General features: G+C 44.0%; 7 protein-coding genes across 10 annotated transcripts; 4 read left to right on the top strand and 3 right to left on the bottom strand.

The window, feature by feature from the left end:
- Nucleotides 1-2492: 2492 nt before the first annotated feature.
- LOC129597026 (uncharacterized) lies at nucleotides 2493-4789 on the bottom strand. Its single transcript, XM_055494443.1, has 8 exons — nucleotides 4684-4789; nucleotides 4187-4345; nucleotides 3966-4115; nucleotides 3846-3863; nucleotides 3671-3765; nucleotides 3228-3445; nucleotides 2799-3104; nucleotides 2493-2557 (listed from the first exon to the last, which is right to left on the bottom strand). Coding segments are annotated over exons 1-6 (480 nt in total). The 5' UTR covers nucleotides 4741-4789; the 3' UTR covers nucleotides 2493-2557; nucleotides 2799-3104; nucleotides 3228-3444.
- Nucleotides 4790-15665: 10876 nt separating this feature from the next.
- Nucleotides 15666-16687, top strand: LOC129597001 (uncharacterized). Its single transcript, XM_055494418.1, has 3 exons — nucleotides 15666-15841; nucleotides 16019-16156; nucleotides 16260-16687. The coding sequence occupies exons 1-3, from the start codon at nucleotides 15749-15751 to the stop codon at nucleotides 16380-16382; spliced, it is 354 nt and encodes a 117-aa protein (XP_055350393.1). The 5' UTR covers nucleotides 15666-15748; the 3' UTR covers nucleotides 16383-16687.
- Nucleotides 16688-40234: 23547 nt separating this feature from the next.
- Nucleotides 40235-41198, top strand: LOC129597008 (uncharacterized). The gene is made up of 3 exons (XM_055494427.1): nucleotides 40235-40404; nucleotides 40588-40725; nucleotides 40798-41198. Exons 1-3 carry the CDS (start codon nucleotides 40312-40314, stop codon nucleotides 40924-40926), a joined length of 360 nt encoding a protein of 119 aa, XP_055350402.1. The 5' UTR covers nucleotides 40235-40311; the 3' UTR covers nucleotides 40927-41198.
- A 5081-nt stretch (nucleotides 41199-46279) lies between these two features.
- On the top strand, nucleotides 46280-47200 carry LOC129597028 (uncharacterized). Its single transcript, XM_055494444.1, has 3 exons — nucleotides 46280-46418; nucleotides 46597-46734; nucleotides 46834-47200. The coding sequence occupies exons 1-3, from the start codon at nucleotides 46329-46331 to the stop codon at nucleotides 46960-46962; spliced, it is 357 nt and encodes a 118-aa protein (XP_055350419.1). The 5' UTR covers nucleotides 46280-46328; the 3' UTR covers nucleotides 46963-47200.
- A 446-nt stretch (nucleotides 47201-47646) lies between these two features.
- On the bottom strand, nucleotides 47647-55184 carry LOC129596983 (uncharacterized). Of its 4 annotated transcripts, XM_055494389.1 has the most exons (6): nucleotides 54206-54928; nucleotides 53832-54117; nucleotides 51894-52734; nucleotides 51191-51314; nucleotides 49412-50158; nucleotides 47647-48163 (listed from the first exon to the last, which is right to left on the bottom strand). In XM_055494389.1, the coding sequence occupies exons 3-6, from the start codon at nucleotides 52708-52710 to the stop codon at nucleotides 48040-48042; spliced, it is 1812 nt and encodes a 603-aa protein (XP_055350364.1). In that variant the 5' UTR covers nucleotides 52711-52734; nucleotides 53832-54117; nucleotides 54206-54928; the 3' UTR covers nucleotides 47647-48039. The 4 variants fall into 4 exon arrangements, with proteins under 4 accessions (XP_055350364.1, XP_055350362.1, XP_055350363.1 ...); XM_055494387.1 differs by lacking the exons at nucleotides 53832-54117; nucleotides 54206-54928 and adding an exon at nucleotides 54939-55184; XM_055494388.1 differs by having other exon boundaries at nucleotides 53832-54928.
- Nucleotides 55185-59569: 4385 nt separating this feature from the next.
- On the top strand, nucleotides 59570-69217 carry LOC129597021 (GMP synthase [glutamine-hydrolyzing]-like). Its single transcript, XM_055494439.1, has 5 exons — nucleotides 59570-59650; nucleotides 60173-60247; nucleotides 62336-62398; nucleotides 68057-68278; nucleotides 68750-69217. The coding sequence occupies exons 1-5, from the start codon at nucleotides 59570-59572 to the stop codon at nucleotides 68849-68851; spliced, it is 543 nt and encodes a 180-aa protein (XP_055350414.1). The 3' UTR covers nucleotides 68852-69217.
- On the bottom strand, nucleotides 63017-67356 carry LOC129596988 (uncharacterized). The gene is made up of 11 exons (XM_055494396.1): nucleotides 67239-67356; nucleotides 66881-66993; nucleotides 66497-66826; nucleotides 66036-66406; nucleotides 64654-65983; nucleotides 64400-64546; nucleotides 64061-64321; nucleotides 63805-63984; nucleotides 63396-63597; nucleotides 63213-63327; nucleotides 63017-63156 (listed from the first exon to the last, which is right to left on the bottom strand). Exons 1-10 carry the CDS (start codon nucleotides 67270-67272, stop codon nucleotides 63245-63247), a joined length of 3051 nt encoding a protein of 1016 aa, XP_055350371.1. The 5' UTR covers nucleotides 67273-67356; the 3' UTR covers nucleotides 63017-63156; nucleotides 63213-63244.
- Nucleotides 69218-124790: the final 55573 nt, after the last annotated feature.

Genomic DNA, 124790 nt, shown 5'->3' with positions numbered 1-124790 from the left:
TTCTGTTATAATCAATCTTGTTTTTATTAACAAAATCCGCAATATGTCTGGCTTGTGCTAATAAATATACGAAAGACAGTAACCTATGATTGATTGATCATACATGGTGTGGATGGAGCTCAAAATATAGTATTTTCGATATATTTCTTAATCTGCCGAGGTGAAACCATGTGACAGCTGGGAAAATTGATCAGCATCTGGTGGAATGCGGCACCGGAGCGGTCTTTCAGCACAAACTTCGATGACCTATAGGAAAAAATGGGGAGATTTTACATTATTAGTGCGATAAAATACCAGGCGTTTGTTTTGTGAATTACTTTTTAAAAGCTGTAGCCCATCGTTCATCAAACCAGTTCCTTGAGTAAATATTGAAGTTTGAGTTCAGGGAAATATTCCAGCGACTCCATATTGTCCGGCTCAAACCGGGTCATCTCATTCGCTATGGGCTGCAGCATAATTGCAGTTATGCGCGACAAAGTCGGGGAATCCCATATGGCCAAATGAATCGGTTGGCTGGATGTCCCATAGTCACGTATAAGCAGCAGTGCAGCTCTTTGTCGTCATGTCCAGTTTTTCCGAGCTGCTGATCGGAATCGATCGAATCGGAACTCTTTTTTCGTTGAAGAGTTCTGATCCTTTGATGTCTTCGCATGCGCCATTGTACATGAGAGGATCAGTCCAGTGCAGTCCACGAAGCAGCGCCGTGATATCGATGCCATACTCGGGCACTGACCACGCGTAAGGGGAAGTAAAATGCCAATAATGAAAGCTGAAGCAATACTTATGCTGACACTCATAACGGAAATGCGAGAACAAATGCGAGAAAAAAATGCGAAAAAATGAGAAACGGAAATGCGAGACTGGCGCATATGTTGGCTTATGATGTTACTAATGATGTTTGTGATCAGGCGTCCTTTTACTAAAGTTTACTGGAAATTGTGAAACAAAATAAAAAAATTTACTAGGAAGCAGAACTAATAATAATAAGTGGTTTAATGTCCTTAGCTACGAGACGTCGCCTCCTTTTAAGCTAGGACAGGGAATCATGAAGAAGAAATAACAAAAAAAAAACAAAAAAAAAACATGACATTGGGAAAGGAAACAATAGTTAAATTACCAGAACAAGATTGTATTTGCAGTTACATTCACAAGTTGTCATCGGCAGTTTTGCGACAGTAATTTTACATTAGGGATACATTTCCGGTTTCTCAAGAAAGCTAAACTTTAGGGACAAACAAAGGATGATTTTTGATCGAAGGAAGGTTTATCAAATCAATTCGATCTAGTGCACTGTGGAAAGTGCCAACAGACAGATAGGCTTCAACGGGAAGGAAAATCTCGTTCGTTAACTGCGTTAATTGAAGGAAGCTGGCATGTGTACGCGACCAGGAAACTTCAAGCAGCGATGAAAATAACTGTATAGCCCCAGGAAAATAATACACCAAAAATTTTAATTCAGAAGGGCGTGATATCAGCATCTACTTGTGCATATTTGCACGAGACTAATTGCTTGCTCATTGTGTTTGTACTGAGTGTCTTGCAGTGTGGAAAAGTTCCCATTAGCCTTCAGCTACACCACGGTTTACGTGACCGTCAATTTCTTTCTGCCTCCGAACTGGCTGCATAAAACTGAAAATGCCGAGTGCGTCGAATATTCGTCTGAGAATGCCAAGCTGCTCGATATGACAGCAACCACATTCATTAAACTTTATCACCGGGAATTGGCGGGAAAGAATGATATGACGAAGCTTCTGCCTTTGGTTCTTATTGTTACTGTAGTTTTGCGAATGCATATGCTCGCTTAAGCTTCGTTTTGTTACGCAGTACGCCCCACCGAAACTTTCAGCGGAACTTCCCACTCTGCGTTCCAGCATCCATTAGGCAGTCTAATGGCTCTTTTCATCTTTCTATACCCTAACGGGTTCTCTACTGCTCAGTACATAAAGTTTAAACATTATGTATTGCGCAGCAGAAAAACCGTGACAGAGGAAAATTTTCCTCTGCCGACTTGTCGCGTTGTATCACCCTTTAACAGTTTAAGTTTAACTTTTAGGTAGCTTTCTAAGAGTGAATTAAGACAAAGTTCGACCTGCTTTGTAATTTGCTTTCCTTGTACGACACAAACGTTGTCTTAATCGCTTTCGGACATAAAACGTTTTTGCAACACTCCTGCTATCAGCCTATACGAGCAAAATTTCCTAGATGATAGTTGCTTACTCTTACTTGTTAGTTCATGGCTTCATGTTACAGTCATTTCCCAATATGGTGAATACAATTTTGCTTTTTTCCGAAAATTACACTAGATCGCCTAGACGGTTACGTCAGCCACATGTGCTTTATAAAGGTCACGTCGATACAACTGCCAGGGTGTAAAAATGAGTCAGGATACATGATTGTAATAATGCACTCAGGATACAGTACTTCTCAATATTTTACAATAATGCTTTCAGTATATTTTTAAAGTTGGCGAAGACCATCCATGTAACAGCTCGGATGACTGATGAGCATATGTTGGGCCACAGTCGCGGATCGAACTTGAATCACAAACCTGGATGATCTACAAATTACAGCAAGGATTGATATGGAAAAATCAAATATTTAGTGGATTCGAGGCCAGATATTTTTTATTCGCTTCCAAGTATTATTACATCAATTATTGGTTTCACCTGTTTCACCTCGTAAGTCGTGCAGGAAAAAAACTGTATAATAAATTAATAATAATAATAAAATAATAAATGATAATGTAATAAATGATACTAGCTTTACTGCCCTCATCCTCAAGTTACAGGCATTCTCACCACATGGCTGTCTTAAAGATTAATTCAGCCTTTGTTTGTCGGTTTCTTCGGTTGAGCAGAACCGCGCGCGCCCTGAGGCGCGGCAAGGTTTATCAGCGCATACATTGAGCACTCCGGGGATCCCGGCTGCTTTTACGACAGCGAGAAATTCCTTGTCGAGGCTTTCAACGTTCTGGTTGGCTTTACTCTTGCCGCTAAGCGAATACTGAAAAGCAGTGCAGCTCTTTGTCGTCATGTCCAATTTTTCCGAGCTGCAATCTCGTCCGTTGACACTGGCGCTGTAGGCCAGTTCTATTTCGCTTTTCGCTGTGAACAGAACCACAGCACACGATTAGGATAATTGAGACACTGATTCATATTTTATACTTCTATACTTAGCTTGTAACTACAACAGAGACACGAAGGTAACGAGTGCAGTCCACCACGTACCGTATTTCTTTTCGAAAGCTGCCGTAATCGCGTCTAGAATGACCTTCTCTTTTGGGCTCGCATCCAAATAGTCCAGATTGGGATCGCGGTTCTGTTCCGGATTGACGGCCACCCAACCATGTATGTAGACGTCGTAAGGTGTCTCTTCACTGGCGATCCTCGCATCCAGTCCGCATTCCTTTTGGGGAATCCGGTAAGCACGCCAGTTATACGACAATCTGTGAAGAATATTAATTTTATGAATATTGCATTGACATGCTTTATCGTTGTTAGGCACAGATTTTGGCGAACCGAATCTCGCAAGGTTAACGGAAGAAATTTCTAACCTTTCATTACAATCTTATGACGCATAAAAGGTCATATTCAGCACGAAAGCCTAATATTTTCCTTACTGGGCGTTATTGGGATTATTGTACTTGCGATCGCACGACTTGGTTACCGACCATTTTGCGGATTTTTGATCAGCTGCCACATCGCCGGTCTTGTCAGAGGTAAAGCAGTCGAAATTCTGAATTTCGTCATCATGGTGCTTGGCAAGCTGGTATGAGAAGGCAACGTCAGGATAAGCATGACAGAATATTAATATTCAGGATTTTGTCTGCGAACATCGCAACTCACCACTTGCAGTTTGGTTTTCTGCAATGCACGAAGAGTTTATGCGTCTCATGAAATCAGGTGTACTCGTACAATGATTTCAGCCTTCAGGTAATGAAATACTGGGTTTTCCTGTTGACTTACTTTAAAATCAGTATTGCAGAAGTCACCGGAGAAATTGTGATTAACCGATATTGGGCCCGCGCCGGCGCAGAAGGCCGAATAGAAAACCCGCCAGGCGAAGTACTTCTCATTGTCCGCCGGATGGAAGCATGGGTCGGAAGTGGTGGGACACTGCCTAAACACCTCAACGATTGTACAATGATAAACTCTTGTCGCTGACTTGAAAACAGGAAACTGCCTACTTGCCTGCTGTCCACTCCTCGATACAGTTTAGGGTCGCATGGTTCATTCGAACTGCAGAATCCTTTAGGCGCGCATGTCGTCTTACCGTCCACTAAAACCTTGGCCGGATTGGAAAAGCTGTGCACTTGAAATTCCACCCGATAATTATCGGCTGTTGTCTGCAAATAAACGCTTAATCTGTATACACTGGTATTGATACGTCAGGGTTACTATATTCTGAAAGCTGTATAAATTAGAACGCAGACAAATCTGCGAGGCACTCATAATACTTAGTATCGCGTATTTCTGGAAACATTTAAAAACTTAATGTATATCTACTCGTAGCACTTTATTAACACTGTTTTTATTCATTAAATACTTTAAATTTCACTCTTTGAGGTTAACCATATGCGAACATCAACCATCGGTACATGTTAAATTACTGACCAGGAACCGCACCGTAGATGCCGGAACACGTAAACTCGTATAGGAATGCGACAAAAGTTGAAACACTTACCGCGCGTGACAGGGCCACGCAGAGCAGCGCCATCGTGCTAATAAGTTGACCACCCATTTTAGTAACTAAAGAAACCAGATACGTAATTTAATTAGATGAGTTTCGGCACCAAATAAAATATTGTAGATCTAGAACTGAACTAGTTGAAGTTATTTGGGCGCAGCACCTGTGAAAAATTCTGGTGTAGCCCAGCCGGGGGCTGAGTAAATACCAGCAATCTATAAGAATTAAGAATGCTGCTTAACCGCTTTGTGCCGGAACTACTACAAAGGTAAATGTTGCAAAGCATCCGAAGCCAGTGTGCTGGGGCGCACAATAATACTTTTTACAGCGCTGCCGCTTTAATTGACAAGGCTCAGTAGGTGTTTCCGTTGTATGAGCTTCTCTGGGTGCAACACTTAAAAAGGAGGTTGTACATAGCCGGGAGCCGATTGTTATTTCTAGACAAGGGTGAATAATTTCCTTTCAACCTGTAGAAACACCTGCAAAACCCATAAGACTTGCTTGGGTAAAGAATCGAACAAGTTTCTCATGGTCAGTGGATAATTTCAGGAGACTGCTACCGTACGTATATAGATAACCAGGCGAAAATACGTGGAGCGCAGTATCGTTCGACTGCACGGTATCTAAAATCGTAAATATGTAAAGGCAAGCAAAAATCCGCGCGTACAATTCTGGTCGAAAAACATAGCCTTTCGGAGCAGGGTCGCCGCTTGATTAGATTTGCCTACGAAATAATCGTACTTACGTAATTACGTCGTCTGTGTATTGGGGAAGAATCGTTAATTCAGGAAAGCCAAAACGAAAGGCGCCAGACTTTGGTTACCTAGTTTAGAGTGTAAACTGTAAACTACTCCGCCGAAGTACAGAACTTCACCCCGAAATACAGAACCGCCGGATGGAGTATCCATGCGCATGTTCGTGTTTCGAGACACGAAAATTTTGGGCACGCAGTGCACCGTACACTCTATGGTATAAGAAAAACCGCCTTATAAAATGGCTACCCAATCCTGCTCACTACAACCCAACCAGTCCGACTAGCGCACAAACCTGGCTATGCATATGACTGTATCAATATCAATAGTATAGATTCATATATCCTTACGTCCTTATTTTTTGGAAATTATCTCCTAAATCAAGATTGATTTTTTCAGTAAGTTGATGATTTTATAAAACAGAGCATCGCACAAACGTTCCTACCTTTATATTTCAAAAAATCTTAAGTTTTGGAGAAGGTCTAAAAAAATTTTTAGAAGCTGTAGTACTTAAAGGTTGTTAGTACTTAAAGGCTGTTGGTTTTGGAAAATATCTCCTAATTGCAGATTCCGTTTGTGAAGCTTTTGATAGTTTTATAAAATCCAGCATCTCCCAAAGCTTACTACCTGCTGCTTGGAAAAAAATTTTGGTTTCCGGGAAGTTTTCAAAAACCCTTTTTAAACTTTCAGTACTTAGCGTTTAAAGTTCATAGAAATTTCCAGTAAATTCGGGAAACGTCTCGAATGAGCAAATACAGGTTTAATACAGGTTTCGCAACTTAGCAACCTAAACAATCGTTATTTAAAACTGTCAATTACATCAAACCTGTAAATTTACTTTTTTAAATTCTTGAACCTTTCTTTTTTTAAACCTTTAAGATGTTTTTAAATGCGTTTGAATACCTCAAAATGACTGTAAATTTATCCAAAGTCGGCTCCAAAGCTTTTACATTTCCAGAATTTCTAAGTATTTCGACTCGGCCCCGCGCAGCGGGACCGTTACCTTTAATTTTCTGAGCCTCCAGTTTCAAAGTTTTAAAAATATCTAAAAATCTGAGAATCCCAATATCGCACGGTTTAAATTGTCTAATTTATATGTAATTTCTAAATATCCAGAAGCCGGCCCGCGGCCCGTTTACCGTTTTCACTCACGTAGCGGCTCTGTAATTCTGGTGGTAGCTTGGGCATCCACTAACCTACGTTGCTCTGTAATACTGGCGGTAGCCTGGGTATTCACTCAACTCGAAATCTTTGTATTTATTTTATTTATTATTATTCGTATTTATTTTATTTTAATAATTACAGAAGAGCTTGAATGAATGGCTGAAAATCTTACATTCTTACATGCAGCCTGCCGAGGTCACCTTGGGCAACCGTTAATTGTTTCCCACAAGTTTCCATTAATTCTGCGCTGAAATATCGGCTGAACGGATTTTTATGGGCATCGTGTAAATGATCCCACTCTATCCATTTTATCACCGTTTAAATATTATCTGTCGTACCAAAAATACAGGTTTTCAGTTCGTTAGAATCGGCAATGTAAAGTTACATTAAAAACAGGAAAAGGAACCGTGAAAAGGCAAACAAAAAGAAAAATTACGGAGGCTTTCAGTTTTTATAAAACTGGTCGAATTTAACCGGAAAGCTTGAAAACTATCCGCATTTTCACATGTTTAAAATATTTTCGTAGCTGGCCTCGCTGGGGTTTTATATTTGAAATATTTCTCAAAATCTGTTTTATTGCTGTACGAAGTGTATTTTGTATTTCTTTCATTTTTCCATACCTCAAACACAACTGGTCGCGCGCTAGCGCGACCGATACTTGTAATAGATTATATCACTATCAGACTTTTCAGTACAATACAGCCTGGCCAAACCAAGCTCGGACCCAGACTCGCCAGTGCACCCCCGTGGCCCCCCCCCCCTTAAAGACGGGCCTGAGTGTATAAGTTGTATAACAAGATGTTCAAGTTAATGTAGATCCTATTACTCATGTACAGATAGATTAGAGCAAAGTTTTGACAACATTTAATGACAGCTGTGTATGCACAGCGCGTGCCGGTAAGTACAGTACTGTACTGTTACCCTGCACTTGCCGAAAGTTTTACTAGTGCAGCCAGGCGTACGTTGTACGATCGCTATCACGATTCACATAGACGGCTTACAGCACTTAACTGCGCACACTGTACGAAATTTCGGCAAGTGCAGGGTAACAGTACAGTACTTACTTGCAGCGGTTGACTATGCCCGGTGTACTTGTACTTGCAGTGACTTATAAAGATACTACACCACAGCCGATAGCGCTATGCATTTGAGGGGATATTCTGTAACATCATTTCAAATCCACTAGATAAGTTACAGCAATAAATATTTTATATCTACTTGTCATTCAATGAAAATATTTAAAAGGAATGTAGTTTGGTACGATGATTACGATCTACGCTATTAAGTACAGCCGCCAGTCCGATGTATAACGCAGGCTAAAATTTGTATTAGTTGTATTAGTATTAGTTATGTGATCAGGATTGGGCAGACGCTTAACAAGGCGGTTTTTCTTATACCATAGAGTCTACGGTGCACTGCGTGCCCAAAATTGTCGTGTCATGTTCGAGTACGTTTACGGATACTTAAACCACAGCCCAGTAACACGTAGTAAAGTAATATTGGGCTGTGCTTAAACTGCACCTACGTACTGGAGAAAAGAGTTTAAACATTCGAACATTCGAACTAAAATGGCATTCGAACTAAAATTTTAGTTCGAATGCCATTGTTGTTTCGGTACAGAAAGGGTATATGACATTGTTGTTTCGGTACAGAAAGGCGGCATAGTCAACCGTATTCTGAGACGGAGCAAAAGTTTATTTTTTTGTACGTGGTAAGGATAACGCAATGAGCGTGTGAGTACGGTCCCGTGGCAAGTTGACTATGCGTCTATGACAATGGAAACCTATTAGTTAAATTTTGATCTCTTTCCCTCTAAAGGGATGCTTACAGACTGCAGTTACAATACGGACCAGGGCCGTCTTTAAATGTGCTAGCGATTCTTTTGTAATGATAATAAACACTAGACTATATGATTTCCAGTATAGGTTTATAATGGATTTCTACAGCATTCATCTTTTTTCGACGCCTTGAATGCCTCGATCTCCGTAAAACGTTTTGCGGTGCAGACACTAGCAGGCTTTACAGGAAATACTATTAAAATCAACAAGAGACATCTTGTGCATTACAATGTACAAGTACTCATTTATTGTGGCATTATTACAGCTAACATGTCCTACAATCAGCTACACCCAGGAAATTGTTGTTTGGCGTTTGTTATCCGGGCGTTATTAATTACAAATTCCGCGATGCCAGAAAGAATATTACAGCTTAGGACAAAATGGTCGCATACCCAATATCTCCAAATTCAGTACGAATGCAGCGCTGAGTTCAAAATATCCGTTTCGTACAAGTGCACTGCACCGCTTGCGTACAGAATGCTGCCCACATTGTAATTCAGTAGAAGTAGCAGAAATTAATGACAATCACAGTGGTACCCATAATTACAGTAATTAATTTTGTGTCTGTCATATATAACGCGGTTATATATGACTGTCATTCTCCGTGAATGAAGCCTTCACCGTCTCCTCAAAGGGTCCGTTGAAGGAAAACCAAACGATTCTGCTTACCATGTAACAGGCAAGCGCGAGGAGATCACGAGTGATGCTTTATTGACAAATAAAGGGAGCAATGCTGCGTAATAGCAGGAAAGCAAGAACAAAGCACTGATGGCTAAACAAGCAAGTGTATGCTAAAAGAGCTCTTGAGCGTTCGTCAAGACGTGAAAGAAGCAACTGGCGGCAAGCACGTGCTGTGTGCCATCAGCTGTGTGATGATGCGCAGACTGGACTCAATCCAACGCGAGCGTACGCTGAGTCATACAGCGAGAGAGGGACGAGAGAGCAAGTATGCTCAGTGTGTGCGCCGCATATATCCGCTTCAGCGGGTATGAGTGCAGTGCAGCAGCACACGTACGTACAGCGAGAGAGGCGGTATGGCAAGCATGAGTGCAGTACGTCCATGGTGGGCCGTATGCACCAGGCGCAGTCATGTGCCTCTGACATGCCTCTGGGCGGGAATCCGAGCTCCTGCGAAGGATGCTCCGACTCGGTACCGCACCAGTACCGCACAACTCTCCGGTCGGACCCATGTGGGGTCGCCGGTACGCGTCCTCTAGCAGTGGGAGTCCGGTGTCTGGTCGACCGTCCCTTCTTCACTTCCGAACCCATGAGTGGAAACCACTCACGGCCGGGAAATCCGGAAGCCGCTCGGGCGTTTCGTTGGACCGGTGATGCTTCTGTTGGCTTGGCTTCTTGCGTCTGTTGGCAGCGGAGAACAATGTAATGAAAGTTTATGCAGCGCGAAAGAAAGTGAATAAAGTTTAATCACAATTCCAGTGAGCAAAGGGGTTACAAAACAGATCTGTCAAAGAGATCGAACTAGAAAAATACAATTCCATCTGTTAGGAGAAATGCTAAAAAAAAATGCAAAAATCTGTCCGGGGGTCCTATTCCGACTAGGATGACATCCACGGGGTCTCCTGTCAACTTTCATCCGGTGAAGTTGGGTCCGGGCATCGGTTCCCGGGTTACCCGTCGTAACCGGTTACATTCACCGAGGTCGGGTAAGCACGGTTAAACACTTACTTCCGACTCGTATCCGTCCGTCAAGGGTAGAGAGGCACTGTTGCAATTGCAAATGCCGAGGCATCCTCTCTGAATGGGGAATAGGACCGAGGTCGGTTTGACCAAGGTCGGCCTACCGGTAAGTCGACCGGCGGCTGGGGAAATTCGGCTATGTTCCGAATTCTTAAAGTCCAGATCGGAAAAGGCTGTATGTAAGTCATGCGGCCTGTGTGGTCGTCATGTACAGCAGTTCCGTTCAAAAGTGGTCGGTTACAACCGTTCAATCTGCTACCACGAGCCTGATTTGGGGCTATCCGAGTCGAACTGGCTCGAAGGTCCGGTCGGAGTTTATGAGTTTCAGCGATGGAAGTGTCCAGTCGACTTCCACCCGATCTGTTCCGTTGTTATCCGACCTTTTGTCGAGGTCGGTTATCCTATCCGTCAGTGGTCGACTAGGGTTAACCTGCAATAACATGCCCATGTGGGGCTAAACAAGTTCCTTCAAGTCGAATTCGTCCACCGCAGATATCTGTCGTTCTTCTTCCGTCATGTTGACTAAGTTGCCGACTGCCGACATGTGGTCGGTTATGGTCGACTTCGGAGGATCGGATGAACTATGTTTCCATCCGTCCGAAGGTCGGATTTTTCCGTTAGGAGGTCGGTTCTCGACTTCTGAATGTCTTTGCCGACTTGTTGTCGTATCTTTCCGACTTCTGTGCGGTCACTTCCGACTTCAGCTAGAGGTCGGATATCCATGTCCAAGTTCGGAGGTCGGCTATTTTCCGACTTCCTCAAGTCAGAAAAACTTTGTGTTTTATCCGACGAAAGGCTAAATTCTTTCACTAGGAGGTCGATTTCGTACTTCTGGTTGATTTTCCGACTTGTTGTCGCTTGCTTCCGGCCTCCATCTGGTGGTTGTTGACTTCATTTTAGGAGTTCTGTGCGTTCGGCTACAGTTGGCCGGGTCCTTGGTGTCGGGACATCCTACGGTCAGTTCGGACTGGCAGAAGGATGTTCGGCAGCACAACTCCGTTCCCTCTGTGGTTTCTGATATGAACTCCAGGTCGGATCCGAGCTACTGTTGAGGTCGGTTAATCCGAATGACTTGCTTCTAGGCCGTCGAGTCGTGCAAGGTAGAAGTTCCTTGGCGTCTGTTGGCCGATTGACTGGCGTTTCATCATGCACTGCGCTCGCTCACAACACTAAGGGTCTTTGTGGCCCCGGTTGCCGAGCCGAGCTCTTTGGTTTAAACTTCATGCACATGCAAGTCCCTGAGGTCGTCAGATCCGATTCTTCCATTTTGTTTTGTCGCGAACCTGTGACGCCTAGCCGCTTCTGTTGGGGGTAGACGACTCATGTCCACGGGAAATTTTTCCTTTGCCGGTGCCGCTGTCCAATTGGCCGGTACTTGTTGCGGGCAAGTGGGCATCGACATCGGGGATTCGTTAAAGGGGTGCAGGGCGAGTATTCTAACTCGGTCTGCCTAGGATGTTCCATTGAAGACATGGGAAGCAGGTCGCGGCGGAGTCGTTGGTACACCAGTATCCAAATCACCGTCGCTGTTCCTCTTCAGGGAATGGCAGCACGTTCAAAGACGCGCGTAGTCGTGGTCACCGGTGAATCGGCTGGTTTACCCGATATCATCCGGGGGAGACTGCGGTTGGACTCCAGGTACAGGTTCCTGGTTGAGTTCCTGTAGATCTGGGTTCAACCGGAGAATCCGGTATATACCATATAACGCGGGGCCATATGGGCGCCACGCGTATCCTCGACAGCGAACAGCGTGAACCCGGATGAGGCTTTATTGCCGAATCTAATGCGCACCGTGGCGCAGCAACACCAAAACTAATGAGGAAGGATCCTGCAGCCAGTGCAACTGTGCTGCAGGTCCGTCAAAACAGCGCAGCAATGTGCGGGGGGGAAATCCCCAGAAACAGCGAATAGCTACTCAGGAGGGCGGGGCGTCCCGCCCACACCCTTTGCAGGCATCGCTACGTCCTCGGAGCGAAATCTCCCAGGATTCGGAGGATCCGCACCCCCCCGCCGGTTCGGCTCATGTTGGGTTCCGGGTCAGTTCGGTCCGGTTCGGGCGGTTAATCCGGTCGGCTCGGTTCCAGTTTGGTCGGCTCAAATCCGGTTCGGCTCAGGTTGGGTTCCGGGTCAGGTCGGCTCCGGTTCGGTCCGAGTCAACCGTCTGGGTCAACGCACTGTCGCGCCAGATCCAGGGTCCAACCCGGAAACGGGTGAATTCCGTAGTTTCTTCAGCAAGGAAAGGTCACGTTCTGGGGAAATTTGGGCAGGGGTTTGGGGTCTATGTGGCCCGTGACCCCTGCAAAAAACAAAGCACGCAAATCCGCGGTGAAATCCACTGCTCCGTCCGGGGGATGTCGCCGTCCCAGGAAAGTTCGGGCAGTGTTTTGGTGGGGGAATTCTTCGGCGTGGTGCTGGTGGTCGATCCGTGCCGTTGGGATCGGAGTTGGTGCTGCTGTTGGCGGTGTATCCGTTATGGTTTCCCGCTGGTCCGGGTCGCGTTCGCCGTCGGCATCGCAGGAGGCAATTCTCGCTCCACGGCATCGCAGGAGGCGTTTCTCGCTCCGCGGCATCTCCGTCCAGTTTGGGAGGCATGTCGTCGCGGGGAGGCGTCCATCTCCGTCAGTTGGGAGAGGAATCCGTCACGTTCCGCGAGAATGGGGGGGCGTTTGTAGCTCCACACCCAGGGGTTAAATTGGCTCAAATAATCAGAGGAGCCGTGCGCGCGGGCAGCGTGCACGGCCTGGCTCGTAACCAACGATCTGCTACCATATAACGCGGGGCCGTATGGGCGCCACGCGTATCCTCGACAGCGAACAGCGGTGAACCCGGATGAGGCTTTATTGCCGAATCTAATGCGCACCGTGGCGCAGCAACACCAGACTAACGAGGAAGGATCCTGCAGCCAGTGCAACTGTGCTGCAGGTCCGTCAAAACAGCGCAGCAATGTGCGGGGTGGAAATCCCCAGAAACAGCGAATAGCTACTCAGGAGGGCGGGCGTCCCGCCCTTACATAGATATACGGTACCAGGACCGGTTTATCAGAAAGTTGCATTCCTTTTGCAGACAGGGTGCAGCAGGAAGTCAATGCTGTCGTGCCTGGATAGTGTCAATTAGCCGGCAAAAGCAAAAATGTTAAGACACAATGTCTGCCAATTTACTCCTCTTATTGCATACTGTAAATTTTTTTGTCTTCAGGGCATGCACATTTTTTATTCGGAGCCGGTCAGTTCGGACTGGCAGAAGGATGTTCGGCAGCACAACTCCGTTCCCTCTGTGGTTTCTGATATGAACTCCAGGTCGGATCCGAGCTACTGTTGAGGTCGGTTAATCCGAATGACTTGCTTCTAGGCCGTCGAGTCGTGCAAGGTAGAAGTTCCTTGGCGTCTGTTGGCCGATTGACTGGCGTTTCATCATGCACTGCGCTCGCTCACAACACTAAGGGTCTTTGTGGCCCCGGTTGCCGAGCCGAGCTCTTTGGTTTAAACTTCATGCACATGCAAGTCCCTGAGGTCGTCAGATCCGATTCTTCCATTTTGTTTTGTCGCGAACCTGTGACGCCTAGCCGCTTCTGTTGGGGTAGACGACTCATGTCCACGGGAAATTTTTCCTTTGCCGGTGCCGCTGTCCAATTGGCCGGTACTTGTTGCGGGCAAGTGGGCATCGACATCGGGGATTCGTTAAAGGGGTGCAGGGCGAGTATTCTAACTCGGTCTGCCTAGGATGTTCCATTGAAGACATGGGGAAGCAGGTCGCGGCGGAGTCGTTGGTACACCAGTATCCAAATCACCGTCGCTGTTCCTCTTCAGGGAATGGCAGCACGTTCAAAGACGCGCGTAGTCGTGGTCACCGGTGAATCGGCTGGTTTACCCGATATCATCCGGGGGAGACTGCGGTTGGACTCCAGGTACAGGTTCCTGGTTGAGTTCCTGTAGATCTGGGTTCAACCGGAGAATCCGGTATATACCATATAACGCGGGGCCATATGGGCGCCACGCGTATCCTCGACAGCGAACAGCGTGAACCCGGATGAGGCTTTATTGCCGAATCTAATGCGCACCGTGGCGCAGCAACACCAAAACTAATGAGGAAGGATCCTGCAGCCAGTGCAACTGTGCTGCAGGTCCGTCAAACAGCGCAGCAATGTGCGGGGGAAATCCCCAGAAACAGCGAATAGCTACTCAGGAGGGCGGGGCGTCCCGCCCTTACACCCTTTTGCAGGCATCGCTACGTCCTCGGAGCGAAATCTCCCAGGATTCGGAGGATCGCACCCCCCGCCGGTTCGGCTCATGTTGGGTTCCGGGTCAGTTCGGTCCGGTTCGGGCGGTTAATCCGGTCGGCTCGGTTCCAGTTTGGTCGGCTCAAATCCGGTTCGGCTCAGGTTGGGTTCCGGGTCAGGTCGGCTCCGGTTCGGTCCGAGTCAACCGTCTGGGTCAACGCACTGTCGCGCCAGATCCAGGGTCCAACCCGGAAACGGGTGAATTCCGTAGTTTCTTCAGCAAGGGAAAGGTCACGTTCTGGGAAATTTGGGCAGGGTTTGGGGTCTATGTGGCCGTGACCCCTGCAAAAAACAAAGCACGCAAATCCGCGGTGAAATCCACTGCTCCGTCCGGGGATGTCGCCGTCCCAGGAAGTTCGGGCAGTGTTTTGGTGGGGAATTCTTCGGCGTGGTGCTGGTGGTCGATCCGTGCCGTTGGGATCGGAGTTGGTGCTGCTGTTGGCGGTGTATCCGTTATGGTTTCCCGCTGGTCCGGTCGCGTTCGCCGTCGGCATCGCAGGAGGCAATTCTCGCTCCACGGCATCGCAGGAGGCGTTTCTCAGCTCCGCGGCATCTCCGTCCAGTTTGGGAGGCATGTCGTCGCGGGAGGCGTCCATCTCCGTCAGTTGGGAGAGAATCCGTCACGTTCCGCGAGAATGGGGGGGGCGTTTGTAGCTCCACACCCAGGGGTTAAATTGGCTCAAATAATCAGAGGAGCCGTGCGCGCGGGCAGCGTGCACGGCCTGGCTCGTAACCAACGATCTGCTACCATATAACGCGGGGCCGTATGGGCGCCACGCGTATCCTCGACAGCGAACAGCGGTGAACCCGGATGAGGCTTTATTGCCGAATCTAATGCGCACCGTGGCGCAGCAACACCAGACTAACGAGGAAGGATCCTGCAGCCAGTGCAACTGTGCTGCAGGTCCGTCAAAACAGCGCAGCAATGTGCGGGGTGGAAATCCCCAGAAACAGCGAATAGCTACTCAGGAGGGCGGGGCGTCCCGCCCTTACACATAGATATACGGTACCAGGACCGGTTTATCAGAAAGTTGCATTCCTTTTGCAGACAGGGTGCAGCAGGAAGTCAATGCTGTCGTGCCTGGATAGTGTCAATTAGCCGGCAAAAGCAAAAATGTTAAGACACAATGTCTGCCAATTTACTCCTCTTATTGCATACTGTAAATTTTTTTGTCTTCAGGGCATGCACATTTTTTATTCGGAGCCGAATCGGCGACCGAGCCTATGCTTTACCCAGTTTGCCGTCGTATTTAAACACACACGGAAAACACCATCATTGGTGTTAAACATCCGTTTCTATTTTTCACCCCAGTGCAACACCACATCCTTCCGCAATGTCGTTGATTAAGGTGTCGTTGTTGTTGGCTTTGGCGGTAGTCTACGTCGCTGCTCGGAAGGGAGACGACGAAGCGAACCAAATTGCCACTGTAAGTGATAAAAAGCTGTCTATTGTGACTCCCCGTGTGACAATTTAAGAAATGCCATCTTTGCTGCAACAAGATTATAGACTAATTCTTAGGAACCATGATTTTGTGATCTTCTAATACGTCAAAGAGGCCTTCTTTCAAAAGACCTTTACAAGTCATGCGTTTTTTTTTAAATAGAAAGCGTTCTTCGCGTTAAGTCCCGACGGAAAGCCACCTCCACAGTCGCGTTGCGGTGGAAAGTACGGCCGTGCTCAGGTTGTCGTCACCCAGTACGTCAAAAGCGTCACCCCGGCCGGAACGGAATATAACATGTTTGTAAGTGGCATTTCGCCTTAACGGCTACAGCAGCGTCTGCTCAACCTGCATCTGATGGATAATGATAATGCCAACGTTTATTAAATTACCGTATGTTATGTAGGTGGACCTGAACGCGCCCAAATCCGGATCGAGCCCAGCGGAAAGCATGAAGAACAAAATTTTCAATGTCCTGAAGAAGAAGGACGGTTCGCTGGTTGTCAAGAAGGAACCCTGTATTAACTAATCGGAGTACACGGGCGGACGCCGACAACGACAGAAGCCAGCTGTTCGACGCCAGTCGGCATAATGACTGACAACATTCTATATCGAATAAAGTCTACCTGCAACTTAGAAAAGTACCTAGCTGGTTAACTATCACGCGCGGCGCAAAAAATAAGCAGATTCAATATTTTGTTTCGAATTGTTTTTGTTGCTCCAACAATGTTGAGGAAGTACAATCATAAAAGGCTGCTTGTTACCGCAAATTACACGTAAATTTGGATAGTGTTGTGAAAATTTCCGGTTGACATAAAGGAGCCGATCATTCTGTTCGACCATAGGCAAAATGTTGTCAATCATCATTAGACAAAAAAACAGCGCCGTATACAGATAAGGAGAAAACAAACCGTATACGAGACCGTATACCGTGCGCCCTATACCGTATATCTAGCGCCGTATACCGTGCGCCGTATACAAACCGTATTTAACCGTGCGCCGTATACAAATGTTAACTCGGGAGAAAAAAGCAAAAATAACAATATTATTGTGACCGCTACGCATACAACAACAACGTAAACTGCTTCGCTGTTCGGAGTTTATTCAGGCATTAATTACATCATCAAACAAGGAAGCCCCAAACCCGCAAACAGAGCAAAAACAAAAGAACAAACAAAAAACGACAAAAGAAAAAAAAAACAAACAAACCAAACCATGAGTGTCAGGAGATTAAGAGATCCGTGAAGGATGGAATCCATCAATGGCGTGGCCGAAGGATTTGGCGAAGGTGAGGCGCAAGTCAAGGTCTTGATGGACATACCGCTCAAAGCAGGTGCTCCGCCAGTTTCCTTGAGCTTTTAGTATGGGTGCTGGTAAATGTATGGCTGTTGCCAGTGTTGCTGCGCCACGACGAAAGGAGTGTGCTGATATCCTGTGGTGGGGTAGGCCTGCTGCCCGTAATACATGCCGGAGTAATCCATGAAACCTAACAGAAGATAAAGGTTTCAAAACCGACCGAGCACGGAAGCTGAACAAAGCCGCTGTGGCGGGCGCGTTATTTTCAGCTAACATGGCTCGTATTGCATTAACAGGACATAACCGGTTAGAAACGTGCAACTGCGGTAGTGGTACCAATATGTGCGCTTTCCTAAATCGGTTGGTTTTTAGAACCTGCATGCATAATGTAGCTCCATCTTTGGTAAAAGTAATATCTCTACAGAGGAGATGTTTGTTTGAAGGGGAGTGAAAGAGATTGGAGCTACGTGCTAGCGAATAAAACGCAGTCAAGCAAGCCGCCCAGAACGGTTTGCGATACCGGTTACGTAATACTGATAGATTATCATATATTGCGTGCAAGTGCTGAATCGTAACCGGAAGCCTTTTGTTAGGCAGTTCCTCGCGACTTCGCTGAACTCCATCCAGCGCTTGTCGTACGGAGGGATGGCGTAAATCAGCCGCGCTGAACCCATGCATAGTGTGATAAGATACCAAGGCATGCGTGTAGTTAAGTATCGTGCTAAATTGTTTAGATTCGGATAGATACGCTATGAACAGACAGACTGTTTTGACAGAAGCCGGTCGCGCTTTTAAACCGTGACTAAGGCAGAACTTCTCAAAACACGTCCATTGCGAACGACGAGTTTTATGTGATGAGGGAGCCAAAGCATTCGTCCGCAAACTGTTCAATCGTTTTTCCAATGACCATATTGGGATAGCTATAAATGAAATATTCAGGTAACGAACTACCTGGAAAATTTGAGTTACGATGCTTTAAAAACCGTTCTGCATGCGCGGCGTTTTCCGTAATCCGACTTAGAGCGTCGGCTTGCACATTTAATACGCCTGCCGCGTGGGTAGCGGTAAAGCGAAAGTTAAAGCGCAGGCTAACAGCGAAAACTGCCTTTAGCCATTTTAAGGCATGAAGGTTTTTCGTTGTTCCGCGGTTCAAAAAGGCAACTGTCTGCGTATTATCCGACATGACTAAAATTTTGTGCCCAGTAAAAGAAGGCGCAAATATTAGAAGCGGTAAGCATGCTGCCACTAATTCCAAAAAATTTATGTTGTGCAACAATTCATGGTGCACAATGGGACTTGGTGCCCAGTTTCTTGCAAACCCTGCGGGTGGCTGTGATTGCGACCATGTACCGGCAAGATAACTGTCGCGCAGCGCAGCGCCAAACCCGGAAAATGACGCGTCGGTATATACGGTCACTACCGGCCATACGGCACCTAATGAACAGGGAACAAGGCCATTTAAAACGGCAGTGTATTTTGACCACCATAAGAATTCTGAACGAATAATATCGTTAATAAGAATTCGGTCACTAAGATGTTCAAGATTGCACAGAATGTCAATGAACACTCTTGTAAAGACTCTTGCACTATACACTGCTTTTGAAACGAATGACATATTGCCGATAAGTTTCTGTAATTCCTTTTTAGATATTGACTGAGACTGTGACAACATGTTGACGTCTTGTAAAAGCTCTGCAATCTTATCAGCAGGAATTTCAAGAGTGCATTTGACGGAATCAATAATTATTCCCAAAAATTTCACTCTCTGAATTGGCCCTATAACTTTCTCCCACTTTACGGCAAAACCGAGTGAAGTAAGCAGCGCAATGAGAGTGTTTTGGGCGTTTAAACATGCCGTAAAGGTCGGCTCGATTAATAAAAAATCGTCTAAATAGACAATAACGGTAAATCCCCGTTTTCGCATGATTTCAGCTATGGCGCAAGAAATCTTTTGAAATATATACGGAGCGTTGGCTAATCCGAAGCACAAAAAATTGTCTACATAAAATTGTTCCTTTCTACCCGGAAATCGCCAGCGAAAACCTTGCAATTGACGATGTGGTGGGTAAATTGGTACTGACCGGTAAGCTGCTCTTATGTCAATAATTGCGAAAAAGCAATTACGTCGGCTGCAAGCAACAGCGTCGTCGATCGTTTCAAAAGTAAAAGTACTGGCGTTGATAAAATTGTTTAAGGAGTTGCCGGTAGGTCGGCTACAGTCTGTGATCGGTCGCAAACTGTTGCAGCCTTTTTTCGGCACTGCTCCAATAGAATTAATACGCCAAGGTTTATTAGACTGGATAGAAATCTTCCCACTGTCCAGCTCCTCTCTGAACAGTTTGTCAAGCATCGGCTTGGCAGTGTCAGTCAAAGCTGAAGAGTAATTGGGACAGTCTGATGGAGGTATAGCGTTAATGTCATCAACAATGCGAAAGCCGGTCGCTATACCAGCTAATATAAACTGGCTATCTGGAGAATTAATAGCTATTAATTCCTTCTGCCAGGTGTGAATGTGCCTTGTTAAAGCACACCGCGACTGGAGATCGGAATCAACAACTATGTTAGGCAAGGAGCGAGAACAAAGAGGAGATGTCAGAACCACATGGGATAGACGCCCGTAATACATGCCGGAGTAATCCATGAAACCTAACAGAAGATAAAGGTTTCAAAACCGACCGAGCACGGAAGCTGAACAAAGCCGCTGTGGCGGGCGCGTTATTTTCAGCTAACATGGCTCGTATTGCATTAACAGGACATAACCGGTTAGAAACGTGCAACTGCGGTAGTGGTACCAATATGTGCGCTTTCTTAAATCGGTTGGTTTTAGAACCTGCATGCATAATGTAGCTCCATCTTTGGTAAAAGTAATATCTCTACAGAGGAGATGTTTGTTTGAAGGAGTGAAAGAGATTGGAGCTACGTGCTAGCGAATAAAACGCAGTCAAGCAAGCCGCCCAGAACGGTTTGCGATACCGGTTACGTAATACTGATAGATTATCATATATTGCGTGCAAGTGCTGAATCGTAACCGGAAGCCTTTTGTTAGGCAGTTCCTCGCGACTTCGCTGAACCCCATCCAGCGCTTGTCGTACAGAGGGATGGCGTAAATCAGGCGCGCTGAACCCATGCATAGTGTGATAAGATACCAAGGCATGCGTGTAGTTAAGTATCGTGCTAAATTGTTTAGATTCGGATAGGTGCGCTATGAACAGACAGACTGTTTTGACAGAAGCCGGTCGCGCTTTTAAACCGTGACTAAGGCAGAACTTCTCAAAACACGTCCATTGCGAACGACGAGTTTTATGTGATGAGGAGCCAAAGCATTCGTCCGCAAACTGTTCAATCGTTTTTCCAATGACCATATTGGGATAGCTATAAATGAAATATTCAGGTAACGAACTACCTGGAAAATTTGAGTTACGATGCTTTAAAACCGTTCTGCATGCGCGGCGTTTTCCGTAATCCGACTTAGAGCGTCGGCGCACATTTAATACGCCTGCCGCGTGGGTAGCGGTAAAGCGAAAGTTAAAGCGCAGGCTAACAGCGAAAACTGCCTTTAGCCATTTTAAGGCATGAAGGTTTTCGTTGTTCCGCGGTTCAAAAGGCAACTGTCTGCGTATTATCCGACATGACTAAAATTTTGTGCCCAGTAAAAGAAGGCGCAAATATTAGAAGCGGTAAGCATGCCACTAATTCCAAAAAATTTATGTTGTGCAACAATTCATGGTGCACAATGGGACTTAGTGCCCAGTTTCTTGCAAACCCTGCGGGTGGCTGTGATTGCGACCATGTACCGGCAAGATAACTGTCGCGCAGCAGCGCCAAACCCGGAAAATGACGCGTCGGTATATACGGTCACTACCGGCCATACGGCACCTAATGAACAGGAACAAGGCCATTTAAAACGGCAGTGTATTTTGACCACCATAAGAATTCTGAACGAATAATATCGTTAATAAGAATTCGGTCACTAAGATGTTCAAGATTGCACAGAATGTCAATGAACACTCTTGTAAAGACTCTTGCACTATACACTGCTTTTGAAACGAATGACATATTGCCGATAAGTTTCTGTAATTCCTTTTTAGATATTGACTGAGACTGTGACAACATGTTGACGTCTTGTAAAAGCTCTGCAATCTTATCAGCAGGAATTTCAAGAGTGCATTTGACGGAATCAATAATTATTCCCAAAATTTCACTCTCTGAATTGGCCCTATAACTTTCTCCCACTTTACGGCAAAACCGAGTGAAGTAAGCAGCGCAATGAGAGTGTTTTGGGCGTTTAAACATGCCGTAAAGGTCGGCTCGATTAATAAAAAATCGTCTAAATAGACAATAACGGTAAATCCCCGTTTTCGCATGATTTCAGCTATGGCGCAAGAAATCTTTTGAAATATATACGGAGCGTTGGCTAATCCGAAGCACAAAATTGTCTACATAAAATTGTTCCTTTCTACCCGGAAATCGCCAGCGAAAACCTTGCAATTGACGATGTGGTGGGTAAATTGGTACTGACCGGTAAGCTGCTCTTATGTCAATAATTGCGAAAAAGCAATTACGTCGGCTGCAAGCAACAGCGTCGTCGATCGTTTCAAAAGTAAAAGTACTGGCGTTGATAAAATTGTTTAAGGAGTTGCCGGTAGGTCGGCTACAGTCTGTGATCGGTCGCAAACTGTTGCAGCCTTTTTTCGGCACTGCTCCAATAGAATTAATACGCCAAGGTTTATTAGACTGGATAGAAATCTTCCCACTGTCCAGCTCCTCTCTGAACAGTTTGTCAAGCATCGGCTTGGCAGTGTCAGTCAAAGCTGAAGAGTAATTGGGACAGTCTGATGGAGGTATAGCGTTAATGTCATCAACAATGCGAAAGCCGGTCGCTATACCAGCTAATATAAACTGGCTATCTGGAGAATTAATAGCTATTAATTCCTTCTGCCAGGTGTGAATGTGCCTTGTTAAAGCACACCGCGACTGGAGATCGGAATCAACAACTATGTTAGGCAAGGAGCGAGAACAAAGAGGAGAGATGTCAGAACCACATGGGATAGACGCCCGTAATACATGCCGGAGTAATCCATGAAACCTAACAGAAGATAAAGGTTTCAAAACCGACCGAGCACGGAAGCTGAACAAAGCCGCTGTGGCGGGCGCGTTATTTTCAGCTAACATGGCTCGTATTGCATTAACAGGACATAACCGGTTAGAAACGTGCAACTGCGGTAGTGGTACCAATATGTGCGCTTTCTTAAATCGGTTGGTTTTTAGAACCTGCATGCATAATGTAGCTCCATCTTTGGTAAAAGTAATATCTCTACAGAGGAGATGTTTGTTTGAAGGGAGTGAAAGAGATTGGAGCTACGTGCTAGCGAATAAAACGCAGTCAAGCAAGCCGCCCAGAACGGTTTGCGATACCGGTTACGTAATACTGATAGATTATCATATATTGCGTGCAAGTGCTGAATCGTAACCGGAAGCCTTTTGTTAGGCAGTTCCTCGCGACTTCGCTGAACTCCATCCAGCGCTTGTCGTACGGAGGGATGGCGTAAATCAGCCGCGCTGAACCCATGCATAGTGTGATAAGATACCAAGGCATGCGTGTAGTTAAGTATCGTGCTAAATTGTTTAGATTCGGATAGGTACGCTATGAACAGACAGACTGTTTTGACAGAAGCCGGTCGCGCTTTTAAACCGTGACTAAGGCAGAACTTCTCAAAACACGTCCATTGCGAACGACGAGTTTTATGTGATGAGGAGCCAAAGCATTCGTCCGCAAACTGTTCAATCGTTTTTCCAATGACCATATTGGGATAGCTATAAATGAAATATTCAGGTAACGAACTACCTGGAAAATTTGAGTTACGATGCTTTAAAAACCGTTCTGCATGCGCGGCGTTTTCCGTAATCCGACTTAGAGCGTCGGCTTGCACATTTAATACGCCTGCCGCGTGGGTGGCGGTAAAGCGAAAGTTAAAGCGCAGGCTAACAGCGAAAACTGCCTTTAGCCATTTTAAGGCATGAAGGTTTTCGTTGTTCCGCGGTTCAAAAGGCAACTGTCTGCGTATTATCCGACATGACTAAAATTTTGTGCCCAGTAAAGAAGGCGCAAATATTAGAAGCGGTAAGCATGCTGCCACTAATTCAAAAAATTTATGTTGTGCAACAATTCATGGTGCACAATGGGACTTAGTGCCCAGTTTCTTGCAAACCCTGCGGGTGGCTGTGATTGCGACCATGTACCGGCAAGATAACTGTCGCGCAGCTAGCGCCAAACCGGAAAATGACGCGTCGGTATATACGGTCACTACCGGCCATACGGCACCTAATGAACAGGGAACAAGGCCATTTAAAACGGCAGTGTATTTTGACCACCATAAGAATTCTGAACGAATAATATCGTTAATAAGAATTCGGTCACTAAGATGTTCAAGATTGCACAGAATGTCAATGAACACTCTTGTAAAGACTCTTGCACTATACACTGCTTTTGAAACGAATGACATATTGCCGATAAGTTTCTGTAATTCCTTTTTAGATATTGACTGAGACTGTGACAACATGTTGACGTCTTGTAAAAGCTCTGCAATCTTATCAGCAGGAATTTCAAGAGTGCATTTGACGGAATCAATAATTATTCCCAAAAATTTCACTCTCTGAATTGGCCCTATAACTTTCTCCCACTTTACGGCAAAACCGAGTGAAGTAAGCAGCGCAATGAGAGTGTTTTGGGCGTTTAAACATGCCGTAAAGGTCGGCTCGATTAATAAAAAATCGTCTAAATAGACAATAACGGTAAATCCCCGTTTTCGCATGATTTCAGCTATGGCGCAAGAAATCTTTTGAAATATATACGGAGCGTTGGCTAATCCGAAGCACAAAAAATTGTCTACATAAAATTGTTCCTTTCTACCCGGAAATCGCCAGCGAAAACCTTGCAATTGACGATGTGGTGGGTAAATTGGTACTGACCGGTAAGCTGCTCTTATGTCAATAATTGCGAAAAAGCAATTACGTCGGCTGCAAGCAACAGCGTCATCGATCGTTTCAAAAGTAAAAGTACTGGCGTTGATAAAATCGTTTAAGGAGTTGCCGGTAGGTCGGCTACAGTCTGTGATCGGTCGCAAACTGTTGCAGCCTTTTTCGGCACTGCTCCAATAGAATTAATACGCCAAGGTTTATTAGACTGGATAGAAATCTTCCCACTGTCCAGCTCCTCTCTGAACAGTTTGTCAAGCATCGGCTTGGCAGTGTCAGTCAAAGCTGAAGAGTAATTGGGACAGTCTGATGGAGGTATAGCGTTAATGTCATCAACAATGCGAAAGCCGGTCGCTATACCAGCTAATATAAACTGGCTATCTGGAGAATTAATAGCTATTAATTCCTTCTGCCAGGTGTGAATGTGCCTTGTTAAAGCACACCGCGACTGGAGATCGGAATCAACAACTATGTTAGGCAAGGAGCGAGAACAAAGAGGAGAGATGTCAGAACCACATGGGATGGACGCATTAGCGTGTATTCTGTCTCCCTCTGCCTGATGTGGTGTTGCAGCTGGCGCCTTGATGGTCGCCGCCGCAGTGTCCACAGATATGGTCAAAGCTACACGAGGCGTTATTATGGCACTTGTTTTCCTGCCAGTTATGGCAACAGGTGTACTTGAAACGCTGCGTGCCGGCACGTTGGCCGGCATTTCCACGAAAAAGCGGTCGTTTTTTATTAGATGTTCTGCGATGAACATCTAAATCCAGCCGCCGTGTTTTTGCGTGGAAGTACTTATCGCCTAACGCCGAACGTTCATGAGAATCGGACAGATTTAAACCATCATGGTCTGCCGTTTCGCGAAATTCTTCGTCAAATCTTAAAACTGCTTTCTCTTCGTAGTCACGGCGTCGTATAGACAAAAACTCTAAATACTCAAGGTATTCTAAGAGTGACTGTTGGTACTTGCCGGATACAGTACGAGCAAGTTTAACTGCGGTACGCAGACTATAGACCATAAACTCATCGAGAGATAAATCGGTCGCAGTTGGCCGGCTACGTTTACCGTTATGCAAAGTGACCTTTGGTGCTTGCTTATGAGGCAACGGTAAATGACGGGCATTAACTGACAATTTACACCGATTACGCGAGTTTGACCTTTTGCGCGAACGAGAAAAATGCGAAGAATTATCGCTATCTGTTGACTCACCCGAATGCGCAGTGGTCGACTGCTGGCGGCCGTAGTGGTGATGCGAGCGGTTGGCGGAGTAGCCACGAGAGCGGGCCCTTCCACGGTTGCTGCCGGCCGCACTGGTCGACGGGACTGGCTGCGGGTGATCGGTGCCATGCGGGGCGTTGGTGGTAATGGTAACCGGCACATTGGCTTGCGCGGATCCGGCATTACTGTTGCGGGAACGTAACAGTTGGCGGAGATCGGACACAGCCAGTGACGCTCGTTGATTGATGAAAATCTGAATCTCGTTGCGGTCGGCGGGGAGCTTGATGAACTCCAAATCCTTCGGGTACGATTTGCTTTGGTGAAGGCGGAGGAGTTTGTCAAGGTTGGTGAAGCCGGCTTCCTCCAAATCAAGCAAGGTGGCTGGTGCAAGGCCGCATACAGTAATCAGCTCGGCCATCGGTCCAGCAGCAGCTATGCCGGCCGGAGGTCCTACAGGGTGGTCATTCGGGGCAACCACGCCGTTGGCTTCCACGACGCCCTCCATGCGAGAAGGTGGGATACTATTGTGTGCGTAAAGTCGGGCCAGTAGGGTTTTGCGTACGCCGGTGTCGTCAAGGCCAGCGTCGCGACAGGCTTTCTTAAGCTCCGGAACCTTCAGTTTCTTCAGCTCGTTCTTGGAAACCATTGTAGAATTGACCGTTGGTAGTAGTGGGAGCAAAAACAGTTATTGCACGTATTACAAGAGAAGGCACGTATCTATCTGCAATAAGCAGGCTACAAGGCTATCTGCAACAAGCAGGCTAAAAAATTTCTAAGCGAACTGGGAAGGTATTGGCAACTGGCTGTGCGGCAGTTGCTTATATACCTCATCCAGAAACTGACCGCTGGCCAATCTCCAAGCGGGCGGGGTCAGATGCGCCGCTGACCAATAATGGACAGATTCCCTCATGGGGAATCTTAGTCTATTATGCACGCTGACACATCAGTCGGCTCGCCCATATAGTTACAATTTCAAAACCGTTTAAGCTGTTTTTCAAATGACTTGAAATGGAATTTGAAACCAACAAATGATTAATCTGCTTTCATTTTCAACTCATGTGTTTTTGTTTTTACCTTATGCACGATCATCATTTCGATACGTACTGCTTATTTTTGCTGCCCTTTTGCAAGTTATCTCGTCTTCACTAAAATCATAACGCATGCATGACGTAATTGCCGGTGCGGTTAAGACGGTGAGATTTTTTAGAGGAAATTGATACGGATAATGATGGTTGAATTCACAATCATATTTTTTCCGTTGCTTACCTGTTAATGTAATTGGATGCTGAACACAGAAGTGCGAGCTATCGTACAGATTAGTACAGCGTCTAAAACTGTACCCTGGAGCCTGACATTTTGCTAGCATGATGTAAAATTTTAAATCCTAAAGTGGAGTTAACCTGGCTACTTCCGGTTATTTGCATTCTGTTTAAATATTTTAGCAACCAAAAAGCGTAAATCAGTATCTAAAATATCATATCTAATTAAGTTACATCAGGAAGGGGAAAACATCCGAAAACGCAAATAAAACATATGTAAAAATTCCCGTAAAAAACATAATATTAGAAAAAAGCCTGTAAATTCAGAACAATGTAAATCAGGATATAGGAATCCAACAGGAGCCTATATCTACCATACTAATTTAAATAATGTAGGTGGTCGCGCCATGTCTCACGTGTAGGTGGTCGCGCCATGTCGAGATGAACAACGAGATTAAGCGTGGTTTGGAGACCGCGGGCTATCCGTGTAAAAGCGAGCCTTCCGGACTGTCAGATCTCCACGGCAAGCGACCTGACGGTATGACCCTGATTCCGGTGCGTGACGGCAAGGCGGTGGTGTGGGATGCGACATGCTGGGACACCGTGGCCGTGTCTCACGTGAACGCTAGCTCGAGAAAAAGCCGGGAGCGTAGCCCAAATGGCCGAAAACAGTAAGCGCGGGAAATACGATTTCGTAGAAGAGTTGGATATCTCTTCTATCCTCTGGCAGTCGAGACTTTCGGGACATTTGGAGTGTCTTTGCGGAGCTGATTCGATTCGTCGGCCGGAAGATCCATGAAGTAACCGGGAACCTCGATCTACACGGCCTTTTTGAGACAACGTTTGAGCCTGGCAGTAGTCAGGAGAAACGCAGCAGCCGTTTTGGGCACGCTGCGCGCCTCGTAATGATACTAACGATTTTGGATGTTTTTTCAATGTTTAAAATTCAATCATTTTAATTAGTTTAAATTTGCGCAGGCTTCTTCTCATTTAAATAATTCAAAATTAATCCTAATATGCTTACTGATTACTAGGGATTAGTGAGTAATTACAAGACTACTACAACACCACTTTTCTAACACACACGATACCCGTACTACATTTGGCCAGTCCTTTCTTGCGCTGCTTCATGATGTTCGGCAAAGTGCCGGAAATGCGAAGAAAACTCTTAACACTTTTGTGGCCACATCGCATTGTTCGTGTTTTTTTCCGGCACAGCTGGAATTAAATAGATTTTTGTAGTATTGTAATTTTTAGTGAGACGCATAAGTTTGCTCAGGCTCAACCGATTCCCATTAGTTTTCTTTTGCTGTTACCGACTATGTGCAAGATACGATGGTGTCAACTTTGGCAGCCGCTCCGCCTCAACTTCAGTGACCGAATCTATACTTATCAGCCAGAGTTCCGAAACATCGCAATCGAAACATTACAAAACAAGGAAAGCAGCACCAAGGCCGTCAGAACATGGAACGGTTGACGCCACGGACAGCGCATTTCCCCGTTGTAGCTAGCAACGTTAAGACGCTGTTGCTGTTGGCAGTTTCACATCGCTGCTATGACCGAATCACCATGGGTCACCATGGAGTATTTCACTTTATGGATGGACTATTTTATAGTAATTTTGCTATTGTGCAAGTTAAAAAATGAATGTTCGCGAGAATTTTACAATTTAAACCATCAACACAACTCGAATAGTGGTTGACATCGGAAGCGTACTGTAATACGACAAACCATTGCTCTGCGATGTTCACCAAACTGCCATAAATTTTTAAAATCAGCAAGAAAAAGCCCGCGAAAGTGGGAGGAAAAGTGGCGCGGAGTTATGTGAATTACGACTAAAAACACCCGAGAATCTCACCAAGAAATAATTTGATACGAAAAATCTAGACAGAAAAATTAACCAGATTAACATAAAACTGGGAATTTCTTGGTTTTCTATCTTTACATACGTGAACAGCGCGCTACTGGGCTCGATCACGACTTCCATGCTGCCAGTGCTGCCCATCGCGTTGGCAGCGTGGTGTTCTTGTGACCTTGTCACAGCAGGTTTTATTTCAGCAATTGGAACCCCGGTAGCAAAGGTACACAGGTTGTAGTCGGCCGATAAATGATCCGCGCAGGATGGCCGATTTGTACACCCGCCAGTTGAACTATTTGTCACTTATCCGCTTGAAGCAAGCATTCTTCGGAATTCGTCGGATATAGCCTCAACCATAAAAACTTTTACTAGAGACTGTACAGGCTGCAGCGATCAATTTGCCTTGCATAGTGCCTAATGCAAAGGCGGACTGTATGGAAAATAGGTATGACGATTTCGGCATCACACTTGCGGTGTGGTCCTAGCATGGCTGGCTGTTGTCCATTTCTCGACACAGTTCGGCCAAAGATTGACTGACCCTCATTGATTCCTTCGGCAAGCAGTTCGGTGTCTGTTGCATGTTGCTGTTGCCCAAGTCAAAAAGTAGTACCGATTTCGCAACTGGTTTGAAGACCTGATCAGTACTTTGAACTTCCAGATTGCACCTCGTGTGGTTACTAAATTGGGGTGTTTTTTCGCACTGTTTTGCGTACGTACTTGGGTGTTACGGTGAACAAATTAAGGAACAATACTGGATCTTTATAACAACTTTTCGGTACAGTAATGCAAAAGCGTGCTTACCATCTTTGACCACTGAATAGTTTCAGTAAGCGCAAAAGCATTCGAGCAACATAAATGCAAGAAAGAAATAATCCAAGGGCGAAGAGATAATATGTGCTTATTAGCATATATATGCATTACAAAGTGTGAAATTCAAGAAAATTGCAACGTGCCGGCAAAGTTTGAAATTAATAGAAAAGCAGTTGCACGAAATACATTGCCGCACAGATTATGATAATTCAGCGTTTTCTAAACGCTATCGCACTATGTACAGCTTCAGAGCTCCGGAGTCGAATCTTTTGTGCCGGTCTTAACAGTTCCTCCTTGACTGCTTCTTGGCTTCCAGAGACGATACCCGGGTGTTCGCTGTTGATAAATGCTGAAATCGATAGCCAAGATAACGTTACTGAGCAACCAAAATGCTTGCAAAATTAGGCATAAATAAAAACAAAATATATTGCTTATTCATGTAATTTAATCATTCGGGGTAGATTCCGTTGTTACGTACCCAGCAAATCGCGCACTACGTCAGCTCCGAGCGCCGCTTTCAGGCCAAAATGCGCTCCGTCAAACAGAAGCAGAATGTTTTCGGTCGTTCCGAAGATCATACATGCCAGATTGACGGCGTCGGTCATCGGGTGGCTACGATGCCAGTGGGCCTTGAAATTCATCAATCTCCCGCGAGGAAGGTAACGAGCGGCGCCCGGAAAAGCTCCATTTTATCCGCGCCTTTGGTGTTGAGCGATATCTTGATTCCGTGCAGCAGCTCTTTCTTGTCTAAATAATTAGAGAACCAGGAAACTGTTTTGTTAAACTTCATGCGGCATAGATACTGCATACAACACGGGTTTGAAAGTCAAGCCACGGCAAGAGACCGTTTCGCGAACAGTTCTTACCGGCCGCCGGTTTCCCCGTCGTGAAGTGTGGATTGCTCTTTCTTTTAAAGATGCCATCTGTAACAGCTCACAATTACACTGGCTTCTATTTTATTAATTAAATTCAGTAGTTCACTGCAAAAAAATCGAACTGCGATTCGGTGGTGGATAGTAAGCGGTGGATATTTCACTCAGCGCCTTATATTTGATGGCTGTGCAAAATAGATAAATAATATCAGCAGTACAATAAATATTAATGCGAACAATGTACAGCAAGTTTAAGAGAATGTACTTGTTTACAGTGCACAGCTTACCCTCAGGTTTTTGGTGGAACCTTCAAGCGTTCTTTCTGGCTACCTTGTCTGCAAAATTAGAACAGGTTTGAACACAAATAAGAGCTGTATATTATGGATAAATTCACTTTTGCAGAACGAGCCGCCTCACCGAACAACTGCATTTCCGGTTCGCCTGTTTCATAAAGAATAAACTTTTTTGAAACTGTATTTTATTTTTATTTCACGATTAATTCAAAATTCTGCCTAAACTAGAGTGTCACCTACCAGATTCGAAGTCTCGTCATCCGCGAAAGTGCCACCTGCGACTTCTCCAATTCGCCGTTTTAAGCCAGCCATAGTTGCAGACCGGATTCCGGATATAGGCATTCCGGGACAGATTTTGCCTTTCGGGATTAAGGTGCGCTCTTCGTTTGCTTCGTTTGCCTTACTTTCCGAATCACTGTCCGGGTATTCTAGATAATAATATTGAAAAAATTCATGCTGAGATTAAGTACAAGCCGGTCCGGAGATCGAGCACGATAGAGAACAGCGAAAGATGTAATTGCAATGGTTGTTGCTGTATGGTTTTGATTTTGTTATCAAGTTTATCTAACTAAGTCAGTTTCTTTAATGTTTCTCACGATAGCATGCAGATTTACATTGCACTCTTTGCGAGTAAATCTTAGACCGTGAAAAATAAAAACATTTTTATCAACGGACATTTTGTAAACAAGCTAGTCATGAAGAAACATAAAAATGCTACTACCGAAGATAAGGAAGGCCGTAAAAAGGTTGAGTACCGAGAGCAATTAACGATAGCTAAGATGACAAGCCTGCGTTTGATAGACGGGTTACGAAATGTAATGTAAATAATCTGCAAGAATCTCACCCATAACTCGAATGCCCCGGGATGCTTTAGCAGATTTGGAATAACCAGTGCCGTCGCTCCAAGAAGAAACGTGTTTTTCTGCAAGTAAAACAGAAAGCGCTTTAAGACAGTTCTGCTGTTTCCCTTCTGGTGATTCCAATATCCAACATTTTGCGAGTAATGCCCTCTACATCCGCAAAACAGCTATTAGTCATCCCACGAATAAATAACACGGCAACATGTTGTATAATTTAAATCAATTTTTAGCAAGGCTGTTGAAACTTTAGAAATAGGAGGTGCTATCTCTACTGTGGTATTTCTGACGTACCGGCCACTTTGGCTATATGACCGCGTGTTCTAAAACGCCGTTTGTACAGAAATGCCCGAGTAGTTTACGTAGAAACGTCTTTTGCGATTCAGACAAAATCACCTGCTGCTAATTTTTAGAAAGTTTCGTACGGACGCCCAAATAATCGCAAAAGAATTATAGCCGCGGTCAGAGGCGTCTGTACTATTTAGTAATTAAAATAGGTAGTCATATAAGCTAAGTGTCCGATTCCGGTATAACAGGTTAAAAAGCTGCACGACAGTATATTAGCAACAGACGAGGACTAAAGATGTGCCAAATAGCTGCAGTTCCCCATCTCAATTTAATAAACAGCTGTAACTACAACACAAATTCTAAAGCTTCGCCTGTACAAAATTTAGTTAGCAAATAATAGATGTACAGATACTGCAATATGTCTTGCATTTACACGATAGACGAAATTGGTAAATCTGTTTATACCAAACACGATATGCTACAGCGCCATTGAATCAGTGCGTATAAAACGATTAAGCAAAATTTAGAAATACTTGCCGGAAGTATTGTGAACAGCCGGTCGATCGCTGTTCTTACTGGACACGTCGGCTGAAATATTCATAAAGCTGTTACAGAAACTCCATTTATTTAGCTTGCGTTCGTACCGCGTACCTAGTTTTCTCCGGTAAACGGGTCAAACATCCAGGCGCCGCCACCGGAAGTGCTTGCGAGGCAGCGAATCCAAAAAGTCGATGTCATCGGCGCTTTTGTAGTGACATAACGGAACCACGTTTTGGGGTTTGCCTACAGTGCATAGTTCACTCACTTCAGCATTGCAATAAACTGCGGATAATACCAAAGTAAAACCAAAAGCGCGGACCCAAAGTGGCTAAACAAAAATTTATGCAGCCATGCGCATAAATACGTATAGACACTGAGCAGCTCGAGGTTGATCGATAAGGTTCTTGATGGTATTCTGTGGAACAAAATTGTATTGTCAACCTTAAAGATAATTAGAAAGGTTGTTTAAGGGTAAATTAGAACGGTTAAGGTTTTTTTGATGATAAAAGCAAAGGCACACGCAAATTTGAAAAAGGCAAACTGTAAAGGCAAAGGCAAACGGGCGGCAAAGAAAACCTGACCGGCATCGCTAAGTAGTCAAACTGTTTTCATTTACAGCTTAGCTGTGAGTGAGCTCGCACTGTGGATGGAATATGCGTTTTTTGTAGCTGTACGTTTTTTACATCATGGCGGTTTTCACTTCAGAACGCCAAAGGTTGGATTCAGTGTTTCATCTGCTATGAAAGCGATGACGCTATCGCTCATATCACCGTATGTTGTCGCAACGTCGTTCACATGGATTGCATGAAACAGTGGATTACTTCCGTTCGCAATAACGATACCCTTGCGGAAGCTGACCGGGCTAACCCAACCTGTCCTAAGTGCCGCTGGTAGGGCATGTTAAAAATAAGCATTTTTGCGTACTTTAAATCTAGTGGATAATTCAAGCACGTCGCCCGGCGAAGCCGATTGCTTTACACCGGCTTTAATTCTGATTTCTGATGAAGAAAACTATTTCATGTATTCGTAAACTGTTTTGTTTTATTACAATTTTTAACAAAAGCAATTACGTTTTGCCAAACAAACTTTTAAAAATTTTAACCGCACAAATCGGTGAAAAATAATGCACCCTGGTGCGTTTTGAGGCTGCGATCTGCGCAACTAGAAGGAAAGGTGTACAGTAAATCCTGAAAGATAAATACGCCAAAGGTTAAGCAAATTTCGTTATTTTCCGGGTATATTTATCGTACCGCATTGTGATTTGCTTTTGTCTTCTAGAGATGCAGGTAATATATTTCCGCATGTTTTTAACAAATACTGTAGACGCCAGCGTTTTCTCAACATTCTAGTGGTATCGCAAAATATTTAATTTAGTAGTACCGCTAATGAGCGGCATTTTTGCACTGCCTCGGCGCTCGATTTAAACGTTTTGCCGCTAGCAATGCTACTGAGAGCGCCAGTTCGAACTTCGTTCTGTAAATGCGTAGGTCTAAGCTTGACCGTATGTAACTAGGTTTAGATTTTTATATTTATTTCGATTCCAGTTGGAAAGCAGTAAATGTGCAGCTATTACCCAAGCCTGTCGCTCTGTGTTGTACTCTATGGGACGGCCAGGTTAAAACTTTACCGTATTTCTTTCCAGTTAAGGAAAATGGCCCGGTACATAGTGTCAGAAATGGGATACATAAACTAAAACATTCGCTTTCGCGCACTCCGGAAGGCTTTTTTGAAATACTTTATGTCATTCTAAAGCTAAATGATTTGTATACATCGTTCTGAAGACCGTTTGCGCGCGCAACATCCGGTTGCCGAGATATAGCGTACTAAAGTGGGCGGAAAGTTTAAAGCACTATTGTGTACCAAAACTCTGGTTATTACCCGATCTTTTTTGAAACTTTGCTATAAAAGGCACATGGCTATGAAACTTTACTATAAAAGGCACACGGTTTTCCGAACAATGTATACAAATCATTTAGCTTTAGAATGACATAAAGTATGACAAAAAAAGTGATTCAGTGCTCAGCGAAAGTTTTAGTGTATGTATCCATTTCTGGCACCATGCACCGGGCCATTTCCTTAAGTTTATGTACAAGGTGTGCGTAAAGGCGGGGTTACTGCAAATCTGTGATTTTAACTTAGAAATTCAAAAGATGCGTAGGCTAGTGTAAACAGAAGGTCAGTTTGGCAGATGTCCGGCTAGATCCTAAAACTGAAAGCCAGTGTTTTAAAGTCTGGATTTTCAACGCGCCTTTCAGAAACATTTACCGAATGTAATTTCTCATACGCACTGCGCAGTGGCGTTAGCTATAAACATCAATTTTGCAACTGGTTGTTGTTTTACATAGTGCATGGCTCAGATTTAATCGTGCTGCAGGGGCCGTTTGTTGCGGCGACACAGCTCGTGCCCCTTGGCTGGGTTTCCGAAGTCGTCAAAAACCTAAACGCAGCTTTTATGTTGCTGCCACAAGAAGGGGGAGAAAAAGTCAGCTGCCTTACCTACTGCGGTTACGTTTCATTTGACACATTGAATGCCGTTTGCCCAACTGGCTGCACGACCGAGCAAACGGAAAGTTGTCTTTTGGACGGATGTGACTTGGAGTTTCTGTGGCTTGTTGACCATCTGGGCAAAACTTGGATTTCACCGTGTAAGCAGTTTCTGCTGCCGCTTCAAATATCAAATTAAATTCACCGCTTATTAAAATTTTCGTTGAAGAAATAGCAAAATAAACTTCGGTATACGGGTATGACCATGTATGTACATTTGTACATGCGTACTGCGCTATAGTTATTGTGCTGCCATTTTAAAGTTGGCTCTCAACGTTCGATTTTGATAAATTATTATCACTGCACTGCAGCGTTTTCCAAAAATTTGTCGTTTAGTACCCTAATTATTTTCTAGAAATTCAGCAACCGCTGCGAGAGCGCTGGGTACAAATTTCTATCGCTTTATCTGTACTGACTGGGATTTTGAAAAATCGCCCAAATTCTTGCGTTCTTGCGCTGGCGTCATGGCGGATATGAACGTGTCGAAGGAGTTTTCGAATGTGCAGTCCTGCCTCCGAATTTAAGAAAGCCACTTCACGTAATGAACGAGTATCTTGCGGCCGAGTATGTCTGCTCGTGGGCTGAACCTCTACTGCAGCGGGGAAGCAAGGTAACTAGGATTAGATGCCGTTGAGATATTGTGCTATCCTAGCGGATCAGTGGCAGTGCATGTGTTTTTATTACAGCCGGGCTTTTAGTACCTTTATACCACTGGTGTAAAACTTGTAATGATAAAAAAGTGAAACACTTGTTATACTACTAAGTAGAAGATATAACTTTTAATACCAATCACCCTGTGTCGCAGTCTCTCAGTTTATCGAAGTGACCCGGTGCACGACACCAAATTCGTGTACACTCACGAAAACTTTTACTTTCGCACTCTCCTAGTCACTTGTTGCATTGCTCCATCACATTTTGTAGTCAGATTATTGATATACATGGGCGTGAGAACCGTTCGAGGTGTAACGTCCGTTTGGGAGTTATTGCTGTAAAAAATAAAAAATACTTTTAGTGCATTTTGGCGTACCAGAAGCTTTATTGTAGAGCGATCGATTTTCATCAAATTAAGCAAAAAAGTCACCAAAAAAAATACGAACGTGCAGACCGTTGTCACACCGAACCAGGTTTCCACGATGTTTCCGAAAAAAATTTTATTGTTTCAGGACTGCAAAAAATTGTGAGTACGGTTCACTTCAAACGATAAAAAAATGGTGCGAACCTGGTTCGGTGTAAAATTGTAATCGTAGAGCGCTACTGATTTTATGAGGCTTTCACGCTAAATTTGAGTAAGAAAGGTTGATAATAAAGATTACGTTTGTATAAATGTGCACCAAATTGGTGAAATGCATCGGTCACTTCCTTACGGATCTAGGCGCTTTTAAATTTAATTTTGTTTGCGCAGCTGGTCGACACTGTGTTCCAATGCTGCGGACTGCCTGCACTAATTGGGAAAAAAAGGAGACTGGGGCCCGTGCGAAAGCATTCCTTGCACTGTAAAGAGTGCTATGCGCACCGAAGGTTTTCACTTGCTACTGCAGTAAGTGCATTTCTATGACACACAATGTAAATTGATGTCGTTTTCGCTTAGTAACTGTTGCGCTGGAAACAAAACATCTAAGTAAAGCCAATATTATTAACTGTTTAGCTACTGTCAGGTTGTCCTTTTGAATTTTACCTTCGAACCCTTAAAAACAAGAAACTGCCGCTGTTGTAACGGACTGTTTTCATTGATTGCGAAAGGTCGTGGTGTTGTTCACCTATAAACGATTAAATAGCTCTCTTCAGACCATAAAATTACTAGGCCTACGTATGCAACTAGAACGCAGATTGCTTCTTGTACTGTATATCAGTAATACTTCTATCGGTAATTTTTTTCTGTTTACATTAAGCGTTGATCTTTTACGAAGTCTGTTATTTAAATCAGTCGGTGACGGCCACTTATCAGTGCCAAACTATCCAGACAGAATCAGCATCCCTTGTTTTGTTTTAACTAACAAGAGGAACTAAAGTTTTGAGTAAGCACTTACGGTCGCCTTACACAAGCTCTATGCTTTGTGGAGTTTGATTAGTCTTATAACTAGCCCCGAAGCCCAGATTGCGGCAACAGTGTCAGAACGGTTAGGGTGTCGCAACGGTTAGCATTTTGGGTTTATGTTCGCAATAGAAAAGCGACAATTGGTATAAGCAGTTGTCAGCGAAGTACGCTATCGTCTGCCAAATACGAATAGTTTTTATGCACTAACAGCGATGTCACCAACACTGCTACAGTCTTTGAGGAAATAATTCGTTTCATCGGCCGGGAGATCCGTGAAACTACCGTGGAGCCTTGGTCGGTGGCGTTTACAAGACAAAGCGTAAATTTAGCAATAATTAGACAAAATACAGTAGCCGTTCGCAGAGCACTAAATACGAGCTACAGGAATTCGAATACCGATCAATGTGGATTAGTGTATTTGATATTCTTCAGCGGGGTTCTGCGCAGCCATTTGCACGTGCATCTGAAGCCGCGATTGCTGAATAAAAACATCGTAACGCTAAACTTTATAGAACAACGATTAGTCTGTAAATAGCCGGAGTTAAATTATTATGTAAAAAATGTTCTTCTATTTGAAGCGATCTAGTGCTATCATCTATAACGAGTTCAAACCTTTTTATTCTTATCCGAATTTATTTTATCTGAATCTTACGTTTATAACGACAAAAGAACAAATAACGGATCCATTGCTTTTTCAGTGCAGACGAACGGCGAACCGGAAACTACAAATACTGGTTGGAGTGTACTTTCTGCCGAGACAAGCCGATTTACAACGAAATTGGCAATCATATGCTCCAGAAGCATCCGGTACGGTAGTTAGCGCCAGATGTTACCCGATCCGTAACTAATGCACGTAATACTTGTGTTGTAGAACGCTACTTACATCCAGTGTGAAAAATGTTTTGCTCCTTTGTCTGGGCCTATCAGCTTGTCAGTTTCCCATGCTGTCGTCTGTCCGCGTCGACGCTGTCCATTGGCATTTCATATCGCAGCTGGAGAAGGGCGTGATCCCTATGTTCCACTTCGTCAGGAAATACCGCACTTCCCGTTCCCCGTTTCAAAGAATAAGCAGCGCTTTGTCGTGGAACGCCCGCATGGACGCAATTGGATTGTGCTCAGCTTGGAGAGGAAGTAATGCGGAAAAAAGTGGATAACTACGGCACTTGTTTCAACATGCAAACGATTTAGGCTTTAAACGAAATATTACTTTTTTCCTGCTTAAATAAACTTGTTTCTGACCGACGAAATAATCGGAAATATTACTCTCTGTTCAACTTTTGCTAAAATTATTTTTGTAGCTCGAGTAATTCTGTGCTGACTAGTTGAAAGCCGTTCGGTTTTGTATGTTCAGAATTAAAATACTGAAACACGCTGAATCTGCTATTTTTTCAAACGGAAAGTTTTTCAAACGGAAAGTTTGCGTAAGTTTCCAAAAAGAACGCATCACATCAGACACTATCACAGTAGTAAACAACAAAAATAAAAATTCGGCAGAAGCAGCAACTTCCGGTTGGAACTTAGAACTGGTTTAGAGCTTTGAGGAAAATTAAGTAAGATTACGGTTTTCTCAGAAAACTGACACCACATTCGAACCAATCCAGAACTTTTCTGTGTACTTCGCAAGTACGAGTACGACATTTTGACTTGGGTTGCATGTTGTTGCATGTCTGCTACCACCGTGGCCGGACTCACTTTAAACTCCATTTGGTAAAACTGCCCCCTGCCAGAAGCTGCTGAATTGATTGTTGGAGGTGTTTCTAAGGACTTCAGAAATTAATGCATCTTGGGTAAACGACGTGAATACTACATATTCTTCACATTTTTTAACCATCCTGGGAGTATCCTGATCATAACCTTGTGATACTGTATTGTACACTGGTTGGTAATTGGTATGTACGCAGTACGAGGTATTACTGCTCAGTATTTGTTACACTGCTTGGGGTATGCAGGGTTTTATTTACTGTTTTATTATTTATATGTTGATATAAAGTGTTATAAATCTTGGCAGATATTGCATAAAAGTTAGAAAACTCTTGAGACCGAATTTCCGCACTTCGAACAACCAGTCAACACTGATTGCTCTTCTTTTAATCGCCGTACGGTGGTATTGATGGAAGCTGAGCGCATACAGTACATGGCGAGTAACCGGAAAGTGTGACGGAGATGGGACAGCAGAAATCACCGAAGCACAGCACGATGCAGGCAGGCTTCGTAATATGCAAAAAAAGAAGTTCTTTTTTTGCATTTTAAAAAGAAATTAAGGTTTATCCGTGAGAATCGAGTTGGGAAAGAAGCACTACCATTTCGGCATTACGAAATCTCGGGATGCTTAAAAAATCATAGGAAAACCTAAAAAACTTATTGTTTTACATTTCCCATAAGAATAACTCGATGGGGTATTGAAATAATTAATCAGCTCCGTTGAAAACATTCAAAGTTACAAAAATGCCAAAGCGAAGACATCAGGCTGTCTTGAAATAAGTGCACATCCTAAAGTCAAAGTTGCAAGGACGACGATGTTCATAGTAAGCAGACACAGGAAAACTGCAGCTCATTTTTGATTCCGAAGACATAAAGATGTGTCGGTCTTATCCCAAAAAATACTTACTTTCAGACAGAGCAGCCATTAAGCTTAATGGCTTGCTTAAGCGAGTTGCTTGACAGTGGTTCTGTCAAAACTTACCTGTCCTTGTCAAAATCAAAATAATTTTTGTAATTGTATGTTTTTGTTATTATTAAAGCAGTGTATGATCCGACTTGTGAGTGGTTCAACGATTTGGCCTCGCAGTGAATAAACTAAATGAACAAACTAAACTAAAACTAAAGTAACAAGATTCCGTTAGGCTTACACATGTCTGTGCAGTCAATAAATATTGTAATGCAACTGCACTATTTACAGTACGAACAAAAAACGGTAGCAGGACATGCATCAGTGCTGAAATTTACTACTTCTACAGCATTACAAATGTTTTCTTGTTCGTTCTGCTTCTTGTAATATGTCCTAAACCAAACGGCTGAACATTGGGGAATCCATTTTCAGCAACACGAACAACACCACACCCTAAAATGGGTTCATTACCGCCACTTCCAACGTTTATACTATGCATGGTTCTCATAAAAAGGCGTCGGTCAATAACACTACCGTGCGATTCTCAAAAACGCACCAGAATTGCAGTAGCCAAGCGCATCATCATTAGCCCGAGCATTAAAAATGCATTTAATTTGGTGTCGTATGTCTAGACATATGTCAACAATCAGCGGTGGTTGCTTTTCGCAGACAGGGTGCAGCAAAACCTTAATGACAGGCCTGGGCTTGTCTCTCGATAAGCATAAAAATTTCATTAATAATCAGCCTTCAGGGAGACATCACGTTTTAGTCAGTTACACAACCTGCAATTAGTCTGTACTTCACGGAAGTGTTTACTTTTTAGCGGTGAATAAATTGCCCAAAGGATATTTTTGTATGCTTTTTCTCCCAAACAACCAACCAAGCCTGCGCCACTCAGGCGTTGTATATAAGCCACAGTTTGAGTATAAAATACAGCAGTACAACATTGCTATTATTGTGCCGGCCTGTTTTCTACTGAATTCGCCTTTCGCTAGTTTCGCACCATGTCGCTGCTAAAGTTGTCCTTGTTGTTAGCGCTGGCGGTGGTCTGTGTCGCTGCACTGAAGGGTGACGACGAATCGAACCAAGTTGCTTTCGTAAGTTCATAAACAAGCCAACTTTGTCCTCAAAGTGACCTTTGCAACGCAAACGTTTGCCTTAAAAGCTCGTATCTGTATAAACTATTAATTAGATAACGTCTTCAAGTAACAAATTTTTAGACGCTTTTCAATATTAAATTATGTTTAGAGCGCTGAAGGTCATGGGTTTTCTTTATGTAGACCGCCTTATACATGGGAACACCCGATATGAAACCACCACCTCTTTCTTGGTGCGGTGGAAAGTATGGGCATGCCAAGATCACCGTCAATTCCTACACCAAGAAAACCACCAAGGATGGAACCCTGTATGAGATGAACGTAAGTGTCACCGGCCCGCGGCTGAAACGATGAGTAGTCCTTACGCATGATGATACCAGTCCCACGTTGCAGATTGACTTGGATGCCAAAAAATCCGGATCGAGCGAAGCGGAATCCATGAAGGGCAGACCTCTCAACGTCTTGAAGAAGGCGGACGGTAAATTCTACGTCAAGAAAAATCCTTGCGAAGGACCTGGATAATTCTGACCACTGTTGCCTGTGGATACCGGCAACGGCAAATGCCAACGGGCGATGCGTTTGAACGTAGCGATGCATTTTGTGAAACGCTAGTTCTGCAAATGTGACCAGTATAATGTTTGACATTGTCTGTATGAAACGCAGAGTAAAAACTAATGATTTGTAAACTGTTTTGCGATTGGCTAGCGAACTGCACTGTGTTATCTTACTAAAAAAACATTGGGACATGTACGAGACATTAAAAAACATGTATAAAAACATTGAGACTCGTACAACTCTCGATGCGTACAACTATAAAAACACTAAACAACTGCTTGCTGTATGCGCATTAAATTTCAAGAAATCTGATTGGTAGAGCGAATTCGGAGAGTGGTAATACGACATTTCACGATGGGACAACTCAGCGCATGACATTCTAACACGGTATGCGACTTTGTTGTCTAACCATTTCGTTTTGGAATTTCGTTGCATGACTTTTTGGTAGCTGGGAAAATTTGCTATAAATTTTATGGTTCGGAGACTTGCCGCTTTTATTCAAACAAAATATTGTTGTTTTTCAAAGCGACAGTTTGACTAGTTTCACAGTTAGAAAACCTCAGGTGTACGAATACACACTGTACAAGTAGTTAAAGCACAATTTAAAAGTGTATGCAACAGAATCTATGTAGCAGACGAATTACCGTGTACTATGTGTAGAAAACTTACTTTATAAACCAGTATTTCCTTATCGAACATGTCAGGTTGCTGTTTACTTGATCATTCCACCACCAAAGATCAAATTCTCAGTTTTTGTATACGAGGCTTTTCTTGAAAGAGCGCTAAAGGTCACGCTCGTACGTTTTCTGTAGGACATTCAAGTGCCGTAATGCACCTGTGGGGGTACAGAAATGCGAGCTTGTTCAACACACACCACTCTATCTCGTCAAAAGCAAAAGAAAACAAATTCGGTTTCCGAATGCGGAAGAAGTGACTTCGTAATGCCGTGTACAGTATCTGTGCGTAGGGTAAATTTACCAGAGGATATGTCGCCGACTAAAGCAGGTAATAAACTTGCTGCTGCAGCTACCGGCAAGCTGAATTCGTAGTTTCACGATTTTTGAAGTTTCCAGCATGTATGTATAAATGAGCTGTTGATTGATCAGGTATCAATTTCGTGACCAAAAAAATGGTCAGTACGATTAGTACGAAGCAAACTGGGCGGGAATCAGGTTAAACTGCGGCTGTATGCGTTCCAGACTGTGTAATTCCAGTACACAGCAAACGACGAAGAATGAAATCTAACTGAACCACCAAACGATAATATATGCTACGCGGTGTAATGAACAAAGCAAGATGGCGTCCGGCTAAAAGGTCAACCAAACACTTGCCGTAGCGAAGACCCTGCGGATAAATCGGCAGTTTCTTTTGACGACGTTAACCTAAGTTAACGATAAATCGCTAACTTTTCTTAGAGCCGGGATGTGATTACGAGTATATGCCGAAACAACTACCTGACAACCTGAAAATTTAATAGGGACAACCAACAAGCCGCTCCACTTCACAGTTCACCTCTTCAACTCGATCGTCGATCTTTCTCCCGTTTTACTGAAATATTTGACCCGAATTGAAGTTGGTAAGTCGAAGTAATGAAAGCTGTTCATAATCGGTCCACTTGATAATGTTAATTGTATTTTTGTAAGCGAATCTCATGTACTGTATGTGCATATGGCGAAACAAAGATCTACTCAAGCTGTTCGGCCGATAGTTAGCCAGTGCCCAGCTAGTACAACGTTGTGGATGCTTAAGAAAAGTTACTGAAAGTACAGATGATTCAAAAGAAATAAGATATTTACGGATACACGTTGGTTGTGAAAGTACTGTAAATGGTCTTTCTTTGTTTACTCGAGGAATAACACATACTTTAGTGCTATATTTTCTCGGTTTTGCAATGTATGCCGTCACATCCGACTGCATGGTGCTGGTCATTCCTTCGCCTTGCGCGAAGAAGTAAGAAAGTCCCCTCCCACCAAAAACGGTGTGAACTCGAAGGCGCTCTACGCACACGTTTTAAGAAAAAGTGCGGAAACTCGTTTTCGCGCTGTTCGAAGGCCTTGAAGTGTGGCCGTAGCAATAGAGTGTTGTCGCATGGTTCATTCAAAGTGCAGATTTCTCTGATCTTGCAAGTTGCAGGCATCTCGTTTTGGACCGTTCCCTAGCATCATTACTTTGTTGTCAACTTGAATTTCCGCTCGGTAGCTATCGCCGGTGGTCTGCGGAAAACCATCGATTGATTTGTTTGAATTGTTCCACAATGTTCACCAATTTATGATGTGCGTAAAGTAGCATAATTATCACACCATCTTAATCAATCTGGCGCATCTGGATCATGACCTTTTGGCAGCTTGGTTTTATGCCCGCTGTTTTGTCTAGGATCTAGATCTACGTAATTAATGGGGTTGTTTGCTGTTACTTACGAAACGTTAAAATTCTTGGCATACACACTTCTTTCTACAGCCCTGCCAAGCCAAGTTGGGGCAGTTAAAAAAAATCCTCCACTTCTACCAGTGAAGTGGAAGATTTTTATCGAATCTTTCCATGATAGTTCTTTGTCTCTAGCAACTTCAGTGATTTTGTTTCCATGCCAAAAGCTGATGGTCAGGGAACGGGATTCAAATTTATAATTTAATTTTTGGTGAAAAAATGGCACTGCTTACTAAGAAATAATCAAGTTTATTCGACAACTATTTAAAAATTAGAGGAAGCTGAGAAGTTTTAGTGGATAGCGTAGCCACGGAACCTTTCTAGCATTTGTTTAAGCATTGACATCTTGTCTAAAGGGATCAGTGCTCGGGGAAATCGCATTTTCCTGAAGGTGCTTTTTAACATACACGTCTATGGGATATTAAACTTGTTTCGAGGTCACCTCGAGCAATGATGGCATAACGTCCCTATGTTGACCCCTCACGGACACCTTCTGGGTCACACAACAGGTTTCACACATGTCCACACAAAAGTATCAGTTTTCGTATTTTCCAGAGGAGCAGTTATAAGCCTCCGAAAAATGACCACTCCCCCTTCCCAAAAATCCCAGTCTTGCCCTTTACTGTCACGGCAAACGATTTCAACTTTGACACTGCTGGATCGGCAGGAAAAAGTTTACCTAGAAAATGCGTAAACGAAAACAGAACTGCATACGGCAAATTTTCAAATTTAATTTTACACAACTGCCCCAACTTGGCTTGGCACCCCTGTATACACATTCTATACACGTTTTTATTCTCTAACCAATAAGTCGAATCGCTGCATATAGGTACATATATTGTGAACGACCGGTCAACATTTGAACGCTGCAATAGAGTAGCCGGAATCTACGCGCACGGATAGAAATGTAGTTACCGAAGCGTATAAATTGCCGCACCACGAAATATTTTTACGGTCACAAGCCCGGCGTGACTCGCCGAAAGCGTTCAAAATAAGCTTCCTCATGAGCTTTTTACTGAACCAATGCACTTTGAGAATAGGACTAACCGATCGCGAAGGCGCACAACAAATTCTCAACCTGGCTATAAATTAAAGGTTGTCATGCTACAAGCAGGTAAGTAAGTCCATTTAAAAGAATACGTACCGCGCGGTCTTCCAAGCGGGGCATCAGAGGCTCAGAGCACTGTGTAAGTTATTTGGTGGTGCAGTCGACGACGCATGTTTGCATTTAAAAATTGACAGTCCAGAGCTGTTCAATTTGCTGCCTTTCCACGTCCGACGATTGTTCAGAGCAGTTTTTTTTGGGAAATTTTCTCTGCATAAATTGCCTGAAAAAAACGGAAATCGCCTCAAGCTGGTTCATAGCTTTGTATACCAAAACGGGGTAATAACAGTCGAAGGACGAAAAATATAAAACTTAAGAAATTTCGGATAAGTTACGGTTGCGTTCAAGCTTACCGCGGATGGCTTTGGTCTGGTTGAATGGTATCGATGCAGTTAAAGGTCACCTGGGAAACCCATCGTTCGTCTGCAGTTCCCGTAAGAATTACATCATACTATTAAAATTAGCCAGTACCGGTAAGTGAATAAAAGCTGCGAAAAAGCCAAAGCAAAAAGTCAGAATTAGGTCGACGCTGTTCCTCTTCGTAGGAAGCAGTCACAATGCAAACTGTTGCTTTACTATTACTGCAGGAATATATTGTAGCGATAGTATTTGTACGAACGATAAGACCGCCCAGTCATGATTCATTCCATCGCGTCATGAATTTGTGTCCACTTTACCGGCTAGTTTCCTTTCTCATGAATTTCTAGAATTCAGTCTTGTGCTCAGCTTGCTACAGCTTGCATCTACTTAATTGTTCCTCTTGTTGAAACTCTTGCTTACAACCTTGTCGCATTCTTGATTCCCTTGTCATTAAACATGCCTTGAGTTACGTTGTTGCGTTTGACCGCTTGGGATGAACTAGCGTCATCCCAATCGGAGCCACCTGTGTAATTGCGTTACATCTGTAAGAGCGTCCTCGGTCAGCATCGTTGCCGGCCGTGCCACCTTTCATACCAACAGCCGCATAATCGTGGTAAAGGCTGATCGCCACCCCACTAGAACTGCAGCCAGATAGGCCACTGTTACAATATATAAAGGTAAAGATATGTCGGTCAAATCTTGCAGACAGAACAACTGTTTTAACAATATTCGGTACACGCGTATCATCGCCAGATACAGTATGTACTGTACTGTATGTTTATGCTGCCGAATGCAATGCAGACTTATGCAGTTAAACTACTTCTATACAAACTGCTAAATTTAAAGAGATTACCGTTTTCTTGTTCTTTTGCCTCTTGTAATATATCATAGACAAAAGAGCTGAATACTGTGGCAGCACGAGAAGCACACCAATCCCTAATTTAGGTTTATTAGCATTAAGCAATATAAAGCCACATCTAATTTCTGAAGATACGTGGCTTGCATAAAAAGCCGTCGGTCAATAACACTATACGCGCGCGATTTTTAAAAACGCACCGTAGTTGCAGTAGCCCTGTAATCATCAGCAAGCGCATTAAAATGCAATTAATTTGGTGTCGCATGTATAGACGTCTATACATTAAATTACCGGTTGTTGCCTTTTTACAGACAGGATGCAGCAAAATCTTTATGACAGGCCTGGGCACTGTCTCTCGATAAACATAAAAATCTAATTAATGGTCAGCCTTTAGGATGAATATCACGGTCCAGTCAGCTACACAACCTGCAATTAGTCTATTCGTCTCGGAAGTGTTTATTTTTAATCGGTGAATAAATTGCCCCTAAGGATAATTTTTGTAACCAGGCCGCGCCTGGCGTCGTATATAAGATACAGTTTGAGTCTAAACTGCAGCAGTACAACAGTTGCGATTACTGTACCGGCCTGCTTCCTCCTGAATTCGTCTTTCGCCAGTTTCGCATCATGTCGCTGCTAAAATTGTCATTGCTGACGATGGCAGTGGTCAGTGTGGCTGCACTGAGGGGTGACAACGAATCGACCCAAGTTGCTGCCGTAAGTTCATAGAACAGACAACTTTAAAATGCAAATGTTGGTCATATATGCGGTACAAAAGCCCGTAGCTGTATAAACTATTTATCAGATACTGTCCTCAAGCAACACATTTCTACACGCTTTTGAATTTTAAACACCTATGTGTAGAATGTTAAGGGTCACGGGTTTTCTGTATTAGAATGCCTTATTCACGGGAGGAGCCGATAGGAAACCGCCGCCTATTTCGATGTGCGGTTTAAAGTTTTTACATGCCAAGATCGGCGTCAATTCCTACACCAAGAAAACCACCAATGAAGGAACCCTGTACGAGATGAACGTAAGTGCGACACGCCAGCGGCTGTAACGGCTTCCAGTGCAGCAGCATGATGATGCCTGTTGCTCTTATGTAACTTATACGACTAACATGTCGTTGTAGATTAATTTAATTGCGGACAAATCCGGATCGAGCGAAGCGGAAGCCATTAAGGGTGCGCCTCTTAACGTACTGAAGAGGGCGAACGGTTGGCTATACGTCAAGAAGAATCCGTGCGAAGGACCTGGATAACGCGGAAACGTGAAGGACATCGACGACATGTGTCAACGGCAGATGACCTCTGAGCGCACTGGCACTTTTTGTGCAAGCTGTCATTTTTGTGAACGTGACCAGTGTGCAGTTCATGACTCTCTTATCTTGTGTAAAACGCAGAATAGAACGATTTGTAAATTATTTCGACTTTTGCGAGTGGCTGCCAAACCGGACATATCGCGCGTATAAGTTCGACAACTCAGATCAATGATCAATACGAGCATCCAAGCAATAAATGCCTGCTTTAAAAGTGGACAAGCAATAAATGCCTGCTAACTGGTCTTGCGAGAAAGTCGGTTTTCGAACTTCGAGCTGCAAAATTTCGCTCGTATGACGATATATAGTGCAGAGTTTTGCAGCTTCACAACTGTTAGGGTACTTTAAATTGTTTTGTAATGTCTTGGAATGTAATGCTTATAAGTTTATAACTATAGCTGCTAACTAAACCAATAAAAATATACACACTACAGTACAGTAAGGACATGCTGTGCGAAAGTCGCACCGCAACAACCGCAATAGATGACCTAACCTACTCAATCGGTAAAGTGGGAATCTGCTATGGACTGGAGAATCTGCTCGGTAAGTGGTACAGTACATACAACTACCTACTTTCGCTAGTACAAGCGGATTGTCGTGCCTAACGAAAGTTACCGAAACACTCACGAACCTCCCAATTGCTTAATCACCGAACTGAACAAACAACGCAAACAGAACAGAAGGAAACGAACTTCCTTCTAAATCATGCAAAAAACAAAAACGAGAAGATTTAGGCAAGAAATGCGCTGAACGGTGAACAGCCACACAAAGGACATCTCATTGGACATCCAAAAGGAAGAAAAAACTATAACTCCATTTATCGATGTTGAATTTCGAGGACAGAAATTGTGAAAGCAGCTCTAATTTAAAATTGATTAAAGATATGTATGACAGTTGACAGCGGAATGGCCGATGCTTTTCTTCTCTGGTTATCCGGCGTCTCTCCATGCTAGTGTTATCCTGACACTCATAATCGAAATAATTCCCCAACGAGATCAGTGTGGCAGCATTTACATGGTCTCACAAGCGGAACACCTCGTGTATCCCGTATATGGCCATTTTACTCCATGTGCGTACATCAACAACCCTCAGATCGACATCGTCCCACACTTTTGGTCTTCCGTCGGGGTGAAAGCCGCTGAACCTGTACAACTTAATTTAAAGTACTGTACACTGTAGGTGATGCTAGGCTCGCCTTCAAATAAATTACAAAGCAAATGTTTCCGTTTTTGTTTGCATCCGTAAAATCCGTAAAGGAATCTCTTCGCATGCGCTATGCAAATTCGCCCTTCTCAATAAATGCGAATTTGCATACCTGATACCACCAACAGCAACCAACGTTTGTGATTCTGCAATCTGCAGTATGCAGTGTAGTACATACGTACAGTCGGTACAGATACGAGTACATTAACAATAAGCAAGCAAAAATAGCAAGAAAGCAATTGCCCAGCTGGGTGGTCAAAATGTCTGGACATCGTCAAGACAAAGATGCGTTGTGCTATTGAACGCATGACTGCTGCAATGAAAGATCGGGCTTCAGTGCCAGAGGGATTCTACACTTGACTGTGTTAATCGTTAGTTGTCCATCGCGTCGTACGGAAATACCAACTCCCAAGGGCCCCACAGGTGGTGTGAGCGGGTAGGTTTCTTTCTTGCTTTACTGTTGAAACCTTCAACCTTCAAGATTTGGAGAGGTACAAGATTTGGATTTGCCAAAACTCGTTTTGGCAGCCGCCGTTGTTGTACAAACACGAATGGGTTTTATACTGCATAGCGGCCATAGCCTGTAGGCTGTAGCGACGACCTTAAGTTAAACCACAGAGGGTGGAGTGCTTCTACGGACATTTTCACTCACTGTCCGCGTTTTTAATCAGTGATGGGGATTACTGGTTCCTGTCGCACACCATTCAAAGCGCCTTTTGAATACTGGTTTTTTTTGGGCAAAAACCATTATCTCCGAAAAGCAATACGTCAATAACAAGAATTTGTTTGGAACGGAGCAAATCCGACCAATAACGATACGCACCGGTTTGTATTGTGTCTGGGAGCGGGTGAGGCAGAGAAAGTGGCGGGCATGCTGTCCATTGGCTCGTAAGAACTCAAGGTGGCGAGAACGATAGTCGGCTGTACCTTGTCTAATTTTCTTGGCAATGCCCAGCAGCAGCCGGTTCAGCCAGTGGTCTAACTTGTGACCGTCGCAACAATAATTTCACGGCGCTGTTAAATTGTAAGTTTTGTACTGTCTCACTGCGGAGAATGCAGCATCCACACAAACACGGATGCCATATTAAAGGGGTAGTTATAAGCCACCCGAAGTATGTAGAGCACAAGTGAGTGAAGTGACACGTCATTATTTTTGTTAACGTCATATCCTAAGGCTCTGATTACTTACATAAGAAGGTAGTTGCGAATGCGCTGCCAGTCCTCGGGGTAGGTGAGGGTGCGCTGCCAACGCACATGGACAGCCATGACCTTTGCCAACATGTCCTCCGTGACCGGAGGGAAGTTGTCGTTCAAGGCGCACATCAGACGACTGGCCATGTGCATCTTGCCATCGCTGCAGCGCAGAAGGAGCTTGGGAATAGTGATCTGCAGTTTGTCAATGGCCAGTTCGAGCGGCTGGCTTGTGAGACGCACCATCCACTCCTGCTCGTGCGCTGGCAGGGGAAGGGAAGTCACGCCGGGGAATGGCTCATGGTGATGGCAAACCACCTGCTTGCTAAAGACGGCATACATTTGTTGTCCAAAAAGGTCAGAAACTTTCCAGTTCTGCAGTAAGAGGAACTTGCAGTAGTGCTTGTACGGAGTTAAATGTTCCGCCATCCCATGCTTTAAACGTGATTTTTTTTCTTGGAACGCTCCTCGTGGTTTGACGTTAATGAAGTTTTTGAACATGAGAAACGGTAGCTCAATTTCCAAGGCATCTAACATCGAACCCAAAAAAAAACCGCGCTCTGGCGGGAAGACATTCAACACTGTGAGACAGATTGTCGCTGAGCTTAATGAGCGGCTGAGCAGAGAGGCTGCTTTGAAGCAGTTGTCAGTGTCCACTTTGAGGCGCCAACAGCTTTCGAAAGAGATACTAACGTGTTCCATCATGCTGGAGCTTTTCAGTAGCAACTGCCACAAGACGCACACCCTGTAGGAAATACATTTACTAGTACACTCCTTATCAACATTAAAAACAACATGAACATATTAGACCATAAGTACAGTGAAAACTTGGAAAGGCGGCGCACTTCTCACGAGCAAAAGAGGTCACGAGTAGAAGTTCAATCATGTGCCTTTACTATAAGTACTTACTGTATGCAATTCGAGTACGATCTGATCTTCCTTCATTTTTTACGTGGTTGCAAAACGGAACCCTGATAGTGATATCACTGATATGTACCTTGGAGAGCAATGTTTTTCGCATTCGAAAACAGTACGAATCACGATGGACTAATATAAATACTTCTATAGATTGCGAACAGCACAACAATAATTCAAATCTTCAGTTAAGTCTTATAATCGCGTTAGTAGGAGTGTAGGACTAAGGATTAATTTGGGTACGTCCGTTTATTCTGGGCGTTTAACTGCAAACAATCGTGTGGTTCAATTCTAGTTTTTTACAGCCTAACGATAAATTTCAGCTTTCGGACTAATGACATTTCCTCCATAGACTCGCATGCTATACAGAATCACTTGTGTGACTGTGTCTAGCACATTTCGAAACGAGACCACTCAACGGGCATCAACCTACATTTCTAAAAAATGAGAAAAAATTCACAAGATTTTCGATGCCGAACAAGTTCTTGTTTATAATAATAGAAGCAAACTAGCAGATCGTATGTGCGTGGAACCCGATCGTGGATCTAGATCCTATGCTATATCTACGAGAAAAATAAATGGCCATAACTTGTGCCTGTCATAATAGAATTTTAACAATTAATAACCTGTTTGGCGATAAAAATCTACAACCGGTAGTTGTTTTGTACAGATAGAACGGGCTGCCATGATTCCATCCCTTGGTAGCTGGCCGTGTTGCACAGGCACGGGCCCGACTAACGAGCTGTTGGCTCATGCTCGGGTACATCGAGCTCATTATTTGTAGAAGTATCATTCTCGTACTGTATCTCTCAAAAAGAATATTAAATACTTAATTAAGAGAGCGCAAAGATTAATCGCGTACCGTTTAGCTCTCATCTGTGAATGCAAGTCCAAATGTGACAAGATGTCGCTCATTAGCGAAGGTGTCAAATCACGGACACAGACAGCAGGCACGGACGGACGCAGCAATCCATTAACTTCGATATCTAAGGAAAGAATATAGGTTGACTCAAGTCATTCAACACAAAATATTCTGTATTCTGTTGGTGTTGGAGCAAAGTCATCACACTATCACAATAACTTTGACTCATAAGCAAGTACACACACGCACGTGCACCTAACGATGTTCATAACTCATAAGTGAAAGTACTCGTAGTGATACTCGTAGCAATGATACGGTGCAACTGAATTAAATGGACTTTGGTCACAGTTTAATCGGTAACAGCCGGGAAGGTGTCTTCATGTAATAGATCTTCCGACACTTCGGTTGCTTTGGCTTGAACGATAAAAAATGTTGTGATGTATACTGCTACACAGTACTCGCAAAGAGGATACTTTTTCTGCTATTCTTATTTAGATGATTTGAAAATGTGATGGCAATCTGCCGCATCCGTTGTATGGCCTTCTCACAAAAGCCGAATACATCGTTTTCCTTATCAACGCATCGCTATTAAGGGATTTGGCCCGGTACATAGCACTAAATTCGTGTACATTGACAGTCTGTACAACAATATAAAAATTTGATAGACGGCATTCACAACGAACACTACCCTATATATACTAACCAGCTTCGCCAAGGGTACGTTCACTTTCGGAAAATATTCGATTATTAATAGATGGTAGATCGGCTCGGCTGGCAAGATGGGTTTCCAGAATTTTCGTCAAGGTTGTAGCCATTCCGCGCATCAGTTCCGCGTCAGTTCCTAGACTTCCGATGACAAATATACAACCCTCGGGTTCGGTGCGCAGATGGAATCGGCAGCAGCTCGTCAGATATTCATGTTTTACATTCATTTTGGGCCCAAGATCGTCAGACATATGCAGGACGATGCGAAATTTATCGGAAGGCTCTCTAAAAACCTCTTTCGCGTGATGGAAAGGGATGAAGTGCTTGGTATACAGGAAACCGCTGCGACGGTCCAGTAACGAGGGACCGCTTGGTGGCATCTCACTGGCCACTTGACTTTCGTGGACAAGGTCAACGTATTTTTTTTGTGCGGGGACGTCGTTGCCAGAACCGTCGGTTCTGATGTAAAACATCCAACAACACGGGCTACATCCCGGAAGTCTGTGTAGTATAATGGCTGGCCGCATACGAAACGGACCGTTATATTCATCCCGCAGTGCCGCAAATATTTTAGTGTTTTCATAACCTTCCCTTCTGTAAATATCAGAGTCGAAATACGATGGCAGAGGCCAGATGTCTTTCATGTGAATCCAGCGAGCATGGACTACTGTGGAGTTAAAATGGATGAAGGCGTGGTCGCCGTTGATATCCTGAATGTAACCCAACCACCAAATGTCGTCAGGATTGCGAACGGCGACCGTGTTACGGCAGCTCACTTGATTAGTGTCTGCCAGTATCGTCTGACACCACGACATGGCTTCCAGCTCATCCAGAGGGACCTAAAAAATAACAGAATTCACAATTTGATGGAGTTTCACGATATCGAGCCGCATCCTGTCTTTTTTTCAGCAGTCTCAAGGCCGTAAATCGTTTTCTATCTATTCTACCAGTTCTCAGTAGATTCGCAATTATAAACCACTGCATTCTAGCTATCGGTAAATTCCGTAAAATAAAACGCTAGTGTTGAAAACTGACTTCGTTTTTTTGTAAACAAAAAATGGATTAATCAGTGCATAGTTATTCACCGTACACCGTGTTATCCCGGCTGCGATCAGCCGATCACGCAAGGTGTGTGCCGGTGAGCTTCCGGTGCGGCCGGCATCGATACCGTATATCGCTACCGTCTACCGGGCCTGTGGGGCGATAACAATCTATTGTACAGCAATAACTGTCGTTAACGTGCGATCGGAAGTTACCGTGTTGTTATGCAAAACTTCCAATGGACGTTGCATATTGAGCTTTAGTTATGTACTGTATTTTACTTAAGTAATTTCGGAATCGTTTGCTGAAGATCTTGCCGTCGAAAGAGAAAACCCGCCCTCCACACCCATCTAGCTATTTGTATCACGTTGTTTATCGTTTATCATCATATTGTTTATCGTTTGTCATTTATCTGGATTATCAATAAAGGGGTCTGGTCGCGGACGGTTATGCAAGCGGTGGACTGACCAGCTTGGCCTCTCAGTTGCCAAGTTCGGACATCGGTCTGCACTTACGACCTCTGCCGATCAACCCTACATGTATTTACGGCAAAATGTTCTGGTCTGAAGATCGCGAAACGTTAATTCCCGTTAAATTTCCAACAGTTGTTATTCGTCCGCCACTATTCATTATTGTATCTATTTTAAAGTCTGTTCAATCGTTAACACCAACTTGAGCGTCTGAACGAGAAACATGTTTTCAAAAACAGAACTGCGAACGAGTATTTTCATTTGTAACATTTTTTTTGCTACGAGGAGGATTTCTAGCGTTGAGCCGGTAACGAACTTACAGCCTCGAGTTAAATTGAACACCCAAATGCACTATAGGTTTTTTCTATTCACGTTATGTGCTACAAAATTTTTCACACATAAAACCTGAGACAGATCACACTCACTCATCACAGCAACGTCTACAAACCCAGGCGCGCGAATAACACCAAAGATTTCGCCTAAATTCGTCGCCGGTGGTGCTGTTCCCATTATACATGCCGCGTTTCCTGACTTTCGTCGCTAGAGGTTGATCTGGATGTCAACCGTGGATGGTTGCCCTAACCAGTATGCGACACCGCCGACCCCCGGTCGACCGGCTTCAGGATGACCCACGGTCACCGCACAGCCGATCACAGAGAGCACCATCCGGTTTCCCAGCAGCCGGGGCTCCAGTATCGCGATGTTCCAGCACTAGTGAATAGTGATGAAGGGGTCCAGTCAGAACTGTCCAGTATGCGTAACCGCCAACCGTGTTAGATGGCAGTGTCAGATAACTTACCTGTACAATCCATTAGCGCCATGAGATTGTCTTTTTCAATCCGCAGGGTTGTCTTTTTTGTTTAATTGTGGGCAAACATTTTGTACTCTTTTAAATCATAAAATTTATAATTTACACATACTTAATATGCGTCAGATACTGGTATGCAAAATAATTATATATTGTTCATTTGTTCTTATAAGTAATTATACAAGTACCGGTATATGCTTGAGTCAGCCTGACAAATACACAGATGCTGGTTAGTGCAACTAACCACGGTTGGCGGTTAAATTAATCTGAACTGGGCAGTCACAGCAGTGAGCACTGAGCAGTAGCTAAAAGTACCTGTACGACACGTTGTATCCATAACGAGTTATGTATTAGTAATAATTTTGCAATCTTTTGCAAAATTTAATATTTTGCAATATTATTTGGTGCTGCAATTAACTGATCGTCAAGAGCATAAATCTGTCTGACGCCACGAAGAGCGTCACGACTAACTTTTCAGTTCCATAAACCCAGTACACTACTCAGTGGTATTGGCGCTCGCGCTCGTGCAATAATGTGGTTAACAACCACCGCTAGTTTAATGTACGAGTGTACGACAGTACAAGTACTTATCAGAACTTACTAATGTATGGCATTAATTTCTGAAAGCATCAAGGTTTTGAAGGCCACTGAAGTCTGAACTCTGAAGTACTGATAAATTAGCAATTTAACAACGCAGTTTTTAGGATATCTGAATCTCACTCACCATGCTCGGGGTGCAACAGTAGGTCCTTACTTACGTCCATGGTAGCAAGATATGAATGATAAACAGTTAAGAAAATAAGTAATGTGCTTGCGACAGACGACACGGAAATCAGTCGCTTCGAAATCGAATTACTTAGTTGTAGAAAAACATCGCTTCGTGATTTTACATAGAAGGATTCCGTAACTACGAATTTACATAGAACTATGTGACTACGTGCCTAATGCACAAATGCTAGGTTGCTCGCTGATGAACTGGTCGCCAACTTGCACTCTTCCAGCTGGTAGCAAGAGGGAAGGCAGTTCATGCGGTCTGCTACGACTACACAACACCCGCCCAGTGTTACCGTAACCGTCAACCGCCCAACAGTGTCGGTAGGTAGCGACAGCAGCTTCCGCCCACTTCCGGTAGCCGACTACCGCTCAGGCGCTCAAGGCGACGTGTTACTTTGGCTATATGGCAAGCCGATATTAGATGTATGGCAAGCCGATATTAGACGTATGGCAAGCCGACATAGATGTACCGAATCACCGATATCACAAATGTCAGATATTATAGATACGTACGTAAGTACTATGGCAAGCCGATTTCTAGGACCTAGGTGCATTAACACTATTTTCCGGCAATTATTTTAATCCGCTTTTAAACAAGGTTTTCAATTTCAAATTTTAAACTGGCCCTTAAAAAATTCCAATTTGAAATTTCAAGTTGAAATTTTAAGTTCAACTTCAAGATGACATTTAGAGTTAAAATTAAAAAAAATCTGAAGTGGAAATTTTAGAATTTTAATTTAAAAACCTTTAAAGATTTAGCTAAACTTCTCGAGAAAAATATCGCGAAATAAAATGTGAAAGCAGTATGCGTCATTGTTGGATGACGCACTGAAAAAAATGAGAGTGCGTTGGACCAGTTATAAGTAGTGGATCATCCAAATGAATCGCTAGCACTGACTGCTAAATGAATCGTTCTGCATAAACACAAATGAATTTAATGCAGGGCCGCAAAAGCATATAAATTCGCATGCAGCATGCTTGATGGTAATTATTGATTAATTTAATAAATAATTGGTAACTTTACTGACTAATGTAATTTCATTTCCTCAGTGTAGCTCAACTAATTACTCAGCGTAATTAGACTTAATTATGCAGTAACGCAACCTAAACAACATTGTTGATATAATTATTTAATATTAATCCTAATAAGAAACACCAATAATAATTACTTTAATTAGTAATCGTAATTACTAAATTAGCAATCAGTCTGGTACTACTAGCAAATTTTAAGCTAATGGGGCTAATCACTAATACAGATTGATACTCAATCACATTAATTTTTATTAGCTAATAAAATTAAAACGCTTCATCATGTTACGGGTGACCACTGTGTAAAGCTCTGTTGACTATGCGGAACAACGGAGGTGAAAGTGTGAAATAGAAAACGCAGCTTCGAAGCTACGTTTTGTAATTCATCTGTGGATCACGTAGCCGGTAGCGGACCAATGAGCGCAGCCGGTAGAGTTCGGCTTGATAATGCTGGGGTGACTAACTCGCGTTATCTTTCACGGGCGCGCAACGGAGCGTTGTGCCCCACTTCGGACAAAACATCAGCTGAATCTTTACGCAGGTCTGAATTTAGAACTAGTGCTGCAGTCTAAAATAAATTTCGAATATTCGAAAATCAAGAACACTGTCATTTTGAATTCCGAGTAATCGGAATTAAATTGCCGTCATTCCAGTTCCAATTACTCGGAATTGGTATCGAAATTCTTTCGCATGCAATTTCGAGCACTTCCAGCAACATTATTGCTTTGGCAATTCACAAGGGAAGTGCCGGATTGAAGGTATTACACACGTGCAGGTCTATGACAAGAGGGTTGTTCATGTAAATCTGCTTCCGGTAGAGCTGAAGGCTAAACGCACATCGCGTCCCTACGCTGGATCTAACATTTAGAATTATTTAGAATTATTTAGAATTATTTAGCATTATTTAGAATTATTTAGAATTATTTAGAATTATTTAGCATTATTTAGCATTATTTAGCATTATTTAGCATTATTTAGCATTATTTAGCATTATTTAGCATTATTTAGCATTATTTAGCATTATTTAGCATTATTTAGCATTATTTAGCATTATTTAGAATTATTTAGAATTATTTAGCATTATTTAGAATTATTTAGAATTATTTAGAATTATTTAGCATTATTTAGCATTATTTAGCATTATTTAGCATTATTTAGAATTATTTAGAATTATTTAGAATTATTTAGAATTATTTAGAATTATTTAGAATTATTTAGAATTATTTAGAATTATTTAGAATTATTTAGAATTATTTAGAATTATTTAGAATTATTTAGAATTATTTAGAATTATTTAGAATTATTTAGAATTATTTAGAATTATTTAGAATTATTTAGAATTATTTAGAATTATTTAGAATTATTTAGAATTATTTAGAATTATTTAGAATTATTTAGAATTATTTAGAATTATTTAGAATTATTTAGAATTATTTAGAATTATTTAGAATTATTTAGAATTATTTAGAACTTTTTTTAAAATTATTTAGAAATTTTTTAAAATGTAAAGGAATATTACAAAATAATTGAAGCTAGCGTTTGAAAATTGTTTAAAAATCTAATCTGGTTATTTTGAGTTGGATTAACGCGAACGGTTAAACTTGCGTTTTTAAAGTGCTTTAAAAATGCATAACATAAAGTCACCTCGAGGAACTGTGTGCAGTGCGCGTACCTCAGCATTTCAAACTGGGTGTGTTCAGTGAAAGCCATAGTGGCGACCTCGGGGACCCGGGTTCGAGGTTCCCCAGTACTTTAGTTCGACTCAGCATGTTGAATTGTATAGGAATCACGAAAAAAATCGTCGGCTACCCAAAGGTCACGCGGTGACCCAAAGGTAATGGGTAATCTCCGTTACAGAAACTCAAATATCTTCATTTAGAAACGCGGGCTCGCCACGCTCGCCCGCTTAACTATTCTTAATTTTTCAGGGTTCCACATACAAATTTTAACGCAGAAAGAAACAAAAGTTAAAAGTTTTTGAAGACGACATTCTAAATGACGCGCGGCTGACGGGAAAATTGCTCCTCGTAGACCTAACGCTATAACGAACCCCACCCACAGCCAATCAGCAGTTTTCTAGCCAACGAATCCTAATTGCAAACAGAAACTTAAGGAAATTTTCTCCGATTCAAATCCAAATTACAAAAGGTGTAATTATAGATATCATTAGTAACTAACCATACATGCGATCGTTTAAACGTTTTTAAATCCCAGCGTCAGAGTTTTCGTTTTTCTTTTATGAAAGACCATTTTCACGTTTTGTTTCTGTCGATAACGGTTTCGCTGAATTTCACTATTCCTGTTTATGTTGTTATTGACTGGTTGTCGCCGTGTTCTCCTTGTAGATAATAAGTTATTGATAACTTTTAATGGGTCACAAAATTCACTCCACCGTTTTTAAAACTGGACATTACTGTAAAAAGCAATTAAACTGTTTAGGTAGCATTGAAGAAATAACTTAAACCAATTTTCACGAACATATTTTTGACAAACTAAAACTAAAATTTTACTTTTAAAAGGGAATTATTAATACAGAAGTTCACTGTTACGATGATGTATATCTATATCTATATATGTAATACTATATTAATGCACTCCATACCAGCAACTTCAACCATGTTCTAAAAACGTAGTGCTGAAGTTTTGTATAGTGGTTTTTATGACAGTTTTTTATCTCGTGCTTTCTTTAATACAGATATAACAATATTTATTATTTCGAATTTTAACATTATTTTTTTTAATACTGTAAATAAACGTCCAGCACGTCCTGTAGTACAACCTAAGGTACATCCTGTAGTACTTCTTGATGTACACCCCACAGTACAGCCCGAAGTGCAGCCTGATGTAAAACCTGTAGTACACCCTGATGCACCATCTGCAGAGCTTAACCTGTTGGGAGAGGCTACGAGAAATCCTTCGAATTTCTGTATTTTGCCATTATTTGCTTTTATAAACTAGTTTGTGACAAATTTATATCTATATTTGTTTTTACTTTAAACAATACAGTTCTGCCGGTATGGGTATTTTAGAAATGCCAAACCTCAGAAATGCTAAATTCTTAATTTTAGAAATGCTGTATGCTAATAAGTTTGTTAGTGAAATCAACAAATACATTTGTGGTGTCTTAACTCGTTAATTTATGATGAAGTTGTTTTATAGCATTACAGGGCAGCGTACTACAGTCATATTAAAAGGTTAGCCATCGTACATTAGAATGCACCATAAAGCTGTGCATGTCTGGGTTAACGATAACTTGTTCTTAAAAACGTTGTGCCAAAGTTTTTTGTATACTTCTAGTAATTTCTCATGTTAATGTTTTTTCTCGTGTATATTTAATGTAGATGTAACAGTATTTGTTTTTTTTATAATTAAGTACATTAAAATATCATTTGTTATTAAATGAACGTTCTGTATCACACCCTGTAATCCTACTTAATGTACATCCTGCAGTACAACCTGATGTAAAATCCGGATTGTGGCGGCTATGAGAAGTAGCTTAGAGTTTCTGTAATTTATCACTGTTTTTTGTAAGCCAGTTTTTTTGCAACAAAAATGCATTTTATTCAAGAACTCGACTTTCTATACGAGGTCAGTGACTACAATATTGCCGGACATGTGCTTCCCATCCGCTCCGTTGGAGTACAGGTCAGTGCACGGCGGACGAAAACTTGCAAAATTGTGTACAGAACTTGATAAAATAAATATATAACATAAATTTATTAAACAAGTGAAAATGAAGTCAGTTGGTTTAAAACAAATAGAAAACAATATGATAAGGGGAAATTACCTCGTATGAAAACGTCGGGTTTGACTGAAAAATGTGAATTTCTTTCAATTTCACAGGCATTTTATTGTATGTTTTCAGTAATTTAATGCACTGAATCAAATTAAAAAATTTAAAGTATCTTCTAAATTCGAAATTTTAATTTCTTCTAAAGATTATTTCGCGTGGTATGCTAGTCATTAGTCACGAATTTAGAGCCGACTTTGGATGAATATTTAGTGTCTAATTCCATTGCACTACGTTTGCACTTGCAGGGCGATGGTCGTTCGTTCAAGCATGTCGCCGCCCTGTCGATGGAGCTAGAAACCGGCAAGATCCCTTGGAAAGTGCTGTTCCGTTTAGCCGAAATTATCCCGCGCATCAGCAAGCAGATCAGCCGGGTGGTGTACGTGTTCGGGTCGCGCGTCGAACACGAGATCGAGTTCATCACCGAGACGACGGGCCAGGTGCTTATGGCGGGCCCCCGCCTTGGCGGGTGCGATAAGGCGGGCATCAATATCAGTGGCGGGCACAGACGAATTGCACACTGCACTGAGGCATCAGTTGCGCTGCACTTGCCTAATCGCTAGTGCACTTCTACTGTGTCACGAGCCTTTTCGATTTAAACAGCTATGTGTATTCGCCTTTTTGTTTTTCGTGGCTGAACAGTTTTTTCAATTTCTAAGTCATAAAAACGAACGTTTACACATTTCTTGACATTCATACATCTAAGGAGCAGCTTCATACACGTTTTACGTTAACGCAGAAGACCGATTAAAAGCCAAAATAATGGAAAGCTATTTGACATAGATCGCTTTACACTTTCAGATTTTTAAATAAGATTTAAAAAAGTTAAACACGAGAGACACCATATCCTGACAGCATCCTAATTTTTCGAAGCAGCCGTTAATAGTTATCTACTCCAAAGCACCTAACAAAATAAAAGAACTTTTGTGAAAAATTAACGGTAAATTAAAAATAGTAAGTCACGCAGATCAGAAAAAGTGACCACATTTAAACATAACAGTAGGTACCGTAAATTAGCCGCAATACGTACAGAACGATATTATAGATGTTAGCAATTTACCAAGCATAATGCATTTAAATGCTCAAAAAACTATTGACCCTATTTTCTCCGAATCTCGTCAATATCGTAATGCCGGAAGGTTAAGGAGTTATTTCTCTAATAATCTTAGTTTTCTATTGCTAATAGGAAAACTTCAAGAGGCCTTCTAACCATGCCGTAAAAATCTGCGAGACATTCAATCGAACAGTCAGTGAAATGCAAACCAAAAACGCAAATCGATCTATTAACAGTTTATATATAATATGTAGTTTTTGCGATGCCCAATAGTCCCCATACAACTTGGTTTACACCCACAATGGTTTCGAAACACAAATTAAAAGAGGTTACATCTGTATGAATTAGATGAGGTGAGTAAAGCGCGATTTTACGCTGTAACGTTTCGATTTTTTTTATTAACTGAGGCTACAGCCTAAGTTTTCTGACTTCCGTTCACTTCATTCACAAAACCTTTCTCCCAACTGATTCTATCTCAGAGTACAAGCGAAATAAGAAAGAATTATTTGGTATGCATTCCTTGATATCAAGACACAATTATTGATTTAGGCTGTAGCCTAAGCTGCTATTTTATTGTTTTCCAAAACATTCTTTTGAATTTAGGTTGCAGCCTATTTTATTGCGGTATACTACAAGCTTTCCCTTTTCTGTGTCAATAGAAGCTGCGACTTATTTTCTTCCGCATATGTAATTTTCAACGGTGAGACTACCTTTAAGCTGAAGTAGGATATTCTTTGTGAGTCAAAGTACTTCTTTCTTCGGCTTTATCGAAAACTGTTGGCATTTTTTAATTGTTGCTTTTTAATCAGACAACTATATTAGAAGGCAAAATTAAAAGGACGTCGCTGCAAACAATAGTCGTAGATATTGGTTTGTGTGGTCAAGTCACCTGAAGTTGCTTTCTTTTTTAAATGCGGGCTTTGAATTTATTTAGTAGTTTTGTACTGCTTGTCTTAATGTCATAGATTTAATCGCTTTCACAGACGGCTGGTAACTTATGTAGGCAAACTATATCTATTTAAATATTTTGCAACTATGCCTTTTACGGTAACAATCGTGTAAAAGAAATAGGTTTTCTGAAATTGGAGGCATAAAAATTCTCTGGCAACTTAAGTGAGTTTCTTGAAGCCATTAAAATAAGTGGTTTACCAAAGTAGCAGTCACTGGGGACAAGACCTGCATCTTGCATTACGCATTTTTTCAAATTACTACCAAGTTGCCCAACAAAACGATTTAGAAAGATCTGCATATTTTTTTGTAAACAATGTTACAAGGGGTGATTTTTGAAGGTCTCAAAGTTATAAAGCGTGCAGCAGCGGGAGCAAATAGAGTGTATATGAATTGCACTGCGGCAAGGATGCGCTCTAGCGGGAAAGTGCGCTGTGCAAATGCATTTCTGCAATGCCCGCCTGATGGTTAAGACCCGCCTCATCGCACCCGCCAAGGCGGGTGCCCGCCATAAGCACCTGGCCAGACGACGCTCCTGCCGCAGCATGTCGTGGCCAAACTGCAGGAAATTGATTCACGTGCTCAAACGGTACGAAGTGCTGTCGCGCACTGAGAAGATGTTACAGGAGTGCACACTATGTTATTGTGCAGAAGTGGAATTTTAATCAATTTTATTGCTGATTTTACTGCCATTGCACCATCTGTGGACCCGTTTATCCACGTAGCCGCTCACAAGGCGGACAGCATCGCGACTAGCCTTTCCCGCTCGGCGTTTGGAATTAGTAATCACTACTTCAGTTTTTCTATCATAAGAAACTATTGAGTTTTAATTCTGCTTTAATTTTTTCAACTTACTGGGATCTGTAGACATCGGTACCGCTTTTCGAGCACCGTATGTTCTCTTCAGAGCAAGTGCTCGGCGCTCATTTACATCATTTTTAAAGGCAGTATTATAAAAACGCTTCAAACATTCGTACTCTAAATATTTCGTAAGATCGCATAAACAAATATCACCAAGCGGATGAAAGCTATGTAATTCCATATTTAACAGAGTCAACTTGAGTGCTCTTTCCAAATGCCGATCACCTCTGTAAAAATCATTAATCTCTTGCAACTTTTCGAAAAATCCAAGTGCATACTGCAACAGCGCGCTTAGTTGCGGACATGGCAAGCTTAAACCACCAAAATCAGTACGCGACCGTGCCGTGACTAATCCGCCACTCTCCGAAAAAATCACTCCAAACATGTTGCCAATACCGGCCTTGCAAGAGGTGCAGGAAAATTTTCCTTTCTGAATTTTTGAAACGATGTAACCTCCCAGATCAGTCAACCCAGTAGTGACAAGGTCTGAAAAATACAAAAATAATAACTATAGATATTTCTAAACTATGCATTTCTTCTACCTTTCTTGGAACTGCTTAGTGTGACCGGATTTTCAAAGGTTAGTGTGACAAGTTGAACTGAAGTCCACAGCTCGGCATTTAAATTCTGCAGTTCCCCAAAAATATCGGACGGCGACTGAACAGAAAAATCTCCAAGCGAGCGCAAGTAATTGAGTTCTGTTTCAAAATTAAAAGCCGCAGTACGTAGTGGCTGGTCCAGTCTACGTTTTTTCTTCAGCGGGGAAGTTGAAAAATTCACTCCATTATTTTTCCGCTTTTGGCGCCCCATTCGACTAACATTAGTAGTGCCCGTAAGGTGCTGCAGTGTTTCCATCCTTTTAACTTCTTCTTTGACTTTCCCAACTGTCACCTTTCCGGAGCCGTATTTAAATGTCGAAAACAGCCTCTGTTAAAATCGAACAAAAATAGTTTTGCAAGATTAAAAACAGTTGCAAATCAGCAATCTGATAAAATGAAACATGAATAAATACAAAAGACATAAATAAATACATAGTATTACATGCGTATTACATAATGATATATAAATAAATGCATATAAACTGAAACTTCTTGACAAGATGAAACAAAAACTGGTTTTCTTGTTATTAATTACCTCTATTGGGTCACTGGTCATTTTACCGGGCAGAACAAACTGGAAGCCTGAATTTAAAAGTCGCCTGGCCACTTCTTCGGACCCGTATACCGTAACGTGCAGGCCAGTCCATGTAGGTTTTGGCAAAGATTTTCTCCAGTTAGAAGACGGCTGCAACTCTGACAAAGCTTGCTTCATCTCCTGAAAGTTAAATATTAGTTAATTTCTCTGAATAAACCATCGCTGTCCGTGATATTAGAACAAAAGAAAAACTTACGCTAAATATTTTGTCAATATTCTCCAGAGTGAGCGCTTCGTACAAAGGCTGCTTCAGGTGCGCCGCTTGTCTCGGGCTTAGAACGGTAAGCGGCATGACAATTTTTCTTACAGTTTCAATAAACCACGCTAACACTTTCAGGCCATTTACACACTGCTCCGCCGATTCTTTACGGATTTCTGCTAATGCCTTAAAGAGTGCATGATCTTGATCTACTATTAACATCCTCAGGGTTCCTAAGGTGCGGTCCGAACAGAAAATCTACAAAGGCACATGTAGAGAAAATAAAAAATGTCCCAAATTCAAACTACATTTCTAATGTGTATACTAAGTACTAACTTTTTCTGCGTTCGAAACGTCCATTTTTTCAAATCCATTTGGATAAAACAATTTTGCTGTCAAATCAGGAGCGTTTTTTACCACACATCCGCGTTCAATTTCATAGATCTGAAGCAGCAACGTTAAATCCACTCTATGACATCCAACCTAAAAGTACGAGTGAAAAAACAAATATTACAGGGACACGACACGTTTTAATTTTATATGAGAGACAGCACCTGTCTAAATGTTTCTTCAATACATTCATTACTTACTTCAATGACGAATGAATTATTTTCTCGGATACAATTTGTCCAGATCCTTTTTAGCAAATGAATTATGTCCAATAACACGTAAACATACGCGCCTTTTACACAAGGGTGTGGGAATTTCCAAGGAAACTGGCTTTTATCAGTAATAAAGTGTGAGTGGCATCCCATATTTTCAGCTCCATTATCTGCAGACCAAACCAGAGCCCGAAACTTTGTTCTTAAGGCAATTTCAACAAGAATTCTTTCCAAAATATCTGCCATTTCCGCTCCCTTCAGATTTTTCACAAAATAAAACGCTACAATTTTCCGAACTTTACCAGTGAAGCTTTGTAAAATTATCAGCAGTACATGCTTGGCTGCAACGATTTCATCTTGATTTGTGGCTACACCAATAATTTCTCCTCCCCGATATTCCAGCTTTTCGTCAGTGAAGGTTTGATCACTGATAATTTCAACATCCAAGTGTTTGTCATCCAGAGATTCAGCTATAGCTTGTAACTTTCTGAGATTATCCTCCTGGATTCCGTCGCTTAAAGCATTACCAGCCGAACAGTCACGTAAATAACTGACGTGAGGTAAAATTCCAAACAAAAAATTTCGAAAATACACATAGGCGGCTGTAGATATACTTCGAAATACTCCGCAGATACGAAGCAGGTTATCAGAATGTCGCAACGCGTGTCGGCTTTTCACAAGGGAATGTTCAAGTAACTCCGTAGCAAATCGGAAAATACATAACAATTTTTGCTGGCGTTGACAGTCTTCCTCTATTTCTTCCTCTATAAACGCATTATCGGTATCCACATGCTCGGCATCTTGCTCCATTTCAAGAGTTTGAATGACTTGCTTACAGCAGGTAATCGCGTGTTGGCACTGAGCATCAATCTGGTTTTGCAGGCCTTGCAGCGCAAAAAGTGCTGGATCCAAATCACATACAGTCTGCAAGCTGCGGGTGCAAGCGATTACATCCGTTCCTACTAAGCGATCCAATACTTCCTTAGACACAAAGTGCAATCCGACTTTCAGCTGTGCAGTAAAATTTGCGCGAATAATCAAGGTGTCCGCCGCAACTTCGAGGGTTTCTGTGGACAAAATGCGCATGCGTCCAAAAGCTACAACCGAATCACTCCAAAGCAGTCGCCTCCACTCCGGTCTGCCGATCACGCACTGGTACTTATAAGACAACAAAGATTTCCAAAAACGCTTTTTCTCGTGCTCTTTTGATTCCTCTTGGGTAAGCCGAACAATATCCCGACGGCGCGAAATATTATTAATTGGCTTAGGCATGTAGAGAGTCGGAAGCGCAGATTCGTTTAGCATTCGCTTTTCGCCACTAAAAAAATAAAAACTAGTAATTAATACAAACAGATAATTTAAAGTCATACGTAATATTAAAGTCGGATTCCAAAAAGTGCCTTCCGCAAATTCGGTGATGCTTCCTGAAACCCGATTTGTCCAGATCTTGTCGGGCACATGCGGAGAAAAATTTCAGATACCGCTCTCTGCTTTGTTCTCTGTCCGGCAGTCGAAAAAATCCAACAGTGGGATTTATTACTGTAGAAAAGTTGCAGTTAGTAACAACGCAAACAGTTCCAGCTGGTCCTTGCTTCTTGTTGCGGTAATGGTACGGATTAATGCACACATATCCGGGATCAACTTTGCAGCTGTGCGAAGAAACGACTTTATCTTCACTGACTCGGTTCCAGCGAAACGCTTTAGCCACAAGCACATGACTAAGATGTTCATGTTTGTCGATCTAAACAGTCATAAATGTGAAACGAAAATAAAATTAAATACAAATAAATGCAAAACTCAAAACATCTGAATTAAAAGTATTATTCGTTACCTTAATGGACTTGTGTGGAAACCGCACACATTCTGTCTCCTCCACTTCTCCGTTTTCCACTGCGTGAAGCAGTTTGTTCACGTCGTCCGCACTTTCGCACTTGCGAACAACAGCCTTGACAGCCTTCAGTACATAAACATTGGGAGTTCGATGATTCCGCAAACTGATGAGCCTCGATTCAAGGGTAGCTCGGTCCAGTTGTTGGTGTACATTTCGTTTAGCCAAAAGGTCCATACCAAGTGCCCGACACTTCTTCATACGACACGAACTGCATGGCTGGTAAACATTTTGCACCACACAGTCGCCTTTTCTTCCTTTGCATTTCAATTTCTAAATAAGACAGGTAGCAACAGCGTTATAAATGCATGAAAGCCATACACTCACCAGCCTGTTGCAGTTTGTCCTGAAAAATTTTCTGCACGAATCGCAAGTAAGGACGCCGTAATTCATTGCGCATGGGGATTTCAAACAAACGGCACAGCAGGTCTCTAGTTTCCCTGCAAATAGTTTTCCTAGCGCTTATCGTAGTGTACATCAAGGAGCGCGACAAATTTTAATTAATCTGCAATAGCTAGAATGACGAGCAGCAATACATAAATCAGACCGACTATTTTAGAAAGCGAACATTTACACTGTACAGAATGCTATTGTAGTTTGGTTACGTACGAGACTACGAGTATTTATTAGAATGCTCGAGAAGTATTGTTGCTATAAATACCGTCATAATTTTAAGTCTACCTACCATCAGTGGCATAGCCCAAAGAAGTTGTCTCCATAACAAGTAGGTGCTCTTCCACTTCAGTCTCTGGAATACTGTTTAACGACGGGGACTGCACAGTCTGCACCGACCCGTGTTCCTCTTCAAAGCGCCATGAGATAATGACATTGTGTCATAATGATCTAATGCTGGCCACATAATGATGCAATGCTGAAGTACAAATTGACTTTAACAATCATCTCACATCTTTTGCAACTGCGGCAGTTTACAAAACTGTACAAAATTCAGCTTAAAATTTAATTAACTTCGATAGAAGTATTAAATTAATTGTAAGTTCTTACTACAGTACTTACTTCATCGGTCGCTGTCTGCAGCTATTGCGTCAATAAACTCAATCCAGAACCTGTCGCCATGCTGTCCCCCTTATGCGCTTCTACGTGGATAAACGGGTCCACAGATGGTGCAATGGCAGTAAAATCAGCAATAAAATTGATTAAAATTCCACTTCTGCACAATAACATAGTGTGCACTCGTTACAGTTGCGAATTCTTCTGAATACCAGATTTTAAAATTTAGTATATTACTGCAGCAGAATTCTGAGTTTGTTTCGCTTTTAAACAATTTATGTCTTTGATTTTTTACTTGTGAGGGAGGTGATGTATTATTAGACAAGAGCGTAGTGTAATGGGCGTATGAACATTTGCTTCGCAGCTTGCTGCAACGATCAGTATATATCGTGCTTTATACGGACTTGCAAAATAATTACTGTATTTATGAAAATGATTTTTTTTGTATCAGAACGCTAATACATTTGTTGTATGGGATTTTTTGTGTGATGGCAGATATTATGGGAGAGTGGACACTACAATGCAGTTGCTCAAATGCCGGTAATACTCATTCCTGTCGTGTTCGACGTGGACACGGTGGATCCCAATTATGCCGGACGGCAGCATTCGGTGGTGCTGCGGCCCTTCATCACCAATGATTTCATGACAGGGATTTTTCATTTTCGCTATACCCGATGTACACCTACCCGAAAGTGTAAGTTCGCAACGCTAGTTTTCGTGAGAAAATTATCGGGATAGTAGTAGATATATATTGGTTTCGCTAATTTTATTATTTATTTTTTCAACATATTTTCTTGCAGAACTAAAAATTTCTTGTGGTTTCTTTTTTTAATTTTTTCTTGTGGTTTTAATTGTGGCTCGATTTGGCGACAGATAGGGTTTTCAGAAAAACCCGATTAGATTTTTGAATAATTTTATCGGTTTTATTTTGTTTTATTTTCGTTGAAAAATCTGATTTTTTAAAATTATGATTCGCACGAAAAACTTGAATTGTTTTCGGCTGCGATTATTTGTTGTTCGACTGTGCGACGGTTGTGGTTTTCAGAGGAATGTGAGTTTGTCGGAACATGCTTGTTTTCGAAGATTTGTTATGAAATTAATTTGAATTTTGGTATATTGTTTACTGAATCCAACAGACGCCGAAACTAAAATTTCAGTTCAATTTTAATTTTCTATGGTTTTTTGCAGACGATACTGGATATGGTGAGTGCCATAACCGAGGTGGGCGGGGTGTCGCGCGTTGTCTACGACCTGACCTGCAAACCGCCGGGGACGACGGAGTGGGAATAAGAGGTATTTTGCTTTTTGTAGTCGGTATAATTGTTTTCACGATGGTGTGACGTCGAGTATAAAAAAACTGTTTGAATGATTTCTCTGATGGAGAGCAGTTTGCGCTTCCGGATTTGTAATGAAACCTGCCGGGTGGATGTGTTTGGCCATTGGTCAGTTTGGTTGCTTTCTGTTTATCTGGTTTTCGTTTTTTTTTTGTTTCAGCTCTGTTTAATGTTTGTTTGTCTTGGCTGAAAGTAATTTATTGGGAGATTTTCGTGAAAAATTTTGAGTTAACTGAATAACTCTGGATGATTGATGGGCGCACTTACATAAAATTTAGCGCAGCACTTGCATAAAATTTAATACGGTTTAATAAGATTTAATAAACATGGCGAATTTTCAGTTTGACCGATTGCCTGGGGGCTGCTTCGCATTCTGCAACACCACGTCAAACAGGCATTTCTAAGAATTAATGCGCTGCTATTATGGCAAAAAATTTTAAATGATAAATTTCAAATAAATATAATGCTCTCGTACAGCTAAATACGGTATTGTCGATGGGCAGTTTGTCCCGAACTCGCAGCGAACCGGAATTATTAGGTGGATACGAATCGACACATCGTAACAAAATTTATTATTATTCGGATTATTACATTTATACCGTGTAACAGGCAAGCGCGAGGAGATCACGAGTGTGCTTTATTGTACAAATAAAGGGAACAATGCTGCGTAATAGCAGGGAAAGCAAAACAAAGCACTGATGGCTAACAAGCAAGTGAATGCTAGAAGAGCTCTTGAGCGTTCGTCAAGGCGTCAAAAAAGCAACTGGCGGCAAGCACGTGCTGTGTGCCATCAGCTGTGTGATGATGCGCAGACTGGACTCAATCCAACGCGAGCGTACGCTGAGTCATGCAGAGAGGACGAGAGAGCAAGTATGCTCAGTGTGCGCCGCATATATCCGCTTCAGCGGATATGAGTGCAGTGCAGCAGCACACGTACGTACAGCGAGAGAGGCGATATGGCAAGCATGAGTGCAAGTACGTCCATGGTGGGCCGTATGCACCAGGCGCAGTCATGTGCCTCTGACATGCCTCTGGGCGGGAATCCGAGCTCCTGCGAAGGATGGTCCGACTCAGTACCGCACCAGTACCGCACAACTCTCCAGTCGGACCCAATGTGGGGTCGCTGGTACGCGTCCTCTGGCAGTGGGAGTCCGGTGTCTGGTCGACCGTCCCTTCTTCACTTCCGAACCCATGAGTGGAAGCCACTCACGGCCGAAAAATCCGGAAGCCGCTCGGGCGTTTCGTTGGACCGGTGTTGCTTCTGTTGGCTGGCTTCTTGCTTCTGTTGGCAACGGAGAACAATGTGAAAGAAAAGTGTAATGAAAGTTGTATACAGCGCGAAAGAAAGTATGAAATAAAGTTTAATCACAATTCCAGTGAGCAAAAGGGGTTACAAAACAGATCTGTCAAAGAGATGGAACTAGAAAAATACAATTCCGTTTGTTAGGAAAAATGCTAAAAAAATGCAAAAATCTGTCCGGGGGTCCTATTCCGACTAGGATGACGTCCACGGGGCGGTTGAGTCTCCACGGGGTCTCCTGTCCACTCTCATCCGGTAAGTTGGGTCTGGGGCATCGGTTCCCGGGTTACCCGTCGTAACCGGTTACGTTCACCGAGGTCGGATAAGCACGGTTAAACACTTACTTCCGACTCGTATCCGTCCGTTCGGGATAGAGAGGCACTGTTGCAATTGCAAATGCCGAGGCATCCTCTCTGAATGGGGAATAGAACCGAGGTCGGTTTGACCAAGGTCGGCCTACCGGTAAGTCGACCGGCGGCTAGGGGAATTCGGCTATGTTCCGAATTGCTAAAGTCCAGGTCGGAAAAAGCTGTATGTGAGTCATGCGGCCTGTGTGGTCGTCATGTACAGCAGTTCCGTTCAAAAGTGGTCGGTTACAACCGTTCAATCTGCTACCACGAGCCTGGTTTGTAGTAATCCGAGTCGAACTGGCTCGAAGGTCCGGTCGGAATTTATGAGTTTCGGCGATGGAAGTGTCCAGTCGACTTCGGTTATCCTGTCCGTCAGTGGTCGACTAGGGTTAACCTGCAATAACATGCCCATGTAGGGCTAAACAAGTTCCTTCAAGTCGAATTCGTCCACCGCAGATATCTGTCGTTCTTCTTCCGTCGTGTTGACTAAGTTGCCGACTTCCGACATGTGGTCGGTTATAGTCGACTTCGGAAGGTCGGATGAACTATGTTTCCATCCGTCCGAAGGTCGGATTTTTCCGTTAGGAGGTCGGTTCTCGACTTCTGAATGTCTTTGCCGACTTGTTGTCGTACCCTACCGACTTGTGTACGGTCACTTCCGACCTCGGCTTGAGGTCGGATATCCATGTCCGAGTTCGGAGGTCGGCTATTTTCCGACTTCCCAAGGTCGGATAAACTTTGTGTCTATCCGCCGGGAATGTAAGTTCTTCCACTGAGAGGTCGATTTCGTACTTCTGGTTGGTTTTCCGAGCTGTTGTCGCTTACTTCCGACCTCCATCTGGTGGTTGTTGACTTCATTTTAGGAGTTCTGTGCGTTCGGCTACAGTTGGCCGGGTCCGTAGTGTCAGGACATCCTTCGGTCAGTTCGGACTGGCAGAGGGATGTTCGGCAGCACAACTCCGTTCCTTCTGTGATCTCTGACGTGAACTCCAGGTCGGATCCGAGCTACTGTTGAGGTCGGTCAATCCGAATTGCTTGCTTCTGGGTCGCCCAGTCCTGCGAGGTAAGGTTTTCCTCCGGCATCTGTTGGCCGATTGACTGGCGTTTCATCATGCACTGCGCTCGCTCACAACGCTAAGGGTCTTTGTGGCCCCGGTTGCCGAGCCGAGCTCTTTGGTTTAAACTTCATGCACATGCAAGTCCCTGAGGTCGTCAGATCCGATTTTCCATTCTGTTTTGTCGCGAACCTGTGACGCCTAGCCGCTTCTGTTGGGGTAGACGACTCATGTCCACGGGGAATTTTCGTTGCTGACAGGCCATGCTGCCACTTTTGTTGCGGCCGCATGATCCTTGTCAGCGGGGTTCATTAAGAGGGTGCAGATCGCGTATTCTAACACGGTCTGCCTAGGATGTTCCATTGGAGACATGGGGAAGCAGGTCGCGGCGGAGTCGTTGGTACACCAGTATCCAAATCACCGTCGCTGTTCCTCTTCAGGGAATGGCAGCACGTTCGAAGACGCGCGTAGTCGTGGTCACCGGTGAATCGGCTGGTTTACCCGATGTCGTCCGGGGAGACTGCGGTTGATCTCCAGGTACAGAGCCTGTAGGTCTGGATTCAAACGGAGAATCCGGTTAAGTTACCACGTTGCTACTGCCAGCTTCCGTCCATGGTCGACTTCTTGTTGGTCGGCTACCAAATACTCCGTCGATCTGTGTGATCGTCTAAAGGTAGCGAGTCGTGGTTCTAACGATCTGCGTCGTTACAGGTCGAACAGTTTTCAAAACCGATCTTTGTGATCGGCTTGCACAACCGACCTTTGTGGTCGACTTGCGCAGCGGTATCCATTATGTCTCCCAGTTATGGGCAAAGTACGAAGTCGACCTTTGTGGTCGGTTCCCGTACCTAGTCAAATCCGAGTCTTCCTGCACTGTTGGCGGCTCGGCCGAGGGATTTCCGCTGTTTACAATGGTGAAGGCTGCTCGGCTACCCGGTTCCGAAGTTGGCCACGGGTGCTTGGCAAACATGGCGTGAAACGCGCGCAGTCACGTGTTTCGCGCCATGTTAGCGTAATCCTCTCGGTTTCTTCTCCGGAGTCGGTTGGCCGGAGTATCGATCTCCATGTAACGCGGATTGGGGCTTCTGTTGGCTCCGATGGTCGCAGAACGTGGTTGACGATCTGCTTTGTTAGCAGATGTGGTTACGATCTGTCTTTGCCAGGCTGGTGAACTGGGGTCGATTGCCCAGTTCGTTCCAGGGGATTCCTTGGGGGACGTACCGGTACGGTGAAAGAGCCGAAATACCCGGGTCTAACCACGCGTTTCCGGGTCCGACCAAAGAATCCGGCCGACTTGTGCAGTCGGCTTTTCTGGCAAAATCGTCGTTGACGTCCGCCGCGTACATGGTTGGTCGGTTTCCGTGAAAAGAACTGAAGAAAAGTGTCCATTCCAAAGTCGGTTCTCGACGGCGCTGATTCTTAGCTAGACTGTTTCTCAGTCGGAAGGTCGGTTCTCGACCGTGCCGTTTCTCGGCAATGCCTCCTTAAAGTTATTCCAATGGGGGATCGAGTTCCAGTGTGGGAGCTCGATCTTAACTGAGTGGAACTTCGACGGGTTTATCGCCGCCGAAGTAATCTTCTTCTTCATCATCGTCCGGGCCAGGTCGGTTATGTGGCCGTATGTTCGGGTCCCTAGGTTTACAAGTCGCCGGGCCGCTCCGTTGAGACATCTCGTCGGTCTCATCTGTTTCCTGGCCTGGGCGCTCCGCTCTGCTCTTCCTCGATTCCTTGGCCGCTTGTTTGCGGAGCCGCAGCGCGAACGGTCGTGCGCCGGGTGCTATGTCATCCGACATCCAAGGTTCGTAGGGCGACGAGTTGAATCCGCTAGGCAAAGTTTTCTTTTCGCGGTACCAGCTGATGAATCGGGTTGCATCGTCGCTGGGATCTACGTGATCCTCACGAAAGGCATACTTTGTCGCATACCGTTCGTGGGTGTACAGCAAGTCACGCATCCAGACAGCTAGGATAACACTTCTCATTGGTGTGCCGAGTTGGGCTACGAGGGTTTCCACAGCTGCTGGTATCGCTTCATTGTGGTACAGTCCGTACAGGTGTAATGGCAAAAGTAATTGCCGAGTCGAGCTGCGAAGATGAATCGCAGGAATGCCGTGGCTCCGTCCTGGGCCATGTCGACTTCTCCCTTCCGGAAGGTACTGGGTTAAATCCAGTGCTGCCCGAGCCGCGGTGATTACAAAGGCTGGGTGTGCGTCCGTGATGACGAACTGGGCAACACTCTCCAACTCGTCATGGGAGTATTCCCGAGCTCCTAGTTGGCTCGCACGTGTTCCGTCCGGGCTGTACAATGGTACATTGAGCAAGACCGGGTCGGTCATCGACGGCAACGCATTCGATCTGGTGTACGGGTGTTCAACATTCGGCGCTGTGTGCGCGTTCATGTTGAAGTCGGACCGCCACTGATGTTGTTCGAACAGCGCCTGGTATCCGGATCGGACGAGGAATTGACGAAGGTTTTCTACCATCCGCCAGATTTGTGGTCGGTACCGTTCCTCGTAATTCATGACGTTCATAATGTGGTTCGTCCTTTCGGTAGGGTGGCATGACGACCTCGATTCCTTGTTGTCGAGCTCGGTCAGCGAGGGTCTTCTCGGATCGGCACTTCCACCTGTGGCAGTTGTGCCATCTGGTCGGCTACGTCGACGTCCATCTGCTCCCTGTTGAGCTGCCAGTTCAGATTGGACTTCGGCCGGCGGTTCCGCTTGTTGGGCTTCCGGCCGTTGTTCAGGTGGGATGACGTTACGTTTCGACTTATTTGTTAAGTCGACCGTAAGTCCGATCCCGTTTCTCCAGATCCAGTACGTTTCCTGGTGGAGCTCTGGTTGGCTCCTTTCCTGCTTCATGGATAACGGCTCGTTGCGCTTCGATTCTGTCTCGAAGGTCAACTGGGCCGATCCGGTGTCTAAGATCATGTCCCGCAACGTTTTTGCTCGGTCGGCGCTGCTGTTGAGCGCGATTTGTGATTCCGGGTTGAGGAATCTGCTGAGAAACAGTTGACGGGCCTGTGACCACTGGCATTGCCCTGTGTGGGATTGCCATCAACTGTTCCTGAGTTGCCGGTGTGAAGGTAACTGGCTGTTGAGTTCCGTCCGGCATATTCATCATCATCGTTATAGATGCGCTGGTCATCGGTCGGTTCGGATCTCCGACGAAAACATCGCGTATTGTGAGTTATTCTCCGACTGTCGGGAGACCCTGTGGGTGTCTGTACCCGAATCTTTATTTCCGGTTCGAAGTCGGTCGGTGGTGGATGGACTCGCATTGTGGCGATCTTCCTATCGACCTCCTTTATCTTCTTCTGGTCGTCAAGTTGACGTTGCAGGTCCAACATCTGACGGTACTCGAACAGCCTATTTGTTAGGACTGGTGGTCGAGTTTCTTCCCATCTCGGGTCGCGAGCTCGTTGTCGCTGAATTGTAGCCGTTGTCCTGTTCATATGACTCCAGTTGATTAATCAAGTATTCTCTGCCGGCCAAGTACCGGTATGCGCTCAAATTGCCAGCGACAACGTTTAGGTAAAGTGCCGCCGCCTGAGCACGGTGTTGCGCTCCGGTGCCGGAAATTCGTTCGTTCGTGAAGGATACGATGCACAGCGCGCAGGGCATTCTGTTGTTGTCCCTTGTCGCGTTGTCCATGCACTGTTGGCAGTCCACCGTAAAGGCTTCCGTTCGGGGCTCTTCCGTACGAGTCTGCGGTAAAGGCGTCTGTGTGGCCGACCGCGAATTATCCGATCGCGATGTCGAGCGATGACTCGTGTATGAAGTCGGGTAGGGCTGTGATCGGTTCGATCCGCTGCCACTACGTCCGCTATTTGATCCGCTGGAAGGTGGGTCGTGTCGGTGACGGCCTGACATTGTCGCTTGCTGTCAAGGAAAGGAAATACGGCGCGTTAGAATTCTACCAACTCCCGTACATTCAACTGAAGATGTTCCGGTCAACTGAAGAGGTTCCATTTCGACACCAAAGGTCCATCTATATCTGGCTACTGTTAAGCTACCTAAAACTTATTCTAAGTTTTACGCCTATGGCCCTATGACTGAGTCTGTTCTGTTGTGACTGCTGTTTTGGGTGTCTTAGGTTTTGCTGTTTTGACTGGTTTCTCCGAGTCCGCCCGTCCTTCGGTAATTCGTTCAAGGATTTCCTTATGGGCTTCATCTTCAGCGACTTCTGTTTCTTCCAGCATCTGTTGTGCTGTCAGCTTTGGTTTCTTAGCTGTTCCGTATTTCCGCTTCGGCTTAGTCGGTTCGACTGCCTGGTCGGCTGCTACGACTTCCGTGGTCGGCGCCGATGTACTAGGTAAGTCGACCTTCCGCTTTGTATACTTGCGCTTTGGCTTGGTCGGTTGGACTGCCGAGTCGGCTACAACGGCCTCTGTGGTCGGTGCCGACGAGTCGGTTTGCTTTACCGTCCTCTTTTTCCGAGCTGGCTTTGTTGCCGACTTCGGTTCCTCTGTTAGTTGGTTGGCTGGCTGGACCGGCGTTTCCGACTTATCATCCGACTTCTTCGGTTGCTCGGTGGTCGGCTGAGCTTTGTGCTCGTCGACTTCCTCCGAGGTCGGTGCTGGGTCGGCAGCTATCACATCTTGCTTCTGAAGTTCCTTCAGTGCCGGTGTCTCGAAGTCGGTCGGAGGTTTCTTCCGAGGTCGACCTCGCTTGTTCTTCACCTTCGGTTCGGTTTTATCCGCATCGTTGGTCGGATTCGAAGGATTTGCGACGGTTTCTTCCGTTTTTTTCTTCGGCTTCCGAGTAGCTTTCCCCTTCTGTCGGGTCGGCTACCGGGCCAGTTGACCGAGTTGCTGGTCGACTTGTCTCGACTCGGCAATGTTTAACTCGGTCGACGGCTACCGTATCTTCACGTCCGTCTTCGCATCGGAGGAACAAGTTGTTTGGGCCAACGTAGTTGATGACCGTCCAAACTCCGTCATAGCGTTCCTTCCGAGCTGGATCCTTGGTCGGGAATTCCACCGTTACCTTGTCCCTCGGTTTGAAGGTCGGATTCGACTTCTTCTTGTTGTAGTGCTCGGCGTTCCGTTCGAACGCTTCATCAATGTTGATGCGAGCAATCTCGTGCGAGCGTTGAAGTCGTTCTTTAATCCGTCGGATATATTGTTCCTTATCCGTAAAGGTTTCCGGTGTATTCGTTCCGGCCACTATGTCCTGTGGCATGGTCATTTGTCGACCATACAACATGTAGAACGGTGAGAACTTAGTCGCGGCATGGACGGCTCGGTTCATTCCGCAGACGACATAATCCAAGGCTCTGTGCCATCGGTGTCCGTCTTTTACATCGCAGAACTTCCTTATTCCGTCCCAAATCGTTTGCATTTGCCGTTCGACTTGTCCTTGTCCTTCCGGATGATGGGCGGTTCCGAGCGTATGTTGGATGCCGAAGATCCGTGCGACCTTAGCGAACGTCTTCGCTGTGAAGTGTGTCCTCTGTCCGAGTGGATGAAGGTCGGCATTCCGTACTTTAGAGGACGTCTTTGACGAAGAACCGTTCGAATTCCCTCGCGGTGTTCGTCTTCGTTGCTCGGGCTACGGTGAACTTGGTCAGCTGGTCGGTTACCACTGCGATGTACTGGTATCCCTTCGTCTCCGTCCGAGGAAGAGGACCTTTGAAGTCCGCGTAGATGCGATACCAGGCTTCACCGACTTCCATCTTCTGGAGTTTACCAGGTGGTGGGCGTCGTTGCTTATTGGTCATGATGCACTGTCGGCATTTCTCAATGTAGGCAATGGCGTCGGTGTTCATCCGTGGCCAATAGTAACGCAGCTTCAGCGCTTCGATCGTCTTCTCCCGTCCGAAATGGTTTCCGGTTTTTCCATCGTGGAGTGATCGGATGATTTGATTACGCATAAAGAGTGGTACGACGAAGCACCGTTCCAACTTTGTGTTGATGGTCTTCAATCTGTACAAGACTCCTTGCGCCATCTGGTAATGTTCCAGATGTTGCGACTTATGGTCAAGGTTCTCTGGGTGTTCCAGTTCATCAATGATTTTGCGTAGTTGTGGGTCTCGCAACTGCGCTTTCCGAAGTTCTACGTTCGGTTCGGGTGGAGGTGGGAGTGTCTTTTCGACTTCCAACTCGTCATCTTCCGCCGTGTTGACGGTCCGAATGGTCGGTTCCGGTGTCTCCGATGCTGGGATATTAATGACTCGGACCTCTGTGGTACTCAAGTCGTCCCAGTCGGTTATGACATTGCATCCGGGGAGAACCGGTGGAAGGGGGATTTTCGGTGGTTCCTTCAGATCCTTCTTCCTTTTCTTTGAGGCATTTGCCTTCAGACGTCTAAGAGTCCGTATTGTGCAGACCTTAATTTCGTCCTTGAAGTCCTCGAAGTTGGGGACTTGGTCCAACTCTTCGTGTGGATCTTTGTCGTCACTACGTTCGAGTGGCCATCTCGACAGGGCGTCCGCATTGTCGCAGAAAACTCCTGGCTTATACTCGATGGTTATGTCCCGTCCTTGTAAAGCCAGTGCCCATCTCGTTAGTCGAGGGTTGATGCCAGGTCGGTTTGACTCGCATCGGAGCAGGTTCTGCAGTGCTCGGTGATCCGTTCTTACGGTGAATGGTCCGTGGTCGATGAAGTGTTTAAATTTCTGCACGGCCCATACCACGGCCAAAGCATTCCCATTCGGTAACTCCATAGTTGAGTTCCGGTCCACGTAGGACTCGACTGGCGTAGGCGATTGGGTGATCGTCTTGTGAGATCACCGCGCCAAGTCCGGCTCCGCTTGCGTCACATTCGATGACGGTTTTCTTGGTCGGGTCGAACTTCGCCAGTACAGGTGCTTCGGTTAGCGCCTTCTTAATGTCGTTGAACTCAGCCGTGTGGGCTTCCGTCCAATCGAGCTTGATATTCTTATCCTTCCGGAGGAGCTCGTACATTTTTGAAGTTTTCTGAGCGTATCCTCGGATGAATTTCCGATAGTAGTTGGCCAGTCCGAGGAACGACCTGAGTTGCCGTTCAGTTCTCGGGCAGCTTTGTTCTGCAATACAGGCCACTTTCTCATCGTCGGTCTGGACTCCGTTTTTACTAAGAACATGTCCCAGGAACAGCAGTCTGTCCGTTCCGACCTCGCATTTGGAGGGTTTGACCGTAAATCCAGCATCACGGAGGCATTCGAGGGTTGCTCGGAAAGCCTCAAGGAAGTCTTCGAACGTTTTGCCGAAGAAGATGATATCGTCAATGTAGGCGAACACACCCTTCTTCCGAGCTGATGCCGTGATCTTGTCCATATGCATTTGGAAAGTTGCTGGTCCGTTGCAGACTCCAAACGGCATACGGTTAAATCGCCACATGCCTTCGGGTGTTACGAAGGTCGTGTAGTCCTTGGACTGTTCATCCATGGGGATTTGCCAAAAGCCGGACTGACAGTCTACCTTGCCGTAGTATTCCATTCCGGCACATCGGTCCAGTAGTTCGTCCGGGTTCGGTAGTGGGTAGTTGTTCTTTCGTAACTGCATTCAACTTGATATAGTTGATGCAGAAGCGTGTTCCTACCGTGCCGTCTCCGTTCCGTTTCGCGGCTAAGACGACGGGGAAGCTCCATGCAGCCGATGACGGTTCGATGACTCCTTGGTCGAGCATCACCTGTACGTGTTTCTGGATGAATTCCCGTCCCTTCCAGCTTGTCCTGGTGGGGTTCATCTTAATCGGCTGCGCCCCTTGGACATCAATGGTATGTGTTACCCCTTTGACGTCTCCGTAAGGTTTCTTCGAGGTCGGAAATACGGTCCGGTAATCCCATGCAACGGCCTTCAGTTTGGCTAGTTCCTCGTCGGTTAAGTTTTACCGAAGTTCATGGAGTCGATGATTCTTCGTCGCTCCTCTTGGGATTCCGCGTCTTCCTGCTCGACTTCAGCCGTGTTGACTCGTGCTTCTTCGACTTTTGGTCGTCCGTCATCATTGTAAATGCTTCGGCTCGACCCATCGGGGCACCTTTGCGTAAGGTCACCTCGCGATGAGTGTGGTTTGCCACCATGACGGTGAATCGTTTCCCGTCATGCTTGGTTACGCCGTCCATGAATTCGACTCCGTCTCGTTTGGGGTCGGATTCTCCTAGGTACATCAATTTCTGGTCCTTGGATACCGGTACGTCCAGGACGACTTCTACCATGGTTACGGCTCGAGGGATGAGTTTGACCTTCCGTTGGGCTCGAACTCCTGTTGCCTCGAAAACTTCGAATTGGGGTTTTGGCTTTGCTTCCCGAGTCGGGGGCCAAGTCTTCGCCACTCTGTGTGGGAGTTCCCATTCGACGAATGCATTGTTGATTTCCGGTTCATAGACATCGGCGTATTGCATATGTCCGAGTCGAACACCTTTCTTCAGCACCTTTGTTTGGTGAGTCGTGTTCTGGATGTTTATCCATGCCGTATCGTTTGTCGGTCGGATGTCGATCTTGGCTTCGATTGGCCGGATAGGTCGGACTACCCGTTGTAGGGTGGAGAAGTAAATTGGCCTTCTCGGGTCCATTGGTTTGGCCGTCCGTACCTTTATCGAACATGTTGACCATGCTGGGAGAGAGACTCGCTCGCTGTTAAAGACAACTTGTCGGTCTAACGCTTTTGTCTCTATGTGGGGATCCAGCTTTAGGTGGTGGACTTCTGGGCATTTGTTGTCCAGGTCCAACTCCTCAATCATCGTTATTTTGGCGACTCGTGCCTTCCATGTGTTGAAATGCTCCGACTTCTGTTGGTCGGTTAAGTTAGCCAAGGTCGGTTGTTCGGTTGACAACTGCTGGACGACTAAAGTTGGAGGTCGGAGATCGTCTTCCTCCGGTTTACCTCCTCCGAATTCCCACAAAACCTTAAGTTGGTCAAGTTCTCCTGTTGTTCGGAGTCGACTGGCTTCGGTTGTTCGGTTTGTTCCGGTTGCTCGACTATAAATTCTGTGTGAACTATAGTCCGCAATGCCGTGGTTAGTCGGACATCGTAGGTCGGTTCTTCGTCCTCCGATGACGAATCATCCGAGTCGTTTATGCTCGGTTTATCCGTCTTACAGTGTCGGACTGACAGATCGAATTCTTCGTCGTCTTCTTCCTCGGATTCTTCCGAAGGTCGGTTATCGGAGTCTGTGTCCGCCGAATCACTCGTACTCTGTATATCCGAGTCGTCCGACTGGTAATCTTCGTTTTCGACGGTTGTTCCGTCTTCCTGTCCAACTTGCGGTATATTGCCGACTTCGACCTGTGTGGTCGTTTCGGCTTGGTCGACTTGCTCCGTCGGTTGGGTAGGTCGACTTGCTTCATCCTGATTCTCAAGGTCGGTTGGCTGTGAGCCTATGTCGCTCAGCCATCGGATGCTCGTCTGTTGGGGCTTCCGAAAGCGGTCTACCTTCCGTTCCTGTTGCGGAGGTGACGGTGACGACGGTCTGTCGTCCGACCAAGTTAAGTCGTGATGAGCCTTTATGGCCCGTACCACTCCGTCAATGTTGTCCTTACAGATGGTACACTGATAAGGTTTATCAGTTTCCTCCAGGATTACGTCGTCCTGGGGTTTCGCCGGGCTACTCACGAATTGCACTGTGGTCGGAGTATGCTCCTCAATTGGCGGCAATGGGTCGGGAACATGTCGCGTTATAGCGGTGTCTTCGCCATACCGTTGCCAGAATGCGGTCGTTGACGATTCTCCGTGCAACTGAACTCGCTGCATATAGGCAAAAGTTGAAAGCCTAGTTCCTGGCAGGGCATTTCCAAAGGTCGTGGGACGGGGAAGTCCGTATTCCATGTACTGTCGATGGATCGGAATTCGTTCATCTTCCCATTCCCATGCTTCGTCCTCTATGTCGTTCATGAGGGCGATTACAGGTTCACACGTTTGTTGTGCGTCCCGTATTTGCTCGTAAGTTACCGCTCCGTTCTGTCGCAGAGTGGTCACCATCTCCAACGTCCGTTGGTCGAGAAAGTGTCGAGCTCCCGAGAACCAAGTTCGGTACTTTTGTCGTACTCGTTCTAGGTTCTGGGCATCCGCTTCAGCGGGTGCCTCTGGTATCGGGATAGACTTCAGTACCGTCCTTGCCGTTCGTAGTGTACCGTTGCGTATCCGTTTCTGATAGTGCTCTATCACGTTGTGGAGTGCTAGTTCCTCCAACAGAGTGCGGTTCGTATCCCGGCAATCGCGGCAGATTTTACGTGTGGAGTTCGCCGGGTGATCAAGCCGACTAATCCGAGCTTCGTTTCTACCGTGTCCGATGCCTCTGGTATCGGGATAGACTGCACTACCGTCTTTCCTTCCGGTTGTTCCGGAATTGGAATCGGTGTAAGAATAAAGGTGAACTTCGAATGCAGGTAGTCGCATCCGAGTAGCACTGGGATATCCGCTTCGGTCGGCTGGACATGGAATGTGTGATGGCTAGTAAAGCCCTGCATTGTTACAGGTGCCGTACAGCAGTGTGACACTACAAAGGCGACTTGTCCGCCCACTCCAAGTATTTTGGTGTAATGTCCGAGGGTTGCATCGTTAAACCGTTCCTCTCGCAAAACCGTTGTTCGATGAGCGAAGTCTCCGCTCCGGTATCTAACATCGCCATTGTGGGCGTGGATCCGACTTGGATTTCGTGTGTCCAAGCTCGAACTGTTTTCGGTTTCTTATGCGTTCCCTTCTCAAAGGTTACTTCCCGTATCGTTGGTTTGATGGGAATTAGTGACACCGGTCCGTGGTCGGCTGGCTGTTGAGTTGAACTTTGTGTAAGTTCGACTCCGACTTCACCCGCTTCCTGTACCTCAGGTCGGTTAGCTACTCCGTCCTCCGGTAATTTGGCGGTTCGGAACCGTTGTGCCTGTGCCAGTATCCGTTCCTCTATTGAGGTGTCTGTTGGCCTCACTCTGACCACATATAGTCGAGGTTCAGGAATGTTCGAGAACTGGCTATCGTTCTAGCTGGTCGCTCTTTGGCTGGAAGAGGTCCGCTTCTCCCGGCCGAGAGTAAACGGGTACCTGTGCTCCCAATGGGACTGTTTCCCATTCTTCGACTTCTCCTTCCGATTCTTCGGTGAGGTCGATGGCTGCCATTGTCGCAGCGTATCTATCCGTTGCGCGTCCGGATGATACATTGGGAAGTTTCTGTTGCCCCGGTGCGTGAATCGGCGTCCCGGTCCTCCGCGTCTTGGGCATCGTCTGGCCTGCTCGGTTGAGTTTATCCTCACCGGCAATCCGGTCCAACTTCCGTGGCCGGGCCGTACTACGTCACTTTGTGTGACGGACGGCGCAGTCGCTTTGTTCGCGCTGCTTAGGTCGGGCAATTTCTGCGTTCCGACCTCCGACGTTCCAGCTTCGAATCGAGGGGCTGGGTCGGTCGCCTCGAGTGCTTGTTGCATCCCGGGCCACGCTTCGACGGTGCCGTTGTTGGCGTACACGCCGAACTGAGCGGCTAACTTCCGAGCCGTCTCCGCCTCCTTTGTGGAGGCCGATATCGCCTTTGCGAAGTCCTCCTCGGAGCTGTTTTCGTTCAGTCCGAGTAGTTGAGGATGGTGGCTACCTGTTGGTAGCCTTCCTCAATCGTCGGGAAGTTCGGTTCGTTCCGGAAGTAAGCGGCTGGTTAGTGGGGTTATCCTTGTCCGGTGGTTCGGTCGGATGTTGGAGGTCGAATGAGTCACCGGAGCTCATCGACCTTGGGCGTTTCCCGGGAGTTACCTGAGCCGGCCCATTGTTGGGTGGCGTCGAGTTTAACGACTGGCGGGCGGCAACGGTTTCTGTATGCCGGGGAACCTTGCTGGTTCCCACCGCTATTGTTGCGGTTTCCGCCATTCCCTGGCCGGGCGACCGGTTTCGTTACCGGGCTACCCGAGCCTCCTGCCTGTTGGCGTTGGCGTGGCGGCGGCACGATGTCCTTCCAGAAGGGATTCACCGAGCCTACCGGGCCATTCGTCGAGTATCGGCGGTACCAGTCGTCGTACCACCGAAGGTTCGGATTGTTATCCGAGCCATAGATGCAGCGCGACTCGTCATGGTTATTGAACATGCAGTGCCTGCACCGGAAGGTCTTGTCCTTCGTCCACTGGAAGAAGGCCGCCCATCTTATCGACGTACGCCACTGCCGCGGTTAGGAAGTTCCCACGGCCGCGATTCCCGCCGCCGCGTCCTTTTCCGCGACCATAACCTCCGCCGCCGTATCCTTGTGGAGGATACTGTCCGTATGCGGAGTACCCCTGGTTCGAGTTCTGTCCGTAACCAAAACCTGTGTTGTTTTGGTTACCGCCCGAGCTATAACCTGGGCCGCCGTAGTTGTTAACGGGGGCTCCAATTCCAGGTGCCGGGGAATTCAGGTTCGCTGCTGCCGCGCCTGCCCACGTCTGTTGCTGGACTGGTGCTTGTTGCACCGGTGGCGTCGGAGCCGGACTTAGTTGTCCGTATTGTGCCGTTGGAGTCTGGTATCCCGGCATCATGTGGGGCTGATATCCGGTCTGTTGCGGTATCACCGGAGGTGGAGTCGGGACAGGTGCAGGTGTTGCTGCCCGAACTCTAGCGTAGTCGCTGTCACGCGACTTGCGTACCTCGTACATTTCCTTGCCGTTAACGAAGTCCCGTAAATAGTCGCGGAACTCGATCGGCGTTGACGGCATCCTGATTTCCAGGGCCGCCCGCAGTTGGGGCTCGTGAACGTTCTCCTTAAGGTGGTACAGTATGATTTGGTCTGTGACCGTCGGGACTTGGGACTTCATGAACATCATTGCGTCGTAGTATTGTTCCGGCGTTTCTTCGCCGAAACGGAATATCCGTTTGTTAATCCTGGATATCATGTTCACTTCTTTGTTTTTGTCCGCAAATCTCTGCTCGAATTTGGTCAGCCATAAGTTGACTGGCCATCCGCCGAGTGGTTCTCCGGCGGCTTCGAGGGTATGCCATTCTTTCGCTTGGCCGTCCAGTTCGGCTATCAAGTCGGACATGAAGGTCTGATCGTCTTCATACCATCGTTGGGCTTGACGATACAGGCTTCGGATTTGCTTAAGCCACCCATGAAGTTTGGTGTGGTCCCCGTCGAACGGTGGTAAGGGTTGCCGACGTCCGTGGGCTATTGCTCGTACCAAAGCAACGTGTGCTGGATTTTGTTCCAAGGGATTTAGTGTGCCGCCGGCGCAGCTTGTTGTGCAGCCGGGGCGGGTGGTGGGTTGACGTATGGCATGTGACCTTGTTGGTCTTCGTACGCCTCCTGTTGGTAGGCATCGTCGTCATGGCCTTCGTATCCGTCCTGTTGCGGATGTCGAGCCTGAGCCTGGTCTGTGTGACGAGGCTGTTGGGGCTGTCCTTCATACTGTTGTGGTGGAGGCGCTCGATTTTGTCTCGGCGCCTGCGGGTAGAATCCACTTGGCTGGTCGTAGACTCTTCCGTACCGGTCGGGCTGTGTTCCTGAGCCGGCATCCGACTTTGTGTAGGTCGGTTTGGGGGCCTCCGACCTTGTTGGTCGGAGCTATCTTCTCCGTTTCGTCCGTCCTGATGCTGGTCAGTCGTGTTGAATGACCGAGCTCGTCCGCGTTCTGAGTCGGAATGCGGGTTCTGGCGGATGAAGTTTGGATTGGAGTTCGTCCGTGGTGGGCGATATGCCTCCATGCCAGGTCTTGGTGGCTGAATTGGGAGACGTTCGGCGTTCGTCGTCCGGTCTCCTCTGGCATTAGGTACCGGCGCGTACATTGTTGTCCGCGTCGCGTACGAGGTGCTGGTATATGCACCTGTCGACGTCGTTGTTGCCACGTTCGTCGTTGGCACTCGTGGTGCCGCAGTCGACGTATTGTGTTCCGGTTCCGGAGCACTCGGTACTGCTGGTGGTTGTGGGATTGTTCCCACACTCGGGTCGGTTGTTACGACTCCGACGAAGTAGGAGGTGTTGTTCTCCTTCTTCACCATTTCCTGGGTCGGGTTAATTCCCCACAGGATGTCACTGATTGTTCGTGACGGCTGTTGATCCTGTGCCATGGACGTCCGGTATGAGGGAGGTTCAACCCGACTATGTTCTTGGTATGGGGGAAGTTCGACCTGGCTTTGTTCCAGGTGTTTCTTTTCTTCCCTCAGACATCTTGTTTCGATGTCCATTTCGTCCATTTGCCGCATCATATCTGTGAGATTACGGGCAGCCTGTTCGCCGAAGTCGTACAGTTCGACTTCACGGGCCTCCAGGTAAAGGATGCGACTGTGTTGCGCCTCGTTTACCTTTTGGGCCTCGTTCAAGTTGTACTCGAGTTGAGCTCGGAGTTTCTGTTCCTCCTTAAGGACTTGGTTCAGTCCATGGACCTGGTCAGCCAGCTGGGCGTTTGCTTCCACCAGGTCGACATCGGCTGTCCTTTGGTTAGGAAAGCCCATGTCCCGAGCGTTCTCGTCGATGAACCGTCGTCCCATTCTGGTGAAGACGAGTTCAATTTCCGACTCGAGCTCTTCTACTCTGTGCGTTAGGCGGTCGATCTCGTCATCGGCCTTCTTCAGTTCCACCACATATCTATCGACTTCGTTTCGATAGACCTCGGCTTCTTCGTTGGCCGTGTTGAGTTGCTGGTGGAACGCTCCAGCTGCCTGCTCCGACTCGACCAGTGCGGTCTGCACATCGGCCAGGTCTTTTTGGGCTTCTTCGAGCGCTTTGTTCGCTTCGGCGAGTTCTCGGTTCAGCTCGTGAACCGCATCCATGGATCGATCCAACATGCCCTTGAGTGTAGTAGCTTCGTCGATGTCATGCCGACACGGTTGGTCGGTACGCTTCAGTATGGCATTGAGCCGATCGATCTCCCGTTGTTGGATGGCGATGCCTTTGTTGGCGTCGGCCATTTCGCGTTCCCATTTGCTTCGTTCGAGCCGATGGGTATCTTCCGAGTTTCGGAGCGATTTTCCCGCCGAGTCGATAATTCTGTCTGCCAAAGCGATCTGAGTGATCAATCTACGGCATCTCGAGCGGAGTAGGTCGACGTCTACGATCCTTTCGGGCGGTGTTGCCGCTATCCACCTCTCGGCCGTATATTCGAGTGTACTGGCCTGGTAGGTGAGGTCGTCCTGGTTGGACTTCACCGGTGTTGTGAAGAATCCGTCCGCACTGTTCGGTCTTGACACCTTTGTTGTGTCAAAGACTTCGTCGTTCGGTGTCGGGGTTCTTTCACTACCAAGTTCGCCAGGTTCGAACATTAACGGTGATGGTCGGATCTTCAGGTCGACTGGTCGACTTTGTGTCGCCTTGGTCGGCTTCTCCGTTTGTTGAGCTTCGGTTACTCGAGTCGACTCGCTTCCGGTTGGCGAAGGTCGGCTCAACGGTGAAATAACCCTTTCATTGGGTGCTGGTATGCTGGTCGGCGATCCAGCTGGGCGAGGGCCGCTTCGTGGCGGTACCTCGGAATCTTCCGTTCTGGTTGGTATTTTATTCGGCTGGACGGCCGTATCCGACTTTGTGTCGGTTGGTTGCCGTTCCAGGGAAGTCGGTTGCTTGTTGCCGACTTCCTTTCTCCGACTTTCGAGGTCGGTGAAATCCTTCCGACCTGTGTGGTCGGTTGGACATTGCCGCCTTCTGTTGTCGGCTTATCCCTTCCGGTCGAAGTCGGTTGTTCGGCCCCTTGAGTTTGTGGCAGGTCGGCCTGCTGTTGACCGACTTCTTTTGCCGGCGGCTTGTCGACCATTTGTTGGTCGGCCGCTGTAGGTTGTTGTTCACCGACTTGCTTAGTCGGAGATTTTCGCTCGGCCTGTGTGGTCGGCGATTTCCTTCCGACTTGGTTAGTCGGAACGTCCATGTTGGGCGAAGTCGGCTTCGGCACCTCTTCCGTCCTGTTGGGTGAATGCCGTCCGAGCTCGGTTGTCTTTGTGACTACCGAGCCCTGAGCTCTGTGTGAGCTCGACTCCAAGTCGGTATGAGACAATGTGGTCTCAGCTTGCGGCTGTTCCGCTTCCCCCTTGGTCGGGTGGGACGGGGCTGCTGTGTCAGCTGGGGCTTCCAGGAATGTTTTATCCCGGGCGTCCTCGAAACTGTCATCCGAAGTCGGATTCGAGTCGGCAAGGAGGATCCGCTCGTTGCGCTTCTCCCTTGCTTCGGCCGACTTAGTCGAGTCGGTTGAGGACGGCTGACTTTTATCTTGACCGGCGTACCGGAGTGAGTACTTCCCGGTCATGTTCGCGCGCCGAGAATAGTCCGTGTTGAACTTTCTCGCGTACTGATCTTCTCGGGGATTCGACATTGTTGTCACGTCAGGTCGGCTCTGGTGGAGCCTTAAAGGTTTAATCCGTTAGGAAGAGAAAGTCGAACAATCTTCTGTGTGAAGATGTTCGGCAAAATCAGAAAATGTCTTTTTTGTTCGGGAACTTCCAAGGGTCAGGATCGTCCGGTGAGATGTTGTTGTTGTTGTTGATGTGTCTGTTGGTGACTCAGTACACAGGGTATTAGTATACAGTACTATGGTACAGTACAGTACGTAATAGTAGTACAGTGTAGTACGTCCTATATTACTGTGCTGACCAATGTGACGTAACAGGTTAAGTGGTCTTGCACTTCTGCCTACGTCACAGAATGCGAGCCGCGTGCAAAATTTATAAAAACGATGAATCACGCCTATGTTAAGCTATGGGAACTTTCCCTGCACGCTGATTGGCTGCCTCTTAAGTACTGATAAGCGGTCGTTATGACGTCACAAGGAAGTTCGAGAATTTTCGCGCTATTTCCCGCGAAAAACAAATTATTTTAGGTCGGCTAGAAAGTTTATCTAGTCGGATTTTGAAATTTTTAACCGTTAGAAATTAGTTTTGTTAATTAAGAAGATTTTCTGGTGGTCGAAACACCGTTAGAAATCAAAAATAAGAGAATTTCCGACCTGTTGCCGGTTAGCCTTTGTCTGACTGTCTAGACAGGTTCGTTGACCTAGCAGGTCGGTTCTCGACCAAAAGCAAAATTCCGAGTCGGTTTCTCCGTCGAAAATTACTTTTTAACCGTTAAAAAGTTCAGATATACGGCTAGAAATAGTTTTCTACCGCTAGAAAGTGAAATGCCGACCTAGTTTCGGCTAAAATCGACCTATAACCGTGACTTTACCAGTGTCGGTGTCGGTTCCGGTCGATTTCCTCCGTCCGAGGTCGGAAATCCGTCGTTTCCGAGCTGAAATCCGCGAGTAAGGTTGCGGGTCGCTGTTCAAAGCGAAGGTCCCCGTATGATTGGAGTAATCCTATCGCGCTGCAGACTCTCGTTCGAGTCTGATCCGTCAGTTGGGAGAAGAAAGGTCCGTGCTGTTGGGAAATGAGATTCCGCTCTTCAATGTGGAAGAGACCAAGGAACTGTGCTCACCAGCTGGGCAAGAATCACTTCAGTGATCCTCGTTTTCCTCAGCTGTAAGACGATGCAATCAATCCGATCAAAGTCAAGGGCAGAGATTGCTTCAGCAATCTATCTGACAGTGACTTTCAGGTTCCTCACAATTTCTCCGTGAATTGAGCCTTCACCGTCTCCTCAAAGGGTCCGTTGAAAGAAAACCAAACGATTCTGCTTACCATGTAACAGGCAAGCGCGAGGAGATCACGAGTGTGCTTTATTGACAAATAAAGGAACAATGCTGCGTAATAGCAGGAAAGCAAAACAAAGCACTGATGGCCAAACAAGCAAGTGAATGCTAGAAGAGCTCTTGAGCGTTCGTCAAGGCGTGAAAGAAGCAACTGGCGGCAAGCACGTGCTGTGTGCCATCAGCTGTGTGATGATGCGCAGACTGGACTCAATCCAACGCGAGCGTACGCTGAGTCATACAGCGAGAGAGGGACGAGAGAGCAAGTATGCTCAGTGTGTGCGCCGCATATATCCGCTTCAGCGGGTATGAGTGCAGTGCAGCAGCACACGTACGTACAGCGAGAGAGGCGGTATGGCAAGCATGAGTGCAGTACGTCCATGGTGGGCCGTATGCACCAGGCGCAGTCATGTGCCTCTGACACTATTTTGTGTAACAAAAACTTTATGAAGTTCTAAAGCTAAATGATTTGTTTAAATTGAGCGCAACATCCGGTTGCCGAGGATATGGCAAACTAAACTGGTTATTACCCGATCTTCTTGACACTTTGTTGTAAAAGGCACGTGGCTATAAGTCGAAAGTCAACCAATTTCACGTTCATAGCACTTTTCCATAATTTTAGAATAAATTCTAAAATTCTTGAAATTCATTATAAAATCTTTTACAGCAGAGTTTGAAGAAGATCGGGCAGTAACCAGGCTTTTGGAACACGACAATGCATTTAACGTTTTGTTCAGTTTAGTTTGCCATTTCTCGGCAACCGGATGTTGTGGAGGCAAACGGTTTTTCGAACAATGTATACGACTCATCTAGCTTTATAATAACATAAACTATTACCAAAAAGGTGATTCGGAGTGCGCAAAAACCAAAAGTTTTAGTGTACGTAAACCATTTTTGACAACATGCACCGGGTCATTTTCCTTAATCATTATCGCTTAAAGCACAACCCAGTGATTCTGCGTTCATAATAAAAAGTGTGCGCATATGCCAGCAATACGATGCATGCTTCGCATAAACCAGCTTTTGAAAATTTCGGCCGGCAGGTTTAAGGGTCGGGCAAACCGGACAGTCCAAATCTCGTAACTGAAAGAGGACGTTTTGTATCATTGCACCGCATAAAATAAAATCGGGCGTACTAATATAATAAAATAGTGGCTCCTTACTTTTGCTACTGAGTACAAGAACGTTATTTATTTACTTTAATACAGTTACCTATTTCTTTTTCACATTTTTGATTAGCTTGCATTTCGAGATGGGCTACTAAATATTTAAATCAGAAAAAGGTCTGACAGTAAATATGCACCAGCATGTCTGGTTGCTTTTACTGAACATTGCTGCATGGATAGCGCCCGATTGCACAGCCTCCAACCGGAAGTATCTTGGACTGGTCAAGCTAACAAAGCTTTTCCTCACTTCGGTGCGCTACGACACATCCTCGCCAAGTAACTGCAGGCTTGCAGCACACCGTTAACTGTGTTGTCGAGCTGGCTAGTTGGAGCATGGGATGTCACCACCGCATCGAGCGGTAAGATTCCAGGCTCCAATTAGCCAAGGGTGCTGCCGAATCGTGTGAAATGTTGCAAAATTCGTACGCCGCGGAAGCAAGCATGAACTGCATGGATCCAGCTGATAATCACGGGATAACCGACAATGGATCATTCCTTTATGCCGCGATGTAACAGTTTAATACAAACAAGTTCAAAGATAATTTAATAAAAATAAGGCATTTAGTCGCCAGCAGCTGGCATAATTATGTATAGTTACATAGGGGGCAAAACTAGGCATCTTTCACCGTTCCCCTGTATTACTGCCGTCACCCGACTGGGGTTTGACGTTGGGGCTGAACATGGCGCTTACGTACCGCACCAGATTTAGCCATATGTATTGCTGTAAGTTACAGCCTGTAACGTCACACTCCAGGCGGGTGACGGCAGCAGTACTGGGGAACGGTGGAAGACGTTCAGTTTTGCCCCTCATATTTATATATACTTTATGTACACAAGAAATGCCTTCGGCTGCGCCTCTGCATGTCTTGTGATAATACGTACCAACCCTGTTCAGTAGAGCAAAATAAATTTACCGATAGTATGTGGCAGATGTACTGTACAGTGTATAGTAGACGGTAAGTATAATACGTATTATATAGATATTAGGGCCAATGTCAAAACGCCGGCAGAATTTTCTGCCGACCGAATTTTTGTGTGGTCAAAATGCCGGCCGAATTTCCTGCCGGCAGAATTTTTGTGGGGTCAAAACGCCGGCCGAATTTCCGGTGGTCAAAACGCCGGCAGAATTTTTTCAACATTTTCAATTGTAACTAAAAATACTAAAAAATATTACCTGCCTCCAGGCATACTTGGCACGCGGTGTATAACAAAGGTTTGGGAATCTACACTTATGCAATTATACTAGTTTCTTTATCGGCACGATTTTAATGTTGCTTTGACAGGGTGTATAAAAAGTCGCAAAATAGAATCAAGAGGCCGCGCAAAAAAGACAAACAAGGTGCCACAAAATAGGTAGAAAACCAACTTAAAGCGATCCTAGCATAAAGTAAAGGGTTAACATATTATGTACTGTATTCGTTTCAGAAGAAGCTTCTACCTGTACCCATACATGTTCCATCGTCCGACAAATAAGCAAAATTAAAGGAGTATCCAATGCGCTTTCAGAAACCAATCACCTAATTTGCACCGAGCGGGAAGCGCGAGGTGTTGCAATTAAGCCTTCGTCAAGGGGAAAAATTTTGTCTGTCGCCCACGAAGAGCGTGGGTCACGCTTTTCCAATTCCACAAGTGCGCGCAATAATTCTTGGTGTCGTTAGACTCGTTATTAATTCTGAATTTAAATTTTCATGGTTTTTGATTTTATAATTTGTATTGCGAAATCTTGTTGGTGAGAATTTCAATAAAAACCATTTACTTTTATTCCCAACGAAATCTTTTTCGAATGACTTACGAAATGTACATGTATCCTGGCAATCCCCAGATAGTCTGCAGACCTCGCGATCGTAGTATTATACGGTGGACGGGTGGAGTACGCCAGCTACATCTTGCAACCTCGACTGCCATCAGAACTGGGGTCGCCGTTTGCCACTCGTCCCGATCTTCTGACTATGTCGGCCGGTTGGGATAAGGTGTTACTTTTTGACAGGTGAGAAGAACCCCCCGACTAAAATGCCTTTCTAAGTTTAGACATTGACTAACTTCAAACTCGAGACCTGTTGTATTGGCCTTTCGTGAAGCTCCGTTGTATGTGAGTTCTGGAAATTTACCGTGGTTCGTGTATACCGGACTGTCGTTAGTGTCGTACTTTTACAGCAGTTTTGCAGTATGCACAACTGATGGATGGTAAACAGTTTTTTTGTTATATTGCGTCGCCAGTATCAAGTTAACCCGGGGAAGTTCCTCTCTGCTCTTTCTTTTTTGACAGAATCACCAACAACTGCCGTCGACGACGTAAAACAGACGACAGAATGGTCTAAAGAATGGATCCGCTGTCTTATGAATTTGTACAAAGATACCGAGAGCTTCAAGTTTTTGTTGACACTTCAAGAGAAAGAAGAAAAACGCTTGCGTGAAAAAGGAACCCGCTATCTTGACAAGTTTGAGGATCTCCTCCCGTATGCTAGAACGTCCGTTGGCCGGAGCCTTACTTCAAGCCGTGCGGACCTGTCCACTTCAACCATAATTGAATTTAAATTGCAACGAAAGCTTCAGTATCTCAACGCAATTAAGGCAAAGATCAGTGAACTTGAGAAAAAGAAGGTGGTAGCCGATAAAAAAATTAATTTTGAATTGAAACGTGCTGTCAAAAATGTGACTGGGTTGTGTAATATGGTAAAATTCGAAGCCCATTGGGAAGAATACGCAGCGCTGAACGTTGTCGATAAACCTAAGCCGTATTTTTTTATTGTTCGACCCGATCAAGAGCATGCTTGCTCTGAGGCAGGGTGCCACAAAATGTGATTGTTAGTTTCAATAAAGATGCTTTCAGTTAGATTTTTAGAATGAATTGTGGGTTATGAGTTCGAATAACACAAATGCTGCACTCCAACATGAATGTGAACATTTACCGGAAAACAGCGCTCGCGCTCGGTGCAAGAATGTGGTTAACAACCACCACTAGTCATATACCTGACAAACTCACAAAACAACAAGTAAAACAAAAAAGACATAATTGTTGCAAAATCAACGTTACGCCCAACGTCGCCCATTAAATTTCAGCGCAAAATTTTGCGATTGCAGCCAGCTCCTCTTTAGTAAACTTAACAGCACCATCAAGATGATTTGCAAATTGTGCTGTAAACTGCGGATGACGCCGTTTAATGCATGCCGCTCGCAGACAATACTTCCTTGGTTTAGCTCGGTCAGTCATCGCTTGCCGATTACTACCACTGATGTACTCAAACTCCTCGCGGATGACAATGATGTCGAATTCCGGTGGATTGTCAACAAATCTTTTTCCGCAGCCAGGACACTTCGAATTGGGATGGATAGCTGGATCTCTCGTGATGCGGAAACGGCTGTTCCCTTTCTGCCACGGATTGAGAAGCTTAATCCCTTCGCAACAGGGACAAGATTCTACATGAAAAAACCGTAAAAAATTCATAAATGCTCGTATCTCATTGTAAACTTCCCAAAAACACTATCGCGTACAGTACCTGGTGATTTTTCTCGCTTGATTTCCTGTTCCAGCTGATACAGTTCGTGCAGTTGTGGATGCTAAAGATGTAAATTTAAAATGCATTTAATGCGATTTAAGAAATGCGTTCTTTGGATAAAATGCTGCAGAGTACAGTAACATTTTTTACTTCTGCTTAGGTACATTAGGTATAATGTATTTCAAGAAAACATTTTTTAAGTACTTCATGAATTCTACCATAATTTCGTCTGTTACCATAATTTCGTCTTTCGCTTTGGTCTTTAATTTTGTCGACCTGCTGCCGCAGTGCTCTGTTCAAATAAACACGGAAGCATTAGATTAACAAAATAGTGAAAATACATTATGTGGGTATATAAGATCATTATGTACTATATACAAAATTAAAAATTAATCGATTACATGCTAAAAAACTGCAGCCAGCATAGTTTGTAGGTGATAAAAGCGTGACCAACCTGCAACAATTCCGGTTTAGCTTTTTTGCTACCGATTATGGAAACTTCCTCGTCCGAATTTCCGTCCTACATGCCAGACAGTAAAGTTAGGTAAAGTTAGCCACTGTGAAATACGAATAACTGATTGCACAGGTTTCTGACAACTTGTTCCATGACTTTGTTAAATCATTTCAAGACGTTTTCAAGCTGCACTGCTACATAATTTTTATGTACTTTTTGTCATCAAAATAAACCATAAATAAGCAGTACCGTGATTTCGGTGAATGTCCGCTTGAGTTGTCTGTTGGCATTGCCGGATTGTGTCCAGTCAGAGCAGAGCGTTGCGCCTTTTGACAATTTCCTGTTGGCTTTTCGTTTCGCGCCCACTTTGTTGCCTTTGCCAGTCGACGTCGGTCCTACCACTTCAGAAAAGGGAGGAACTGTGCTATGGAAATTTTCCAGAAACTCGGGCATTCTCCCCGTTATGTGAGACACAGCAAGCACATCACAACAAAAAGATTTCCTCTTAAAATCAGCGCAAGTGCATTCGGCAGTAGCTTCCGTCGACCACGTGACCTTTTTCAGAGAACCGTTAGGATAGTCCACCAGAAATGCGTTATTGCCCATTAGAGGCGGAGCGCTGTGAATTTCCTTTGCCTTTGTCAGCTGAAATGCAGCCTTCCAGAATGGTTGGTAATCAACCGACAACTCAGATTTCTCAAAAGGAACTTGGAATTTGATTGCGGGATCGGTCTCGTGGATCACCAATTTCGAACGCCGGTCTGCTAAGGGGTCATGTTTCAAAGTTCCGCCAAAGAGTTTCCGCATACAATTCTTGTACACAGTTTCATTGTCCAGCACATCCGCGGTGTAGACCTCGCAATTGGAATTTTCCGTAAAAACGAACTCGCCGCAACCTGCAAATCAGTTGCGTTGCATCAATGAGCCTATAATGCCAAAATGGCAACTAACATTATTAATAATTTCCAGACATACTGTATGTTTACAAAATGTAGCGATATAGTTAACGTAACTAGAAGCGCTATTATTTTAATATTTATGCGGCTCGGTCTCCACTGCCGCCCTCTTCAACGCAATCGGTAACGTACATTTGGAATACTTAAGCGGCATTCCCACCACGTGACCTTTATGTAAGATAAAAATAATAATAATAATAATAATATATAGAGTATAATATATAGTACGAGTATTATGTATTACGTAATACGAGTATTACGCATTAGGTATTACGTAATTTAACTAGAAGAATGTATCGAGTAATAATATGCAATATTGATCATGAATTCATATTTTACCTGGTAGGAGAAATGATTTCACCAGCAATGATTGAGACAAAGTGCACACAACTGGTATCATGTTCTTTTTCGCGTTTTCCGAAGGTTTAATTACTGTGAAGTGTAAATACACGTCCTCCTCCTTGCACAATTTTGCCGTAATGTCCGACGTTTCAGCTTTCTTAGACGTGCTCTTTATCCGTTTAACTTGCGATTTATCACGAGGAATGGACATAGGATTGCAGCTACCGTATGCTGCAGCTTTCTTTGCAATTTCCATGACCTCATCGTTGCGGGAAAATTTGTTTTTCGTTAACGTTGAGGAAATCACTTCCAGGGCTACCTTATTGGTAGCATTAAATGGTACAGAGCCGGTAGAGTTACCATGGGGGGGGGGGGGGGCACTGCGAACGCCTGTGGCTCTGCATCGGAATCCCACCAGTAATCAAGTACAGCCAAGCGCTTGGTGTGATTGACAAGCGTGTACTTATGGAATGCCCGACATTTCTTGCTTCGATAATATGTAGTGACAACATCATTAATTTCCGTATATCCATTGTTCTTCCAACTGCCGCATCCATCGGATCTCAAGCTTGTTCGGGTGTCCATCGGTCCCAGCTGTACCAGGAATATCCCATCACCCTTGGCGTTTTGAAAGGCCATCGGCATTGTTGTGACGGGCGTAAAGATCTGTTCAGGTGACTCGTATTCTCGGTCAAGAAGGTCCAAGCAAAACGCACGACGCTCTATGTGGTTCATTGTAGGGTGAGGCTTGAAATACCCGTGACAGCCCAAGTGGTCGTGGGACATTTCGCCACACGTTTTTCGTCGCAGCGGCCAATGTGTTTTGGGACAACTCGTTTTGTGGCCGTTTTGTTGTGGCACATTTGATCGCGCGACTCTTGGGTTGTCGAAAAATTATCGACTGGTATATGGCAGCGAACTGTCATATGACTATTTGCCACAAAAAGTGGATGTCCTTAAACGAAATGTCCGTAAAACCAAATGTCCCGCGACGACCTGTCGCGTAGCCGAAATACCACAGGGTGCCATACCTGCGAAAATTTAGAAATTTAAGTTTTCTCACTTACCAGTCCAATTTAAACAGTGACGCCACTTATATGAGTAATATCGCGGAACGTTACTTGCCGCTAAAATTTAAGTTATTTTAAGTTGGAAAATAGCTGAAAGATGAGATCCTGCATTAACTTCCGGTGTCTAATTTACATGTAGTACAACATTATGAGCAAACACGTAAGAACTTTCACGTTTCTGCAACACAGTTTCCTTTTGTCTAACAATAATTTTAGTTACTTACCGTGCGTTTTTCGGATCAGTGCAGCCTTCATCGATGATGCAATCATTGCTTTCGTCGCCGACAATGAGAATGTCATTGTCTACTGGTTTCTTAGGCTTGCAACTCGCCATGATGTTTGATGTTTTTCTGCGAATAAGTTGATCTCGTAATATCATTTGATTCGAATGATTAGTTTAATAACACATATCAAGTACACAGTAAAATTACTGGTATTTTGGGAGTAGAAAGGAAATAATGTGGGCCATTATATGGCGTATTCTCATGAGAAATAAATCATCTGTAGCATGTCGTCAACACAACTTTTCTTAGGTTTTTAGGTTTTCTTCGCTTATTTCGGTTTTTTTGGCTTTCTAGGGATCGTTCCAAAGAAATAAAATAAAATTCGCAGATAAAATAAAACTAGGTAAAACTACTGAGTATGAAATTGAACAACACTTTAAAACATTATTAACAATCTGCCGCAACAGTGTTTACCGGCTTCCATCGCTGGTAGTAGATTGCTGGTCGAAATCTACACGATCGGAAGGGAAGCAGGACATAACATCATCATCCGGATGATGGTGATCAGTAATGTTGGCATCGCTTTTACTGCTCACAGTATCGTCTTCCTTGCGGCTCGCGTTGTCATCACTGAAAGTAAAAACAGATTTGGTTCGCTTGAAATCAAGCTTTTCCAGTTTCTTTTTTATATTTTTTTTATCAATTCATTTCGGTATTAAATACACATTAATCACAACTGAAATGGTTCACTTACGCTAGATGCTCAGTTTCGTTGCCGCTGGCATCGTCCGTCTCGTAATCTTCCTCCATGTCAGATATGGATGCCATTAAGCCGGGAGATACCAATTACGTGTGAACATACGCATATTAACACAACATATGACCCATCGCGTCACTAACTGCTATGCATATCTTCCCAAAAAAACGATTTAAATATTATGCTATCTATCAGTGTTAGAATCCAATCGCAGCGGCTGCTGTGCTGCGCGACGAATAATGTCATACGTTAAATGTATCGACGAACGCCTTTTCTGTGTGAGCGCGTCTGCGCGTAGAAATTCCTTCACGAGAGTCAGCTGTGCCAGTCTAGACTCAGAAATTCTGGCTCATCTCAGGTACGTTCCAAAAGGAATTAGACTAACTTAAATCACACTTCGGTGTTATTGCCGCTGTTGCATTGTTGAACACCTTGTTCGTCTGTTTTGCGCGGCTTTTGCTCTCTCTCCCGGTCTCCCGGGAGTTTCTATGCACGCTGTCAATGCAAGAGCACTGAAAGCGTGCCGATAAAGATCCTTATGTAACTGTAAGATCCAGATCTTTGTTATACACCGCGTGCCAAGTATGCTTCGAGGCAGTTAACATTTTTTAGAATTTTTAGTTTTAGCTGAAAATGTTGAAAAAATTCTGCCGGCATTTTGACCACCGGAAATTCGGCCGGCGTTTTGACCCACAAAAATTCTGCCGGCAGAAAATTCGGCCGGCATTTTGACCGCACAAAAATTCGGTCGGCAGAAAATTCTGCCGGCGTTTTGACAGTGGCCGATATTAGAAGTATTGTATGGATCATACCATGAAAATGAATAATGATCATGATGGGGGTGTACTAAAGAGTACCATGGCGGTTATGTTTAGTACTGGCATGCTTGATATTACTGGTACTTCACGTATTTCTTTGAAGTACAGAGCTAATATTAGTATATCAACAGTTAGTATATGTATATGAAAAGTTAGTTCTATATTCCAGCTAAGTACTGATGTACTTTAGTAAAGTATGGAGATATTTAGGCGATTGAGTTTTGCCGAAATGATTGCTCTGTTTGTATGAGTTTTTTGAAAAACTAAAACCGTGTCGCCGGGTTTTGAAAGATGGGCTTTCAGATTATGCAGTGGTTTTTACTAATTCTGTCAAACGAAAGCTGGGTTGGTGTCTCCCTTTTTATTTTTTGTGGTAATAAACATCTAGTATTTAAATCCTACTGTTTAGGTGCATAGTAATGCTGAGTATTTGGTATCATGGCTTGAAATCCCAAGCTGCTGTACGTCCTTGTTCTATAATTGGAATTCCACTTTTCTCCGTCTCTTAAAAATCTAAAATTATTTACCCACTTAAGCTACAAATTGTCAGTTTTCGGTGAGTATATTTCCATCATAAGATAAAGTTAGGCGCAATGGCGCAAGTTAATTTATTGCGATGCCGCATAACAACACCACTGACTATCTAATCAGTGCCTCGATAAGAGTGAAGTCGTTTGCATGATATAAACGGTTTACGTCGATGCCTGGTTCGCTGCCTAATTTGCGATTTCATAGATGACTCTAATATGTAGAGCTACTCAGTTGCCGCCTTGGCTGCAGATTTCTGATGTATCCAGAACATTCTGACATGGGCAGCGTGTCCAGGTTACATTAAAAGTCTGTATGTAACAAAAAACTGAAAATCCTTGGAATACCGTGCACTTGTCACACCGCCTTTAATCCAATTCTCGGTAAATATAACTGTGTTGAGCGTAATGGTATAGCTGCAAGAATTTCTGTAAGTATCTATTCTTTACCGTCTCGAGAGGCGTCAGTAAACCGTAGGGCAGCTGCCGGAAAACGGCTAAAGACCAAGGTCCATTGCGCTCATTCAGAACGACACAGAAAGCGTACCATAATTGTGCCCACAGTTTAAGACATAAAATTAAAAGTGTCCTTCCGTCAAGATTTCTCCAAATTTTGCAGGTGAATTTCATGCACGTAAAGAGGAAAATTACTCTTACACGGAACCATGACTTTAGCATTTTCTTATTTTTAAAAATTAATGATTTTCCAATATCCCGCCGTTTATTTTAAAAATTAAAAAGACTGTGCAGTTCTGGTGTGACGTAAAAAGGATCTTGTACTTCTGATCGTTTATATGAAAAATTTGTACTTCAGAATATCGGTTCATACTGAGAACTGCTTGTACCGTTAGTAGATTGCGTTTGGACTTGTATGCTATTATGATGTTTGCGAATCAGTGGACTACAAAAAAGTCGTAACTCGTAAAAAAACGGAAAAATGTGCTTTATAGTACGAGAAGGCGAGCGTTTTCGCGCATTTACAGACATATACAGAGCACACTTAACATGCATTTTGTACTCGTACTAAATGAATCCCGTCACTTAAAATACACCTGCTAATGTCTTAGCTAATGCTTTCTCTAATGTTTTTTGTGAATCATGTAGCTCATACTGTACCAGAATTAACACAAGTAGTTCGATTGTCAAAGAAAAAAAGTTATTTATACGAGTAACGCTAAGCACGGTAAATATTGGATATTTTGAAATCGACTCCCTAATGTAATTGTAAAAAAGTCGTTTCAGGTTCTAGCCGTGGTAATTACGTAGTAATCAAAGCAAATGAAGATCAGTGATTAAACGAATATTAACATGTATTTTAATACAGCAGAAATATGGTCAACGAACGCGTACAGGTTGGTGAAAAGCGTTATCAGCCACTTTATGCAGGCGGAAGTGTTAACGCTTTCTCCAGTCACTGTCAGTTCATTCCTTACTAGGGAAGTGCACCGCTGCTCGCTAGCAGTAAAAGACCGAAGCGAAGCTACAGTAAAAATACGGTATTTCGAGAAGTATCTACAACTGGGGAAGTGAATTACACGCACGGATGCTGAACACTGAGCAGTTTTTCCTTTTACTGACTCTAATATCTGTAATAGTGACTGATAGAAGACTTCATAATATTAGACACTTTATTAGATTCATTTATAACTAATATTTAAGAAGACATATGTGTGCTTAGTTAAAAAAGCGGGCGCAGGCGACGGCTTTTTCTCCATAAAAACTGCGGTGGATTGGCGATAGATCAGGTTTCCCTTTCACTCTTCTGCAGTCCATAAAACGGAATAAGCTACCGCTCAAAAGTAAAGAGAACCGGGCAGTCAAATAGAACATAGATAGGCACACACAGAAATGCCGACATTAGCCCTCTCGCCGCACACTTTACATAAGTTCAGCAACTTAAAATGCTGGAAGTTCTGTAAAAGTGAACCTACCAATGGTGCAGCGCTGAATTTTACAGAGTACTACAGAAGAACGAAGCAAAAACTTAAAATGATGTGTCCGATGTCCAATTCCATTTTATTTTTCTTTGAATTGACGCATTTGTTGTGGCTCACCGTCATTTCGTCGATTGTCGACTAACTCTTCGTCGACAAGAAAACCTAAAAAACCTAAGAAAACTAAGGTGTTTTGTTTAAGCGATAGTTCGACGTCGCGACGGGTCGACATCGTATCTGATCGAAGAAGTGACAGTCGACGAATTCTCGTCGGCAAAATGTCGGGTCACCATTTTTTTATGATTTTATGCGATATTTTTATGAATCGCTGTTTGAGAAAAGCTATACTGGTCAAATGGCTCAGTTCCCATGCGTGTGATTTCGGCATCATGGTGTCTTGCTTGACCTATGGTCAGAAGAATTACACAAAAATACTCGTATTGCTTTTCTTAATTGAATTTTTTGGTGGATGCTTACCAATTTTTCAATCGGTATTCCCACTCCTTCTGGTACCCGGCGTCGGTAAGTTAAAGTGCGCTGCGAGACGATCTATATTGTATATGCGTAAAAAAACTGTACTTCTATATTGTTATAAATTACTGGATAGAAGAACCCTAAAGAAAGTAATGTATATTACAATATATACGTATATTATCAGCTATGGTAACCACTGCGTACACTGTCTTTCCTTTTCCTTTACTCTGTACTCTACATTTCGGCACTACCTTTATCTGCTTTCGCGACCTTTTAATTTTTTAAACTTCTTCAGGTTAACGTTATTTCCGGATCTGCCGTTTTTTCGTGAACTGCTGTCATTGTCGCGTAATTTCACGCATCATCACCAGTTATACGTAAGCAACTCTCGGCTCCCGGGTGCCGATTTTCCTTCGCACAGGGTTTGAAACCTTGGACATTGCGATTTCCGTTTTTCAACGAAGTTTCGACCAGTTTCGCAAGCTTTTCTTATTAGAAATTGCCGCTTGGTCTTTCAGTGCACTCGGTGGAAGGCACTTACAGAGTGAAATGTAGGTGAAGGTAGTTTACGGAGTGGTCACCTTAAGTTATTCTGGATGGCCACGATTGCGCAATAATTTATGTGTGCGTGACAGACGTGACAGAAAGTCCCGCTTTCTTGAACATAGAGGAACTTCGCTTCGCTTCGGTCGATTATACTCGAAATTATACGGTGTGCGATAACAGTCCTTATGGATTCCAGGTAACATGCAATACAAATACATTTTGCGTTATAATAATACCGCACTCCGCATTTTTATTACTCATATATCAACAGCTGGAATTTTTAAGCTGAAATTGTGCATGCTCTACATGCGCGACGATACTTTTACGGCCAGTGTTAACTCTGTTGATTTCCGATGCGATGAACGTCAGTTGGCTGTTGGGAGCCATGAAGCTTACCACAACACAGAGCGGTCAGATTCCAGGCTCCGAATAGCCAATGGCGCGGCTATCGAATATTCTAGTATGCAGACTTGAAATGCCATGAACAAAAAATGCCCATAACACGTGGCTGGTGAGCAAGTTGCCAATGAAAGCATTATTCGGCTGCATCGGTACGTTATACATCGTCGGCCACGTTTCGCATTTTGTGATCTCACAAGAGCGGAACATTGCTATCCAAACGGTGGAGCCGAACCGGATATAAATAGAAATAGACCCACTGGGTGAGAAACAGTAGAATGAGACGGCCAACGATCATTTTTCAGGTATTTATTATTTCTAACGTTAAATTCCATAAAAATATAACGCAGTCCTCACTCTATCAAGAAATGAAGTTATATTCATTTCTAGTGCGTACAGTACATTACTGCTCTAGTACGTAACATGTAAGAGCAGGTTGTCTAAACTATTGGTACTATTTAAATATTTTCATATTTATTACAATAATAGTAATCTAATGCAAGAAAAAACGATATTAGAGGAGACTGTGTGCTCATCATTTATTGACTGTCGTCTGACCTATATTAATCAAGCTTAATTATTTTATTTCCTATTTTATTTCCTATGTTAAGTTAAAATTGTCCGGATGTGCTTGGACAAAGGCATTTAACACCGATGTTAAAATGTGCATTCCGACATGCAAGAAGAGTGCAATTTTCTTCTTGCAAAACAGACTAAATAGCAAAATTACCGGACATTAAACTGCTGGGATTCGGCTGCATAAGCCGGAAACAATGAACCATCTGGAAACCATCGTTATGTTCTGGTGCCCCGATGAAACGTGTTCCATCATCCGCAATTTCTGCATTTCCCATCCACTGAATGCATTCAGTCGACTGCACTATCAACGGTTGGGGCATGACGAAACACAGACGATTCCGGCCGTTGCGCAGTCCAGGAGCACAGATTTCGCTGATACGGGATGCATGATAAGCTACATTAACGAAAGGAAGTAACTAATAATCAATGAAAGAAACTGAAAAATTATGTCTGGCGATTGTACAAGCGCTTTTGTGCGCATCAGCACGAAGAAATCTGTCTGTGACCTTTTTATTATAAGCTACTAATACTGACAGATTTAAATAGGATACCTTAGATAGAAACAATATTGGAATCGTTATAAACGCTCCAGTTCAAATTTCGGTGATAAAGGCATACATTTTGGTGATAAAGATATTATAAATTTCGGTGATAAAGGCATAAATTTCGGTGATAAAGATATTGTTACAGAGTCAGCCCTCAGTCGGCTGTCCGTGGGGATCTCAGCGGAGAGGGCGGTTCCGTGAGGCAATCGCAAAAACGGCGATGGAGCGGAATCGAACCGTTGGCTACCGAGTGACTGAGTGAGATCCACGTTAGCACAGGCACTGTGCCATCGCCGCTGTTGGCGAAGATCAAGATATTTGCGCCTGAGCTTCACTCAACCAGGTAGGCGGCGGTATGGGCGGCGGTATGGGCGGCTGTCGTGGGCACAGTGTAGTCTACTCTAATAATACAAATTTCGGTGATAAAGGCATAAATTTCGGTGATAAAGATATAAATTTCAGTGATAAAGGCATACATTTCGGTGATAAAGATATAAGTTTTGGTGATAAAGGTATAAATTTCGGCCATCTAGCCGCAGATTGCTTCCAGAAACATAATTTACTATAATCTGCGAGAAAGTTGTGCAGCATACCCCAGATTGTAACGCGTACGCGACGGACGATACAGCTAGTATGTTTTCACTTGTGTATTAGGCTGTCACACTACTGTACTTTTTTGGCTACAATCTTTCATCGCATAATTTTCCGTATGGGTTGATAGAAGCGTAACTTCCGGTGCGCCGATCGGTCGACCATCGAAATTAATAACTGTTTAATTACGTTTGCTGACTTAAAGGTTGGACCGTCTGCCATCGACTCGGTGCATAAAATTCCAAGTAATCATACACCATGAGAAAATATTTCGTGGAGGGTTAAAAGTCGAAAGACAATAATTACCATGCAGAAAAACTACCAAAGTATGTCTGTCGCGCCTGAATTTCAAAGCATGATTATTGCTAACGAATGCCAGCTTTCTGTTTTTTTAATAGCCAAAGGTTATGCTTACTTTAAAATTTCCTTGAAATTATTTTATTGCTTTTTCTCATAAGAAGGTTCCTTCTTACTTTTCACATTAACCACATCGGTGCAATTGCTGCCGTTATATCTGCATGCCATACTAAGCGGTGAATCAGTTAGCACGTCCTTGGCCCAGTTTTTACACATACTCTGCCTTGTGTAACTGGCTTTTGTGTTGCGGAATTATCAAAAACGAAAATCAAACTCACAGCAAAAATGAGCAAATCATATTACCTTTGATCTGCGCACAACGGAAACCGCAATGTATGTACGAATACCGATACTATATAATATTATCACACTATCACGCCTACTTGTACAGTTATACACCCGTACTCGTACCGGTGTAACTTAGTTTGCAGTTTCTTCCAGCGAAAGCTGTCCTCCTTGCCGAGTATCGAGTTACGGAAGTTTATAGTTACACTTCTACCGTTGTAGAACCAAAACCGTGCAAATCCGCTTTCTATCGTACTAAGAAATTGTCCGCGGTTAAAATTACACCATACCTCCTGGCTAGGGTATGTTTCCGCACGCTGGCTCATTTTGGGGTTAGAATTTTCTGTTTTAGTTTAACTCATCTTACACAACTTATACTCTGACCTGCATACCCACCGTTACGGTAACACGCTTTTTTAAGAAGGTCGCGTGCTTTATTGCACGTTCAGTGGAGTTGCATAATGCGCGCGTTGATCCCTTTTATGTAGAAACGTGATCTTGTATGTTGCGTCAGCATATTACTAAAGTCGTGAAAGTATATTACGTATTTGCATACCAAATAAAATGTTTATATCTAGTACTACGATGGCCAATTCCAGGACAGCCATGTTGCGCCTTATTTCAACTGACGGTGCTGCCACAATGCGCATTTTTGCGGTGATCTGTGTCTCGTTACTGTTTGTGGATTTATCTTCCGGCAGATGTCCAAAATTGTTTGAAAATCCTTGAAGGCCGGGAAGCGGTTCCGTACATGTATATACGAGTGCAGAATTGCTTCGCGGCTGTTAGCGACGAATGTGGCCGTGGCATGCTTCCGTTCAAATGGAATATACACTATATATACAGTATACCTAACCAACGTTGTGCATGAAATGGTTTGGGGTATACTGTATACTCCAAATCAATACATGCGCAACACTGATGGGGTATTGGTAAAGGAGCAAATTTTATTTTGCGAAAACTATGAAACTTGCTGCAAAACATACTGTGTCAAAACTTATATGCCGGAACACTGTCCAGTGCTGATATTCACATGACATTCACATGACACAATGATATTCGCATGGCACAACGCTGACACGCAGAAACATCAACAAAATTCGAAATATAAACGTAGTGGAATTGGCATACCGACTGCCATATCTAAACTATATATAAAATACTTTGAACTGCTGTTTTGATTAACTGCGCATGAAAAGAGATGTCGGTTTAACCAGTTGACCGAATATTTATTCATTTATTCTGCAGTGGCGCTTAGAATGCTGCCACAACACTGCATTTATCGCAAGCATAACTTTAACCCTGTAACAAAATACTATGTTAAATGAAGTAAATGAAGTATTGTCAAATTGCAGTATTTCTCGCCCATGATTGTACGCAAGAATTGGATCACCGCGCTTGTACATACATTTTATTAAATACTTTTTTCGGGAATATCCCGCTCACATAACATAACAGGCCGCACTGGTAGGTACCAAATAGAATTTTTCGATACTTAGATACTAAAACAACAGCGAGTAGAATTATTATTTAATAATATTAACACACGCAGCGCTGACCTGGCATATGCATTGACAGTCGTTTAATTAATCACAACGGCAAATATCGTTCAATAGCCCATATACTGTACATAACGCATTTAAAACTGTAATTAACTGCTCAGAATCATTGCAGCATTATTGACAATGATGCACCGCGGATCATATCACACGTGAACGTTTTGCGGTCGATGCTGTTTTCTGCCAATTTGAAACTGTTCGTCGTGTAATAATCGTTCATCGTGCAATCGTGTACTAGTTCGTTTGACTTGCTAAAAGGGCTCCTTCCGCGTTCCGGTGCGCTAATAGGGTGCGAACTGCAACCATCGACGGTAATAACTTCCTCGAACAAGTTCACTGATCCCCAGCATCGCTCAACATACAGTATTTCTCAGCAAGCAAACATCAGGAGAAAACATAGTGACGAACGGGCGGAAACAGTCTGGAGTCTAATCACAATAAGTACCATTCCAGAAAAAATAGTAAAATACGATTGTCACATGCATTTTAGAGCAGTTCTCAATTACTGGTTAACTAATCAAAAATAGATATCCATTTACAGGTTTTCTTATTACTTAGTGACTTGTACTTGCAAAATTTCTTCATAACTTTTTAATTCTCTCTGACAACGGCTCCACCCAGTTTCTGCCGGTACTTCTATACATGTAGCTCTTACTGAGCAGCTGATAGGGAATCATCAATCACGCCCTTTGCTTCCATTTTTACATACACTGCATTTTGCTAAATCCGTAATCAGTAACTCAATTATGTGCACGAACTAAATTTGGATGAAGTTGTTACCCAGATAATTGTGACTTCCGGTGGGCACTCATAATAACATAGTACACGCAATGGCTCTCAGTTTGCTTTCGCTAAGTTCTGACACCCGCATTTTGTAGATTTTCACAGTACATGTATTAATTTATGGATTTGCGTACCGCACACCAAAAACACAGTATTCTCTCTGCGATATTCTCCATGATAGCAAACTTGCTATTTTTTTCTAGTCTCGTGCACAAACTAGTTTGCTTAATGTAATCTATTTTGGAACAGCTGTTGACATGTGGCACAACATGGAGAATACTGCAGCGATCGGTACGCAATCCATATAAATGACCGGAAGACCCGAAAAATACGATAAAAACTATAAAATTTTCGGAACACGAAACCGTTATGAAATGCATTCGAAAATATTTAGTCAACTCAACAAACAGCTATTAAAAATTTTTCAGTGGTCAGAATTCTGTGCAACTAGTAACGATTCCTTGTAAAAAATCAGCAGTTACTCTGGCGTGATCATTTATGTTCGCCTCATGCACATTTCTGGTCTAATGATTTAAAATTCACGTTGGGCGACAGCAATCGCATCCACATTTGTTGTCTTAAAATGTTAATCCCAAAACAAAACGTCGGATGGATGAAAATTTTGGAAACCATCGATAGTTAAATTCCGGTAAAGCTCTCGGAAGTAATCCAGTTTCTTCATACTCTATCCCTAAGATGCAGTCCGTCGCCTGCATCTTGGAGTTCTGGGGAATGGCGAAATGCAGATGGATCTGGCCGATGTGCATCCATCACGTACAGCGCTCTTTTTCTAATACGCATTGTCCATCCTTGGTGCGCTCTGTTAATAAAATAATTTTGGTTAATAAAATAATTTTGGTTTGGTTTTGGTTTGGCACCGACAGCAGCAGAGGCTACAAAAAAAGGCGTAGATGGTCGCAAATTCTGTTTGCGCAACATATATAATTCAAAAGCATTACATACACAAACGGAGTGAGAGACGGGCTGCCGATGGAATAATCACTGGTGCTGTTGTTGTCGCAAATGCTGGAGCTGGCTGTATGTACTATATCCCGAGTCAGTATGTAGTAAAGGCATTCGGCATCCTCCTCCAGCTAATACTCGGGATAAACTATCGAGCAGAGCTATCGAGCAGACTTTGGAAAACGCCCAGCACATAATCTCCAAAGCTGACTCGATCCCATAAAACAGGACCTCTCCTTTTGACCGCGGTGCCATCCGCACTTCTTTTGATGGACCGCTTAGGATACTATGACCAAAAGGTACCGAAACGTTTGTATCCATGGCTGATTACCGGAGTATTTCGCAGATTTAAATGAACAACCTTATGTATAATAACTTTACTGGGTAACGCATAACAAACCTAACGTACGCATAATAAAGAGCCAGTATAAGTAAGTCATTTATGATGCCGCTGGAGTCGATGCAGCCGTGACAACTGTGATTAAAAGTGGCACAGTGATGATCGACCGGGGAAAAATCGTTAAAAGAATTCAACACAGTAGACAGCATTTTTGCCACTGGTACACCGGCAGTGTACACATGTACAACGCTTGAGTTAGACATTCGAGCCGATGGGAAACAAGGAACGGTGACAGGCAGCTTGAATTCTTAATCAAATACAGAAAGAGAGCAGGCAGGTGGCATGATTAGCGGAAATATCTACCCAATCTTCCATTGTAAACATTTTCTCTTTACGTCCCTGACACGGGACGATCGCACTCCATGAATAATTTATTGGACTGGATATCGAACTGCCGGTATTTCCTCCTCCGCAAAGAATGAGCAGCGGTGAATCCCGGTGTTGTTCAAATATCAACCGTAGAGTAATTACCTTCAGCGCACAGGGTTACTCAGCATGTACCGTGAAATCCAATATTAAAGCCCCGCCCCCAAATTTGCCCCTCGGAGCACCAGGTAAATTTGGGCGCACGCGATTTGTTAGTCTGTTAAGCTGCTGTGTTCTTAAGCCTGCCGCAACTGACTGCTTCCTGCTTGAATGACAAAATTATCCGGAATTAGTATGATTATCTTTTTTATGGTTTGTAAATCAATACATAGCTTGTGTTTGAAATATGTGAATATCATTGCGGTTTCCCCGTTTCTTCAATAATGTCCCTTTATAGTGAAGAACCGGAGAAACCGTAACAATTCCTAGCGTGACGCCGATCAGGATACCGGGAAACTCTCACAAAACTGCCACCCATTGGCCATTGTTATATTTCGCTAAACCGAACCAAATAGTTTTTTCGATCCCGGCAATCGCATAGGTCGGTACATCCCACAAGCTTGGGCCTAATGGGCGGAAATCCAGCGATCATAGCGTTAGCGCAATTTAAGTGACTGTTAGCGCAATTTCCGCTGGCCAACCGTCGATTCCCATTTAAACAAACGATGGACAAAACCCCATCTGACCGTAGAGTGATTTATGCGGTCAGGTATTTTTCGTCATCCGCATCTTTATTATTCTTTTCATGCCACATCGCCAGCCTTATTTATACGTGCAGATCAGCCGTATATGCGGTTTGGAATGGGGAATGCCAGAATATTAATGCCGGCGAATCCACTCCGTGTGCCGTGCTTTCGAAGAAGCCAGTACATTTTCGTAATATAATAACCCGCATCGCCTGTTTGGTACTGATAATAAAAATTAATGGAGACACAAACCTCTACGGCTTCATACGAGTTCCTGTGCGAAGCAGTGTATTGATGGAAACATATTCAGTGATAAGCGATTACTCACTGCTGTGGCTCGCAATGTTCCACGTGAATTTATTGTATACTTGTACCACGCTACAAAGGAGTTCTTTATCTTTTTAAAGGAGATATTTATCTCTTCTATACCTTGCTTGTACCTTTAGTTTTTGGCTTATGTTTTGGTTTGCCAGTTCACTGTCATCGAGCGATTGTTTTCTCGGTTGATATGAAGCGCGACTTCCGGTGCACCGAACGTTCAAAAATCAGATTACAGACAGATTTAATTTATTTTACAGTAATAATTTCCACTGAAAATTTTCCGGAGTGCATGGCACAGTTGCCTTGTGCCGTTAACGCAATGCACAAAGTTTCACAACATAAAAAAATTGGTGAGTAAACATTGCGAAAGCGAACGAAAGCGGTCTAGGCATAACAATCACCAGATAAATCGTAAAATATAAATACTTCATGCATTTTTAGCAGAGCATTTTCTTAAATGATTTCGTTTTTTGAAATTCGCAGTTTCTCCCTATTGGGACACAGTACTGTGTGCACACAATCAATCAAGAAAGAAAACTTTTTGCGAGTGCGGGCTGACCAGCATAGCCCTAGTTAAAAAAATTTTTCTAAAGTATATATCAAGATACCTCAAAACCTCCACAGTTTAAAACCTCCACGGTAAGAATTTGGCAGCCAATTAGATATGGAATTACGAAATAATTAATAATCCATATCTAAATGTTTCATATTTGTAACTACTTGGGATATGTAATATCCAGGATTAATGCAAAAGTTACCATTAAATCATATTATAATTCTGACAAGGGTAGGGTAGCGAACGTAATACCTTTCCATTGATGCGGAGCAGAGGCTGCCGCCTACCATTGATTCAGCGCACAGTGTTTCTCAGCATGCACACACCGTGAGAAAATACCAGGATATTGCAGCTGATCTGGCGTAAGTGAAGATTTCACTTGACCAACGGGAGTAAACAGTGGAAAGTCTAGACGCAGTAATAATTATAATTCCAGAAAAAAATCCCTACGTCTGACTCTTGCATTTCAAAGCCGCTTTTCGTTATTGCTCATCCAAGCAAAAATAATTACCGATTTATTGGGTTTCTTATTAAACCTCAGCGACGTGTATTTTCACAAATTAGTATTTTCACAATATTTTCAGATTGTTTTCATTCTTTCTGACCATACATAATTTTTTTGTTAAACTTTGACAATGCCGGCCGGCCCGCTCCGCCCACTTGCTACCGACACCTCGATAGTCCGTACTCTGTACTTTACACCGAGATTTTCGTCGTGAGTGACTCGTAACATAGTTACATCAACATGAATCTATGTACATACTGGTCGAAGTTTCTAACGTTGAAATTAAATACTGCATTCGTAATCTTCGGGCGTGCATTCAATGTGCCCAGCACTGCTGCCGCATTTCCTCTTACTACCGCTAGACTAAAACGTTGTTTTAAAAAGGCCATAGATCGTGGTTCCCCGGTAACTTCGCGGATCTTCCGGCCGGCGAAACGGATCAATTCGGCAAAAGCCGTACCAAAAGTCCCGAACATCTCGATCGCCAAGGGGTATAAGAGATATCCCATAATTTCGACAAAGGCGTATTTCCGGCGCTTGCTGTCCTCAGCAAGCTGTGCTACGCTTCCGGCTTTCATTGAGCTAGCGTGTACGTGAGATACAGCTACAGTGTCCCAGCAAGTAGCATCCCACACAACTGCTTTACCATCACGTACAGGAACCAAAGTACACTCTGTACCGAGCAGTTGAGAGGTTGCAGTTGATAGGCTATAACTAGATATGGACGACTTCGTACACGTTAAATTTGTGGGAGGACACTGTGGGATACGGTAGCTAAAAAGATGACCACATTAACATAATTTACATTTTGCAATACGTGAATCATATTGGTTTTTGAATGCGTATCACCTTTGAAAACCACAGTATCCTGTCGTATCTCACAGGGTCTTTTACGTACCTTCACGTATCCATCATGTATCCTGCTGAGTACAGGTTTGAGAGTCAATGGCAAGCAGTATCACAACGTAACTTAACGTATCCTTGCTGTATCCGTCAAGTACCCGGATCATATATATTCTTAGGCCTCCTAATGGAATACATTCGGAATGCATAGATACAGATACAGATACTGCACAGATACGGTGGGATACTGCAATCAGTGCAATGATTAAAAAAAGTAGATTTCTGGAGGATACATGAAGGATACGTAAAGAACACTGTGGAATACTGTGGATAAGAGTCAAAACACCTGCCCGAAAAATTTAACGTGTGCCAGCCCTGCCATAGGTGTCAATAACGGCCTTTGCTTTCTTTTTAACATATACTCTGCATTGTGCCAACGGTTGCTTGAATAACTGTGCAGCGGATTTAGCAAGAATAAAAGTCGGTCCCATAGGAAACCAATCGTTTGCAGAGTGTGTTGTAGTTTCATCTGCATACATCTGCAACCACCGTATACATAACAGGTGTCAGCGGCTTTATGATAATGAAAATTGCGCTTTCGTCAGGTTCTAGAAGTTTATTATACATAATATGTACAGAAAGCTTTTCCTTACCCATTTAAATCGCTTTTTGTGTCCCTTGTTAGAATATTTCCATGTTCAAGATGGTGCATAGCGCTGTTGCAGCAACATTTGATTTTCCGTACATCTGTACTTCGCCAAATTCTTTATTCCGGCAACATCATGATTCTGTCAGTGTCAGGTATCCTGTCTTCCGCATTTTTTCATACCCCATCCGTACACTGTGCAAAGCAGCCATTGCACAATGGCTGGCTGGGGAATGCCCAAATGCTGGCGAGCCCGTGTTAGCGCGGAAGACTATAGATTTTATAAGAGAAATATGGATCGCCTGCACGGCAACATCATTAAAATGAAAACACAAAATATGTAGGTGGTAAGCAATGGAATAAGCGCTCATATATACTGCAAAATCAAGACGATGGAACCACCATTTTGGCCATTTATCTCGCTTTTGGACATTTGCTCTAGGCCTTATCTTATCACTTACTCGCAAGCTAGCTTGGACGTGTATTTGAGTTTGCGATGTTTTGGTCTGCCTGTTTCGAATCGTTACGCTATAAACTGTCTGTTATGTGGCGGCATTACAACGATAGCCAGAATCAGAGCAGCATGCACCTGTCGCATGCCTTTTCAGCGCAGCATTTCTTTGAGAATTTTCTGTGTATTTAATCTGTTCCCTGTCTGAGAAAATTTCGATCAAGATGTCTTTCGTACATTCGATGACCGAAATTTGTTGGTTTTAGTGTGGATTTGAGGAAATTTCTCTTTTCTAAAATTTGGAGTTTTTCCTGACTATTGACTACGCAGAACGACGTCCTTCAGAAATCTCTCTGCCTTTAAACAACGGACAGATTGTTTCCGGTAAGCCGCTGCTAGCAATAAGCAGCTGGCCGGCATTTACGGTTGTTGTTCTGTTTTCGCGCGTTCTGGCTTGTGCAACCGGTAAAAGGGCTGTACGTGGTATGATGGAGTTTTGAAGCCAAGCCTAATCATCATTAACAGTACGAGTACTCTGTACGTAAAATGCCGCACGTTATTAGTAATTAATATTAAAGTAATGAGCCATGTATGTATGCACAATAGTGAACGTGTGCCGTATAGCAATAAGTAATAGTAACTAATCGAGATCTTTCTTATTAATTTCAATAGAAATCGATTATTGATACAATAGTACTTAATGTTAACTATAAATAATATTAATTCCGAATTAGCGGTACACATCCATACCGTGTAAAAACACCGGTCATAATCTAATCAGTGCTCCGATAAGAGCAACATCCTTCGCTTGAGTTATATAGACGATCAGCCAACCTGTTGGTACACTTAACACAATTTATTAAGCACGATTGTAATAATTCAGTCCGTTAGCGATATTTCTCGTTACATAAAAGACGCTAATACTGCGTGATCAGTACTGCGGAGCCTGACAGACACAACATTAACGACTCTGCCTGATTCTTCCTGCCACCTGTGATTCCAGTACGTCCAGGTTTCTTGTCTGCAGTTAATGATGTATCCCGCGCACGCTCCCATCGTCAGCGTGCGCAGGATGCATAATAAGTTGCCAACAAGAAGATTAATCTCATGCATCGATTTATTAAAACCGCTGCTGACAAATCAACGTGGAAGTAAAATGGTTCCATGTGGTGGTTATTAACTGATTTTTCGCTACAGTTTTCTGGAATTTGTCGATCTGTTGCAACGACAATGCCAGAAGATCGGGCGAAGTCATCGTGATTTTTTCCTCAATGCCGAAAAAGGAGCCTCCAAGAAATACCGGCAGATTTTAACAACGATGTAAATTCTTACTCTTCAGATAGCCACTGGATAAGCTGCTGTAATGGTCCGAATATACTCACGATTATTATGAAATATACTGGCAGTGAGCGCATGGAGCGTGTAGCAGCGGCCCTCTTTGCGCTACCGCGTTAAACTGCTACGTTGGTATCGCTGACTTACAGCAGTTTTAAAATTGCCAACTTTACAACAGCGTCTTTATGCTAGTGACAATGCTGCATTCTTTTTTATCTCACTGGTAACGGACAGCTAAATCCATCAAGCTAGCTTCTGTTAAAATCTGGAACTCTATGCGTTACGGCCCACTTCCGCTGTTGTCTGCTAAGAATATACAATCTCACAGAAGCGAGACATATGAAAGGTATAAACGCTAGTTAATAATTCTGAATTTCATTAAACCTGTTAATCAATTTAATAAAATTGCACGAAATATAAATTACTGGCATTTCAAAAAGCTCTACACTGTTGCCAAATATGTGGTTCGATACTAGCAATAAAAGCTATCGTGGTTACCAAAAGAACGTAATTTTATGTTTTTTTTATGCCGTTGCGATATAATTATATTTATTACATAATGAAGACAATTCATTTATCGCTGCAAACAAAGCGTTGTAGATTCATTTATCGCTGTATACGTATACCTTCGCATACGCTGTGTACTGCTGTACAAAAGCTGTACAAAGAGAGCAAAAATGGTAGAAATCCAAGAACTTTTTAAATGGGAATTAAACATAATAATTATTTAAAATTAAGTTCTCGTAGTAATACACGCACAACTTTCTGTGATGTCTTCAGAATTCTTTGGCTTTTTCTTGTCGCTCTGGAGCCATTATCGTGCCGTCTATTAACTGCAGCGGCGAGTTTATCAAGTGTGCTTAGGACTGGGATCCGCGATCCTTCGTATGAAAAGCGGAAATTCAGCACTGCTATCCCAGATGACCAGCAAAAATGGCCGATTCGCTTCGAAAGCTGGAAAGTAATTGCACGTGTATGTATTTCGGGAAATTGTGACAGTTGCCGCCCTGATTCCATATTCATCGACATCTGAAAAGTTTAAGTTGCGTAGGAATCACAAATACGCTGCGTATGCATATTATATAGTTATTAATTAGACACTTGTTCTACGTTTTTTTACTACGAGAAGGAAATCCAAGCGAAATCCAGTTACAATATGTACCCTTGTTTTTGCAATTCAATACCTGCCTTCCTCGTCATTTCCAATCTGCCTGCCATCTGTATTTCTAAGAATACTCGACCGTATAAGCCTCGCCGGGAGTGTATAAAAATTCAAACGCCCCAGCCTCCGATGCGAAAAGCACGGTAGCAGTCACCGTAGCAAGATAAGTATTTATATTTCAGCACGCGTTAGTAATTTGATTCCAGAACCAGCAATGATTAATTAGCGATTGTGGTTAATTATTATTGTCAGTAATTAATTATTCAATCGAGATCCTGATTCCCCAGGATTCAACAATTCGGATTGTTAAATCTTGCAGAACCTGGGGAACCGGTGTCCTATCAAATCGGTGCTGGTGCTGGTGGAAATGCGGAATTTCGGCAAAGCGACCATGATATCAGACACGAGGCTCTTCTCTCTCCATTCGATCAGAGCACTGGCATTTAAACTGCCTTCCAGCTGTCGGAGACCGTCTGGACTCTCTTCCGGTACTCGTAGTAAAAACATAGCACGGTAGTTTTTCCCGCTGACGTCCAGTATCAACACTTTCCGATCGTGTGGCGATAATTTTTGTTTCTGCGCGTCAACATTGCAAATGCGATAGTAATCCATCTCCGAATTCAAAAAAGGTATATGCCGCTGTGTGCCGTCTGCACAATAAGACATTCGGTGGCACGTGGATTCCGGATCAAAAGGAAAATCCCACGCTCGGTCGATCCCCCCCAAGTTGATGGTCGATAGTAAAACTAAATCGCTTTCTCGAGCATCATCTGACTGTTTGTCGCGGCAAAATATCATTAACATTAACTGATGAATGCTGGAGCAGGAAGTTGTTGATAGCTTCCACAGTTTGTTGCGGATCAGTTGCGAACGGGGCGCTGTCGAAGTGAATGTTGTCATAGATTTTCAAGGTATCACGGTAGGCTGCGACTAATGTAGCGCTGTTGTCGTAAAAAACGACGTTGGCTTGGACAATGTTATCGGCTGTCCTGGAGAACAGCTCTTAACATAATTCTTTAACGGATCTCCCGTTTCGGGCATGGGGAATGCCAAAATGCTGGCTGCGTGCCGTGCCATCGCGGAAACAGCTACAGTTAAAAAAACTTACATGTATTTCCTGCTCGGCACCAATGATGGAATGAAAACACAAAATATTTACGGTAGGTACTAGGTTTACGAGTTTATGTGCGAAGCACTACTGATGGCAGTATTAGTACTGCGAGGGCACTAATCGCATTTTTTTCTACGCTGCTACTTTTTATTGTTTTAGTTATCGTCCAGCGTTTTAAACATCACATTCAAAGATATTACAAAACAAAGTAAGCAGCATTAAGCCCGTCAGAGCGAGGAACAGTTGACGTCACAGACAGCGCATTTCCCGCTGAATTTCGATGCTTAGACGTTGCAGCAAGAACTCATAAGATCGTCGTTCTCCGGTCGCATCCTTTAGTCTCGCACCCAATTCACTTAAAAGCTTATTACAGGATGGGCTGGCGACACCGAAAGTCTCAAAAGCTAAAGCAACAAACCAGAATTCGGTTGCCAGATACTCGTATTTCCGGAACTTTTCTTCTTCTGCTTTCCTAGCTGCTTCTCCGGCTTTGATACTGCTGCTGATGAGGTTGGACAAGGCAACTGTGTCAACGATCGCATTATCCACGGGGAAGTATCCCTGTATTATGTATACGTGACTGTACCTTAACTTTTGCCTTATGATTTCGTTCAAAAATCAGATTACTCAATTCCAACGGGAAATTTTCCTGTGTGCGTAGCCTTATGCCGTTGACTTAGTGCAAGAAGTTTCACACCGTTAAAAGATCGTGAGAAAACATTAGGCAAGCGAGCGGAAGCGGTCTAGACACAACGATTACCAGATAAATCGCAAAATGCACCTCTTGAAAATTTATAAAGTCGGCCGGATAGATATCTGTACGAATAAAAGCGCAATTTCCTATCCTCAGCCTGCGTAGCAGCGAATCGCGCGGTGACGGAGGTGGATTTCTGGTGTGAAATAGCGAGGGTGTCGAAACAAGTCATATCCCATGCTAAACACAAACCGCGTTTCCAGGAAAAAACGGTGCATCCGGTCGACGTTCGAACGTGTGGGATGTTCCCCAGGGTTCTAGGGTCGGAGGGATACCAGCCAACACTAAAGTCCTACACAAGGTACTGTTTAAGCCGTCATGACGAGGATGCCTTCCTGCGGAAAAATGACACGATAAATTGTGATGACCATACGAGTCAACTGGCTTGTAGCACTTCAACCATGGGTGTGGCTCGCAGATCGTTACACCCAGTCTCAGTCCAACTGATATCTTTCCGGTATCATCGTCGAGGAGGTTACTAATGTGTGCTGAAGGCAATGCGCTCAACCATAAGCCCGACTCTTTCATCAAGGACACGGGCCCTGTTGACATCGTCTATGCGGAAAATGTCAAGCAGAACGGACAGCGAAACAACGCATAGCGGAAGGTCCCACGTTTTTTGTGACTTACGGAAACTGGGCTCAGGAAGATCTGGAAGGAACTTCAAGGCGAGTATTGCTTTTCCACAATTCCATGGCTGCTGCAACGACAACCTCGGGATGATCAGGGAACAGTGCGGACACCAGTTCCGATGCGGAGTGAATCGAAGCCTAAAAGGCTGGGAGCGCTAATTCCTACGCTCGACGTATGCAAATACCGCCCCTGCTTACTATAATTATACTCGCTCGATAATTATACTCTTAAAACGGGCAGAAACTGACAATTTGTAGCTGACTTGTTTGATTATTTTTGAATATCTAACTTCAATCGCTTCTCGAATCGCATTATCTTGAATTTCCTCAATTTATTTCAATGAATAACAGGAAGCATAACTTGCAAGTATCTGAATCTCTTTTGAAATGAATCGGAAACAGCTCTAAGCAGGGCGCCGTCCGAGGGAAACCGAGAAACGGCTGAAAAAGGCGCAGATGGGGGAATGGAACCCCGGCTACGTCGTTAGATCCGCGTAGGCAGTATCACTGCACCACGGCGCAATACGTTGAAATCCTTTGAAAGACTTTATCGCTGTACGTGAGCCGCTTCTCCGCTCACACAGCCTTCTGGGAAATCCTGACCTCTGAAACGTAATGAAATTCTAGAGGAAAGAAGTGGATCTGCAATCGGAAAAAGCCGGTGTTAGTCCACAGCAGTTTAAAGCACAGCATTTCATCATGGTCTGTATATGTACATATATACATATGTGGTCTGTGTATATGTACATATACAGATCATGATTTCGTGCAGCTCAGTCCAATGTGATGATTGTGCAGCAACTTGACGGGAAAAAACACGTGCACCGGCAGCAGCATAGCCTACAAAAAACCGCGTAGATGGTTTTGAATACCGTTAGCGCAACACTTTCGGTTCATATGCATTAAACAAACGGAGCTGGAGACGGGCTGCCGATGATATGATCACTGGATCTGTGGTGGTCGGGAATGCTGAAGCTGGCTGCCGAATGCCTGTATTACATCCGAATGCCTACATTTCATCCACACATATAGTCGGGATTTAGTAAAGACATTCGGCAACTGGCTCCACCTAATATTCGGAATGTGACAATAAAGCTATCGAGTGGTCCTTTGAAAACTCCCAGCACACAACCTTTAAAACTGACTCGATCCCGTAAAACAGGTACTCTCCTTTTTTCTGGTTGACCGCGAAGCCATCCGCTCTTCTCTTGATTGGCCGCTTATGGATACTACGTCCAAAAAGTAAGAAGGCCAAGGTAAGGATATTAAAACCACATGCTCTCGAATGGGCCACGTAAATAATCGTTTTATAATATACATCTTTCGAAGCGTAGCCTGTGCAAGCACCGGCTGGCAGATTGAGTACAGATTACGGCTGGCAAATTATTTAGCGGAAACATTTGCATCCATGACTAATTACTGGGGGTATTCCAGAGATTTCGATGAATAACCCTATATAATAACATGAATGTATATACGAGTAATAACACTAACGTATAATACGTAATCCTAGCGTATAATAAACAGCCAGAACGAGTAAGTCACTGATACTGCTGCCTGAGTCGATGCTGCTGCGAAAAATGCGGTTAAACGTGGCACAGAGAAGCTCGATGGGGAAAAAATCGTTAAAAGAATTCAACACAGTTGCCAGCCTTTTTACCTCTGGAACACCGACAGCGTACAGCTGTACATCGCTTGAATTAGGCATTCGAGCGGAATCGAGCCGATGGGAAACACGGAGCGATGACAGGAAACCTTGAATTCTTAATTAAATACGGACTGACAGCAGGCAAGTAGCGTGTGTAGCGGAAATATCTACCCAATCTTCTATTGTAAATACTTCCTCTTTGCTTCCCTGACAGAAAGCGACCGCACTCGGGTATTAATATATTGGGCTAGATATTGAAGTGCTGGGTTTTTTTCTCAAGCCCACAGGAATAGCAGAGGTGTTGTTCAAATATCAACCGTATCTGTAGGGTAATTACCGTGAGCGCACAGAGTTTCTCAGCATGTATACACCGTGGGTCCGTGAGCAAACTTTGACGGACGGGCGAAAGCGTACAGATACTATAATTTCAAAGAAAAAAATAACAAGATGCTAGTACATCCGTCTCATGTATTTCAAAGCGGTTTATTATTGCCAGAATCACCAAACATAAATTCCAACTAATTTTTTAATTTTACTGTTTTAACACTAGGTTTTCTAATTAAACTTCGGGAATGTTCTCTTTTAAAAATCTTCGAAAATTGTTTTGATATTTTAAGGATACATGTCTGGTACTCTGTATATCTCTGGTAACACGTTTTGCTCGCAAATTTTTTGTTAGCCTTTTTATTAGCTCAGAAGCGGCCACGTAATTATCTGCAGACTGCTGCGGCCTGCAGCAGTCTGCAGATTTGGATGTCTTCGATATTTATCTGTTCAAAAAATTAATTTGTGTACTTTTATGTAATTACCAAGCGTTTCTAATACCTTCACAATACTTGTATACTTACGACTAGGTATGTCAGTATATTATTATGTAGTTCTCACGCTCTTTGTATGTATTGTTTTATTTCTTGAGTGAGAACATTATACGGGAAAATTCGATGTACGCTAAATAGAGGAAATCAGCAAACGAGGTATGTTTGTAATACTATAACTCGTACAAGGTTTCATACGCCCTTAGGGCAAGCGGGCGGCGCTTTTTAGTTTTGAGTGTACAAAGCAGCGAATGTGTTAAATATCAACAAGTAAACGATGAAGCTGCAGAAGTGGCTTTGGAAATTGGCATTCATGTATGTATTTTCAAGAGTGGTCAAATGATTTGCGTACACTAAAGTAAAAGCCGTGTCTAAAGGTAACATCCAGTTGGAGAGTTACAGGCGATAGTAAGTTTGAAAGCAACCGGTACATCCACAGTCCCATTATAAATCAATTTGTTCATCTCGAAGCAGCTTGAAAATGCTTCCTTTATTTGTCAATGACATATTGGTAAACTGACATGGTTATCTCTTTGTTGTATTCCAAACAATCCGATAAGAAAATGAAAACAGATCACAAAAATACATGTATCACGGTGGACCACTGGAAGTGCCGAATAGAAATCAAGCGAGGGAGCGCGGCGTGCGTTTAGCGAACAGTAGCACCATTAGTAGACTTGCATGAATATTGCTCTTTTCGTAGACAAGTCTTACGACTGTTGTTTGCTCAACTTTGCTGATCCTGTATACTGCGACTTTCCGGTATGGTATAAAAGGTTTTCTGTCCAGTCTCATAAATAAATTGAAATCAAGGTGAATTTCAAGTTAGCAGTAGTACTCTGTACGTACTTGAACACGTTCTGTGCGCGCAACATCGGGTTGGGGAGACCTTACAAGGAAGTGACGGCAAACCCCAGTTTCGACGTTCTTCTAAACTGTAAAATACATTTGAAATAGATTTCAGAAATTATCAGCAGAATTGCTCGAGCCGTCGTTCGATATCGAAACGGTCTACATAGTCATGCGCATTTGCATGATGTTAAAATTGAATAAAATAATTATAAAGTCAGAATTTCAAAGAGTACCGTTTTAACAAGAATTCGTTTTTTCGATGAACTTTTAGAAAACTAACAATGATACATTGTTAAAAGCTCAATTAAAATTCTAAAACAAAACAAAATCTTTCACTTTCGCGCACTCCCAAACACTTCTCCGCCTTGTTTTATGGCATTCTGTAGCCAAATGATTTGTTACAGCAGCGTGAAAACCGTTTGTGCGCGCACCATCCGGCTCGGAAGTTATGGCTGTAAGAAAATTCTGAAACGTTTAAATACATTCCGGTGTACCAAAAGTCTTGTTATCAAGTTATCAACCGATCTTCTTCACATTTTGCATGGAAACGCACATATGCATGAAGATCGTTTTCGCACCGAACCCCGGCTCTCTCAGTCAACCATCGGCCTGAGTAATTTCCAGAACCAGTGCCGCTCATCTGGAGCTGGGGCCGTCGTCTGCCATGAACTCGGCGCATACTGCTTCCCAGTTATAATAATCTGTGAGATGAAAATGACAGCAAACAGTCGACATACTCTAGAAATTAAAATAGAATAAATATTTTTAAATGAAGAGCATTAAAACTTTGTACATCCGTCGTATTGCATTTCCGAACAGAATTAACTGCTGACTGCTGTTAATCATGTTAAATTGATTTAATTGAATTGAATGAATAAATAATTGATATCGTTCGGTAACTACTTCAAGAAATCTGCCACTGCACCATACCAAACATAATTCAGGATGCTGAACGAATCAAGACATCTTCCGGATTATCATAAAGTTTTATTAGTAAAAACGAAAAACAAAATACCTGCTCGTTTGTTCTAGCAAACCTGAAGATTTCTCTTTTTCTGCAAATATGTCACCCATTTGGTCAGGCAACGTTGGCTTCTTATTCTAGGCTGTGGCGAGTTGTGGGCGGCATAACCGGTTGCGGTAGTACTAGGCCATGGATGAGAAATTACAGCCTTTGGACGTAATTTTGCACTTAAGGGGTTCGGCCCGGTACATAGCACCAAATTTGTATACATATGTATTACATCCACGGCAACTTTCGCTGTCGCGCACTCCCAGACATTTTTTTGCATTGCTTTATGATATTTTGTAGCCAAAAGGTTCGTACATATAGGCGAATAAACCGATTGGGCGCGCAACATCCGGTTGGGGAGTTATTAGTGAAATAGAATTCCAAAAGTTTAAGCGCGCGCAAATGTACCAAAAGTCTCATTATGAACCGATGCTCTTTCAAATTTTGCACGAAAACGCACATTACTATGAAGATCGTTTTGGTACCAAACCAGCTTCCTACCGTTTTTGTTTCAAATTTTAAATTAATTTTTTAAAATTTTTGACATTCATTTTGATATTTGAGAAAAATGGTAGAAAGCTGGTACTACCCATGTGGCGACTTCCGCTGACTTACCGTGTCGTCGGCCACGATTCCCATTCGGAGACACGACGGATAAGAAACCACCCGAACGTGGCGATCGATGCAGCCAACAGCGTGATGAGCGCGCTCAGGTACTCTTCATCATCCACATTTTGCATACCGCATCCGTACACCGTGCAGTCAGTCGAACTGCTTGGCACCCATTATAAAAATCAAAATACAAAACTTTTACAGCTTGTATGCGAGTGCATGTGCCAAGCTTGCATTGCATTAGAAAGAAATACAATCACTGCTGGGACGTTTATCGTATTACGAGGACGTATCGTACACTTGTGCCTTTAGCTTTTACCGTATGTTTTCGCGCCGGTTTACAATCGGTCATCGAGCAATTGTTTGCTCGGTCGACAAGAAGCGCAACTTCCGGTGCGCTGATCGTTCCAAAGTCAGATTAATAATTTTCAGTGACATTTTCCCAGAATCGCAAAAAATAACTGCCAGATAAATCGCAAAATGTGTACTCGCTTACCCCGAGAATTTCTTGGCAGAGCATTATTGTTTTTAGATTAATAATTTTTGATTATTTGATTTTTTTATCTGAATGGATTGTCGATCTTTAATCGGCATCTGCTATTACACATAACAATACGCCTGCGCGGGTTTACACTAATAAAAGTTCCGAATTTTAAACATTGAAAAAACATCCAAAATCATTAGCGTCTTTCGTGAATTTAGTACGTGCGTTAAATGTACCCAAAACAGCCGCTGCATTCCCTCTGACTACAGCTAAACTTAAACGTTGTCTCAAAAAGGCTGTAGATCGAGGCTCTCCGGTAATGACACGAATCTTGCGGCCGACGAAACGGATTAGCTCCGAGAAAGCCAATCCAAATGTCCCAAGTGTCTCGACGGCCAGAGCGTAGAAAAGATATCCCAAATCCTCGACGAAGACGTATTTCCGGCGCTTGTAGTCTTCTGCCATCTGCGCTACACTTCCGGCTTTCAAAGAACTAGCGTGCACGTGAGAGTCGGCTACAGTGTCCCAGCACGTTGCATCCCACACAACCGCCTTCCCATCGCGTACAGGAATCAAAGTCATACCATCGGGACGTTTGTTTTCTTTATTTGACAGGCCCGACGGTTCGGACTGACAAGGGTAACCCGCAGTCTCCAAGGAGCGTTTAACTTCGTTGTTCAATTCAGTATGACGTGACCATCTCCCTTGCTGCTTGAACAGGATAGACCGTGATGGCCATTTACTTCCACGAGGCTTCCGCAATTCGCGCAGTGATGCTCTTCTACCACGGGAAGTCCGAATCGAAGGGCGACACCCACTCTGACTTCCTCGTCACGTAGGAGTGTACGCAGACTTGGTGCTGGAAGGGCATTTATCCATGCTCCGGATTCTCGATGAAGGGCAGCAAGGAGCACTGCTTTGTCCGTTTCGTTTGAGGCAGTTGACTTCAGCGACAAAACGACCAGGTCTATAGCTGGACGATCCCAAGTATGCTGAAACATCCTACAGTCTTCGGCTGGAGGTTCACAATTAGTTCCTTCTACCCACTTCTGAACAACTGGATCGATGAGAGCTGCCGTAGTGGACTCGTAGATTTTCGAAACCAACGACACTACCGAATACGCCGATGCCAAAAAGGCAGGAAAAACTAGCGATTTAGTAGTCCGTAGTCCCAATCCACCATCCCTTACTGGCAGCGTCATTTGGCTCCAATGACGATCATTAACCCGCACATTCAGGATTGATTGCATGCCGGTACGTACGCATTCGTCCATGACATCAATAAGGGCCAAATGCTCGTAGCATCTAGCTGTACGAAAACCATACAGTAACTTTGGGATCAGCAGGCAGTTTTTCAGCAGGTACAGACTGATGTGTGCTGGTATTTCTTTTAAACGGCCAAGGAAATCTTTCAGTTGAATTGATTTGCTGCGTAGAAACTTTTCACAAGCTGCTGACGTTAACGGCGCTCCCAGCAACACCAGATCTTCTTCCTTGGTGGCATGCATTGCTGGCCAGACATCGAGCACCATCTGCACGGCGTGCATGCGATCCGCAGAAAACGTCCCACACCGTATACTTCACATTTATCTGGATTCAACTCCAGACCCATCTTAAAACCGCGAGTAATGATGAGCCGAATAGCCGCGATCACTTTTTCCGCATGTCCAGCTAGCGTTACATCGTCCAAAAACCCACAGATACTTCACA

The sequence above is a fragment of the Paramacrobiotus metropolitanus genome, unplaced genomic scaffold (genome assembly GCF_019649055.1).
Source record: "Paramacrobiotus metropolitanus isolate TYO unplaced genomic scaffold, Prichtersi_v1.0 Parri_scaffold0000099, whole genome shotgun sequence".
Classification (NCBI taxonomy): Eukaryota; Metazoa; Tardigrada; class Eutardigrada; order Parachela; family Macrobiotidae; genus Paramacrobiotus; species Paramacrobiotus metropolitanus.
The sequence above is the reverse complement of the archived record's forward strand: the minus strand, read 5'-3'. Positions and strand labels throughout refer to the sequence as shown.

Excerpts from the sequence above, each read along its gene's own strand:
- LOC129597026 (XM_055494443.1), bottom strand. The coding sequence starts at position 4,740 with ATGGGTGGTCAACTTATTAGCACGATGGCGCTGCTCTGCGTGGCCCTG. Across the intron at positions 4,346-4,683 it reads GCGTGGCCCTGTCACGCGCG|ACAACAGCCGATAATTATCG; the intron begins GTAAGTGTTTCA and ends GTTTATTTGCAG. Across the intron at positions 4,116-4,186 it reads GAGGAGTGGACAGCAGGCAA|TGTCCCACCACTTCCGACCC; the intron begins GTAGGCAGTTTC and ends GTGTTTAGGCAG.
- LOC129597001 (XM_055494418.1), top strand. The coding sequence starts at position 15,749 with ATGTCGTTGATTAAGGTGTCGTTGTTGTTGGCTTTGGCGGTAGTCTAC. Across the intron at positions 15,842-16,018 it reads AAGCGAACCAAATTGCCACT|AAAGCGTTCTTCGCGTTAAG; the intron begins GTAAGTGATAAA and ends TTTTTTAAATAG. Across the intron at positions 16,157-16,259 it reads GAACGGAATATAACATGTTT|GTGGACCTGAACGCGCCCAA; the intron begins GTAAGTGGCATT and ends TATGTTATGTAG.
- LOC129597008 (XM_055494427.1), top strand. The coding sequence starts at position 40,312 with ATGTCGCTGCTAAAGTTGTCCTTGTTGTTAGCGCTGGCGGTGGTCTGT. Across the intron at positions 40,405-40,587 it reads AATCGAACCAAGTTGCTTTC|ACCGCCTTATACATGGGAAC; the intron begins GTAAGTTCATAA and ends TTCTTTATGTAG. Across the intron at positions 40,726-40,797 it reads GAACCCTGTATGAGATGAAC|ATTGACTTGGATGCCAAAAA; the intron begins GTAAGTGTCACC and ends CCCACGTTGCAG.
- LOC129597028 (XM_055494444.1), top strand. The coding sequence starts at position 46,329 with ATGTCGCTGCTAAAATTGTCATTGCTGACGATGGCAGTGGTCAGTGTG. Across the intron at positions 46,419-46,596 it reads AATCGACCCAAGTTGCTGCC|AATGCCTTATTCACGGGAGG; the intron begins GTAAGTTCATAG and ends TTTCTGTATTAG. Across the intron at positions 46,735-46,833 it reads GAACCCTGTACGAGATGAAC|ATTAATTTAATTGCGGACAA; the intron begins GTAAGTGCGACA and ends ATGTCGTTGTAG.
- LOC129596983 (XM_055494387.1), bottom strand. Across the intron at positions 51,315-51,893 it reads ACGTACCCTTGGCGAAGCTG|ATATCGAAGTTAATGGATTG; the intron begins GTTAGTATATAT and ends TTCTTTCCTTAG. Across the intron at positions 50,159-51,190 it reads TCACAGATGAGAGCTAAACG|GGTGTGCGTCTTGTGGCAGT; the intron begins GTACGCGATTAA and ends TATTTCCTACAG.
- LOC129597021 (XM_055494439.1), top strand. The coding sequence starts at position 59,570 with ATGCATTTTATTCAAGAACTCGACTTTCTATACGAGGTCAGTGACTAC. Across the intron at positions 59,651-60,172 it reads ATGTGCTTCCCATCCGCTCC|ATCAGCCGGGTGGTGTACGT; the intron begins GTTGGAGTACAG and ends ATCAGCAAGCAG. Across the intron at positions 68,279-68,749 it reads AGTTCGCAACGCTAGTTTTC|ACGATACTGGATATGGTGAG; the intron begins GTGAGAAAATTA and ends GGTTTTTTGCAG.
- LOC129596988 (XM_055494396.1), bottom strand. The coding sequence starts at position 67,272 with ATGGAGACAACTTCTTTGGGCTATGCCACTGATG. Across the intron at positions 64,322-64,399 it reads ACGTTTCGAACGCAGAAAAA|ATTTTCTGTTCGGACCGCAC; the intron begins GTTAGTACTTAG and ends GTGCCTTTGTAG. Across the intron at positions 63,328-63,395 it reads TAGACTGGACCAGCCACTAC|TCGCCGTCCGATATTTTTGG; the intron begins GTACTGCGGCTT and ends TTTTCTGTTCAG.